This window comes from Pristiophorus japonicus, chromosome 3 (genome assembly GCF_044704955.1).
Source record: "Pristiophorus japonicus isolate sPriJap1 chromosome 3, sPriJap1.hap1, whole genome shotgun sequence".
In the NCBI taxonomy this organism is placed as follows: domain Eukaryota; kingdom Metazoa; phylum Chordata; class Chondrichthyes; family Pristiophoridae; genus Pristiophorus; species Pristiophorus japonicus.
The window spans coordinates 14,437,289-14,581,467 of record NC_091979.1 but is presented as its reverse complement, the minus strand read 5'-3'; the positions used below and the strand labels follow the sequence as shown (position 1 = coordinate 14,581,467).

At 51.6% G+C, this 144,179-nt stretch overlaps 1 protein-coding gene across 5 annotated transcripts; it reads left to right on the top strand.

Moving 5' to 3' along the window:
- The first annotated feature begins 55,427 nt into the window (after window positions 1-55,427).
- LOC139259659 (desmin-like) lies at window positions 55,428-112,081 on the top strand. 5 transcript variants are annotated; one of them, XR_011592624.1, is made up of 11 exons: window positions 55,428-56,176; window positions 87,121-87,181; window positions 88,836-88,931; window positions 91,511-91,672; window positions 93,346-93,471; window positions 96,723-96,943; window positions 99,758-99,801; window positions 99,917-100,002; window positions 108,175-109,796; window positions 109,838-109,878; window positions 109,920-112,081. XR_011592624.1 is itself a non-coding variant. In XM_070875193.1 (9 exons), exons 1-9 carry the CDS (start codon window positions 55,635-55,637, stop codon window positions 108,214-108,216), a joined length of 1,380 nt encoding a protein of 459 aa, XP_070731294.1. In that variant the 5' UTR covers window positions 55,428-55,634; the 3' UTR covers window positions 108,217-112,081. The 5 variants fall into 5 exon arrangements, 1 of the variants encoding a protein (XP_070731294.1); XR_011592625.1 differs by lacking the exon at window positions 109,838-109,878; XR_011592622.1 differs by having other exon boundaries at window positions 109,838-112,081.
- Window positions 112,082-144,179: the final 32,098 nt, after the last annotated feature.

Sequence of the window (144,179 nt, the reverse complement as noted above, 5' to 3'; positions counted from 1 at the left end):
AGTTATACTTATACAAATATTATACAAATAAATCCAACCTGAATAAAAATTTATAAGCAAAGAAAAGATTAAATAAACCATGTTCCTACCTGTGTGAAAGTGCTTCAGGCAGGCCTTTCAGGCAGCGGTGTGGCGTCAGTGTCTCGACGGCAGCAAGCAGCAAGCAGCCTTCGAGCTGAGCTGCGGTGCTTGAGGCAGGCCTTCATTCCCCGCGAAGATGCAGCACCCGGACGGACGTGAGGCCATTCGGCCATGGGATTGCAGCGGCGTCAGTGGCTGGTCGGGAGCAGCAACAGCCTTCGAGCTGTGAGGGGGACTGACTGAGGCCATTTGGACAGGGAGAGGCAGCCACATCGACATCTTTATATTTAAATTTGCAGAATGGGTGCACCACATATCATGCAATGGTTTGCTTCCTCATGCAAGAAATTCTTTGTTCTTGGTGGAAGTTGATCCATTGCAAAGTTGAATTGGCACTCTTATTTCTCCAAACACACAGTCCTTAATTTGCAGGCACCGGTTCTGCAAGCTTAGCAGTGAAAAGCTGAACTCACTGATTTCAGCAGTGCTGCTAAAAGCACTCCCTCACACACAGAAATATCAAGAAAATTAAAATACAAGCCTTTGCAGGGGTCCAAGAAACAAATCTTCACTTTTTCTGCAGCACTTTTAAAAAATGGCCGAGTGCCAATGTTTACTTCAGACTGCGCGTGCGCGAAAGCTCCAACGCGCATGCGCAGGGTTGCCGGCACCAAGAAGCCTCATTTAAATTGTACCCGCCCCCTCCTACTTACAAAATCGGCGCGAGTGGTAGGCTCCGCCCCCTGGGCGCCGCGCCAAGCAGACATCGAGCTCCAAGGAGCTCGAGAATACCGCATTTTTTTTCAGGCGCCGTTTTCGGCGCGAAAAACAGGCGCCCAGCTCTGAGGTGCTCCTTTTTCGCCGCGTGTGGAAACTTGGGGCCAATGATTCAACATTTTGTTCATTAGAGCCAATATCATCTCTCACAGCTGCCTTGATATCATCCTTTATTAACAGAGCTACCCCACCTCCTTTCCCTTCTTGTCTATCCTACGGAATTGTCAGATACCCCTGTATGTTTAATTCCCAGTCTTGGCCACCCTGCAACCACGTTTCTGTAATGGCCACCAAATCATACCCATTTGTAATGATTTGTGCCGTCAACTCATTTATTTATTTCGAATGGTGCGTGCGTTTAGGTAGAGTGTTTTAATACTAGTTTTTAAACCATGATTTTTAGTTTTGACCCCTCCTGCAGCCCCTTTATATTCATACATATTGTCCCTTCCTATCACCTTGTGGTTTACACTTACCCCAGTGCGACTCTGCTCTGTTGCCTCCTGCCTTTTGCATTCTTTCTTGGGGTCCTGTTCATCTGAGCTCTCACCCACTCTAACTAGCTCAGAGCCCTCCCCTGGGTTCCGAATACTCCTCGCCTTGAGGCACTGAGCTTTCAGGCTTGCCTTTTTATTACACTTTGACCCTTTAGAATTTTGCTGTGCAGTGGCCCTTTTTGTTTTTTGCCTTGGGTTTCTCTGCCCTTCACTTTTACTCATCTCCTTTCTGTCTTTTGCTTCTGTCTCCATTTTGTTTCCTTCTGTCTCCCTGCATTGGTTCTCATCCCCCTGCCATATTAGTTTAACTCCTCCCCAACAGCACTAGCAAACACTCCCCCAAGGACATTGGTTCCGGTCCTGCCCAGGTACAGACCGTCCGGTTTGTACTGGTCCCACCTCCCCCAGAACCGGTTCCAATGCCCCAGGAATTTGAATCCCTCCCTGCTGCACCACTGCTCAAGCCACGTATTCATCTGAGCTACCTGCGATTCCTACTCTGACTAGCACGTGGCACTGGTAGCAATCCCGAGATTACTACTTTTGAGGTCCTACTTTTTAATTTAGCTCCTAGCTCCTTAAATTCGTCTCGTAGGACCTCATCCCTTTTTTTTACCTATATCGTTGGTACTAATGTGCACCACGACAACTGGCTGTTCACCCTCCCTTTTCAGAATGTCCTGCACCCGCTCCGAGACATCCTTGACCCTTGCACCAGGGAGGTAACATACCATCCTGGAGTCTCGGTTGCGGCCGCAGAAACGCCTTACAGTTGAATTACCCTTACAATCGAATACGCTATCACTATTGCTCTCCCACTCTTATTCCTGCCCTCCTGTGCAACAGAGCCACCCATGGTGCCATGAACTTGGCTGCTGCTGCCCTCCCCTGATGAGTCATCCCCCTCAACAGTACTCAAAGCAGTGTATCTGTTTTGCAGGGGGATGACTGCAGGGGACCCCTGCACTACCTTCCTTGCACTGCTCTTCCTGCTGGTCTTCCATTCCCTAGCTGGCTGTGGACCCTTCACCTGCGGTAAGACCAACTCGCTACACGTGCTACTCACGTCATTCTCAGCATCGTGGATGCTCCAAAGTGAATCCACCCTCAGCTCCAATTCCGCAACGCGATCCGTCAGGAGCTGGAGGCGGATACACTTCCCGCACACATAGTCGTCAGGGACACCGGAAGTGTCGCTGAGTTCCCGCATAGTACAGGAGGAGCATATCACGTGACTGAGCTCTCCTGCCATGACTTAACCCTTAGATACACTTAAATTGGTGACAACACTGTTAACAGGTTACTTACTGATATAAAAAAAAAGAAAAGCTACTCACCAATCACCAGCCAATCACTTACCCCTTTGGCTGTGAAGTCACCTTTTGATTTCTTTCGACTTCTTTTTTTGCTTTTTCTCCCGGCTGGAGCTGCACAAGCCACGCCTCTCCAACTCCCGCTGCTCCTGCCTCTCGCTGACTGCGGCCTCTCCAACTTCCGCTGCTCCTGCCTCTCGCTGACTGCGGCCTCTCCAACTCCCGCTGCTCCTGCCTCTCGCTGACTGCTGCCTCTCCAACTCCCGCTGCTCCTGCCTCTCGCTGACTGCTGCCTCTCCAACTCCCGCTGCTCCTGCCTCTCGCTGACTGCTGCCTCTCCAACTCCCGCTGCTCCTGCCTCTCGCTGACTGCTGCCTCTCCAACTCCCGCTGCTCCTGCCTCTCGCTGACTGCTGCCTCTCCAACTCCCGCTGCTCCTGCCTCTCGCTGACTGCTGCCTCTCCAACTCCCGCTGCTCCTGCCTCTCGCTGACTACTGCCTCTCCAACTCCCGCTGCTCCTGCCTCTCGCTGACTGTGGCCTCTCCAACTCCCGCTGCTCCTGCCTCTCGCTGACTGCGGCCTCTCCAACTCCCGCTGCTCCTGCCTCTCGCTGACTGCTGCCTCTCCAACTCATGCTGGCCTCTTGTAGGCCTCCCGACTCTGCTCCCGCCTCTCGCTGACTATATTGAGGGAGTGCAGCGAAGGTTCACCAGACTGATTCCCGGGATGGCTGGACTGTCATATGAAGAGAGACTGGATCAACTGGGCCTTTATACACTGGAGTTTAGAAGGATGAGAGGGGATCTCATAGAAACATACAAGATTATGACGGGACTGGACAGGTTAGATGCGGGAAGAATGTTCCCGATGTTGGGGAAGTCCAGAACCAGGGGACACAGTCTTAGGATAAGGGGTAGGCCGTTTAGGACTGAGATGAGGAGAAACTTCTTCACTCAGAGAGTTGTTAACCTGTGGAATTCCCTGCCGCAGAGAGTTGTTGATGCCAGTTCATTGGATATATTCAAGAGGGAGTTGGATATTGCCCTTACGGCTAAAGGGATCAAGGGGTATGGAGAGAAAGCAGGAAAGGGATACTGTTGGAATGATCAGCCATGATCTTATTGAATGGTGGTGCAGGCTCGAAGGGCCGAATGGCCTGCTCCTGCACCTATTTTCTATGTTTCTATGTTTCTATTTGACCCCTCGAGCCTGCTCTGCCATTCAATAAGATCATGGCTGATCTGATCATGGACTCAGCTCCACTTCCCCGCCCGCTCCTCATAACCCTTCACTCCCTTATCGTTCAAAAATCTGTCTATCTCCATCTTACATAATAATAATAATAACTTTTATTTATATAGCACCTTTAATGTAATAAAACGCCCCAAGGCGCTTCACAGGAGTGTTACAGACAAACAGATAAATTTGACACCGAGCCACAGAAGAAATTACGGCAGATGACCAAAAGTTTGGTCAAAGAGGTAGGTTTTAAGGAGCGTCTTAAAGGAGGAAAGAGAGGTAGAGAGGCGGAGAGGTTTAGGGAGGGAGTTCCAGAGCTTGGGGCCCAGGCAGCTGAAGGCACGGCCACCGATGGTTGAGCGATTATAATCAGGGATGCTCAAGAGGCCAGAATTAGAGGAGCGCAGACATCTCGGAGGGTTGTGGGGCTGGAGGAGATTACAGAGATAGGGAGGGGCGAGGGCCATGGAGGGATTTGTAAACAAGGATGAGAATTTTGAAATGGAGGCATTGTTTAACCGGGAGCCAATGTCGGTCAGCGAGCACAGGGGGTGATGGGTGATCGTGATGGTACAGGTTAGCATATGGGCTGCTGAGTGTTGGATGACTTCAAGTTTACGTTGGGTAGAATGTGGAAGGCAGGCCAGGAGTGAGTTGGAGTAGTCAAGTCTAGAGGTAACAAAGGCACGGATGAGGGTTTTAGCAGCAGAAGAGCTGAGGTGGGGCGAAAACAGGCAATGTTACGGAGGTGGAAAAAGGCGGTTTTAGTTATGCCGCGGCTATGTGGCTGGAAACTCATTTCAGGGTCAAACATGACAGCTCGGCTGTGAACAGTCTTGTTCACCCTCAGACTGATGCTCGGGAGAGGGATGGAGTCAGTGGTTCGGGAACGCAGTTTGTGGCGGGGACCAAAGATAATGCCTTCAGTCTTCCCAATATTTAATTGGAGAAAATTTCTCTTCGTCCAGTACTGGATGTCAGACAATCACTCTGACAATTTAGAGACTGTGGAGGGGTCGAGAGAAGTGGTGGTGAGGTAGAGCTGGGTGTCGTCAGCGTACATGTGGAAACTGACTCCGTGTTTTCGGACGATATCGCCAAGGGGCAACATGCAGATGAGAAATAGGAGGGGGCCAAGGACAGATCCTTGGGGGACACCAGAGGTAACGATGCGGGGGGCGGGAAGAGAAGCCGTTGCTGGAGATTTTCTGGCTACGATTAGATAGATAAGAATGGAACCAGGCGAGTGCAGTCCCACCCAGCTGGACAACGGTGGAGTGGCGTTGGAGGAGGATGGAGTGATCAACTGTGTCAAAGGCTGCAGACAGGTCGAGAAGGACGAGGAGCGATAGCTAACCTTTGTAACAGTCACAGAGGATGTAATTTGTGACATTGATGAGAGCCGTTTTCGGTCCTGTGGCAGGGGCGAGAACCGGATTGTAGGGATTCAAACATTGAATTCATGGAAAGATGGTCACGAATTTGGGAGATGACAACACATTCAAGTACTTTGGACAGGAAAGGGAGGTTGGAGATGGGGCGATAGCTAGCAAGCAAAGTGGGGTCAAGGGTTAGTTTTTTGAGGAGAGCGTTGATGATGGCATATTTGAGGGAGAGGGGAACAGTACTTGAGGACAGAACCGTTAACAATGTCGGCTAACATGGGAGCCAGAAAAGGAAGTTGGGTGGTCAGCAGTTTAGTGGGAATAGGGTCGAGGGAGCAGGAAATGGGTCTCATGGACAAGATGAGCTCGGAGAGGTCAAGAGGGGAGATCAAAGAGAAACTCGAGAAAGATGTGAGTTCAGGGCTAGGGCAGGTGGGAGCCTCAGAGGAAGATTGGCCCGGTGGGCGAGGTGAAGAAAGGGAACTCACAGAGGCAGCTGATCGCATGGTCTCAATCGTTGATACAAAGAGGTCCATGAGCTCCTCACACATATAACTCATCCATGTTTCTGAAGGATTGCCTCAGAAGATATTCAATGACCCAGCCTCCACTCTCTGCTCTCTGGGGCAGAGAATTCCACAGACTTACAACCCTCTGAGAGAAGAAATTCATCCTCATCTCACTTCTAAATGGGTGACCGCTTATTCTTAAACTATGTCCCTTAGTTCTAGTTTCCCCTATGAGTGGAAATACCCCCTCTGCATTCACCTTGTCAAGCCCCCTCATTATCTTATATGTTTTGATAAGATCACCTCTCATTCTTCTAAAGTCCAATGAGTATAGTCCAACCTACTCAACCTTTCTTCATGAGTCAACCCCCTCATCTCCGGAATCACCCTCGTGAACCTTCTCTGAACAGCCTCCAATGCAAGCATATCCTTCCTTAAATACGGAGACCAAAACTGTACGCAGTATTCCAATGTGTGGTCTCACCAATACCCTGTACAGTTGTAGCAGGACTTCTCTGCTTTTATACTCTATCTCCCTGGCAATAAAGGCCAACATTCCATTGGCCTTCCTGATCACTTGCTGTACCTGCACACTAACTTTTTGTGTTTCATGCACAAGGACCCCCAGGTCCCTCTGTACTGCAGCATTGTGTCATCGCTCTATTTAAATAATAATTTGCTTTTTTATTTTTCCTGCCACAGTGGATAACCTCACATTTTCCCACGTTATACTCCAGCTGCCAAATTTTTGCCCACTCACTTAACCTGTCTATAGTTCTTTGCAGATTTTTTGTGTCCTCCTCACAATTTGCTTTCCAACCCATCTTTGTATCATCAGCAAACTTGGCGACATTACACTCGGTCCCTTCATCCAAGTCATTAATATAGATTGTAAATAGTTGAGGACCCAGCACTGATCCTTACGGCACCTCACTAGTCACTGTTTGCCAACCAGTATGGGTAAGGCCACACCTGGAGTATGGCGTACAGTTTTGGTCTCCGTATTTAAGGAAGGATATACTTGCATTGGAGGCTGTTCAGAGAAGGTTCACTAGGTTGATTTTGGAGATGAGGGGGTTGACTTATGAAGATAGGTTGAGTAGGTTGGGCCTATACATATTGGAGTTCATAAGAATGAGAGGTGATCTTATTGAAACATATAAGATAATGAGGGGGCTCAACAAGGTGGTTGCAGAGAGGATATTTTCACTCATAGGGAAACTAAAACTAGGGGACATAGTTTAAGGGGTCACCCATTTAAAACTGAGATGCGGAGGAATTTCTTCTCTCAGAGGATTGTAAATCTGTGGAATTCTCTGCCCCAGAGAGCTGTGGAGGCTGGGTCATTGAATATATTTAAGGTGGAGACAGACAGATTTTTGAGCAATAAGGGAGTGAAGGGTTATGGGGAGCGGGCGGGGAAGTGGAGCTGAGCCCATGATAAGATCAGCCGTGATCTTACTGAATGGCAGAGCAGGCCCGAGAGGCCAAATGGCCGACTCCTGCTCCTATTTCTTATGTTCTTATGTAAAATGATCCGTTTATCCCGACTCTCTGTTTTCTGTTAGTCAGCCAATCCTCTATCCATGGTAATATGTTATCCCCAACCCCGTGAACTCTTATCTTGAGAAGTGGTGGTGAGGTAGAGCTGGGTGTCATTATCATATGTGTGGAAACAGACGCCGTGTTTTCAGATCATAAGGCCTTCCTGATCACTTGCTGAACCTGCATGCTATCTGTTATATATGTAAACTTGTATTTACTCTGTACAGCCACCAGAGGGCTCATCCCCTGGAGTCCCAAGGGATCCCATAATCCCTTGGGAGCACAGGTATTTAAGAAGGCTTCACAGGTTGGAGAGGCACTCTGGAGACCTGTAATAAAAGACCACGGTCACACTTTACTTTGAGCTCACAGTGTTCAGTCTGACTCTTTCTCCATACACAACACTGGTATCCCTGAAGACTGACATTTTTATTGCTTGTCTCTGGTTGTCCATAGAATGTAGCTGTAATGTATGCACCTGTGAGCATGGTCATGGGTTTGTCAGATGTGTTGGTGTAGTGGTAATGTTCCCAGAGTTCTGATCATCCTGGATGAATGATCAAACGTTCAAGTCCCAGCTTGGCCTCTTGTATAGCTGAAATATTAGTGCCCCCTTTAATCAAAGGGCACTTGATTATTGGTTCAACTAAAATAGAGCTGTTGCAGTTCCCCCTCTATTTATTGGGGACTTGGCCTGGGGGGGGTATTGCACGGAGCAGTCCCGTGCAATCGGTGTTTAAGTCGGTTCACGGACTCTCAGGCCGCCTGTAACTTCTGCGGTCTGGAAGAGTCCGTGTTCCATGTTTATGTCGAATGTGCGAGGTCGCAGCCCCTGTTGCAATATTTGAAGGGGCTGCTCCTCAAATTCTGGCTGCACTTCAGTCCCACACTCCTGATCTTGGGGCACCCTGTGCGGAGGGGAGCGGGTAGGTCCGAAGGCCTTCTCGTAGGACTGCTCCTGGGCATGGCCAAGTGAGCCATCAGCCAGTCCAGACAGTGGGCGGTCGAGGGGGTCATTCAGCCCGGCTGCCTGCCTCTCTTCCGCGGTTGCATCCGAGCCAGGGTGTCCCTGGAGATGGAGCACACGGTGTCCGCTGGTACGCTCGCGGCCTTCCGCGAGAGGTGGGCGCCGGAGGGACTGGAGTGCATCATCACCCCCAGCAACTAAATTTTAATTTGATCGTTCATGTTTAAAGTTTAATTTGTCTATGTTTGTCAGTTTTAGTGCCCACCCCCCCACCTTTTAGCCAGGGGGCACTTGTATAATTTGTGTTTTTGGTGCTCTCAAAAAAAAAACAAAAAAACAAGAGGGCACTTGAAAAGTCTTTGGAGTGTGATCCCCCCTTTAATCAGGGGGCACTTGTTTCATGTTCACAACTAAAATAGTTGTAGAGCTGTTGAATTGGGAGTGGCTTAGCCAGTCACGTGATGTTCACAAGACTCAATAAAACCCCGGCCAGTTGGGTTCGGGGGATCCACGATGAGGCAGATGGTTGTGAGCCTGGTGGATGAACCGGTAATGTGTCATGTGATAATGCTAATAAGTCAACTGGTTCTTAATAGCAATTTGTTGCTATGACTTCTTAAGCAAAGAACGCATGAAGCAAATACATTACAGGTTAGGTGGAGTTGGGATTTCTCCTTGAAACCTGCTACAGCCCACGTGAGAATGGTGCACCCACAGTGGTGGTAGGTCGCTGAATATTGACCCGCTGGTGGAGACTAGAGAAGCCAGGACTCTTCTCCCGAGAGCAGCAAAGGTTAAGGGGAGACATGCAAAATTATGAAAGAAAAGAAAGACTTGCATTTCTATAGCGCCTTTCACAACCTCAGGACGTCCCAAAGCACTTTACAGCCAATGTAGTACTTTTGAAATGTTCATTGTTGTAATGTGGGAAACGTGGCAGCCAATTTTCACACAGCAAGCTCCCACAAACAGCAATGAGATAATGACCAGATAATCTGTTTTAGTGATGTTGGTTGAGAAAGAAAGAAAGACTTGCATTTATATAGCGCCTTTCATGACCACTGGATGGCTCAAAGCACTTCACAGCCAATGAAGTACTTTTGGAGTGTAATCACTGTTGTAATGTGGGAAATGCAGCAGCCAACTTGTGCACAGCAATTCCCACAAACAGCAATGTGATAATGACCAGATAATCTGTTTCAGTGATGATGATTGAGGGATGAATATTGGCCCCACGACAGCGAGGATAACTCCCCTGCTCTTCGAAATAGTGCTGTAGGATCTTTTACGTCCACCTGAGAGAGCAGACGGGGCCTCGGTTTAACGTCTCATCCGAAAGACAGTACAGCGCTCCCTCAGTACCGCCCCTCCGACAGTACAGCATTCCCTCAGTACTGCCCCTCCGATAGTGCAGCACTCCCTTGGTGCTGCCCCTCCGACAGTGCGGCGCTCCCTCAGTACTGCCCCTCCGACAGTGCGGCGCTCCCTCAGTACTGCCCCTCCGACAGTGCTGTACTCCCTCAGTACTGCCCCTCCAACAGTGCGGCACTCCCTCCGTACTGCCCCTCTGACAGTGCGGCTCTCCCTCGGTACTGCCCCTCCGACAGTGCGCCGCTCCCTCGGTACTGCCCCTCCGACAGTGCAGCGCTCCCTCAGTACTGCTCCTCCGACAGTGCGGCGCTCCCTCGGTACTGCCCCTCCGACAGTGCGGCGCTCCCTCAGTACTGCCCCTCCGACAGTGCGGCCCTCCCTCAGTACTGCCCCTCCGACAGTGCGGCGCTCCCTCAGTACTGCCCCTCCGACAGTGCGGCGCTCCCTCAGTACTGCCCCTCCGACAGTGCGGCGCTCCCTCGGTACTGCCCCTCCGACAGTGCGGCGCTCCCTCAGTACTGCCCCTCCGACAGTGCGGCGCTCCCTCGGTACTGCCCCTCCGACAGTGCGGCGCTCCCTCGGTACTGCCCCTCCGACAGTGCGGCGATCCCTCAGTACTGCACTGAGTGTGTCAGCCTGGATTGTGGTCTCAAGTCTCTGGGGTGGGGCTTGGACCCACACCCTCCTGACTCAGAGGCCAGAGTCACAGCTGAAGTGGCTGAGAGAAGATGCACCTGTTTTTTTGGGGGGGAGAGGAATGTTGGGTGGGACACGCGGAGAACCCACTACCCTTTCCCAAGTAGCGGGATGGAATCATTGCTCGGGTATTTGTGTGGGGGAGTGCGGTGCGGGGGGGGGGGGGGGGAGGGTAATCGCTCCGGATGACACACTGAGAGTCCATTCCCGTCGAGTGACTGCTGTCCTTGTCACGCAGATTCCTTCAGCTGACCACGCACATCGGGGGGCAAGGGTCTTGCATCAGATCTCGGAAGCGGTGGGCTGATTCGTGGCCTGACTCCTTTAACTGGCATTAGTAGCGTGCAATGTAATCCCACTCTTTAATTTGAGAACAAGCGATACTTTGAATGAGGATGACAGCTGCCCCAGCGTCCGATTGAGCGACTGACTGAAGCTTCTGTGGAACACCCACGCTGTGTGGAGTAAGCCACATGCTCCAGCATCTATTGGTGAGAAATACCACCAACGATGTCTCCGCAAGATCCTGCAAATCCCCCCTGGGAGGACGGACGCACCAACGTCAGCGTCCTCGGCCAGGCCCAACATCCCCAGCATCGAAGCACTGACCACACTCGATCAGCTCCGCTGGGCGGGGCCACATTGTTCGCATGCCTGACACGAGACTCCCAAAGCAAGCGCTCTACTCGGAACTCCTACACGGCAAGCGAGCCCCCAGGTGGGCAGAGGAAACGTAAGAACATAAGAAATAGGAACAGGAGTAGGCCATACGGCCCCTCCAGCCTGCTCCACCATTTAATACGATCATGGCTGAACTGATCATGGACTCAGCTCCATTTCCCTGCCCGCTCCCCATAACCTCTTATTCCCTTATCGGTTAAGAACCTGTCTATCTCTGTCTTAAATTTATTCAATGTCCCAGCTTCCACAGCTCTCCGAGGCAGCGAATTCCACAGATTTACAACCCTCAGAGAGAAGAAATTTCTCCTCATCTCAGTTTTAAATGGGTGGCCCCTTATACTAATATCATGCCCTCTAGTTCTAGTCTCCCCCATCAGTGGAAACATCCTCTCTGCATCCACCTTGTCAAGCCCCCTCATAATCTTATACGTTTCGATAAGACCACCTCTCATTCTTCTGAGTTCCAATGAGTAGAGGCCCAACCTCCTCAACCTTTCCTCATAAGTCAACCCCCAAGGAGCCCCTCAAAGCCTCCTTGATAAAGTGCAACATCCCCATCGACACCTGGGAGTCCCTGGCCAAAGACCGCCCTAAGTGGAGGAATAGTATCCGGGAGGGCGCTGAGCACCTCGAGTCTCGTCGCCGAGAGCGTGCAGAAACCAAGCGCAGGCAGCGGAAGGAGCGTGCGGCAAACCAGACTCCCCACCCACCCTTTCCTTCAACCACTGTCTGTTCCACCTGTGACAGAGACTGTAATTCCCGTATCGGACTGTTCAGTCACCTAAGAACTCCCTTTTAGAGTGGAAGCAAGTCTTCCTCGATTTTGAGGGACTGTCGATGATGATGACTTCTTCCATTCTTCTTAGGCAGTCCCCCGGAGTCGAGGATGACTTGCTTCCTCACTAATACGAGTTCTCAGGTGACTGATGAGACCAGTGCGGGACCGACAGTCTCTGTCACAGGTGGGGCAGACGGAGGTTGGAGAGACGGGTGGGTGGGGTGCTTGGTTTGTCGTGCGCTCCTCCGCTGTTTGTGCTTGGCTTCCGGTGCTCCCGGCGAAGGGGCCTCGAGGTGTTCGGCCCCTTCCCGGATGCTCCTCCTCTACTTTGAGCAGTCTTGGGCCAGGGGTTCCGAGGAGTTGGCGGGGATGTTACATTTTTTCACGGAGGCTTTGAGGGTGTTTTTGAAGCATTTCCTCCCCCCTCCTGGGGAGTGATGTAGCTCCGAGCAGAGCGCTTGTTTCGGGAGTCATGTATCGGGCATGCGGACAATGTGGCCCGCCCATCGGAGCTGATCGAACGTGGTCAATGCCTCGATGCTCGAGTGCAGCGAAGGTTCACCAGACTGATTCCCGGGATGGTGGGACTGACCTATCAAGAAAGACTGGATCAACTGGGCTTGTATTCACTGGAGTTCAGAAGAGTGAGAGGGGACCTCATAGAAACGTTTAAAATTCTGACGGGTTTGGACAGGTTGGATGCAGGAAGAATGTTCCCAATGTTGGGGAAGTCCAGAACCAGGGGTCACAGTCTAAGGATAAGGGGTAAGCCATTTAGGACCGAGATAAGGAGAAACTTCTTCACCCAGAGAGTGGTGAACCTGTGGAATTCTCTACCACAGAAAGTAGTTGAGGCCAATTCACTAAATATATTCAAAAGGGAGTTAGATGAAGTCCTTACTACTCGGGGGATCAAGGGGTATGGCGTGAAAGCAGGAAGGGGGTACTGAAGTTTCATGTTCAGCCATGAACTCATTGAATGGCGGTGCAGGTTAGAAGGGCCGAATGTTTCTATGTTTCTATGTTGGCCTGAGCGAGAACACTGACATTGGTGTGCCTATCCTGCCAATGGATTTGCAGGATTTTGTGGAGGCAGCGTTGGTGGTACCTCCCCAGTGCTTTGAGGTGCCTACTTCGGGAGTGCTGCACCGTCTTTCGATGAGACATTAAACCGAGGCCCCGTCTGCTCTTTCACGTGGACATAAAAGATCACGTGTGCACTATTTCAAGGAAGAGTAGGGGAGTTCTCCCCGGTGTCCTAGGGCCAATATTTATCCCTCAACTGGCATCACTCAAAAAACAGATTATTTGGTCAGTTTTGCAATGCTTTTTGTGGGAGCTTGCTGTGAGCAAATTGGCTGCCGCATTTTCAACATTACAACAGTGACTGCACTTCAAAAAAAATACTTCATTGGCTGAAAAGTTCGTTATGACGTCCAGTGGTTATGAAAGGCGCTACATAAATGCAAGGCTTTCTTTTCTTCCTCATTTTCTTCTTCTTCCCTCTCTCCACCTTCAAAAGCCCCCTTAAAATCTATCTCTTTGTCTTCCTCATTGGCCACCTTGTCTCCTCAGGAAGACCCCTGGGTTGTCCCGCTATGTTACACTGCACCAATGCATGAGGGGGATATTGATCTCACAGATTGGCACCAATTCAATGAAAGCTGAACCGACAAACTGAAACAGCTTCAGTCCCCCAAAACACCAAATGGGATTTCCAGCTGAGAGGAACATCAGGCCAGGGCAGTCTGTCGTAAGGAGGCATGAGCGGGCATGTTTGTTGTGATGAAGCACTGCCTCGGAGAATGGTCGAACGATACCGCACAGAAGGAGGCCATTCGGCCCATCGTGCCTATGCCGGCTCTTTGAAAGAGCGATCCGATTAGTCCCCACTCCCACTCCGCTCTTTCCCCGTAGCTCTGCAAGTATTTATCCAATTTCCTTTCCAAAAGGTGGAAATTCGGTCTTCTGCCGCCCCTCTTAGCGCCTGGGCGGCCATCTTCCAGCGCCCCGCCTGGGCATTCTGGGCCGGTTTCGGTGGGAGGGGCGGAGCATCACCGCCCGGAATGGGCGAGCCCGTGTGCAACAGCCCTGGTCGCGACACTGGCTCGGTTTTTGAGTTCCGCCCGACCCATAACGCCCCGTAGAGCGCCCCCTGGTGGGACCGCCTGTGGAAGCGGGCGGCCCGAGCCCTAGCGGCCACAGTCAGGTAAGTAATGTCCACCTCAGGTCGGCGTGACTGTGTTTATTTTGCAATTTATGTTGCGGTGGCGTGGGCTATGGATTGGGAATGTTTGTGGTGGGATTTTTTTCTGGGGGTCTTTTCCCCCCCCCTCCCCAGGCCTCTGTTACGTCGCTCCGAGGCCGGCTGTTTAGCACGGGATTTTCCCTTGCTCAGCCGGCCCTTGCGTGCGACACCTCCCTTCGCGCCCCCGCTCCAAACTCCGGGCCCAGCTGACGAATTTTGCGGCGGCAGGCACAAACCATTTGCTGGTGCAAAATTTACCGCTCTGCCCGGGACACCGCCCCAACTGAGGCGCGAATGAATTCACACCCCATTGAATGCATTCCAGAACATAGAAACATAGAAACATAGAAATTTACAGCGCAGAAGGAGGTCATTTCAGCCCATCGTGTCCGCGCCGGCCGACAAAGAGCCGCTCGGCCCTCGGTCAGCAGCCCGAAAGGTTACATGTAAACCTATCAACAATGAGGGAAAGGCAAAGAGCACCCAGCCCAACCAGTCCGCCTCACACAACTGCGACACCCCTTGCACCGAAACATTCCACACTCCACCCCAACCGGAGCCATGTGATCTCCTGGGAGAGGCAAAGAATAATAAGAACTCGCGGCGTAAATACATTCTCCTCATCTTCCCCTCTGGCTCTTTTGCCGATTACTTTCAATCTGTGTCCCTCTGGTTACCGACCTCCTGCCACTGGAAACACTTTCTGCTGATTCACTCGACCCAAACCTCTCGTGATCTTGAACGCCTCCATTAAATCTCCCCTGAACACACAGGAGCTTTAGCGAGGATGTTGCCAGGACTGAGAGAATGTTAGCTGTGAGGAAAGATTGGATAGGCTGAGTTTGTTTTCTTTGGAACAGAGGAGGCTGAGGAGGAGACTGGATTGAGGTGTATAAAATTATGAGGGGCCTGGATAGAGTGGATAGGAAGGTCCTATTTCCCTGAGCAGAGCGGTCAACAACCAGTGGGCTTAGATTTAAAGTAATTGGGGGAAGGTTTAGAGGGAATTTGAGGGGGAATTTCTTCACCCAGAGGGTGGTGGGGGTCTGGAACTCACTGCCTGAAAGGGTGGTAGAGGCAGAAACCCTCACCACATTTAAACAGTACTTGGGTGGTAACTTGAAGTGACGTAATCTACATGTCATGTATCTTACATTATTATATATAACTGTATCCTAACATGCTATACATGACTGTAATAAGATATGACCTGTAACCACCAGCATACCTTACCACCAGGGGTGCACTTGCAAGAGACAGGTATATAAGGACAGGTCTCAGGCAAGTGCAGCATTCCAGAGCTGTGAAATAAAGGTGCAGGTCCAGAGTGACCTTGACTTCACTACATGCCTCGTGTGAATCTGTACTGAGGGGACAGGACTTTACACTACAGGGCTACGGACCTAGAGCTGGAGAGTGGGATTCTATAGATGTAGTCCTTACTACTAGGGGGATCAAGGGGTATGGCGAGAAAGCAGGAATGGGGTACTGAAGTTGCATGTTCAGCCATGAACTCATTGAATGGTGGTGCAGGCTCGAAGGACTCCTGCACTTATTTTCTATGTTTCTATGTCTATGTTTCTCGGCTGAATAGCTCTTTGGCGGCCGGCACGGACATGATGGGCCGAAATGGCCTCCTGTAAATTTCTATGATTCTATGATTCTATGATTAACCTTCTCTGCTGTCAGGAGAACAATCCCAGCTTCTGCGGTCTCTATTCCGGTAAATCTCCTCCGCACCCTCTCCCAAGGCCTTGACATCCTTCCGAAAAGTGAGGGGCCCAGAATTTGGACACAATACTCCAGCTGAGGCCTGACCAAACATCCGACGTTTAGATCATTTCACTCGGAAGGGATTTAGACCGTCAGGAGAATGTAGACGGACTGGATCAGAAGGTGGAACTTGAGTACAGAAGGCACAGGTCCAAGGCCGTCCGCAGCCTGGGCGCTGGGTGACACAGCTGTGCGTGTATGGGGGCTGACACAGTGTCGGTGCACACCTGCTGTTCCAGTGTCAGCCGTGGCTCAGCGGCCGGCCCTCTGGCCTCCGAGTCAGAAGGCTGCGGACTCAAGTCTCACTCCACGGAACACAATCCAGGCTGACACTCCCAGTGCAGTGCTGAGGGAGCCACTTCAGAACTCATGTTAAGAGTGGAAGCAAGTCTTCTGTCATGTATCTTACATTATTATATATAACTGTATCCTAACATGCTATACATGACTGTAATAAGATATGACCTGTAACCACCAGCATACCTTACCACCAGGGGTGCACTTGCAAGAGACAGGTATATAAGGTCAGGTCTCAGGCAAGTGCAGTATTCCAGAGCTGTGAAATAAAGGTGCAGGTCCAGAGTGACCTTGACTTCACTACATGCCTCGTGTGAATCTGTACTGAGGGGACAGGACTTCACATCTTCCTTGATTCATAGAAACATAAAAACATAGAAAATAGGTGCAGGAGTAGGCCATTCGGCCCTTCAAGTCTGCACCACCATTCAATATGATCATGGCTGATCATGCAATTTCAGTACCCCATTCCTGCTTTCCCTCCATACCCCTTGATCCCTTTAGCCGTAAGGGTCACATCTAACTCCCTTTTGAATATATCTAACGAACTGGCCCCAACAACTTTCTGTGGTAGAGAATTCCACAGGTTCACCACTCTCTGAGTGAAGAAGTTTCTCCTCACCTCGGTCCTAAATGGCTTACCCCTTATCCTTAGACTGTGATCCCTGGTTCTGGACTTCCCCAACATCGGGAACATTCTTCCTGCATCTAACCTGTCCTGTCCCGTCAGAATTTTATATCTTTCTATGAGATCCCCTCTCATCCTTCTAAATTCCAGTGAATACAGGCCCAGTTGATCCAGTCTCTCCTCATATGTCAGTTCTGCCATCCCGGGAATCAGTCTGGTGAACCTTCGCTGCACTCCCTCAATAGCAAGAATGTCCTTCCTCAGATTAGGAGACCAAAACTGAACACAATATTCAAGGTGTGGTCTCACCAAGGACCTGTACAACTGCAGTAAGACCTCCCTGCTCCTATATTCAAATCCTCTCGTGATGAAGGCCAACATGCCATTTGCCTTCTTCACCGCCTGCTGTACCTGCATGCCAACTTTCAATTACTGATATACCATGACACCCAGGTCTCGTTGCACCTCCCCTTTTCCTAATCTGTCACCATTCAGATAATATTTTGTCTTCCTGCTTTTGCCACCAAAGTGGATAACCTCACATTTATCCACATTATCCTGCATCTGCCATGCATTTGCCCACTCACCGAACCTGTCCAAGTCACCCTGCAGCCTCTTAGCATCCTCCTCACAGCACATTCCGAGGGACTGCCTATGATGATGAGGCCGAGGGAGTGCTGCACTGTCGGAGGCGCCGTCTTTTGGATGAGACGTTAAACCGATGCCCCCGTCTGCCTCATTTTCAAAATTCTCATCCTTGTTTACAAATCCCTCCATGGCCTCGCCCCTCCCTATCTCTGTAATCTCCTCCAGCCCCACAAACCCCCCCTCCCCCCGCGAGATGTCTGCGCTCCTCTAATTCTGCCCTCCTGAGCATCCCTGATTATAAGCGCTCCACCATCGGTGGCCGTGCCTTCTGTTGCCTGGGCCCCAAGCTCTGGAACTCCCTCCCTAAACCTCTCTACCTCTCTACCTCCTTCAAGACGCTCCTTAAAACCTACCTCTTTGACCAAGCTTCCTGCCCTAATATCACCCATGTGGCTTGATGTCAAATATTTATCGCATGATACTCGTGTGAAGCGCCTTGGGACGCATCACTACGTTAGAGGCGCTATATAAATACAAGTTGTTGTTGTTCTGTTTTTCGCTAACGGAAAATAAAATATTGCCACCTTTACAAAGAAAGCACTGCCTCAGACAAAGGGGGGGGGGCAGTGATGGGGGAGGGGGTGAACGGGGAAGGGTGTGAAAGGGGGGGAGGGGGGGGTGAAAGGGGGAGGGGGTGAAGGGGAGGGGGGAAAGGGGGGCGGGGGTGAAAGGGGGAGGGGGTGAAAGGGGGAGGGGGGTGAAAGGGGGAGGGGGTGAAGGGGAGGGGGGAAAGGGGGGTGGGGGTGAAAGAGGGAGGAGAGTTAAAGGAGGGAGGGGTGAAAGAGGGGAGGGGATGAAAGAGGGGAAGGGGAGGGGGGAAAGGGGGGCGGAGGTGAAAGAGGGGAGGGGGTGAAAGGGGGAGGGAGTGAAAGGGGGAGAGGGGTGAAAGGGGGAGGGGGTGAAAGGGGGAGGGGGTGAAGGGGAGGGGGAAAGGGGGGCGGGGGTGAAAGGGGGAGGGGGTGAAAGGGGAGGGGTTGAAGGGGAGGGGGGAAAGGGGGAGGGGGTGAAAGGGGGAGGGGGGTGAAAGGGGGAGGGGGTGAAGGGGAGGGGGGAAAGGGGGGCGGAGGTGAAAGAGGGAGGAGAGTAAAAGGGGGGAGGGGTGAAAGAGGGGAGGGGATGAAAGAGGGGAGGGGGTGAAAGTGGGAGGGAGTAAAAGGGAGGAGGGGGTGAAAGAGGAGAGGGAGTGAAAGTGGGAGGGGGTTGAAAGTGGGGGAGAGGTGAAAGGCGGAACATAAGAACATAAGAATTAGGAACAGGAGTAGGCCATCTAGCCCCTCGAGCCCGCTCCGCCATTTAATAAGATCATGGCTGATCTGGTCGTGGAATCAGCTCCACTTACCCGCCCTCTCCCCGTAACTCTTAATTCCCTTATTGGTTAAAAATCTATCTATCTTTGACTTAAATACATTCAATGAGCTAGCCTCAACTGCTTCCTTGGGCAGAGAATTCTACAGATTCACAACCCTCTTTCTCAACTCGGTTTTAAATTGGCTCCTCCGTATTTTGAGGCTGTGCCCCCTAGTTCTAGTCTCCCCGACCAATGGAAACAACCTCTCTGCCTCTATCTTGTCTATCCCTTTCATGATTTTAAATGTTTCTATAAGATCACTCCTCATCCTTCTGAACTCCAACGAGTAAAGACCCAGTCTACTCAATCTATCATCATAAGGTAACCCCCTCATTTCTCGAATCAGCCTAGTGAATCGTCTCTGTACCCGCTCCAAAGCTAGTGTATCCTTCCTTAAGTAAGGTGACCAAAACTGCACGCAGTACTCCAGGTGCGGCCTCACCAATACCCTATACAGTTGCAGCAGGACCTCCCTGCTTTTGTACTCCATCCCTCTCGCAATGAAGGCCAACATTCCATTCGCCTTCCTGATTACCTGCTGCACCTGCAAACTAACCTTTTGGGATTCATGCACAAGGACCCCCAGGTCCCTCTGCACCACAGCATGTTGTAATTTCTCCCCATTCAAATAATATTCCCTTTTACTGTTTTTTCCCAAGGTGGATCACCTCACACTTTCCGACATTGTATTCCATCTGCCAAATCTTAGCCCATTCGCTTAACCTATCCAAATCTCCTTGCAGCCTCTCTGTGTCCTCTACACAACCCGCTTTCCCACTAATCTTTGTGTCATCTGCAAATTTTGTTGCACTACACTCTGTCCCCTCTTCCAGGTCATCTATGTATATTGTAAACAGTTGTGGTCCCAGCACCGATCCCTGTGGCACACCACTAACCACTGATTTCCAACCCGAAAAGGACCCATTTATCCCGACACTCTGCTTTCTGTTCGCCAGCCAATTCTCTGTCCATGCTAATACATTTCCTCTGACTCCGCGTACCTTTATCTTCTGCAGTAACCTTTTGTGTGGCATCTTATCGAATGCTTTTTGGAAATCTAAATACATCACATCCATCGGTACACCTCTATCCACCATGCTCGTTATATCCTCAAAGAATTTCAGTAAATTAGTTAAACATGATTTCCCTTTCATGAATCCATGTTGCATCTGCTTGATTGCACTATTCCTATCTAGATGTCCCGTTATTTCTTCCTTAATGATAGTTTCAAGCATTTTCCCCACTACAGATGTTAAACTAACCGGCCTATAGTTACCTGCCTTTTGCCTGCCCCCTTTTTTAAACAGAGGCGTTACATTAGCTGCTTTCCAATCTGCTGGTACCTCCCCAGAGTCCAGAGAATTTTGGTAGATTATATCGAATGCATCTGCTATAACTTCCGTCATCTCTTTTAATACCCTGGGATACATTTCATCAGGACCAGGGGACTTGTCTACCTTGAGTCCCATTAGCCTGTCCAGCACTACCCCCCTAGTGATAATGATTGTCTCAAGGTCCTCCCTTCCCACATTCCTGTGGCCTGGGGAAGGGGGTGAAAAGGGGGAGGGGGTAAAAGGGGGAGGGGTGAAAGGGGATAGGGGGTGAAAGGGGCAAGGGGTTAAAGGGAGAAAGGGGGTGAAAGGGGGGAGGGGAGTGTCGGGGGAGGGTGTGAAAGGGGGGAGGGGGTGAAAGGGGGAGAGGGGGTGAAAGGGGGGAGGGGGGTGTTGGGGGAGGGGGTGAAAAGGGGCAGGGGAGTGACGGGGGGAGGGGGTGAACGGGGGGAGGGGGTGAAAGGAGGGAGGGAAGTGACGGGGGGGAGGGGGTGAAAGGCGGGGTGAAGGGAGGACGGGAGTGTCAGGGAGGGAGGGGGTGAAAGGGGATCGCTATGCCGAACAGTCCTGAGTCAGGAAAAGAAAATCCGTGCCGGCAAAATGCAGTAATCATCCATTTTTATTAATTTTCTTCTCCTTTCCCTTCACACCGAGCTCTCACGCGGAACAACTCAACTCCACCACCCTCACCCCCGCAAAAATATCATACATTTATACTAAAACCAACCGCCGCTGTTATTATACGTTATTAAACCAATCCATAGCTGCACAGATTCCACAAATTGAGGCATGCAATATGACTATATTATGACACATTCACACCTTAAACCACCACGGATTCAAGTGCGGAACACGTCTGCACAGCTTCTGGTCGTTGACCACACCTGGAATACTGCGTGCAGTTTAATTTCCATATTTACGAATGATATACTTGCTTTGGAGGCAGTTCAGAGAAGGTTCACTCGGTTGATTCGGGGGATGAGGGGGTTGACATGAGGAAAGGTTGAGGAGGTTGGGCCTCTACTCATTGGAATTCAGAAGAATGAGAGGTGATCTTATCGAAACATCTAAGATTACGAGGGGGCTTGACAAGGTGGATGCAGAGAGGATGTTTCCACTGATGGGGGAAACTAGAACTAGGGGGCATGGTCTTAGAATAAGGGGCTGCCCATTTAAAACTGAGATGAGGAGAAATTTCTTCTCTCAGAGGGTTGTAAATCTGTGGACTTCGCTGCCTCAGAGAGCTGTGGAAGCCGGGACATTGAATAAATTTAAGGCAGAGATAGACAGTTTCTTAACTGATAAGGGAATAAGGGGTTATGGGGAGCGGGCAGGGAAGTGGAGCTGAGTCCATGATCGGATCAGCCATGATCGTATTAAATGGCGGAGCAGGCTCGAGGGGCCGTATGGCCTACTCCTGCTCCTATTTCTTATGTTCTTATGATGGCAGCAGTCACTCGGTTACAAAAAACATACTGTTTTGAAGTATGGACTTGTGTGCACTCTGCCACCCAGAAGGGCAGAAATTGGACATTGAACAACAGATTCCCACAGGGTTCTGTCCTGGCACCAAGTTATTCAACGTTTACTCCACTGATCTGCCCGGGACAGAGTCAGGCAAGTTTGGCTGCTGTACAAACACAGCACTGACGACATTTCAAAACTGATTAAAAAGCTGTGAAATGCTGGAGGAGATCCTGAGGATGCAAAATGCTCGAGACCAAAGCAAACGTTCGCTTTCCTCGCACCAGGTTTAGAGATTTAGTGAGGTTCTTCATTACCGAGGGTGAAGAGTCCGAGTGCCTCGGCTCTCCCTCGTCCTCTCCCCCACCCTGCCCCGTGTCCCCCTCGTCCTCTCCCCCACCCTGCCCCGTGTCCCCCTCGTCCTCTCCACCACCCTGCCCCGTGTCTCCTCTCCCCCACCTTGTCCCGTGTCCCTTCTCCCCCACCCTGCCCCGTGTCCCCCTCGTCCTCTCCCCCACCCTGCCCCGTGTCCCCCTCGTCCTCTCCCCCACCCTGCCCCGTGTCCCCCTCGTCCTCTCCCCCACCCTGCCCCGTGTCTCCTCTCCCCCACCTTGTCCGTGTCCCTTCTCCCCCACCCTGCCCCGTGTCCCCTCTCCCCCACCCTGCCCCGTGTCCCCTCTCCCCCACCCTGCCCCGTGTCCCTTCTCCCCCACCCTGCCCCGTGTCCCCTCTCCCCCACCCTGCCCCGTGTCCCTTCTCCCCCACCCTGTCCCGTGTCCCCTCTCCCCCACCCTGCCCCGTGTCCCTTCTCCCCCACCCTGTCCCGTGTCCCCTCTCCCCCACCCTGCCCCGTGTCCCCTCTCCCCCACCCTGCCCCGTGTCCCTTCTCCCCCACCCTGCCCCGTGTCCCCTCTCCCCCACCCTGCCCCGTGTCCCTTCTCCCCCACCCTGTCCCGTGTCCCCTCTCCCCCACCCTGCCCCGTGTCCCTTCTTCCCCACCCTGCCCCGTGTCCCCTCTCCCCCACCCTGCCCCGTGTCCCCTCTCCCCCACTCTGCCCCGTGTCCCCTCTCTCCCACCTTGTCCCGTCTCCCTTCTCCCCCACCCTACTCTCTCCCATCCTCTCCCCCACCCTGTCCCGTGTCCCCTCACCCCACCCTGCCCCGCGTCCCCTCTCCCCCACCCTGCCGGGCGTCCCCTCTCCCCCACCCTGCCCCGCGTCACTTCTCCCCCACCCTGCCCCGTGTCCCCTCTCCCCCACCCTGCCCCGTGTCCCCCTCGTCCTCTCCCCCACCCTGCCCCGTGTCCCCCTCGTCCTCTCCCCCACCCTGCCCCGTGTCTCCTCTCCCCCACCTTGTCCGTGTCCCTTCTCCCCCACCCTGCCCCGTGTCCCCTCTCCCCCACCCTGCCCCGTGTCCCCTCTCCCCCACCCTGCCCCGTGTCCCTTCTCCCCCACCCTGCCCCGTGTCCCCTCTCCCCCACCCTGCCCCGTGTCCCTTCTCCCCCACCCTGTCCCGTGTCCCCTCTCCCCCACCCTGCCCCGTGTCCCTTCTCCCCCACCCTGCCCCGTGTCCCCTCTCCCCCACCCTGCCCCGTGTCCCCTCTCCCCCACCCTGCCCCGTGTCCCTTCTCCCCCACCCTGCCCCGTGTCCCCTCTCCCCCACCCTGCCCCGTGTCCCCTCTCCCCCACCCTGCCCCGTGTCCCTTCTCCCCCACCCTGCCCCGTGTCCCCTCTCCCCCACCCTGCCCCGTGTCCCTTCTCCCCCACCCTGTCCCGTGTCCCCTCTCCCCCACCCTGCCCCGTGTCCCTTCTTCCCCACCCTGCCCCGTGTCCCCTCTCCCCCACCCTGCCCCGTGTCCCCTCTCCCCCACCCTGCCCCGTGTTCCCTCTCTCCCACCTTGTCCCGTCTCCCTTCTCCCCCACCCTACTCTCTCCCATCCTCTCCCCCACCCTGTCCCGTGTCCCCTCACCCCACCCTGCCCCGCGTCCCCTCTCCCCCACCCTGCCGGGCGTCCCCTCTCCCCCACCCTGCCCCGCGTCACTTCTCCCCCACCCTGCCCCGTGTCCCCTCTCCCCCACCCTGCCCCGTGTCCCCCTCGTCCTCTCCCCCACCCTGCCCCGTGTCCCCCTCGTCCTCTCCCCCACCCTGCCCCGTGTCTCCTCTCCCCCACCTTGTCCGTGTCCCTTCTCCCCCACCCTGCCCCGTGTCCCCTCTCCCCCACCCTGCCCCGTGTCCCCTCTCCCCCACCCTGCCCCGTGTCCCTTCTCCCCCACCCTGCCCCGTGTCCCCTCTCCCCCACCCTGCCCCGTGTCCCTTCTCCCCCACCCTGCCCCGTGTCCCCTCTCCCCCACCCTGCCCCGTGTCCCTTCTCCCCCACCCTGCCCCGTGTCCCCTCTCCCCCACCCTGCCCCGTGTCCCCTCTCCCCCACCCTGCCCCGTGTCCCCTCTCCCCCACCCTGCCCCGTGTCCCCCTCGTCCTCTCCCCCACCCTGCCCCGTGTCCCCCTCGTCCTCTCCCCCACCTTGTCCCATGTCCCTTCTCCCCCACCCTGCCCCGTGTCCCCTCTCCCCCACCCTGCCCCGTGTCCCCTCTCCCCCACCCTGCCCCGTGACCCCTCTCCCCCACCCTGCCCCGTGTCCCCTCTCTCCCACCTTGTCCCGTCTCCCTTCTCCCCCACCCTACTCTCTCCCATCCTCTCCCCCACCCTGTCCCGTGTCCCCTCACCCCACCCTGCCCCGCGTCCCCTCTCCCCCACCCTGCCGGGCGTCCCCTCTCCCCCACCCTGCCCCGCGTCACTTCTCCCCCACCCTGCCCCGTGTCCCCTCTCCCCACCCTGCCCCGTGTCCCCTCTCCCCCACCCTGCCCCGTGTCCCCCTCGTCCTCTCCCCCACCCTGCCCCGTGTCCCCCTCGTCCTCTCCCCCACCTTGTCCCGTGTCCCTTCTCCCCCACCCTGCCCCGTGTCCCCTCTCCCCCACCCTGCCCTGTGTCCCCTCTCCCCCACCCTGCCCCGTGTCCCCTCTCCCCCACCCTGCCCCGTGTCCCCCTCGTCCTCTCCCCCACCCTGCCCCGTGTCCCCCTCGTCCTCTCCCCCACCTTGTCCCGTGTCCCTTCTCCCCCACCCTGCCCCGTGTCCCCTCTCCCCCACCCTGCCCTGTGTCCCCTCTCCCCCACCCTGCCCCGTGTCCCCTCTCCCCCACCCTGCCCCGTGTCCCCCTCGTCCTCTCCCCCACCCTGCCCCGTGTCCCCCTCGTCCTCTCCCCCACCTTGTCCCGTGTCCCTTCTCCCCCACCCTGCCCCGTGTCCCCTCTCCCCCACCCTGCCCTGTGTCCCCTCTCCCCCACCCTGCCCCGTGTCCCCTCTCCCCCACCCTGCCCCGTGTCCCCCTCGTCCTCTCCCCCACCCTGCCCCGTGTCCCCCTCGTCCTCTCCCCCACCTTGTCCCGTGTCCCTTCTCCCCCACCCTGCCCCGTGTCCCCTCTCCCCCACCCTGCCCCGTGTCCCCTCTCCCCCACCCTGCCCCGTGTCCCCTCTCCCCCACCCTGCCCCGTGTCCCCTCTCTCCCACCTTGTCCCATCTCCCTTCTCCCCCACCCTACTCTCTCCCATCCTCTCCCCCACCCTGTCCCGTGTCCCCTCACCCCACCCTGCCCCGCGTCCCCTCTCCCCCACCCTGCCGGGCGTCCCCTCTCCCCCACCCTGCCCCGTGTCCCCCTCGTCCTCTCCCCCACCTTGTCCCGTGTCCCTTCTCCCCCACCCTGCCCCGTGTCCCCTCTCCCCCACCCTGCCCCGTGTCCCCCTCGTCCTCTCCCCCACCCTGCCCCGTGTCCCCCTCGTCCTCTCCCCCACCTTGTCCCGTGTCCCTTCTCCCCCACCCTGCCCCGTGTCCCCTCTCCCCCACCCTGCCCTGTGTCCCCTCTCCCCCACCCTGCCCCGTGTCCCCTCTCCCCCACCCTGCCCCGTGTCCCCCTCGTCCTCTCCCCCACCCTGCCCCGTGTCCCCCTCGTCCTCTCCCCCACCTTGTCCCGTGTCCCTTCTCCCCCACCCTGCCCCGTGTCCCCTCTCCCCCACCCTGCCCTGTGTCCCCTCTCCCCCACCCTGCCCCGTGTCCCCTCTCCCCCACCCTGCCCCGTGTCCCCCTCGTCCTCTCCCCCACCCTGCCCCGTGTCCCCCTCGTCCTCTCCCCCACCTTGTCCCGTGTCCCTTCTCCCCCACCCTGCCCCGTGTCCCCTCTCCCCCACCCTGCCCCGTGTCCCCTCTCCCCCACCCTGCCCCGTGTCCCCTCTCCCCCACCCTGCCCCGTGTCCCCTCTCTCCCACCTTGTCCCATCTCCCTTCTCCCCCACCCTACTCTCTCCCATCCTCTCCCCCACCCTGTCCCGTGTCCCCTCACCCCACCCTGCCCCGCGTCCCCTCTCCCCCACCCTGCCGGGCGTCCCCTCTCCCCCACCCTGCCCCGTGTCCCCTCTCCCCCACCCTGCTCCGTGTCTCTCTCAGAGTGGGGAGAGAGGCTCTGTGAGTATGATGGAAGAGGTAGAGGGGCCCCAGAGCTGGGTGGGAGAGGAGATTGAGCGCGAGCAACGTTACCTCTAGTTTAGTTCATTACGTGCGTGGTCCCCAGTGCCTGCGCACCTTGTGGGTTAAGGTTGGGCAACGGGCCGGGTGGGGAGAGAGGAAGGGGCTACATGGTGGTCTGAGGGAAGTGGAATGTAGCCACGCAGTGTGCCAGACATGAGCGGAAGCCACATGGTGGAGGAGGTGTGGGAAAGAGCAGCGAAGGTGAGGATAGTCACCGGTCAAGATACTGAGCTGCAGCGGCAGAGAATATTGGGGACTGATCGTGGGATCGGCAAGTTGTTGGCATCTCTTCACTGCCGCGCTATCGGAGGGGCCGTCTTTCGGATGAGACGTTAAACCGAGTCTGCCCTCTCAGGTCGATATAAAAGTTCCCACGGGCACTATTTCGAAGAAGAGCAGAGGAGTTATCCCCGGTGTCCTGGGCCAATATTAACCAACATCATTAAAACAGATTATCAGGTCACTATCACATTGCTGTCTGTGGGAGCTTGCTGTGCGCAAATTGGCGGCCACGTTTCCCACATTACAACAGTGACTACACTCCAAAAAAGTACTTCATTGGCTAAAAAGCGCTTTGGGATGCCCAGTGGTGGTGAAAGGCACTATGCAAATGCAAGTTCGTTCTTTCTTTTAACTCAGCATTGACCAGGAACTTTAGCGCAAGAACAGGCCATTCTGCCCAGGAGGTCGCTCCCTGTTAACGAGGGTGCTACCAACTGAGTCACGGCTGACACATGGACTGTGGTTTGAGACGTCCTGAGATGGCGAAAGGTCTGATATAAATGCGAGTTATTTCTTGCTTGCGGGCAATCACAGGGGCTCGGGTCAATCTTTGTAAGCCATGCTGACTGTCTCTGTCGTGTATGAAGACACCTTTAGTAAATGACTCCACGAGGTAGGTTATGATACTAAAACTGTGTAGTCCTTTATTTGCCGCTCTTCGAGTGCGGGCACCAAGCTGTGTGTTCCTTTTTATGCTGGGTTACCTGCAGTGTGCAGGCGACCCTTAGGTCTCCAGCAGCAGCACCCTCTGGTGGACAGGTAAGGTGTGTACAGTGTAAGGGTACATTCAGTGTTGCATAACAGTGTTACAGACATCACACAGTAAACAGGCATGCATACACAACAGTGTCCTTGTCACCCGTGGCTCAGTGGGTAGCACTCTCGCCTCTGAGTCAGAAGGTTGTGGGTTCAAGTCCCACTCCAGGGACTCGAGCACATAATTCTCGGCTGACACTCCCAGTGCGGTGCTGAGGGAGTGCTGCACTGTCGGAGGTGCCCCCTTTCGGATGAGACGTTAAACCGAGGCCCCGTCTGCCCTCTTTATGTAATGGCACTATTTCGAAGAAGAGCAGGGGTGTTATCCCTGCTGTCCTGGGGCCAATATTTATCCCTTGATCACTAAAAACAGATTATCTGGGTCATTATCATGTTGCTGTTTGTGGGAGCTTGCTGTACGCAAATTGGCTGCTGCGTTTCCCACATTACAACAGTGACTACACTCCAAAAGGACTTCATTGGCTGTAAAGAGCCTTGAGACGTCCGGCGGTCATGAAAGGTGCTATATAAATGCAAGTCTTGTGTTTTTTTTTTAACTTCAGTATCTAACCCCTCAGTGTGCTGGGCTCAGTATGGTACTCCGAAGTGTTCCTTATCAGGCCTGTATAAATCAAGCTTCCCGTGGGCTGCGTAGCCAGATAGAGCTGAGCTCACGCTTACGAAATGACAAGAAGTGCGTTGTATCTGGGGCAGGCCTTGTTTTGAGCACCTTTATTTGGTCTGCGCTGATGCTGGCGATGTCAAGTACCAGGGAATTCAGCCCCCGACGTGACATTTAGCAGAACACCCCATGCTATCTCACTTATCCACGCGGTTGATAGCTCCTGCAACCCCACCACCCCCCTCTACACCCAGCCAGACCGCAACTTAAGGAGGACGTGGCAAGGTCGCTTACGCAGCTCGGCGGGTAATCAGCACAAGGGGGCCCAAGGGGAGAGAAATATTCTGAAGTTGTTAAACTCGGGTTGTTTACCGGAGAGAGACCGCACCTGGAGTATTGTGTACAGTTTGGGTCTCCTTACCCAAGGAAGGATAAACTTGCCATTGAGGGAGTGCAGCGAAGGTTCACCAGACTGATTCCTGGGATGGGGGGATTGTCCTATGAGGAGAGATTGAGTAGACTCGGACGATATTCTCTGGAGTTTAGAAGAATGAGAGGTGATCTCATTGAAACATACACATCCTTACAGGGCTTGGCAGGGTAGATGCAGGGAGGATGTTTCCCCCAGGCTGGGGAGTCTAGAACCAGGGGTCACAGTCTCAGGATAAGAGGTCGGCCATTTAGGACTGAGATGAGGAGAAACTTCTTCACTCAGAGGGTGGTGAATCTTTGGAATTCTCTGCCCCGGAGGGCTGTGGAGGCTTGGTCTTGGAGTATGTTCAAGACTGAGATCGATAGATTTTTTAATATTAAGGGAATCGAGGGATATGGGGAGCCGGCAGGAAAGTGGAGTTGAGGTCGAAGATCAAACGTGATCTCAGTGAATGGCGGAGCAGGCTCGAGGGGCCAAATGGCCAACTCCTGCTCCCAACTCTCGTGTTCTTATGAAATTGAAGAAAGCACGAGGATTGAGCGGTTTAGTGACGGGAGATAGTTGGAAGAACATCGAAGGAGAGGCCTGTGTCGCAGGGAGCAGGTCCCCCTGGGACACTCGACACACCAGTGCCGAATGCAGACTCTGGTGCCCACCGTGACGGAGGAGATGGTGGATAACAATAGTTGGTGGAAACTCCCAACACTTTGGTCATGGGGGAATGAAGACAACCAAAGAAAGACTTAACATAGGAACAGGAGGAGGCCAATCAACCGCCTCGAGACTGTTCCGCCATTCAATTAGCTCACGGCTGATCTGCAGCTTGACTCTACCTACCCGCCTTGGTCCCGTAACCTTTAATACCCTCGCCTACCAAAAATGTAACACACTCCCAGTTTTGAAATTCCCAATTGACCCCCCAGCCTCAACAGTTCCAGATTCCCACGGCCCTTTGTGTGAAGAAGTGCTTCCTGACACCCTGAACGGCCTGGCTCTAATTTTAAGGCTCTGTCCCTTTGTTCTGGTCTCCCCCCCCACCAGAGGAAATAGTTTCTCTGCGACTGAATTTGTTGATGGCCGCTGAGATACCGGACGCTACCTTGGGCGGGATGTTAATCGCCGAGATCCCTCGAAGGTCGGCGGGCAGCAAATGGACGACGTACGCCACCAATCTGGGCGGGCAGCGGGGCGGGAGCTCTCATTCTCGGCGGCAGAGGCGCTTGCCGTCCAAGTGCCGCCGAGGATGGAGTCGGGGCCCCACGGGAGGGTCAAAGACCTGGAAAAGCAAAAGCACCAAAAAACAAAACGTTGGAAGACCTTCAGGGGACCCTGCAATGGAAATAAATTACAAAATGTTCACTCACCGTTTGTTCCCGATCTTCCTACCTACCGTCAGGGACAGGCGAGCCTCCAGCCCAGCGGTCTACCCCCGTTCTGCCGCCGACTCCCGCCCACACCAGTCTGGCATCTCGGCCGGCGGGAGTCGACTCACGCCACTCGGCCTTCCGCTGACGTCGGCGGGCACGTCCCGGTGGCACTCCCCAACCCGCCCGTTCCAGGCCACGGCGAAAGTGGCACTGGGCGGTTGGAGCAGAGGAATGTCGGCGGCAGTGGGCGGTGAGTTCTTCAAATTCGGGCCCTCTCTATCTCTACTCTATCCAATCATTTAATCATCTTAAGCACCTCGATAAGATCGCCCCATAATCTTCAAGGCAATACAAGCCTAGTCTATGCAACCTAACCTCATTAATTAAACCTTTTAGAAAAGAAAAAGAAAGACTTGCATTTATATGGAGCCTTTCACGACCACCGAACGTCTCAAAGCGCTTCACAGCCAATGAAGTACTTTTGGAGTGTAGTCACTGTTGTAATGTGGGAAACGCGGCAGCCAATTTGCGCAAAGCAAGCTCCCACAAATAGCATTGTGATAATCTGTTTTCTTTTGTTATGTTGATTGAGGGATAAATATTGGCCCAGGATACTGGGGGAAGAACTCTCCCTGCTCTTCTTCGAAATAGTGTCATGGGATCTTTTACATCCACCCGAGAGAGCAGACGGAGCCTCGGTTTAACGTCTCGTCCGAAAGAAGACACCTCTGACAGTGCAGCGTTCCCTCAACACAGCACACTGGCACTGGGAGCGTCAGCCTAGATTTTTGTCCTGGAGTGGAACTTGAACCCACAACCTTCTGACTCAGAGGCAAGAGAGAGAGAGAGAGTGTGCTGCCCACTGAGCCACTGATGTGTTCAGTGTGGTGTCATTCTGGTCAATCTGCACTGCACTCCCTCCAAGGCCAATATATCCTTTTGTTGGACGGCGCAGATATAATGGTAAGTACTGCAGGGAATCGAATATGGCCAGGGTGATCTCCTGGACTAGTTTTGATCGCCTGGATGGGTCAAAGAGGAATTTTCCTGGATTTTTTCCCCCAAAATTGGCCTGGGATTTTATCTGGTTTTTGCCTCTCCCAGGAGATCACATGGCTCCGGTTGGGGTGGAGTGTAGAATGTTTCAGTATAAGGGGTGTCGCAGTTGGGGGGGGAGCGGACTGGTTGGGCCGGGTGCTCTTTGCCTTTCCGCCATTGTTCATTGTTCATAGGTTTATATGTAACCTTCAGGGCTGCTGACCGAGGGCCGTGCGGCTCTTTGTCGGCCGGCGCGGACACGATGGGCCAAAATGGCTTCTTTCTGCGCTGTAAATTTCTATGTAGTGTAGGATGTAAGATGGCCTGAGGAAAAGAGTGTTTGAAGACCAGGTCCTCAAAGCTGCCACCAAGTTCATGGTCTGCAGGGCTGTCATAATACCCGCCCTCCTGTATGGCTCAGAGACGTGGACCATATACAGCAGACACCTCAAATCACTGGAGAGATACCATCAACAATGCCTCCGCAAGATCCTACAAATCCCCTGGGAGGACAGGCGCACCAACGTTAGCGTCCTCGACCAGGCCCAACATCCCCAGCATCGAAGCACTGACCACACTTGATCAGCTCCGCTGGTGCAGACCACATTGTCCGCATGCCCGACACGGGACTCTCAAAGCAAGCGCTCTACTCGGAACTCCGTCACGGAAAATGAGCCAAAGGTGGGCAGAGGAAACGTTACAGGGACACCCTCAAAGCCTCCCTGATAAAGTGCAACATCCCCACCGACACCTGGGAGTCCCTGGCCAAAGACCGCCCTAACTTAAGGCAGTGCATCCCGGAGGGCGCTGAGCACCTCGAGTCTCATCGCCGAGAGCATGCAGAAATCAAGTGCAGGCAGCGGAAGGAGCGTGCGGCAAACCAGTCCCACCCACCCTTTCCTTCAACCACTGTCTGTCCCACCTGTGACAGAGACTGTGGTTCTCGTATTGGACTGTTCAGCCACCTAAGCACTCATTTTTCGAGTGGAAGCAAGTCTTCCTCGATTCCGAGGGGCTGCCTATGATGATGAGGTTTCTATATTTCTATCCTTCCTGAGATGCGGTGCCCTGAACTGGACACAGTGCCCCAGATGGGGTCTGCACAAGGCTCTGCAGAACTGCTCCAGCTGTGGGTCGAACCAGAGCTTTATACAACTGTAGGATAACTTGCTCCTCTTTGTACTCCAGAGTCACTTTTTCCAATGTAACAGACTACGATAATGGCAAAACAGGCCAATTTCCCCTGAAACAATGAAACCCTTTGCTTTAGTAAGTGTCCCCGGTTCCCCGATGTTGGAGCAGTCACTGTGGGAGTCTCCTGGGAGGAATTCCTTGCCTTTTACAGTTGGATAATTCAGTGGTTGCAGCAATGTATGAAAGATATGTGTAACTGCTGTGATTTGTAGTTTACTGTCAGCATACAGCTGAGGTATGTGCTCTAGGTCCGTGCAGCAGAGCAGGTCTCCAGTCGTCTTGGTTAACCCTTGCCACTGGATAAAGGCCTAGCTCTGTCAAGCCCGTGTGGTGGCTGATGTGCAACGGTCACCCCACGTTAAAAAAATCCACGCACAGACATCTTCCACTCCTGGAGTTCAGGACTGGAAAATTGGGTCCTTCATTGTAACATCTGTGAACTCATCCCTTTTGGTGTGGAAGCAAGTCACCCTCGTTCGAGGGAACGCCTATGATGACTGCTGAGGTATAGGGACTGGTGGTGGGAGTAGGGGAAGTGGGGTATTAGAACCCAGTGCTGATGCAGTGGTTAACCCTATGAGAGTTGAATCTCTGTTTCACGGTGCATCCTATGGTCAGTGCGTTAAGTCATAGGATCGAACAGGGTCCTGAGCAGCAATTATAGGATAATTGATTATAAGACCAAGCATACTATTTTCTCCTTATGCAATATTTATCCCTCAACCAACATCGCTTAAAAAAAAAACAGATGACCTGGTCATGATCACATTGCTGCCTGTGGGAGCTTGCTGTGCGCAAATTGGCTGCCGCGTTTCCTGCATTACAACAGTGACAGCACTCCAAAAAGTACTTCATTGGCTGTAAAATGGCTTGGGACATGGCGAGGTTGTGGAAGGCACAATAGAAGTGCAAATTCTTTCTTCTTACAGGACCTTGGTCAGGCCTCAGCTAGAATATAGTGTTCAGTTTTGGCCTCCTCACATGGTGGGTGAGATTGAGGCTTTGGAAAGGCCACGAAACCCATTCCCAGTTTAAAGCATCTTAGTCGCCAAGATAGGCTCAAAGAGCTGGGACTCTACACACTTAAGAAAACCATAGACTTAGGGTGATTTGATTGAAGCATAGAAATTTACAGCGCAGAAGGAGGCCATTTCGGCCCATCATGTCCGCGCCGGCCGACAAAGAGCCGCACGGCCCTCGGTCAGCAGCCCTGAAGGTTACATATAAAGCAATGAACAATGAACAATGGCGGAAAGGCAAAGAGCACCCCAGCCCAACCAGTCCGCCCCACACAACTGCAACACCCCTTAGACTGAAATATTCTACACTCCACCCCAACCGGAGCCATGTGATCTCCTGGGAGAGGCAAAAGCCAGATAAAAACCCAAGCCAATTTAGGGAGAAAAAATTTGGGAAAATTCCTCTCCGACCCATCCAGGCGATCGACACTAGTCCTTGATCAAGGTTTATAAGTGTGAAGATGGGATTAGTTGGGATGTGTGTGTAAGAACATAAGAATTATGAGCAGGAGTCGGCCATTCGGCCCCTCGAGTCTGCTCCGCCATTCAGTGAGATCATGACTGAACTTCGAACTCAACTCCCCTTTCCCGCCCTAAAACGGTGTAGACACACTGGGGGGGGAGGGGAAATTCGGCTGCTCCTCTGTCGCGGCGCTAACCCGGGCGAGGCGGTAAATTTTGCGGCGGGAAATGGTTTTCATCTGCAGCTGCAAAATTCACCCGCTGGGCCCCGAGTGTGGGGCGGAGCGCTAACGGGGCCCTCTCTCAGGGCGCTAGGCCGGCTGAGCATGGGAAAATCCTGAGATAAAGAGCTGGTCTCAGAGCGCCCTGAGCCCAGGAGAAAAAAAAATTAACTGAGAAAAGAAACACCAAAATCATTCCCAATACCTTACTGACGCCACAACGACATAAGTCGCAAAAGTAAATATTAATTTTAAAAAAATCAATCGCACTTGCCCGAGGTGGACATTCCTTCCCTCACTGCAGCCGCTACAGCTCGGACCGCCGGCTTTCCCAGGAGCTCCCACCAGGGGGGCGCTACGGATCGGGCTCCGAACCAAATTTCGAGCCGGTGTCACAACCGGGAGGGGTCGTTGGACACCGGCTCGCCTCTCCCGCGCGGTAATGCTCCGCGTCCCGTGGAAACCGGCACCGAATGTCCCGGCGGGGCGCTGGAAGCTGGCCGGAAATGCATACCGCCGTCATTGCCGCGCCCCTCCATCCCCCCAGGGGCACTAACAGGGACGGCCACACCCCGTAAATCCAGCCCTGCGTTTCAACTGAACAGGTTAGGCAGCACCAGGGGTCACAAGCTCAAGGAGGCCAGATCTCGGTTGGATGTCAGGAGGTGGTTCTTTTCCCAGAGAGCAGTGGGCCTCCTGGAAAAAGGCTGCCGTCTCGTGCGGTGATTGCTGATTGGCTGAATTCCTTGTAGCGGGAGCGGGACGTGTTTCTGGGCTGGGGCGGAGATCACCTTGTGCACGGGGTCGGTAATGGTAATCAGGGCCAGGGTGGGCTGTTCGACGAGTTTGGCTTGCTATTGTAGTGTAATTGCTTCATGGGATCTTTGCTTAAGCATTCACAGCTGCACACTTGATATAAAGAACGAACTGGTTTTATTAGCAAAGGTTTAACAATCAAACTGAACACTGCCTCATTGTGGAGAAGCTGAATGCAATGAATCGGGTTTTATTGAGCCGTGAGAAAATCATGTGACTGGTGCTCTTCTCTTTATTAGGCAGTGCCTCGAAATTGAGGAAGACTTGCTTCCACTCTAAAAGTGAGTTCAAAGGTGACTGGTGAGATCAATGTGGGATCGATAGTCTCTGTCACAGGTGGGACAGACAGAGGTTATAGGGACGGGAGGATGGGACAGGTTTGCCGCACGCTCCTTCCGCTGTTTGTACTTGGTTTCCTCGTGCTCTCAGCGACGAGACTTGAGGTGCTCAGCGCCCTCCCGGATGCTCTTCTTCCACTTAGGGCGATCTTTGGCCAGGGACTCCCAGGTGTCGGTGGGGATGTTGCACTTTATCAAGGAGGCTTTGAGGGTGTCCTTGAAACGTTTCCTCTGCCCACTTGGGGCTCGCTCGCTTGGCGTGTAGGAGTTCCGAGTGGAGCGCTTGCTTTGGGAGCCTCGTGTCGGGCATGTGGATGATGTGGCCCGCCCAGCGGAGCTGGTCGAGTGCGGTCAGTGCTTCGATGCTGGGGATGTGGGCCTGAGCGAGGACACCGGCGTTGGTGCGCCTGTCCTCCCAGGGGAGCTGCAGGATCTTGCGGAGGCAGCAGCTGCCACAAGCCCGTGAGCATGCTTACAGGTGCACACCTTCCAGCCGTCCCTACCCCAGTGAGAGTCAGTGTGTGTGGGACCCGTACCCCAGTGAGAGTCAGTGTGTGTGGGACCTGTACCCCAGTGAGAGTCAGTGTGTGTGGGACCTGTACCCCAGTGAGAGTCAGTGTGTGTGGGACCTGTACCCCAGTGAGAGTCAGTGTGTGTGGGACCTGTACGCCAGTGAGAGTCAGTGTGTGTGGGACCTGTACCCCAGTGAGAGTCAGTGTGTGTGGGACCTGTACCCCAGTGAGAGTCAGTGTGTGTGGGACGTGTACCCCAGTGAGAGTCAGTGTGTGTGGGGCCTGTATCCTGGTGAGAGTCAGTGTGTGTGGGACCCGTACCCCAGTGAGAGTCAGTGTGTGTGGGACCTGTACCCCAGTGAGAGTCAGTGTGTGTGGGGCCTGTATCCTGGTGAGAGTCAGTGTGTGGAAGAGAAAGAAATCGTGGCTGACCAACTTGGGTTGCCAACCCTCCAGGATTAACCTGGAATCTCCAGGAATTAGAGATTAATCTCCCGGATATGGCTTCCAGCAAAAACTTGCGATCGCTCTTTCAAAGAGCCAGCACAGGCATGATGGGCCAAATGGCCTCCTTCTCTGCAGTATCATTCTATGATTCTATGATTCTAACTCTATACATATTACAGCAAGCACATAATTGTGTGGGTAAACAATTTGTCCCTGAGAGCAATCAGCTTATTAGGAACGATTGGTAACTGGCTTTGCTTTTTAACTGGCTTCATCATCTTAATATTTAGTTGATATAAAAACATTTACCTTATTCGGTATTTATTGAAACAAAGTCAAGTAGGTTCACAGAATGTGAAAAACAAAGGAACAGTGATTTGTTTTTTAAATTCCAAAACACATTGCATGTGTATACTATACGTTGCCTAATGTTTACCCAAAATGTTTGTGGGGGTGACGTGCGCACATATTCACGGCCAATTTTAAATTGTGATACATTCAGTCCGTACGCACTGTATACTGCTCCACATCATTTGAGATAGAAATATTTGCACAGATCGTGTTCTCTGAGAAGCGCTGTATCTTGAGTATAAAAGCAGAGAAGTCCTGCTACAACTGTACAGGGTATTGGTGAGGCCACACCTGGAGTACTGCATACAGTTTTGGTCTCCGTATTTAAGGAAGGATATATTTGCATTGGAGGCTGTTCAGAGAAGGTTCACTCGGTTGATTCTGGAGATGAGAGGGTTTGCATTATGAGGAAAGGTTGAGTAGGTTGGACCTCTACTCATTGGCGTTCAGAAGAATGAGATGTGATCTTATCGAAACATATAAGATAATGAGGCAGCTTGACAAGGTGGATGCAGAGAGGATATTTCCACTGATGGGGGAGACTAGAACTAGAGGGCATAGTCTCAGAATAAGGGGCCGCCCATTTAAAACTGAGATGGGGAGGAATTTCTTCTCTCGGAGGATTGTAAATCTGTGGAATTATCAGCCCCAGAGAGCTGTGGAGGCTGGGTCATTGAATATATTTAAGGCGGAGATGGACAGATTTTTTGAGCGATAAGGGAATGAAGGGTTATGGGGAGCGGGCGGGGAAGTGGAGCTGAGTCCATGATCAGATCAGCCATGATCTTATTGAATGGTGGAGCAGGCTCGAGGGGCCGTATGGCCGACTCCTGATCCTATTTCTTATGTTCTTATTGCAAATATACGCAGGTGAGGGGAAAATGATCTCCAGCGTGCGAGAGAGAGAAAGAGAAAGAGCAAAGGAAAGAGAGGAGGAAGTAAAGGAAATGAGCAAGGAAGATAGAGAGGCAGACAAGAAAAAAATGAAAGAAAAGGGGAGAGAAAGAAGGAACTGAAGAGAGAGTGAGAGAACGAGAGAGAGAATGGCAGAGAACAAGAAAAAGAGAGTAAAAGAAAGAAGAGAGAAAGAACCGAAGGAAAAGAATAAGGAAGATAGAGAAAGACAGACTAAAGAGAAAATGAAAGAAATGAAGAAAAGAGGAGAGAGAAAAAGAATGGAAGAGAAAAAGAAATCTGTAATATATTTGCTTCATGCGTTCTTTGCTTAAGAATTCATAGCAACACATTGCTATATAGAACTAATTGGTTTATTAGCAAAAGGTTTAACAATCACACGACACATTACCAGTTCATCCACCAGGCTCACAATCACCTGCCTCATTGTGGATCCCCTGAACCCAACTGGCTGGGGTTTTATTGAGGCTTGTGAACATCATGTGACTGTCTAAGCCACTCACAACTCAACAGCTCTCCCAACCTGTGAGCATGCTCACAGAGGCATATCATCATCTTCATAGGCAGTCCCTTGAAATCGAGGAAGACTTGCTTCCACTCTAAAAGTGAGTTCTCAGGTGACTGTACAGTCCAATACGGGAATTACAGTCTCTGTCACTGGTGGGACAGACAGTGGTTGAGGGAAAGTGTGGGTGGAGAGTCTGGGTTGCCGCACTCTTCTTCTGCTCTCTGCGCTTGTTTTTTGCAAGCTCTTGGCCGACGAGACTCGAGGTGCTCAGCGCCCTCCCGGATGCTCTTCCTCCACTTAGGGCGGTCTTGGGCCAGGGACTCCCAGGTGTCGGTGGGGATGTTGCATTTTATCAGGGAGGCTTTGAGGGTGTCCTTGAAACATTTCCTCTGCCCACCTGGAGCTTGTTTGCCGTGTAGGAGTTCCGAGTAGAGCGCTTGCTTTGGAAGTCTTGTGTCCGGCATGCGGACAATGTGGCCCGCCCAACGGAGCTGGTCGAGTGTGGTCAGTGCTTCGATGTTGGCCTGGTCGAGGACACCGATGTCGGTGTGTCTGTCCTCCCAGGCGATTTGCAGGATCTTGCGGAGACATCGTTAGTGCATATATTACACTGTTGAGATATGTTGAGCATCTACAAAGTGCACAGGAAGAGTAGAGGCTCCAATATAGAGGTTGCTCACTGTACAGGGAATAATGAAAATGAGGGAGCAATCCAATTATTTTTAAAGTGTAGCCACTGTTGAAATGTAGTCAACACATTAGATAGTTTGCGCACAGCAAGCTCCCACAGACAGCAAATAACCAATTAACCTTGGGATCATTTATATCCTCCTGATGGGGTCTTGGAGTAACATTTCATCTGAAAGATGGCGCTGGATAGATGTAAAGGTTCCATGACACTACTGTGAAGAAGAATAGGGAAGTTCTCCCCTGTGTCCTGGACAATATTTATCTCCCAATCAATTATCACTAAAACAGATTATCTGGTCATTTATTTCACTGCTGTTTGTGGGAGCTTGCTGTGCGCAAATTGGTTGCCACATTTCCCACATTACAAAGGGTATGGAGAGAAAGCAGGAAAGGGTACTGATTTGAATGATCAGCCATGATCTTATTGAATGGTGGTGCAGGCTCGAAGGGCCGAATGGCCTACTCCTGCACCTATTTTCTATGTTTCTATGTTACAGTGCTGGTCTAGAACCTTCGCTAGCCTACACTTGGAGCACTGTTCACAGTTCTGGTCTAGAACCTTAGTTAACCTACACTTGGAGCATTGTGCACAGTTCTGGTCTAGAACCTTAGTTAGCCCACACTTGGAGCACTGAGTACAGTTCTAGTCGAGAACCTTAGTTAACCTACACTTGGAGCACTGTGAACAGTTATGGTCTCGAACCTTGGTTAGCCCACACTTGAAGCACTGTGCACAGTTCTAGTCTCGACCCTTAGTTAGCCCACACTTGAAGCACTGTGCACAGTTCCCGTCTAGTACCTTAGTTAGACACACTTGGAGCACTGTGTACAGTTCTGGTCTCGAACCTTAGTTAGCCCACATTTGGAGCACTGTGCACAGTTCTAGTCGAGTACCTTAGTTAGACCACACTTGGAGCACAGTGCACAGTTCTACTCTAGTACCTTGGTTAGGCCACACTTGGAGTAGCTCACACTTAGCAGAGGGGTCAAGAACCAGGGGCATAGATTTAAAGTAAATGGTCAGCAGTTTAGAAGAGATTTGAGGGGAAATTTCTTCACCCAGAGGGTGGTGGGGGTCTGGAACTCACTGCCTGAAAGGGTGGTAGAGGCAGAAACCCTCACCACATTTAAAAAGTACTTGGATGTGCACCTGAAGTGCCGTAACCTATGGACTTAGAGCTGGAAAGTGGGATTAGGCTGGGCAGCTCTTGGTCGGCCGGTGCGGACACGATGGGCCGAAATGGCCTCCTCCCGTGCTGTAAATTTCTATGATTCTTGGAGTACTGAGCACAGTTCTGGCCACTGTATCACAAAAAGGACATAGAGGCACTGGAGAAGGTGCAAAGAAATATCTGCAAGGATAATACCACAACTGAGGGGTTACAAGTATCAGGAACGAGTTGGGTCTCTCTTCTCTCGAAAAGAGAAGGCTGAGGGGTGACCTGGTAAAGGTCTTTAAAATGATGAAAGTGTTCGATAGGGTAGTCATAGAGAAGGTGTTTCTACATGTAGGGGGAGACCAGAACCAGGATAGTCGCTAATAAATCCAATCGGGAATTCAGGAAAACCCCTTTACCCAGACAGTGGTGAGAATGTGGAACTCGCTGCCACAGGGAGTGGTTGAGGCGATTAGTGTAGATGCATTTAAGGGAAAGCTTGTTAAGCACATGAGGGATAATGGAATAAAAGGATATGCTGATGGGGTGAGATGAAATAAGGTGGGAGGAGGCTTGTGTGGAACATAAACACCGGCAAAGAGCGGTTGGGTTGCATGGCCTCTTTCTGTGCCGTAAATACTATGCACGAGACCCCCAAAGCAAGCGCTCTACTCGGAACTCCTACAGGGCAAGCGAGCCCCAGGTGGGCAGAGGAAACATTACAAGGACACCCTCAAAGCCTCCCTGATAAAGTGCAACATCCCCACCGACACCTGGGAGTCCCTGGCCAATGACCGCCCTAAGTGGAGGAAGTGCATCCAGGAGGGCGCTAAGCACCTCGAGTCTCGTCGCCGAGAGCATGCAGAAAACAAGCGCAGGCAGCGGAAAGAATGTGCGGCAAACCAGACTCCCCACCCACCCTTTCCTCTAACGAATGTCTGTCCCACCTGTGACAGCGACTGTGGTTCTCGTATTGGACTGTTCAGTCACCTGAGAACTCACTTTTATAGAAACATAGAAAATAGGAGCAGTAGCAGGCCATTCGGCCCTTCGAGCCTGCACCGCCATTCATTATGATCATGGCTGATCCTCTATCTCAACACCATATTCCTGTTTTTTCCCCATACCCCTTGATGCCTTTTGTTTCGAGAAATCTATCTATCTCCCTCTTAAATATATTCAGTGACTTGGCCTCCACAGCCTTCTGTGGTAGAGAATTCCCCAGGTTCGCCACCCTCTGAGTGAAAACATTTCTCCTCATCTCGGTCCTAAATTTCCCACCCCGTATCCTGAGACTGTGACCCCTTGTTCTAGACTTCCCAGCCCGGGGGAAACATCCTCCCCGCATCCAGTCTGTCCAACCCCGTCAGAATTTTATACGTTTCAATGATATCCCCTCTCATTCTTCTAAACTCTAGTGAATACAGGCTGAGTCGACCCAATCTCTCCTCATACGACAGTCCTGCCATCCCAGGAATCAGTCTGGTGAACCTTCGCTGCACTCCCTCTATGGCAAGTATATCCTTTCTTAGGTAAGGAGACAAACTGCACACAATACTCCCGGTGCGGTCTCACCAAGGCCCTGGATAACTGTAGTAGGCCCTGTATAACTTTGAGAGTGGAAGCAAGCCTTCCTCGATTTCGAGGGACTGCCTATGATGACAATGAAATACTGTGCGATTCCAAGTAACGAAACACAGACCTGGGACCGAATCAGGGGCCAGTTACCCAGCAGGCCATGAGGGCATTTCTCAATGACATTCAATTTTTCTCTCGAATGTAGTCTCTGACTGAGGGGGTGGGGGGGGGGGGCAGCCCGGAGGGGGTGCTTTTTTTGAATAACCTTTCTCAGCAGCTATGAATCAGTGCTTAACCCAGTTTTATTTTGGTGTTTATTCGACACACTGGAACCTGACTCTTGGGTGCGGCCCGCACTTCAGTAAGGATAAGTTTAGAGTGGAGTTAGACTCGGTTACAGCATTGTAGGAGATAACTGCAACATTCTGGCAAAGCCAGGGCAGAGGAAGGATATATCGGGACCTGCTGACAGTGACGGCTTCGAAATAACGGCCTGATAGAAGATTCCAGAGCCGGCCCTCGCCTCAGACGCTAAGTTGGGAAGCTTTATTTTGGCTCATGCTGTTGGAATGTCCTGACTGCTCATTAAATACCAGGTCAGGTGTGTGGGGGGAGGGGAGGGGAGAGAGATGAGGCTCTGTAGCCACAATCAGGGTCTTAATGCCCCTCCGCTTCCCAGATCACAGGCTCATTCCATTCTCGTTGTTCATAAGAACTTAAGAAATAGGAGCAGGAGTCAGCCATTTGTCCCCTCGAGCCTGCTCCGCCATTCAATAAGATCATGGCTGATCTGATCATGGACTCAGCTCCACTGCCCTGCCCACTTCCCATAACCCTTCACTCCCTTATCGCTCAAAAATCTGTCCATCTCCACCTTAAATATATTATATGACCCAGCCTCCACAGCTCTCTGAGGCAGAGAATTCCACAGATTTACAACCCTCCGAGAGAAGAAATTTCTCCTCATCTCAGTCTTAAATGGACGGCCCTTTATTCTGAGACTATGTCCCCTAGTTTTAGTTTCCTCTATGAGTGGAAATATCCTCTCTACATCCAACTTGTCATTATCTTATATGTTTCTATAAGATTACCTCTCATTCTTCTGAATTCCAATGAGTAGAGGCCCAACTTACTCAACCTATCTTCATAAGTCAATCCCCTCATCTCTGGAATCAACCTAGTGAACTTTCTCTGAACAGCCTCCAATGCAAGTATATTCTTCCTTGAATATGGAAACCAAAACTGTATGCAGCACTCCAGGTGTGGCCTCACGAATACCCTGCACAGTTGCAGCAGGATTTCTCTGCCTTAATTTCATAGAATCACAGAATGATATAACAACGTGCTAGTCAGAGTAGGAATTGCAGGATAGCTAAGATGAATACGTGGCTTGAGGAGTGGTGCAGGAGGGAGGGATTCAATTACTAGGACATTGGAACTGGTTCCGGGTGAGGTGGGACCAGTACAAACTGGATGGTCTGCACCTGGGCAGGACCGGAACCAATGTCCCAGGGGGAGTGTTTGCTAGTACTGTTAGGGAGGTGTTAAACTAACATGGCAGGGGGATGGGAACCTATGCAGGGAGACAGAAGGAAGTAGAATGGGGGCAGAAGCAAAAGATAGAAAGAGGAAAAGTAAAAGTGGAGGGCAAAGAAACCCAACGCAAAAGTCAAAAAGGGCCACATTACAGCAAAATTCCAAAGGGACAAAGGGACAAGCCTGAAGGCTCTGTGCTTCAATGCGAGGAGTATTCCTAATAAGGTGGATGAATTAACTGCACAGGCAGCTATTAACGAATATGATATAATTGGGATTACGGAGACATGGCTCCAGGGTAACCAAGGCTGGGAACTCCATATCGAGGGATTTTCAACATTCAGGAAGGATAGACAAAAAGGAAAGGAGATGGGGTAGCATTGCTGGTTAAAGAGCAAATTAACGCAATAGCAAGGAGGGAATTAGCTTGGATGATGTGGAATCTGTATGGGTAGAGCTGCGGAATACCAAAGGGCAGAAAACGCTAGTGGGAGTTGTGTACAGACCACCAAACAGTAGTCGTGAGGTTGGGGACAGCATCAAGCAGGAAATTAGGGATGCGTGCAATAAAGGTACAGCAGTTATCATGGGCGACTTTAATCTACATATAGATTGTGATAACCAAACTGGTAGCAATGCGGTGGAGAGGATTTCCTGGAGTGTATTAGGGATGGTTTTCTCGACCAATATGTCGAGGAACCAACTAGGGAGCTGGCCATCCTAGACTGGGTGATGTGTAATGAGAAAGGACTAATTAAGAATCTTGTTGTGCGAGGCCCCTTGGGGAAGAGTGACCATAATATGGTAGAATTCTTTATTAAGATGGAGAGTGACACAGGTAATTCAGAGACTGGGGTCCTGAACTTAAGGAAAGGTAACTTCGATGGTATGAGATGTGAATTGGCTAGAAAAAATACTGGCGAATGATACTTAAAGGGTTGACGGTGGATAAGCAATGGCAAACATTTAAAGATCACATGGATGAACTTCAACAATTCTATATCCCTGTCTGGAGTAAAAATAAAACGGGAAAGGTGGCTCAACTGTGGCTAACAAGGGAAATTAGGGATAGTGTTAAATCCAAAGAAGCGACATATAAATTGGCCAGAAAAAGCAGCAAACCTGAGGACTGGGAGAAATTTAGAATTCAGCAGCGGAGGACAAAGAGTTTAAATAGAAGGGGGAAAATAGAGTATGAGAGGAAGCTTGCTGGGAACATAAAAACTGACTACAAAAGCTTCTATAGATATGTGAAGAGAAAAAGATTAGTGAAGACAAATGTAAGTCCACTGCAGTCAGAATCAGGCGAATTTATAATGGGAAACAAAGAAATGGAAGATCAATTGATTAAATACTTTGGTTCTCTCTTCACGAAGGAAGACACAAATAACCTTCTGCAAATACTAGGGGACCGAGGGTCTAGCGAGAAGGAGGAACTGAAGGAAATCCTTATTAGTCACGAAAATGTGTTCGGGAAATTGATGGGATTGAAGGCCGATAAATCTGTAGAGCCTGATAGTCTGCGTCCCAGAGTACTTAAGGAAGTGTCCCTAGAAATAGTGGATGCATTGGTGATCATTTTCTAACAGTCTATTGACTCTGGATCAGTTCCTATGGACTGGAGGGTAGCTAATGTAACACCACTTTTTAAAAAAGGAGAGAGAGAGAAAACGGGTAATTATAGACCGGTTAGCCTGACATCAGTAGTGGGGAAAATGTTGGAATCAGTTATTAAAGATGAAATAGCAGCGCATTTGGAAAGCAGTGACAGGACCGGTCCAAGTCAGCATGGATTTATGAAAGGGAAATCATGCTTGACAAATCTTCTAGAACTTTTTTGAGGATGTAACTAGTAGAGTGGAGAAGGGAGAACCAGTGGATGTGGCATATTTGGACTTTCAAACAGCTTTTGACAAGGTCCCACACAAGAGATTGGTGTGAAAAATTAAAGCGCATGGTATTGGGGGTAATGTACTGACGTGGATAGAGAACTGGTTGGCAGACAGGAAGCAGAGAGTCGGGATAAACGTCCCCTTTTCAGAATGGCAGGCAGTGACTAGTGGAGTGCCGCAGGGCTCAGTACTGGGACCCCAGCTGTTTACAATATACATCAATGACTTAGATGAAGGAATTGTGTGTAATATCCTCAAGTTTGCAGATGACACTAAACTGGGTGGTGGTGTGAGCTGTGAGGAGGCTGCTAAGATGCTGTAGGGTGACTTGGAGAGGTTAGGTGAGTCGGCAAATGCATGACAGATGCAGTATAATGTGGATAAATGTGAGGTTATCCACTTTGGTGGCAAAAACATGAAGGCAGAGTATTATCTGAATGGCGGCAGATTAGAAAAATGGGAGGTGCAACGAGACCTGGGTGTCATAGTACATCAGTCATTGAAAGTTGCCATGCAGGTTCAGCAGGCGGTGAAGAAGGCAAATGGCATGTTGGACTTCATAGCTGGGGGATTTGAGTACAGGAGCAGGGAGGTCTTACTACAGTTGTATAGGGCCTTGGTTAGGCCACACTTTGAATATTGTGTACAGTTTTGGTCTCCTAATCTGAGGAAGGACTTTCTTGCTATTGAGGGAGTGCAGCGAAGGTTGACCAGACTGATTCCCGGGATGGCAGGACTGACATATGAGGAGAGACTGGATCGACTGGGCCTTTATACATTGGAGTTTAGAAGAATGAGAGGGGATCTCATAGAAACGTATAAGATTCTGACGGGATTGGACAGGTTAGATGCAGGGAGAATGTTCCCGATGTTGGGGAAGTCCAGAACCAGGGGTCACAGTCAAAGGATAAGGGGTAGGCCATTTAGGACCGAGATGAGGAGAAACTTCTTCACTCAGAGAGTTGTGAACCTGTGGAATTCACTCAGAGAGTTGTTGATGCCAGTTCGTTGGATATATTCAAGAGGGAGTTGGATATGGCCCTTACGGCTAAAGGGATCAAGGGGTATGGAGAGAAAGCAGGAAAGGGGTACTGAGGTGAATGATCCGCCATGATCTTATCGAATGGTGGTGCAGGCTCGAAGTGCCAAATGGCCTACTCCTGCACCTATTTTCTATGTTTCTATGTTTCTAACAGAAAGAGGCCATTCAGCCCATCGTGCCTGCGTTGGCTCTTTGGTAGAGCTGCCCAATTAGTCCCAATCTCCCCTGCCCTCTCCTCTGTGGCCCTGCATTTATTTTTCGCTGTTGCCCATGATTATTTCCATCTCACGGAGCGTGGTGACGTGGCAGCGACTGGCGGGTGGGGCGATGTTCAGTTGGTCAGTTGGCGTACAGCTGAGCGCCCCTGACTTTGAGGGTGCCCTTGAAAAATTTCCTCTGCCCACCTGGGGCTCGCTTGGCGTGTAAGAGTTCCGAGTAGAGCGCTTTCTTTGGGAGTCTTGTGTTGGGCATGCGAACAACGTGACCCGCCCAACGGAGCTAGTCGAGTGTGGTCAGCGCTTCGATACTGGGGATGTTGGCCTGAGCGAGGACGCTAACGTTGGTGCGCCTGTCCTCCCGGGGGATTTGCAGGATCTTACAGAGACATCGTTGGTGGTATTTCTCCAGCAATTCTTGAAGTACAGTCACTGTTGTAACATAGCGATGCTGCTTTCCGGCTTTTCACACCGGGCGTTCAATTGTCCTCTTGATGATGTTAGCTGGCGCATTCTCAGTGAGCTAGCGCACACACACACACACACACACACACACACACACACACACACACACACACACACACACACACACACAGGGAGGCCACGTGTAGGTTGCCATCAGCTTCCACGAGGGCGGTGTCAGGTTCACGACAACTGAGTGTCTCCCGGCACCGTCCCACATCTCCCCGAAATACCCACCATGAACGGGCTTAGAATGGGGCTGGCCACCCTGGGAAACAGCAACCAATAGTCATGCAGCTGGTGTCGACCCACCGTTCTGATTGAGGGAATTAGGGCACGCGCGCAACATGAAGAACGTAAGAAATAGGAGCAGGAGTAGGCCATTCGGCCCCTCGAGCCTGCTCCGCCATTTAATAAAATCATGGCTGATCCGATCATGGACTCAGCTCCACTTCCCTGCCCGCTCCAATGACGATCGGGCCCCCTTCAGCGGCGATTAGGCCCCTCCAGTGGTGATCGGGCCCCTCCAACGGCGATCGGGCCCCTCCAGTGGCGATCAGGCTTCTCCAGTGGCGATCGGGCCCCTCCAGTGGCGATCGGGCCCCTCCAGTGGCGATCGGGCCCCTCCAGTGGCGATCGGGCCCCTCCAACGGCGATCGGGCCCCTCCAACGGCGATCGGGCCCCTCCAACGGCGATCGGGCTCCTCCAACGGCAATCGGGCCCCTCCAACGGCAATCGGGCCCCTCCAACGGCAATCGGGCCCCTCTAGTGGTGATCAGGCCCCTCCAGCGGCGATCGGGTCTCCCCTCCTCAACGGTGATGGGGTCTCCTCCTCTTCTACGAAGGGTGGCTGGGCCTCTCCTTCCCCACCGGTGGCCTGGCCTCTTCTCCTCCAGCACGTGGGGAGCATCATGGCTGTGACCACCCTGACCTTTCACCCTGAACCCCAGTGGGCCACTGACCCTCCCAATGCTTGCCCCGAACTAAACCTCGGACCACCTACTATCAAGTGCGCCACCCAGCGCCGAGCCAGCGGCCAACTAGGCCCATATCGCAGTGCGTCATCTTGGAGCCCCTTGCCACTGGACCAAGACTTTGCGCAGCTAAGCCCGTGTGGTAGCCTGTGCAACGGCCACCCCGCGTTAAAAGAACTCACGCACAGGCATCGTCCACTCCTTTCCCAACAGCAACAATGTGGGAAACGCAGCTGCCAACTTGCGTACAGCAAGCTCCCTCAAACAGCAACGTGATAATGACCAGGCAATCAGATTTACTAAGACATAGTGGCCATGGGATCTTTTACCTCCATCTGAGAGAGCAGAAGGGGCCTTGGTTTAGTGTGTCATCCAAAAAGGTGGCACCTCCAGCAGTGTGGCACTCCCTCAGTACTGGCACTGGGAGTATCAACCTATCAAGAGAATGCTCAAGTGTTCTGGAGTGGGATTTGAACCCACAACTTTCTGACTGAGAGAGGGTGCTACCTTGAGCCTCGGCTGACGTACGCATCACCATTGTGCCACACTAATCACACGGTCACGAACATTCAAAGGGGTTTCCGCGGCAGGTTGACACTAAAGAAACAGTGTGTGTAGAATTCCCTCGCTAGCTCGGTTGTCAATGAGCTGCAGGTTGGGGTCGAACTGTATGGAGCAAGGCAAGCTCCAGGCACTGCCCCTGGTCTGTGCCGAGCGAGCCCACCGCAGCTGAGGGAATCCCCCCCCCCCCCGAGACAGAGAGAGCAAACATTCCAGGCAGGATTGTCTACTTTCCGATTGGCATTGTTAACGTTGGCAGAGGGTAGGGTTGGACACAGCTGTGTTGCCTGGCCCTGGTCTGCCCCCGACCCCCCTCGGCCCACCAACCCCCCCCCCCCAGGGCCACCACCCCAATCCCCCCACCTCCTCGGCCCACCACACCGCACCCCTCCCCCGCCCCCCCCTCCCCCCCCGGCCCACCAACCCCCCCTCCCCCCGGCCCACCAGCCCCCTCGCCGATCTACATTGGCTCCTGGTCCGGCAACACCTCAATTTTAAAACTGTTTTCAATCCCTCCATGGCCCTCGCCCCCTCCCTATCTCCGTAATCTCCTTCAGCCCCACAACCCCCCGAGATGCCTGCGCTCCTCTAATTCTGCCCTCCTGAACATCCCTGATTATAATCGCTCAACCATTGCTGGCCGTGCCTTCTGTTGCCTGGGCCCCAAGCTCTGCAACTCCCTGCCTAAACCTCTCCGCCTCCCTTTCCTCCTTCAAGACGCTCCTTAAAACCTACCTCTTTGACCAAGCTTTAATTTCTGCCTTAATTTTTACTTGTGTGGCTCGGTGTCAAATTTTTAAGCTCATAATAGTCCTGTGAAGCGCCTCGGGAAGTTTCACTGCGTTAAAGGCGCTATATATAAATACAAGTTGTTGTTGTTGAGAAGGTGGTGGTGGTGAGCCGCCTTCTTGAACCGCTGCAGACCGTGTGGTGAAGGTGCTCCCACACAGTGCTGTGAGGGAGGGGAGTTCCGGGATTGTGACCCAGCCACGATGAAGGAACGGCCGATACATTTCCAAGCCGGGATGGTGTGTGACTGGGAGGGGAACGTGGAGGTGGGGGTGTTCCCGTGGGCCTGCTGCCCTCGTCAGCCTCACTGGCGGAGGTGGCGGGTTTGGGAGGTGCCACGGAAAGTCCTGGTGTGGAGAGCTTAATACCACACGAGACGTGTCGCCTCTGCTCGTGACTCAGAGCGAGAGAGAGAGAGAGGGCGGTGCGGGAGGGGGAGAAGGGAACAGTGGAGGGGTTGGGGGCGGGGGGGGAACGGGAGGAAGGAGGTGGCTGGGCTTCAAATTGACTGCTACATTTTGGTAATAAAGTGGATGCATCAGGAAAACCTGGTCTTGCGTTCTGACCACGTTCCATACGGACTTTTAAAAGTAAAGAGATCAGTGGATTTCAGGATCCTCCGGGTCCTGTACAAAGACTGGCATTTTATCCAAGATTTTTGGAGTGATTCTTTTTGAATCAATCCCATTAATTTTTCAAAGGGGTTCCATTACGTTTGGCGCTGATGGTTCCCACAGGACATATTATGTTGACTCTGAAGAACCCTTTGAATTGTTGGAACACATCAGTGATGCCCTTCAGAGATAGATCTATTTAACCCCGATCAGTGCCTCCCAAGAATGTGTGTCTGATTGAGCATAGGAACATAGGAACATAGGAACGGGTGGTGGTCATTGTAAGGTGTTCGTTTTCCACTCTGCTTTGATTCATGGACTTTGGGAATTATAGGAAGGACTCCACGTAAGTTTAGGCTTAAAGCCAACTGTTAGTTTATTACGCAAAAAAACAACTAAAAATTACCAAGAACAAGAATTCTGAGAGAATTGACCGAAGACATACAATCACCCATCCAGCCAATTGTTGCTGTTGTCGATTGTCGGCTCGTGGTCATTGTTCCTCTCCGATGTTCTCTCCTGGTCTTGAGACCAGGCCCTCAAAACTGTCACCAACCTCATGGTCTGCAGGGCTGTAGTGATACCCGCCCTCCTGTATGGCTCAGAGACATGGACCATATACAGTAGACACCTCAAGTCGCTGGAGAAATACCACCAACGATGTCTCCGCAAGATCCGACAAATCCCCTGGGAGGACAGATGCACCAACGTTAGCGTCCTCCACCAGGCCAACATCCCCAGCATCGAAGCACTGACCACACTCGATCAGCTCCGCTGGTGCAGGCCACATTGTCCGCATGCCTGACACGAGACTCCCAAAACAAGCGCTCTACTCGGAACTCCTTCACGGCAAACGAGCCCCAGGTGGGCAGAGGAAACGTTACAGGGATACCCTCAAAGCCTCCCTGATCAAGTGCAACATCCCCAGACACCTGGGAGTCTCTGGCCAAAGACCGCCCGAAGTGGAGGAAGTGCATCCGGGAGGGCGCTGAGCACCTCGAGTCTCGTCGCCGAGAGCATGCAGAAAACAAGCGCAGGCAGCGGAAGGAGCGTGCAGCAAACCAGTCCCACCCACCCTTTCCCTCAACCACTGTCTGTCCCACCTGTGACAGGGACTGTGGCTCTCGTATTGGACTGTTCAGCCACCTAAGGACTCATTTTTAGAACGGAAGCAAGTCTTCCTCGATTCCGAGGGACTGCCTATGATGATGATGATGTCCTTCTGCTTCTCCTGTTCCATTCTGATCTTCCATTCTTCTCGATCCGTTGTTCCATTGAGCTGTTCTCAGCTCGTACATATATATCCATATTATGAATAAATCTCCTGTTGGGCTGGGTTTTCCGTTAATGCATCTGGATCGGTTGCGATGTTTTATAGTTATGGGTTTGGATGGCTACAATTTGCACACGGAGTCGACAGGGCAAAAGATAACTCCTTATCTTTGGTGCCCTGTTATCCAAAAATGCACGCCTTGTGGGATCCTTTGTTGTCCTGGGTTTTCGTAGAATTGTAGTCTCCATAGAGAACTGGTTTTCTGCCTCCTGTCAATCAATCCATGGGCTGCTCTGCACGATTAAATCAAAACCCTTTGTCCCGATGTTTAATCGGGTCTAGCTCCTGACCACATTAATCAGCGATGAGTCACCACCTCCCCCCAGGCTGGCATCCTCTTTTCCCGCCCAGGCAGTCCCAAAAGTTTCTTTAAATCAATTTTAGTCCGTGGCCTCTTCCTGTGCCTTTTGTGAAAATGTGTAAACCTTACACCATTCAGCTCTTCAAACCCATTCCGACATTCAATCAGATCATGGCTGATCTGTACTTTAACTCCATGTATCAGCCTTGGTTCCGTAACCCTTAATAACCTCGCCCAACAAAGATCCGTCAATCTCAGTTAAAACATTTTCAATTGACACCCAGCTTTTTTTGCGGAGAGAGTTCCAGATTCCCACCGCCCTTTGTGTGAAGAAGTGCTTCCTGACATCACTCCTGAACGGCCAGGCTCTAATTTTAAGGTTCTGCCCCCTTGTTCTGGACTCCCCCCCCCCCCCCCGCCCCCACCAGAGGAAACAGTTTCTCTCTATTCGCCCCTGTAATCCTGTAATCATCTTTGGTCACTCCCTCAATCTTCCATACATGAGGGAATTCAAGCCCAGCACTGTGAAGAGGCTGGCCAGGAGTCCAATGGTTGAGTTGACATCCTGTCCAGTCATCTCTGGCGACAGAGTCCAGCCAGTTTGGGATGAAGGTTCCATCCCTCTGAGATAAGGTCCTGAGGTTATTTGAGTTTCTCAACCCACTTCCAAGGGGCTAAAAAGAAAAGGAACAGGAGGTGGCCATTCAGCCCATTGAGGCTGTTCCGCCATTTAATTGGACCATGGCTGATCACCCCAACCTCCGTATCACTCGATACCCTTAACTCAGTGAGATCTCGGTCAGGAAAGTTCCAGTGGACCCTCCACGTCCTCAGCCTACCTTCAACCGACCTCCATGTGTAGACACATCGCAGACGCTTTCATTGGATGCACTCAAGAGCAGCTACCCAACCTTTCTCCTTGCCAGGCAATGACCATCTCCAACAAGCGAGAGTCTAACCACCGCCCCCGACATTCAACGGCATTACCATCGGCGTATCCCCCACCATCAACATCCTGGAGGTCACCATTGACCAGAAACTTAACAGGACCAGCCACATAAATACTGTGGCTACAAGAGCGGGTCAGAGGCTGGGTATTCTGCGGCAAGTGTCTCACCTCCTGACTCCCCAAAGCCTTTGCACCATCTACAAGGCACAAGTCAGGAGTGTGATGGAACACTCTCCACTTGCCTGGATGAGTGCAGCTCCAACAACACTCGAGAAGCTCGACACCATCCAGGACAAAGCAGCTCACTTGATGGGCACGCTACCCACCACCTTCAACATTCACTCCCTCCACCACCGGCACACCGTGGCTGCAGTGTGCACCATCTACAAGATGCACTGCAGCAACTCGCCAAGGCTTCTTCGGCAGCACCTCCCAAACCCGCCACCTCTACCACCAAGAAGGACAAGGGCAGCAGGTCCATGGGAACACCACCACCTCCACGTTCTCCTCCCAGTCACACACCATCCCGACTCGGGAATATATCGGCCGTTCCTTCATCGTCGCTGGGTCACAATCCTGGAACTCCCTCCCTAACAGCACTGTGGGAGCACCTTCACCACACGACTGCAGCGGTTCAAGAAGGCGGCATTGAAGCACTGACCACACTTGATCAGCTCTGTTGGGCAGGCCACATTGTTCCCATGCCTGACACGAGACTCCCAAAGTAAGCGCTGTACTCGGAACTCCTTCAAGGCAAGCGAGCCCCAGGTGGGCAGAGGAAACGTTACAAGGACACCCTCAAAGCCTCCCTGATAAAGTGCAACATCCCCACCGACACCTGGGAGTCCCTGGCCAAAGACCGCCCTAAGTGGAGGAAGTGCATCCGGGAGGGTGCTGAGCACCTCGAGTCTCATCGCCGAGAGCGTGCAGAAACCAAGTGCAGGCAGCGGAAGGAGCGTGCGGCAAACCAGTCCCACCCACCCTTTCCTTCAACCACTGTCTGTCCAACCTGTGACAGAGACTGTGGCTCTTTTATTGGACTGGTCAGCCACCAAAGAACTCACTTCTGGAGTGGAAGCAAGCCTTCCTCGATTCCGAGGGATTGTCTATGATGATGATGATGGTCACCATCAACTTCTCAAGGGATGGGCAATAAATGCCGGCCTTGCCAGCGACATCCACATCCCGTAAATGAATTTTTTAAAAAATCAGGCGAACACACTGCCCCCTACACTGTGATCAACCCTCAGGGTAGGTTCAGAGGGAGGAGATCTATCGACCTGCTGGATCTCTCCCTGCCCCTAGTCCAGGCCCAACAGACCCTGATTTAGCCGTACCCCAGCCAAAACTTTCCAGACATGACTGGTACCTTCTTGACAGTTGGCTCCAGCAACTGCTTCTGCCTGAAAACAGTCTCCAGAGTTTGGATAAATATTTAGTCATGTGAACCTGTAAATTAAAAACTAAAATACAAAATACATCATCAAAATGTTAAACAGAAATGAATGAGTTACAGGCTGGAATCTAATCGGGGGGTTCGGGGGGTTTATATATAGAATAGCAGATACCCGGGAGTGGGTTACAGGCTGGAATCTAATCGAGGGGTTCGGGGGGTTTATATATAGAATAACAGATACCCGGGGGTGAGTTACAGGCTGGAATCTAACCGAGGTGTTCGGGGGATTTATATATAGAATAACAGATACCCGGGAGTGAGTTACAGGCTGGAATCTAATCGTGAGGTTCGGGGGGTTTATATATAGAATAGCAGATACCCGGGAGTGAGTTACAGACTGGAATCTAATCGAGGGGTTCATATATAGAATAGCAGATACCCGGGGGTGAGTTACAGGCTGGAATCTAATCAAGCGGTTCGGGGGGTTTATATATAGAATAACAGATACCCGGGGGTGAGTTACAGGCTGGAATATAATCGAGGGGTTCTGGGGGTTTATATATAGAATAACAGATACCCGGGGGTGAGTTACAGGCTGGAATCTAATCGAGGGGTTTGGGAGGATTTATATATAGAATAACAGATACCCGGGGGTGAGTTACAGGCTGGAATCTAATCGAGGGGTTGAGGGTTTATATATAGAATAACAGATACCCGGGAGTGAGTTACAGGCTGGAATCTAATCGAGAGGTTCGGGGGGTTTATATATAGAATAGCAGATACCCGGGAGTGAGTTACAGACTGGAATCTAATCGGGGGGTTCGGGGGGTTTATATATAGAATAGCAGATACCCGGGGGTGAGTTACAGGCTGGAATCTAATCGAGGGGTTCTGGGGGTTTATATATAGAATAACTGATAACCGGGGGTGAGTTACAGGCTGGTATCTAATCGAGGGGTTCTGGGGGTTTATATATAGAATAACAGATACCCAGGGGTGAGTTACAGGCTGGAATCTAATCGAGGGGTTCTGGAGGTTTATATATAGAATAACAGATACCCAGGGGTGAGTTATAGACTGGAATCTAATCGAGGGGTTCAGGGGGTTTATATATAGAATAACAGATACCCGGGGGTGAGTTACTGGCTGGAATCTAATCGAGGGGTTCTGGGGGTTTATATATAGAATAGCAGATACCCGGGAGTGAGTTACAGGCTGGTATCTAATCGAGGGGTTCTGGGGGTTTATATATAGAATAACAGATACCCGGGGGTGAGTTACAGGCTGGAATCTAATCGAGGGGTTCTGGGGGTTTATATATAGAATAACTGATAACCGGGGGTGAGTTACAGGCTGGTATCTAATCGAGGGGTTCTGGGGGTTTATATATAGAATAACAGATACCCAGGGGTGAGTTACAGGCTGGAATCTAATCGAGGGGTTCTGGAGGTTTATATATAGAATAACAGATACCCAGGGGTGAGTTATAGACTGGAATCTAATCGAGGGGTTCAGGGGGTTTATATATAGAATAACGGATACTTGGGAGAGAGTTACAGGCTGGAATCTAATCGAGAGGTTTGGGGGGGGGGTTATTTTTTGAATAACAGATACCCGGGGGTGAGTTACAGGCTGGAATCTAATCGAGGGGTTCTGGGGGTTTATATATAGAATAACAGATACCCGGGGGTGAGTTACAGGCTGGAATCTAATCGAGGGGTTTGGGAGGGTTTATATATAGAATAACAGATACCCGGGGGTGAGTTACAGGCTGGAATCTAATCGAGGGGTTTGGGAGGGTTTATATATAGAATAACAGATACCCGGGAGTGAGTTACAGGCTGCAATCTAATCGAGAGGTTCGGGAGGTTTATATATAGAATAGCAGATACCCGGGAGTGAGTTACAGACTGGAATCTAATCGGGGGGTTCGGGGGGTTTATATAAAGAATAACAGATACCCGGGGGTGAGTTACTGGCTGGAATCTAATCGAGGGGTTCTGGGGGTTTATATATAGAATAGCAGATACCCGGGAGTGAGTTACAGACTGAAATCTAATCGGGGGGTTCATATATAGAATAGCAGATACCCGGGAGTGAGTTACAGACTGGAATCTAATCGAGGGGTTCGGGAGGTTTATATATAGAATAATGAATACCTGAGAGAGAGTTACAGGCTGGAATATAATCGAGGAATTCGGGGGGTTTATATGTAGAATAATGGATACATTAGCATCCTCCCACCCCTCTTCATCTAACCCTATCAGCATAATCTATATCGCGCCTTCCACGACCTCAACACGTTCCAAGGTGCTTTATAGCCAATGAAACGCTTTCGGAGTGTAGTCACTGTTGTAATGTAGGAAACACGGCAGCCAATTTGCACACAAGCAAACTCCCACACACAGCAACGTGATAATGACCCGATACTCTGTTTTTAGCGGTGTTGGGTGAGGGATAAATATTGGCCCAGGACGTAAGTATGTTCACATGACCGTGTGTTCGTACTTTGGGCACTAGGACCCAGGGACAGTCCCACTCCGAGCAACATATTTATAGTGGGAGGTCGGGACTGGGAGAGCTGTCAGTTCAGTCGGAGCGCTGTAGTTGGAAGGGGAGAGACAGAGGGACAGAGAGAGAGAGAGCGCGAGAGCGAGAGAGACAGAAAGGAAAAGGAAGAAGGGAAGAAGAGCAGAGACCCGAGCCAGTGCACCATGTCTTTTGCAAGCACCACCTCCTCCAGTTCCTACCGAAGGACGTTTGGAGGGAACCTGATGTCCTCTCCCCAGATGTCCAGGGCGTCCTACTCTGGTGGCCGCTTTGGCATGGGCATGGGCGGCAGCGGGAGCAATCTGTCCTCCAGGGTGCTGATCACCAAGTCCTCCGCACTGCCCTCCTACTCCAGCTACCGCTCCAAGGCGCCAAGCCGCGGCTACGAGGTGGTGGACTTCAACATCGCCGACGCCCTCAACCAGGAGTTCATCCAGACCCGCACCAACGAGAAGGCGGAGATGCAGCACTTGAACGACCGCTTCGCCAGCTACATTGAGAAGGTGCGCTTCCTGGAGCAGCAGAACAAGGTGCTGGTGGCCGAGGTCAACCGGCTTAAGGGCCAGGAGCCCGGCCGGGTCAACGACCTGTACGAGCAGGAGATGCGCGACCTGCGCCGCCAGATCGACATGCTGACCAACGACAAGGTCCGAGTGGAGGTGGAGAGGGACAACCTGGTGGACGACCTGCAGAAGCTCAAGCAGAGGTAGGACCCCTGACCCTCCCCCCATGCCTCCCCCAACCCAACACCCCCCCCCCCTGCCCCCCCCAATCCTCCTGCCCCCCAACCCCCAGACCTCCCCCAACCCCCGCACCTCCCCCAAACCCCCTTGCCCCGCCCAACTCCCCAACCCGCCCCTACCCCAACCCCCTGCCCCCTCGCCCTCCCCCCACTAACCCCCTTACCCCCCAATCCCCTGCCCCCTCGCCCTCCCCCCACTAACCCCCTTACCCCCCAATCCCCTGCCCCCTCGCCCTCCCCCCAAACCCCCTGTCCCCGCCAACCCCCCCCACCCCCAACCCCCTGCCCCCTCGCCCTCCCCCCACTAACCCCCTTACCCCCCAATCCCCTGCCCCCTCGCCCTCCCCCCAAACCCCCTGTCCCCGCCAACCCCCCCATCCCCAACCCCCTGCCCCCTCGCCCTCCCCCCACTAACCCCCTTACCCCCCAATCCCCTGCCCCCTCGCCCTCCCCCCACTAACCCCCTTACCCCCCAATCCCCTGCCCCCTCGCCCTCCCCCCAAACCCCTGTCCCCGCCAACCCCCCCCCCCCACCCCCAACCCCCTGCCCCCTCGCCCTCCCCCCCACCAAACCCCCCTACCCCCCAATCCCCTCGCTCTCCCCCGCCCCCTCCAAACCCCCGTTCCCTGCCAACCTGCCCTACCCCCCAACCCCCTGCCCCCTCGCCCTCCCCACCCCACCCCACCCCACCCCTCCGCTGCTCCCCATACCACCTCAGTTGACTTTATTTCAGATGGTAATAGATCTTTGAACGATAAGGGGAGATGCAGAGAGGATGTTCCCCTCGTGGGGGAATCTAGAACTAGAGGCATAGTTTTAGAATAATGGAATAGAAATGAGGAGGAATTTCTTCTCTCAGAGGGTTGTAAATCTGTGGAATTCTCTGCCCCAGAGAGCTGTGGAGGCTGGGTCATTGAATATATTTAAGGCGGAGATGAGCAGATTTTTGAGTGATAAGGGAGTAAAGGGTTATGGGGAGCGGGCAGGGAAGTGGAGCTGAGTCCATGATCAGATCAGCCATGATCTTATTGAATGGCGGAGCAGACTCGAGGGGCCGAATGGCCGCCTCCTGTTCCTATTTTTTATGTTCTTATAAATCCAGGCTGACACTCCCAGTGCCAGTACTGAGGAAGCGCTGCACTGTTGGAGGTAAAGAAAAAAAGAAAGGACTTGCATTTATATAGAGCCTTTCACGACCACCGGACGTCTCAAAGCGCTTTACAACCAATGAAGTACTTTTGGAGTGTAGTCACTGTTGTAATGTGGGAAACGCAGCAGCCAACCTGCGCACAGCAAGCTCCCACACACAGCAATGTGATAATGACCAGATAATCTGTTTTTTTTGATTGAGGGATAAATATTGGCCCTAGGACACCAGGGATAACTCCTCTGCTCCTCTTCGAAATTGTACCATAGGATCTTTTACGTCCACCTGAGAGAGCAGACGGAGCCTCGGTTTAATGTCTCATCTGAAAGACGGCACCTCCGACAGTGCAGCACTCCCTCAGCACTGCACCGGGAGCGTCAGCCTAGATTTTGTTATACTTAAGTCCCTGGAGTGGGACTTGAACCCACAACCTTCTGACTCAGAGGCAAGTGTGTTGCCCACTGAGCCACGGCTGACACAAGGAGCCGTCGTTTGGATGAGACCTTAAAATGAGGCTTGAGTCTACCCTATCTGGTGGACATAAAAAAAATCCCACAGTCACTGTTTCGAAGAAGAACAGGGGAGTTCTCTTCCGGTGTCCTGGGCCAATAGTTATCCCGCAATAAACACAACAAAATGGATTATCTGGTCATTATCACGTTGCTGTGTGTGGGAGCTTGCTGTGCACAAATTGGCTGCCGCGTTTCCCACATTACAGCAGTGACTGCCCTCCAAAAGTACTTCATTGGGAAGTAAAGTGCTTTGGGATATCCTTAGGTTGTGAAAGGCGCTATATAAATGCGAGTCTTTCTTTCTAGTCTTTTCTTTGGGCTGGGGACTGCTGTTTGAGGATTTGACAATGTAATATCGGTAAGTGGCAGTAGACTGTGGTTTAGACATTGGTCGATGGGTATGGTAATGTGGTGGTTATGGTACTTGACGAGTAACCCAGAGACAGCGAGTCCATAATCCCACCAGATCAATATATGAATCCCAGCGAACCAGCACCTGAATAAACACCAAAGCTACCGAACTGTCCTTAACAAAACAACTGTTTAACAATGTATTCCTGGGATGTGGGCATCACTGGCCAGGCCGGCATTTATTGCCCATCCCTAATTGCCCCTTGAGAAGGTGGTGGTGAGCCGCCTTCTTGAACTGCTGCAGTCCGTGTGGTGAAGGTGCTCCCACAGTGCTGTTAGGGAGGGAGTTCCAGGATTGTGACCCAGCGACGATGAAGGAACGGCCGATATATTTCCCAGTCGGGATGGTGTGTGACTGGGAGGGGAACGTGGAGGTGGTGGTGTTCCCATGGACCTGCTGCCCTTGTCCTTCTAGGTGGTAGAGGTCGAGGGTTTGGGAGGTGCTACCGAAGGTTTCACTGATGCCCTTCAGGGAAGGTTACTTGCCGTCCTTACCCGGTCTGGTCTACACGTGACTCCAGTCTCATACTATGGATGGACAATTATTTTTAAAAGGTCAAATAGGAGATGTGAGAAAGAGCTCGGGGAAATGCTTGTAGAGATGGGGACTGTTTCTTTAGGATGTGGAGCAATATTCTGGTTGAGCTGCTCAGTGACGTGGTGAGGGCTCAGTTTTGTTAAATGCTTCCACCGATGGACTTTGCACTCGAATCTAGTGAATGAGGGTGGGAGAGAAGGTGTTGGGACCTGGAGCTCTGACCTTGGCGATGTGGCTGTGGCATCTCCTTCGGGTTGATAGAGTTGGGGAAGAGAAGATAAGACACTTGGGTCTAAGAAAGGGATGAAAGAGGAGAGGACTGGAAGAGTGAGTGCAAGGTCGAGAGATTGAAATAGTGAGAGAGAGACTGGAATAGTGAGTGAGAGACTGGAGTAGTGAGTGAGTGAGAGACTAATAGTGAGTGAGTGACTGGAATAGTGAGTGAGTGAGAGACTGGAATAGTGAGTGAGTGAGTGAGAGACTAATAGTGAGTGAGTGACTGGAATAGTGAGTGAGTGAGAGACTGGAATAGTGAGTGAGACTGGAATAGTGAGTGAGTAAGTGATTGGAATAGTGAGTGAGTGAGAGACTGGAATAGTGAGTGAGTGAGAGACTGTAATAGTGAGTGAGACTGGACTAGTGAGTGAGTAAGTGATTGGAATAGTGAGTGAGTGAGAGACTGGAATAGTGAGTGAGTGAGAGACTGTAATAGTGAGTGAGACTGGAATAGTGAGTGATTGAGAGACTGGAATAGTGAGTGAGTGAGAGACTAATAGTGAGTAAGTGATTGGAATAGTGAGTGAGTGAGAGACTGGAATAGTGAGTGAGACTGGAATAGTGAGTGAGTAAGTGATTGGAATAGTGAGTGAGACTGGAATAGTGAGTGAGAGAGAGACTGGAATAGTGAGTGAGAGACTGGAGTAGTGAGTGAGTGAGAGACTGGAATAGTGAGTGAGTGACTGGAATAGTGAGTGAGTGAGAGACTGGAAAAGTGAGTGAGACTGGAATAGTGAGTGAGTGAGTGATTGGAATAGTGAGTGAGAGACTGAAATAGTGAGTGAGTGAGAGACTGGATTAGTGAGTGAGTGAGAGACTGTAATAGTGAGTGAGACTGGAATAGTGAGTGAGTGAGAGACTGGAATAGTGAGTGAGTGACTGGAATAGTGGGTGAGTGACTGGAATAGTGAGTGAGTGATTGGAATAGTGAGTGAGAGACTGGAATAGTGAGTGAGTGAGAGACTGGAATAGTGAGTGAGACTGGAATAGTGAGTGAGTGAGACTGGAATAGTGAGTGAGTGAGAGACTGGAATAGTGAGTGAGTAAGAGACTGAAATAGTGAGTGAGAGACTGGAATAGTGAGTGAGTGAGAGACTGGAATAGTGAGTGAGTGACTGGAATAGTGAGTGAGTGAGAGACTGAAATAGTGAGTGAGTGAGAGACTGGAATAGTGAGTGAGAGACTGGAATAGTGAGTGAGTGAGAGACTGAAATAGTGAGTGAGTGAGTGATTGGAATAGTGAGTGAGAGACTGAAATAGTGAGTGAGTGACTGGAATAGTGAGTGAGTGATTGGAAGAGTGAGTGAGTGAGAGACTGAAACAGTGAGTGAGTGAGTGATTGGAATAGTGAGTGAGTGAGAAACTGAAATAGTGAGTGAGAGACTGAAATAGTGAGTGAGTGAGAGACTGAAATAGTGAGTGAGAGGCTGAATTAGTGAGTGAGTGAGAGACTGGAATAGTGAGTGAGTGAGAAACTGGAATAGTGAGTGAGTGAGAGACTGAAATAGTGAGTGAGTGAGAGACTGGACTAGTGAGTGAGTGAGAGACTGGAATAGTGAGTGAGTGAGAGACTGGAATAGTGAGCGAGAGACTGGAATAGTGAGTGAGTGAATGAGTGATTGGAATAGTGAGTGAGTGAGTGTGATTGGAATAGTGAGTGAGAGACTGAAATAGTGAGTGAGTGAGAGACTGGAATAGTGAGTGAGAGACTGGAATATTGAGTGAGTGATTGGAATAGTGAGTGAGAGACTGAAATAGTGAGTGAGTGAGAGACTGGAATAGTGAGTGAGTGAGAGACTAGAATAGTGAGTGAGAGACTGGAATAGTGAGTGAGTGAGTGATTGGAATAGTGAGTGAGAGACTGAAATAGTGAGTGAGTGATTGGAATAGTGAGTGAGTGAGTGATTGGAATAGTGAGTGAGTGAGTGACTGGAATAGTGAGTGAGAGACTGAAATAGTGAGTGAGTGATTGGAATAGTGAGTGAGAGACTGAAATAGTGAGTGAGTGAGTGATTGGAATAGTGAGTGAGTGAGAAACTGAAATAGTGAGTGAGAGACTGAAATAGTGAGTGAGTGAGAGACTGAAATAGTGAGTGAGAGGCTGAATTAGTGAGTGAGTGAGAGACTGGAATAGTGAGTGAGTGAGAAACTGGAATAGTGAGTGAGTGAGAGACTGAAATAGTGAGTGAGTGAGAGACTGGACTAGTGAGTGAGTGAGAGACTGAAATAGTGAGTGAGTGAGAGACTGGAATAGTGAGTGAGTGAGAGACTGAAATAGTGAGTGAGAGACTGGAATAGTGAGTGAGTGAGAGACTGGAATAGTGAGCGAGAGACTGGAATAGTGAGTGAGTGAATGAGTGATTGGAATAGTGAGTGAGTGAGTGTGATTGGAATAGTGAGTGAGAGACTGAAATAGTGAGTGAGTGAGAGACTGGAATAGTGAGTGAGAGACTGGAATATTGAGTGAGTGATTGGAATAGTGAGTGAGAGACTGAAATAGTGAGTGAGTGAGAGACTGGAATAGTGAGTGAGTGAGAGACTAGAATAGTGAGTGAGAGACTGGAATAGTGAGTGAGTGAGTGATTGGAATAGTGAGTGAAAGACTGAAATAGTGAGTGAGTGATTGGAATAGTGAGTGAGTGAGTGATTGGAATAGTGAGTGAGTGAGTGACTGGAATAGTGAGTGAGAGACTGAAATAGTGAGTGAGTGATTGGAATAGTGAGTGAGAGACTGAAATAGTGAGTGAGTGATTGGAATAGTGAGTGAGAGACTGAAATAGTGAGTGAGTGATTGGAATAGTGAGTGAGAGACTGAAATAGTGAGTGAGTGATTGGAAGAGTGAGTGAGTGAGAGACTGGAATAGTGAGTGAGAGACTGGAATATTGAGTGAGTGATTGGAATAGTGAGTGAGAGACTGAAATAGTGAGTGAGTGAGAGACTGGAATAGTGAGTGAGTGAGAGACTAGAATAGTGAGTGAGAGACTGGAATAGTGAGTGAGTGAGTGATTGGAATAGTGAGTGAGAGACTGAAATAGTGAGTGAGTGATTGGAATAGTGAGTGAGTGAGTGATTGGAATAGTGAGTGAGTGAGTGACTGGAATAGTGAGTGAGAGACTGAAATAGTGAGTGAGTGATTGGAATAGTGAGTGAGAGACTGAAATAGTGAGTGAGTGATTGGAATAGTGAGTGAGAGACTGAAATTGTGAGTGAGTGATTGGAATAGTGAGTGAGAGACTGAAATAGTGAGTGAGTGATTGGAAGAGTGAGTGAGTGAGTGATTGGAATAGTGAGTGAGAGACTGAAATAGTGAGTGAGTGATTGGAATAGTGAGTGAGTGAGAGACTGGAATAGTGAGTGAGTGAGAGACTGGAATAGTGAGTGAGTGAGAGACTGGAATAGTGAGTGAGTGAATGATTGGAATAGTGAGTGAGAGACTGAAATAGTGAGTGAGTGAGAGACTGGAATAGTGAGTGAGTGAGAGACTGGAATAGTGAGTGAGTGAGAGACTGGAATAGTGAGTGAGTGAGAGATTGGAATAGTGAGTGAGAGACTGAAATAGTGAGTGAGAGACTGGAATAGTGAGTGAGTGAGAGACTGGAATAGTGAGTGAGTGAGAGACTGGAATAGTGAGTGAGTGAGAGACTGAAATAGTGAGTGAGAGACTGGAATAGTGAGTGAGTGAGAGACTGGAATAGTGAGTGAGTGAGAGACTGGAATAGTGAGTGAGTGAGAGATTGGAATAGTGAGTGAGAGACTGAAATAGTGAGTGAGTGACTGGAATAGTGAGTGAGTGAGTGATTGGAATAGTGAGTGAGAGACTGAAATAGTGAGTGAGTGAGAGACTGGAATAGTGAGTGAGTGAGAGACTGTAATAGTGAGTGAGTGATTGGAAGAGTGAGTGAGAGACTGAAATAGTGAGTGAGTGAGAGACTGGAATAGTGAGTGAGTGATTGGAAGAGTGAGTGAGAGACTGAAATAGTGAGTGAGAGACTGAAATAGTTAGTGAGTGAGAGACTGAAATAGTGAGTGAGAGACTGGAATAGTGAGTGAGTGATTGGAAGAGTGAGTGAGAGACTGGAATAGTGAGTGAGAGACTGGAATAGTGAGTGAGTGATTGGAATAGTGAGTGAGAGACTGAAATAGTGAGTGAGTGAGAGACTGAAATAGTGAGTGAGTGAGAGACTGGAATAGTGAGTGAGAGACTGGAATAGTGAGTGAGTGATTGGAAGAGTGAGTGAGAGACTGGAATAGTGAGTGAGTGAGTGAGTGATTAGAATAGTGAGTGAGAGACTGAAATAGTGAGTGAGAGACTGGAATAGTGAGTGAGTGAGTGATTGGAAGAGTGAGTGAGTGATTGGAAGAGTGAGTGAGAGACTGGAATAGTGAGTGAGTGAGAGACTGGAATAGTGAGTGAGAGACTGGAATAGTGAGTGAGTGAGTGATTGGAAGAGTGAGTGAGAGACTGGAATAGTGAGTGAGTGAGAGATTGGAAGAGTGAGTGAGTGAGTGACTGGAATAGTGAGTGAGTGAGTGATTGGGTGAGAGACTGGAATAGTGAGTGAGTGAGAGATTGGAATAGTGAGTGAGTGAGAGGTTGGGATAGAGTGGGACAGAGAGACTGGGATCATGTGTTTGAGTTCGGGAATCCCCTGTGGGATTAAGTGTGTTACTGCAGCCCCTTTACTGTACCGAGCATTACAATTGAAAGCTGTGGCTGTCTCTATAACCAAGTCGAACACTTGGCAGGAGACTCACTCTGTAATCGAATCAGCCTTCGATCTAGCGGTTTGTTCGTTAAATTTCCCCTCTGTCTCACTGGGCGCCAGTCTCCATTACATGGTGGATACTGACCTTAGCACAGTACTGATGGGCAGAAGGCACAGAGTCAGTCTTCACTATGAGAGAGTATCTGCACATTGCTGATCTCTGAGTCCATGTGAGCAGCCAGGAGGGTCCCAGAACAGTTGCTGCAATGTTGTGGCAATCAGAGATTTCACTCCAAACCGGAGCTCTCCCTATTCCTCCATGGCCTCGCTCATCCTCCCTCCCAATCCCTGTAACCTCCTACAGACCCTACACCCTCCCTATCTCTGTAACCCCCTCCAGCCTCTACACCCCTCCCTATCTCTGTAACCCCCTCCAGCCCCTACACCCCTCCCTATCTCTGTAACCCCCTCCAGTCCCTACACCCTCCCTATCTATGTAACCTTCTCCATCCCTACAACCCCTCCCTATCTCTATAAACCCCTCCAGCCCCTACACCCTCCCTATCTCTGTAACATCCTCCAGCCCCTACACCCCTCCCGATCTCTATAACCTCCTCCAGCCCCTACACCCCGCCCTAGCTCTATAACCTCCTCCAGCCCCTACACCCTTCCCTATCTCTGTAACCCCCTCCAGCCCCTACACCCTCCCTATCTCTGTAACATCCTCCAGCCCCTACACCCCTCCCGATCTCTATAACCTCCTCCAGCCCCTACACCCCGCCCTAGCTCTATAACCTCCTCCAGCCCCTACACCCTTCCCTATCTCTGTAACATCCTCCAGCCCCTACACCCTCCCTATCTCTGTAACATCCTCCAGCCCCTACACCCTCCCTATCTCTGTAACATCCTCCAGCCCCTACATCCCTCCCTATCTCTGTAACCTCCTCCAGCCCCTACACCCCTCCCTATCTCTGTAACCTCCTCCAGCACCTACACCCCTCCCTATCTCTGTAACCTCCTCCAGCCCCTACACTCCTCCCTATCTCTGTAACCCCCTCCAGCCTCTACACCCTTCCCTATCTCTGTAACCTCCTCCAGCCCCTACACTCCTCCCTATCTCTGTAACCCCCTCCAGCCTCTACACCCTTCCCTATCTCTGTAACCTCCTCCAGCCCCTACACCCTCCCTATCTCTGTAACACCCTCCAGCCCCTACACCCTTCCCTATCTCTGTAACCTCCTTCGGCCCTGCAACTATTCTGCGATCTCTTGCGCCCCTAAAATTCTGGCCTCTAGCGTGACCCCGGTTTCCATTGCCCCACCATCGGTGGCCGTGCCTTCAGCTGCCCAGGCCCCGAACTCTGGAATTCCCTCCCTAAACCTCTCCGCCTCTCCCTCCTCCTTTGAAGGAAGAAAAAGAATGGCAGGGCCATGGGAAAAGGGCGCGGAGTGGGACTGGTTGAGGTGCTCTTGCAGAGAGCTAGCACGGGCTTGATGGGCCGAATGGCCTCCTTCTGTGCTGTAACCATTCTATGATGCCTCCTTTAAGATGCTGCTTAAAACCTGCCTCTTTTACCAAGCATTCTGGTCGCTTGTCCGAATATCTAATGCGGCTCAGTGTGAACTCCAGTGAAGGATCTTGGGATGTTTTTGACATGTTAAAGGTGCTCTATTGTTGTTGTTGTTGTAGTCTGACCATGGCCCAGGACAGTTTGAGCACGACTTTCTGCGATGAGGTCAACATTCTGTTGGCAGAACTTGTTAATTGTCGCGTTCTCCAAGAGCCCTGAAGCTCTTCCATCTTCATGCTCCTGCGTCAGCCACGGGGAGCGCCCTCCCCTCTGAGTCAGAAGGTTGTGGGTTCAAGTCCCACTCCAGAAATGGGGAACAAATCCAGGCTGACGCTGCCGGTGCAGTGCTGAGGGAGTGCTGCACTGTCGGAGGTGTCGTCTTTCGGATGAGACGTTAAACCGAGGTCCCCGTCTGTTCTCTCAGGTGGATGTAAAAGATCCCACGGCCACTATTTCGAAGAAGAGCAGGGGGAGTTATCCCCAATCCTGGGGCCAATATTTATCCCTCAATCAACATCACAAAAAAACAAATTATCTGGGTCATTATCACATTGCTGTGTGTGGGAGCTTGCTGTGCGCAAATTGGCTGCCGCGTTTCCCACATTACGACAGTGACTGCACTCCGAAAGTACTTCATTGGCTGTAAAGCGCCTTGAGACGTCCGGTGGGCGTGAAAGGCGCTATATAAATGCAAGTCTTTCTTAGCTGTTTCAACACTGTTCATGGAGCATGTGTATCATCAACTTAACGTTATCACTAAGAGAGTGAGGAGAGAGGTTACAACATCAACGTGCATTTATATAGTGCCTTTAACATCCCCAGGCATTAAACGGGAGTGATTATCAAACACATTTCGACACTGAGCCCCAAAAGGGAGGTATTAGGATGACCAAAAGCTTGGACAAAGAGTTAAGATTAAAGGAGCGTGTTGAAGGAAGAGAGGGAAGAGACGAAGTGAAGATAGCGAATTCCAGAGCTTGGGCCCCAGGCAGCAGAAGGCACGGCCGCCAATGGTGGAGCGATTAAAATCAGGCACGTGGAAGAGGCCAGAATTGGAAGAGCGCAGATCTCGGGGAGGGTTGGAGGGCTGGAGGAGGTTACAGGGATAGGGAGGGGGGCAAGGCCATGGAGGGATTTGAAAACGTAAGAACATAAGAAATAGAAGGCCCCTCGAGCCCGCTCCCCATAACCCTTGATTCCCTTATCGTTCAAAAATCTGTCTGTCAAAACAAGGATGAGAAATTTTAAATCGAGGCTTTACCAGACCAGGAGCCAATGTAGGTCAGCGAGCACAGGGGGTGATGGGTGAGCGGGACTTGGTGCGAGTTAGGACACGGGGCAGCGAGCACAGGGGGTGATGGGTGAGCGGGACTTGGTGTGAGTTAGGACACGGGGCAGCGAGCACAGGAGGTGATGGGTGAGCGGGACTCGGTGTGAGTTAGGACACGGGTCAGCGAGCACAGCGGGTGAGGGTGAAAGGGACTTGGTGCGAGTTAGGACACGGGGCAGCGAGCACAGGGGGTGATGGGTGAGCGGGACTCAGTGTGAGTTAGGACACGGGTCAGCGAGCACAGGGGGTGATAAGTGAGCGGGACTCGGTGCGAGTTAGGACACGGGGCAGCGAGCACAGGGAGTGATGGGTGAAAGGGACTTGGTGCGAGTTAGGACACGGGGCAGCGAGCACAGGGGGTGATGGGTGAGCGGGACTCGGTGTGAGTTAGGACACGGGTCAGCGAGCACAGGGGGTGATGGGTGAGCGGGACTCGGTGCGAGTTAGGACACGGGGCAGCGAGCACAGGAGGTGATGGGTGAAAGGGACTTGGTGCGAGTTAGGACACGGGGCAGCGAGCACAGGGGGTGATGGGTGAGCGGGACTCGGTGCAAGTTAGGATACAGGACAGCGAGCACAGGGGGTGATGGGTGAACGGGACTCGATGCGAGTTAGGACACGGGGCAGTGAGCACAGGGGGTGATGGGTGAACGGGACTCGGTGTGAGTTAGGACACGGGGCAGCGAGCACAGGGGGTGATGGGTGAACGGGACTCGGTGTGAGATAGGAAACGGGGCAGCGAGCACAGGGGGTGATGGGTGAACGGGACTCGGTGTGAGTTAGGAAACGGGGCAGCGAGCACAGGGGGTGATGGGTGAACGGGACTCGGTGTGAGTTAGGACACGGGTCAGCGAGCACAGGGGGTGATGGGTGAACGGGACTCGGTGTGAGTTAGGAAACGGGGCAGCGAGCACAGGGGGTGATGGGTGAACGGGACTCGGTGTGAGTTAGGAAACGGGGCAGCGAGCACAGGGGGTGATGGGTGAACGGGACTCGGTGTGAGTTAGGACACGGGGCACAGCGGGTGATGGGTGAGCGGGACTTGGTGCAATTCAGGAGATCTGATTGAGCGCTTTGAATAAGCTGAAGTTTATGGAGGGATGGAAGATGGCCTCCTTCTGTGCTGTCAACGTCCTTGATTTTAAGATCTCCTGCTCCCGCTCCCACATTCTAAGATCTTCTCCATCTCGGAAGCATGGCGTGTGGACAGAATCCCTGATGTGGAGATCATCCTGTGGGATGAGGGTATAACTTCAACCTCAGAAATATATTAACTTCACCTTCACTTAATCCTGGAAAGAAATGAACATATTTAGTTGTTAGACTGTCACCTAATGCATCTTTAATGGGAGAGTGTAACATACACTGTATATATTATCAGAGAATCATGTTGCATAGAGAGAGGCCATTCGGTCCATCGTGTCTGTGCTGGCCGACAATAAGCTACCCGGCCTAATCCCATTTTCCAGCTCTTGGTCCGTAGCCCTGTAGGTTCCGGTACTTCAAGTGCACATCCGAGTACTTTTTAAATGTAGTGAGGGTTTCTGCCTCTACCACCCTTTCAGGCAGCGAGTTCCAGACCCCCACCACCCTCTGGGTGAAGATATTTCCTCTCAAATCTCCTCTAAACCTCCCCCCAATTACTTTAAATCTCTGCCCCCTGGTTGTTGATGTTATGTATGCAGACTATAGATAGACTCTCTGTGTAGTCACTGTATAGTTGCATAAGATGGAGACTTGTTACCTGATGTACTATCCATAAGGTTTACACTGTGTACATACTAGGCTGGCACCACTAGAGGGTGCAACTGGTGGAGACCGGCGTTTGCTGCCCCTGTGGCAGAGGCTGTCCACCAGAGGGCACTGCGGTGGGAGACCTGAGGGTCACCTGCATAGTGTGCAGGGCCCAGTATAAAAGGCTGCCCACCATGCTTGTGCCTCACTCTGGAGTTACAAATAAAGGACCAAGGTCACTACAGTTTGAGTACAACACATTGCCTCGTGGAGTCATTCATAAGTACATTACAGACATAATAGTTGACCCCTCTGCTAAGGGAAATAGGCCCCTTCTATCTATATCTAGACCCCTCATAATTTTATACACGACTGTCATATGTGGAGAGACTGGATCGACTGGGCCTGTATTCACTGGAGTTTAGAAGGATGAGAGGGGATCTCATAGAAACATATAAAATTCTGATGGGACTGGACAGGTTAGATGCAGGAAGAATGTTCCCGATGTTGGGGAAGTCCAGAACCAGGGCACACAGTCTTAGGATAAGGGGTAAGCCATTTAGGACTGAGATGAGGAGGAACTTCTTCACTCAGAGAGTTATTAACCTGTGGAATTCCCTATCGCAGAGAGTTGTTGATACCAGTTCGTTAGATATATTCAAGAGGGAGTTAGATATGGCCCTTGCGGCTAAAGGGATCAAGGGGTATGGAGAGAAAGCAGGAAAGGGGTACTGAAGGAATGGTCAGCCATGATCTTATTGAATGGCGGTGCAGGCTCGAAGGGCTGGATGGCCTACTCCTGTACCTATTTTTCTATGTTTCTTTGTTTCAATGAGATCTCCCCTCAGCCTCCTCTGTTCCAAGGAAAACAGACCCAACCGATCCAATGTGTCCTCATAGCTAAGATTCTCCAGTCCTGGCAACATTCTCGTAAATCTCCTCTGTACCCTCTCTAGTGCAATCACATCCTTCCTGTAATGGGTGACCAGAACTGCACGCAGTACTCCAGCTGTGGCCTAACTAGTGTTTCCAATCAGTCCCACTCCCCCCTGCTCTTTCCCCAGAGCCCTGCAAATTTTTCCTTTTCAAGTATTTATCCAACTCCCTTTTGAAAGTTACTATTAAATCTGCTTCCACCGCCCTTTCAGGCAGCGTGTTCCCGATCACAACAACTCGCTGAGTAAAAAATGGACTTCTAGAGGGATATAACTGAAATCGGGGAAGTTATGTTAAAACTGCAGCGCACCTTGGTTGGGCCACACTTGGAGTTATGGCGCACAGCTCTGATCTCCAGATTACAAGAAGGATATAGAGGTACTGGAGAAGGTGCAAAAAAGATTCACAAGCACTGTTATGTCTTTAATACTCTTATGAATGACTCCACGAGGTCTAGTATTGTACTTGAGCTGTTGTGACCTTAGGCCCATTTATTGTAACTCCAGAGTGAGGCACAAGCATGGTGGGCAGCCTTTTATACTGGGCCCTGCACACCTATACAGGTGACCCTCAGGTCTCCCACCGCAGTGCCCTCTGGTGGCACACCTTATACAGTTAGTATACATGGGCAACATACATGACAAGGACGATACCAGAAATGAGAGATTATAACTACAGATTGAACCTCCCTTATCCAGAATCTTCGGGACCTGGACTGTTCTGGATAAGAGATTTTGCCGGACGATGGGTGTGGTCACGTTAAATTGGATGGTACAGGTACTGAGCAAGGGGATATCGGGGCTAGCTGGCTTGGGGCTAGGAGTGTGGCAGAGAGATCATGGAGGGTGGGGGGGGGGTGCATGGTGGATCGCGGGGTCAGGCCAGCGATTGCAGGAGTTGGCAGCGAGGAAGGACTTCAATTTGTTCATGTCGGAGTTCTGCGCATGCGCCACCCGGTGGCCGGGAATGGTTCTGGACGAGGGGTGGTTCTGGATAAGGGAGTTCTGGATCAGGGAGGTTCAACCTGTATCGGGAAAGACTGAACAGGCTGGGGCTCTTTTCTCTCGAACCGAGAAGGACGAGGGATGACCTGATAGAGGTGTCTCAGATTATGAAGGGGTTTTGATAGTTACAGAAGATGTTTCCACTTGTGAGGAAAATCGTGGGCTGTGCATTTACAGTACAAGAATACGTACAGTGCATTTATATAGCACCCTTCACGACCTCCGGGCGCCCCAAAGCATTTACAGCCAATCAAGTACTTGTTTGAGGTGTAGAGTTACAAAGAATTATCAGTATAGAAACACATCACTCGGTCCAAGTTGTCTATGCCAGTGGTTATGCTCCACATGGTCCCTATTGTAATGTGGGAAACGCGGCAGCCAATTTGCGCACAGCAAGCTCCCACTAACAGCAATGTGGTAATGACCAGATAATCTATTTTTTAGTGATGTTGGTTGAGGGATAAATATTGGGCAGGACACCCGGGGAGAACACCCCTGCTCTTCTTTTAAATAGTGACCATGGCGTTCATAGGCAGTCCCTCGAAATCGAGGAAGACTTGCTTCCACTCTAAAAGTGAGTTATCAGGTGACTGAACAGTCCGATACAGGAATTACAGTCTCTGTCACAGGTGGGACAGGCAGTGGTTGGAGGACACTTGCGTCTGCGCACACTCAGAGACTGAACTCCAAGTCGTCGTCAACATCTTCAGAGAGGCGTACGAAAGCATGGGCCTTACACTAAACATCCGTAAGACAAAGGTCCTCCACCAACCTGACCCCGCCACACAGCACTGCCCCCTCCCCCCAGTCATCAAGATCCACCAGACGGCTCCTGGACAACGGGGACCATTTCCCACACCTCGGGAGCCTATTATCAGCAAGGGCAGGCATCGATGACAAGGTACAACACCGCCTCCAGTGCGCCAGCACAGTCTTTCGACAGTGCCGCACTCCCTCAGCACTGCACTGGAGTGTCAGCCTAGATTTTGGTGCTCAAGTCTCTGGAGTGGGGCTTGAACCCACAATTCTCTGACCCAGAGGCCGGAATACCCTGGTATATGTACTGTCAGGCACACAATGAGAAGTTAATATCCTTCAGTATCGTCATCAAGCACTGCCTCAGGTCAGCTCATGGGTGGAGGCAGAGTGAAGGGGCTCACCTATGATTTTTTTTTAGCCGGTGCTCACTGCTGGAACTCCTGGTGCGGTGAGTAGATCCATTTTCAGCACTTTGAATTTGTTGCAAAGTCCAACAGGAAGTGGATCATAATGGGGGCGGGCCTTAGACTCAAAGCCAGGCTGATTGGTTGAACGTGGGACACTTGGGCCATCCGCCACTGTCAATCAGCGTGGTGATGTCACTGCACGTGTGCGTCACCACGCTCGCTCCCCGCTGTTGAAAGGAAGCGGTGCGAGCGTTTTTTTAACTTTGGCCACAGGACCACCAGGGAGGGTTTTGGCCGGGTCAGCAGCCTGGCCCTCAAGGTGGGGGGGTGCCAGGCCGAACCCGGGGGGGGGGGCAGTATTTTGCCGGCCCATCGGCCGCGGCAGTGGGCTCTCCGCTTAAAACGAAAGGGTATACTTGCTTTGGAGGCAGTTCAGAGAAGGTTCACTGGGTTGATTCCGGGGATGAGGGGGTTGACTTATGAGGGAAGGTTGAGTAGGTTGGGCCTCTACTCATTGGAATTCAGAAGAATGAGAGGTGATCTTATCGAGACGTATAAGATTATGAGGGGGCTTGACAAGGTGGATGCAGAGAGGATGTTTCCACTGATGGGGGAGACTAGAACTAGAGGGCATGATCTTAGAATAAAGGGCCGCCCATTTAAAACTGAGATGAGGAGGAATTTCTTCTCTCAGAGGGTTGTAAATCTGTGGAATTCGCTGCCTCAGAGAGCTGTGGAAGCTGGGACATTGAATATATTTAAGACAGAGATAGACAGTTTCTTAACCGATAAGGGAGTAAAGGGTTATGGGGAGTGGGCAGGGAAGTGGAGCTGAGTCCATGATCGGATCAGCCATGATCGTATTAAATGGCGGAGCAGGCTCGAGGGGCCGTATGGCCTTCTCCTGCTCCTATTTCTTATGCTCTTATGTTCTTATGTGTGGAGAGGGTGCACCGGCGGAAAAACCTGTCGGGGGCCTCGACGGACCGAGCTGAAAATGGCTGGGTAAGTATTTATGTACTCATTTAATTTGGCAGTGCATCTACTTGGGCGGGCTGCAGTCCAGGCCGAAAAATCCCCGGCCTGAATTTAGATCGGGTCGGCCTGTTGACCCCAGAGAGGCGGCCATTCGATTTTTTGAGACCCTGAATTTCGGCCCCGAGCTCTCTCCACTCCGCCCAGGACACTGCCCCCTCCTGTCACCCTGTAGTTATGTCAGCCATTTGGGAAGGACTGTAAGCTTGGTGCTGATCAGGAAGCCGAATTGAGGCACGGCAGAAGACCGGAAATCCGGCCCCAATAGGTCCAGAGCCGCCCCTTCCCTCCCGAGCACGCTGCATTCACCACCAACGCTCCCATTTATCCGCGCGGACGCACAGCGCTCCAGGGATCCCGCGCGGCTGGCTTTTTGATACAAAAAATCCACACTTGCGCGAATATTTAGAAATGGCCCGCCCAGGCCCTTAAAGGGGCCGTGCGCACCAAAAAAAATAATTAGAGGGAACATTTCTCACCGCACGTCGTGTCGCAAATTACTCCCGTACTGTCATCCCGAAATGTTACTCTCTGAAAGTAATCTAAATCCGTCTGCTCTCTCGGGTGGAAGTAAAAGATCTCATGGGCACTTTTTCGAAGAAGCGCAGGGGAGTTATCCCTGGTGTCCTGGGCCAATATTTATCACTCAATCAACATCACTAAAAAACTGATTATCTGGTCATTATCACATTGCTGTGTGTGGAAGCTTGCTGTGCACAAATTGGCTGCCGCGTTTCCCACATTCATCATCATAGGCGCTCCCTCGAACGAGGATGACTTGCTTCCACACGAGTTCACAGATGTTTCACTGAAGGACCCGATGTTCCAGGTCCTGAACTCCAATTGAGGGGGTGGAAGATGCCTGTACGTGGATTTTTTTTAACGTGTGGTGACCGTTGCACACCAGCCACCACACAGGCTTGACGGAGCTAGGTGTTGGCCCAGTGACAAGGGTTACCCAGGACGACTGGAGACCTGCTCTGCTGCACGGACCCAGTGCGCGCACACATCGCAGTGTGGGCTGGGCCCATACTGCCCCTGGGCCCTCGGCTCTTCTGGGCCCCGTACCTTCATTCACCGCACCTTCGCCCACCACGTTCCAAGGCCCGGCGCTCCAGCTCTATTTATAGCCCCGACCTGCGGTGATGTTCTCACATATGTCAGGCCGGTTCACGATGTTCTTAATGTTCTTATGGGTTATGGGGAGCGGGCAGGTAAGTGGAGCTGAGTCCACGGCCAGATCAGCCATGATTTTGTTAAATGGCAGAGCAGGCTCGAGGGGCTAGATGGCCTACTCCTGTTCCTAATTCTTATTATGTATGCCCACATTACAATGTTCCCACATTACAACAGTGACTACACTCCAAAAGTACTTCATTGGCTGCAAAGCGCTTTGAGACGTCCGGTGGTCGTGAAAGGCGCTATATAAATGCAAGTCTTTCTTTCTTTCTTAATTGGTATTTGAATGAAGCGATGCTAAGTGCCTCCACCATCTCCCTCTGGTGCCTGTTCAATAGATTGACCGCTCGCTCACTGGGAGTGATCAATATTTGGAGTGGAGTTCTGCGCAGAGTGGTGGAGATGAGAACCTTCCACTCGTTTAAGATAAAGAACAGGTACAGCGATGGGCGGGGTAGTGGAGAGAAGTGTAGAGTTGCTCTCGAGGGATAGTTTAAGATGGGACGAAAGGCCTTACTCATCTGTAAGTATCTGATGGATTGTAGCAGGAATAGCTCTGGATAAGGGAGTTCTGTATAAGGGAGGTATTACAATGTATTTACAGCACAGAAACAGGTTCGTGCCGGTGTTTATGCTCCACACCAGCCTCCTCCCTCCTCTCTTCATCTCACCCTATCAACATATCCTTCTATTCCTTTCTCCCTCATGTGTTTATCTAGCTTCCCCTTAAATGCAGCTCTGCTATTCGCCTCAACCACTCTCTGTGGCAGTGAGTTCCACATCCTCACCACTCTCTGGGTAAAGAAGTTTCTCCTGACCATAAGAAATAGGAGCAGGAGTCGGCCATTCGGCCCCTCGAGCCTGCTCCGCCATTTTAATATGATCAAGGCTGATCTGATCATGGACTCAGCTCCACTTCCCTGCCCGCTCCCCATAACCCTTTACTCTCTCATCGCTCAAAAATCTGTCTATCTCCACCTTAAATATATTCAATGACCCAGCCTCCACAGCTCTCTGGGGTAGAGAATTCCACAAATTTACAACCCTCTGAGAGAAGAAATTCCTCCTCATCTCAGTTCTAAATCAGCGACCCCTTATTCTAAGACTATGTCCCCTAGTTTTAGTTATGAGTGGAAAAATTCTCTCTGCATCCACCTTGTCAAGCCCCCTCATTATCTTATAAGTTTCAATAAGATCACCTCTCATTATTCTGAACTCCAATGAGTATAGGCCCAACCTACTCAACCTATCCTCATATATCAACCCCCTCATCTCTGGAATCAACCCAGTGAACCTTCTCTGAACAGCCTCCAATGCAAGTATATCCTTCCTTAAATACGGAGACCAAAACTGTATGCAGTACTCCAGGTGTGGCCTCACCAACACCCTGTACAGTTGTAGCAGGACTTCTCGGCTTTTATACTCTATCCCCCTTGCAGTAAAGACCAAAGGTATAACTTCTCTGTTCTGGTTTGATCCTAATCAATTTGTTTTGCACCTTCTCCAGTGCCTCTGTGTCATTTTTATAATATGGGGACCAGTAAGTTGGCGTAGTACACTGACAATCATGATAAGAATTGCGTGGTGCGGTTATTTGTAGGCCATCGTTATCCCGTATGTGAGTGAGCCAAACACCCTTTACAAGGTGATAGCTTGATCGTGTGCTTTTGAGGAAGGGATAAAGAAGTACTGAGAGACATTCATTTTGTAGAATTCTAACAACATACCGGGCAGGAGGAGGCCTTTCGGCCCGTCGTGCCTGTGCCGGCTCTGTGACCAATCTGCGACCCAATCAGTCCCACTCCCTCCTGCTCTTACCCCGTAGCCCTGCAAATTTCTCCTTTTAAATTATTTATCCAACTCCCTTTTGAAAGTTGTTGAATCTGCTCCCACCGCCCTTTCAGGCAGCGCGTTCCCGATCACAACAACTCGCTGGGTAAAAAAAAAAATCTCTTCATCACCCCCCCTCTGGCTCTTCTGCCGATTATCTTCAACCTGGGTCCTCTGGTTACCGACTCTCCTGCCGCCGGAAACAGTTCTCCTTATATGAGGAGACGAGGAGGAATTTCTTCTCTCAGAGGGTCGTAAATCTGTGGAATTCTCTACCCCAGAGAGCTGTGGAGGCTGGGTCATTGAATATATTTACGGTGGAGATAGACAGATTCTTGAGCGATAAGGGAGTGAAGGGTTATGGGGAGCGGGCAGGGAAGTGGAGCTGAGTCCATGATCAGATCAGCCATGATCTTATTAAATGGCGGAGCAGGTTCGAGGGGCCTACTTTGGTCCTATTTCTTATGTTCTTATTTACTCTATGAAAACCCGGCATAATTTTGAACACCTCTATCAAATCTCCCCTTCTCTGTTCTGTGGAGGACAATCCCAGCTTCTCTACTCTCTCTCTCGAGTGTCAGCCGTGGCTCAGTGGGTAGCACCCTCGCCTTGGAGTCAGAAGGTTGTGGGTTCAAGTCCCAATCCAGAGACTTGAGCACAAAAATCCAGGCTGACACTCCCAGTGCAGTGCTGAGGGAGTGCTGCACTGTCAGAGGTGCCGTGTTTCGGACGAGACATTAATCCGCCTGCCCTCTCAGAAGGACGTAAAAGATTCCCATGGTAACTGAGGCACAGTCTCAGGAGAAGGGACCAGCCATTTAAGACTGAGATGAGGAGAAATTTCTCCCCTGAGGGTTGTGAATCTTGTAGAATTCTCTACCCCAAAAGGGCTGTAGATGCTAAGTGTTTGAGTCTTTTCATCATCATCATAAGTCCCTCGGAATTGAGGAAGACTTGCTTCCACTCTTAAAATGAGTCCTTAGGTGACTGAACAGTCCAATACGCGAACCACAGTCCCTGTCACAGGTGGGACAGATAGCCGTTGAGGGAAAGGGTGGGTGGGGAGTCTGGTTTTCCGCACGCTCCTTCCGCTGCCTGCGCTTGGTTTCTTCATGCTGTCTGCGATGAGACTCGAGGTGCTCAGCACCCTCCCGGATGCACTTCCTCCACTTAGGGCGGTCTTTGGCCGGGGACTCCCAGGTGTCGGTGGGGGTGTTGCACTTTATCAGGGAGGCTTTGAGGGTGTCCCTGTAACGTTTCGTCAAGGCTGAGATCGATAGATTTTTGGTCACTAGGGGAATCAAGCGATATGGGGATAGTGCAGGAAAGTGGATTTGAGGTACAAGCTGAGCCGTGATCTCATTGAATGGTGGAGCAGGCTCCAGGGGCCCTATGGCCTACTCCTGCTCCTAATTCTTACGTCAGCCGGCACTCTTGTAACCGTATCTCGGTAGTGATTAGGCACTGTTAGGAGATGAGAGGGAAAGTATTCAGCGTGAATTCCACCCACTGACTGCTGTTCCCCTGTCCCGGCAACACTTGTCTCGGCGAGGAACTGTCAGATTATTTTAGTCGAGCCATTTAAAGCCCTTAAGCCTGCGCTGTTGACCATATATAGAGAGGTGGCTGGAACAGAGGGGGAGAGGGAGCAGGGAGTGGGGGCTGGAGGCTTGTGGAGAAAGAGTGTTAGAGATTTTGTCAAGCAACACAGGCTAGGAAATGTAAAAAAATAACTATCCTGTTGAGCAACAGAGTTAAAAATTGCACTAACAAAAAAACAATCAGGAATCTTGTTGGAAGAATGCCAGATCCGCTCCTCCATTACTTGCAGACACACTGCTAAAGTGTATTATATTTTCTCCTCCCTCTTTGTGCTATATGTTCAATTCAATCCCTGGTTATGTTTAAAACATCACACAGTCCAGTGGGATACCATCGTCATCATCACCATAGGCAGTCCCTCGGAATCGAGGAAGACTTGCTTCCACTCTTAAAATGAGTCCTTAGCTGGCTGAACAGTCCAATACAGGAACCACAGTCTCTGTCACAGGTGGGGCAGATAGTCGTTGAGGGAAAGGGTGGGTGGGACTGGTTTGAACATAAGAATTAGGAACAGGAGTAGGCCATCTAGCCCCTCGAGCCTGCTCCGCCATTCAACAAGATCATGGCTGATCTGGCCGTGGACTCAACTCCACTTACCCGCCCGCTCCCTGTAACCCTTAATTCTCTTATTGGTTAAAAATCTATCTATCTGTGACTTGAATACATTCAATGAGCTAGCCTCAACTGCTTCCTTGGGCAGAGAATTCCACAGAATCATAACCCTCTGGGAGAAGAAATTCCTTCTCAACTCGGTTTTAAATTGGCTCCCCCGTATTTTGAGGTTGTGCCCCCGAGTTCTAGTCTCCCCGACCAGTGGAAACAACCTCTCTGCCTCTATCTTGTCTATCCCTTTCATTATTTTAAATGTTTCTATAAGATCACCCCTCATCCTTCTGAACTCCAACGAGTAAAGACCCAGTCTACTCAATCTATCATCATAAGGTAACCCCCTCATCTCCGGAATCAGCCTAGTGAATCGTCTCTGTACCCCCTCCAAAGCCAGTATATCCTTCCTTAAGTAAGGTGACCAAAACTGCACGCAGCACTCCAGGTGCGGCCTCACCAATACCCTGTACAGTTGCAGCAGGACCTCCCTGCTTTTGTACTCCATCCCTCTCGCAATTAAGGCCGCACGCTCCTTCCGCTGCCTGGGCTTGCTTTCTGCATGCTCTCGGCGACGAGACTCGAGGTGCTCAGCGCCCTCCCGGATGCACTTCCTCCACTTAGGGCGGTCTTTGGCCAGAGACACCCAGGTGTCAGTGGGGATGTTGCACTTTATCAGGGAGGCTTTGAGGGTGTCCCTGTAATGTTTCCGCTGCCCACCTTTGGCTCGCTTGCTGTGAAGGAGCTCCGAGTAGAGCGCTTGCTTTGGGAGTCTTGTGTCTGGCATGCGAACAATGAACAATGTGACCTGCCCAGCGGAGCTGATCGAGTGTGGTCAGTGCTTCAATGCTGGGGATGTTGGCCTGGTCGAGGACGCTAATGTTGGTGCGTCTGTCCTCCCAGGGGATTTGCAGGATCTTGCGGAGACATCGTTGGTGGTATTTCTCCAGCAACTTGAGGTGTCTTCTGTACATGGTCCATGTCTCTGAGCCTTACAGGAGGGTGGGTATCACTACAGCCCTGTAGACCATGAGCTTGGTGGCAGCTTTGAGGGCCTGGTCTTCAAACACTCTTTTCCTCAGGGATATGAACAAATGATGATTGGCTCACCGTGGTTGGCAGTGTCAGCCGTGGCTTGGTGGGCAGCGCACTCTCTCGCCTCAAGGTCAGTGGGTTCAAGTCCCACCCTGGGACCTGAGCGCACAATCCAGGCTGACACACCCGGTGCAGTACTGAGGGAGCGCCGCACTGTCGGAGGTGCCGTCTTTCAGGTGAGACGTTAATCTGAGGCCCCGCTCAGTTATGTTAAAAGATCCCATGGCCACTAAGAGCAGGGGCATTCTCCCTGGTGTCCTGGGGCCAATATTTATTGTTCAATCAACAGCACTAAAAGACAGATTATCAGGTTGTTATCACATTGCCGGACCTTGCTGTGTGCCAATTAGGTGCTATGCTATACTTTAAAAAAGTACTTTGTTGGCTGTGAAGCACTTTGGGACGTTCTGAGGCACTATATAAATGCACGTTCTTTCTTAGTCCAGGGACTTGAACACATAAATCCAGGCTGACACTCCCAGTGCAGTGCTGAGGGAGTGCCGCACTGTCGGAGGTGACATCTTTCGAATGAGACGTTAAACCGATGCTCCGTCTGCTCTCTCAGGTGGATGTAAAAGATCCCACGGCCACTATTTCAAAGAAGAGCAGGGGCGTTCTCCCCGGTGTCCTGGGGCCAATATTTATCCCTCATCCAACGTAACAAAAAACAGATTATCTGGTCGTTATCATATTGCTGTGTGTGGGAGCATGCTGGGCGCAAGTTGGCTGCTGCATTTCCTACATTACAACAGTGACTACATTCCAAAAGTACTTCATTGGCTGTAAAGCGCTTTGAGACGTCCAGTGGTTGTGAAAGGCGCTATATAAATACAAGTCTGTCTTCTTTCTTTCTCGAGGACCTCGATCCCATTTGCAATGGGCTCACTTCCCGCCTGACTCCAGGGGGCTGATTCTCCACCCCCACCCCCCCTGGGGGACGGGGTGGGGGTGGGTTTATTGGCACGGCAACGGCAGGGGACAGCTCATTGCCATCTGCCGCGTACTTTTTCACCGCACGGATGGGACTGAAAGTCAGTCCCGGTGTGCTTGGTGCCGAATGCCATGACATCAGACTTCCACATTCAGCAAGGGGTGAGATCTTTTTTTGTTTTGTTTTTTGGGGAAGAGAGAGCCCGAGGGGGAGGGAAGGGGGAGAGAGAGAGAGACGGGGGAGGGGGTGGAGAGAGAGAGAGAGACCTTGGGGGGAGGGGGAGAGAGAGAGAGAGACGGGGAGGGGGGGATGGGGGGAGAGAGCCTGGGGGGGGTGGGGAGAGAGAGCCCGGGGGGGTGGTTTGGGGGGAAGAGAGAGAGAGCTCGGGGCGGGGGAGGGAGGGGGCTGGGGGGAAGAGAGAGGCCCAGGCGTGAGGTGGGGGGGGGGGCGGTGGAGGGAGAGGACCTGGGGGTGGGGGGTAGTGGGGGGGGTGACAGAGAGAGAGCCGGGGGGGGCGGGCGGGGGAGGCACAGGCTGTGTTTTTGGTGAGGGAATCCTCCAGATGTTATTTGTGTGTTATGTGAAGTTTGGGTGCGGGCCGGAAGTATATTGGTGGGAGGACAGGAAGGCCCAAGGATACAGGAGCCAGTTCCTGGAGTGAGATCGCTGTATAATAATATCCACTCCGTCTGCATTGCTACTTCATCCACTTCCCTCGCAACAGATGTGAGGGCACATATCCGCAGCATAACCAAGACCGCCTATTTCCACCTCCGTAACATCGCCCGTCTCCATCCTTTCTCAGCTCATCCGTTGCTGAAGCCCTCATCCATGCCTTTGTTACCTCCAGACTTGACTATTCCAATGCACTCCTGGCTAGCCTCCCACAATTAGAAACATAGAAAATAGGAGCAGTAGTTGGCCATTTGGCCCTTCGAGCCTGCACCACCATTCAATATGATCATGGCTGATCCTCTATCTCAACACCATGTTCCCGCTTTCTCCCCATACCCCTTGATGCCATTTGTTTCTAGAAATCTATCTCTCTCCCTCTTAAATATATTCATTGACTTGGCCTCCACAGCCTACTAATTCTGCCCTCCTGAGCATCCCTGATTATAATCGCTCCACCATCGGTGGCCGTGCCTTCTGTTGCCTGGGCTCCAAGCTTTGGAACTCCCTCCCTAAACCTCTCCGCCTCTCTACCTCTCTTTCCTCCTTCAAGACACTCCTTAAAACCTACCTCTTTGACCAAAGGGTCACCTGCGCTAATTTCTCCTTATATGGCTCGGCGTCGTATTAATGATTTAGATGAAGGAATTGAGTGTAATATCTCGAAGTTTGCAGATGACTCAAAGCTGGGTGACGGTGTATGCTGTGAGGAGGATGTTAACAGGCTGCAGGGTGATTGGACAGGTTAGGTGAGTGGGCAAATGCATGGCAGATGCAGTATAATGTGGATAAGTGTGAGGTTATCCACTTTGGAGGCAAAAACACGAAGGCAGAATATTATCTGAATGGCGGCAGATTAGGAAAAGGGGAGGTGCAACGAGACCTGGGTGTCATGGTACATCAGTCATTGAAAGTTGGCATGCAGGTTCAGCAGGCGGTGAAGAAGGCAAATGGTATGTTGGCCTTCATAGCTAGGGGATTTGAGTATAGGAGCAGTGCAGTCTTACTGCAGTTGTATAGGGCCTTGGTGAGGCCTCACCTGAATATTGTGTTCAGTTTTGGTCTCCTAATCTGAGGAAGGGCGTTCTTGCTATTGAGGGAGTGCAGCGAAGGTTCACCAGACTGATTCCCGGGATGGCAGGGCTGACATATGAGGAGAGGCTAGATCGACTGGGCCTGTATTCACTGGAGTTTAGAAGGATGAGAGGGGATCTCATAGAAACATATAAAATTCTGACGGGACTGGACAGGTTAGATGCAGGAAGAATGTTCCCGATGTTGGGGAAGTCCAGAACCAGGGGACGGGGGAGGCAGAGGCTGTGTCTAAGGATAAGGGGTAAGCCATTTAGGACCGAGATGAGGAGAAACTTCTTCACTCAGAGAGTTGTTAACCTGTGGAATTCACTACCGCAGAGAGTTGTTGATGCAAGTTCATTAGAATATATTCAAGAGGGAGTTAGATATGGCCCTTACGGCTAAAAGGATCAAGGGGTATGGAGAGAAAGCAGGAAAAGGGGTACTGATGTGAATGATCAACCATGATCTCATTGAATGGCGGTGCAGGCTCGAAGGGCCAAATGGCCTACTCCTGCACCTATTTTCTATGTTCCTATGTGTCAAATTATTTTAGGTCATATTGCTCCTGAGAAGCGCCTTGGGACATTTCACTAGGTTAAAGGCGCTATATAAATACAAGTTGCTGATTATAACAACGCAACTAGCATTTGTATAAGAACATAAGAAATAGGAGCAGGAGTAGGCCACAAGCCTGCTCCGCCACTCAATGAGTTAATGGCCGATCTTACACCACTTCCCCGCCCTATCCCTTGATTCACTCAGTGCCCAAAAATCTTAGCGATCTCTGTCTTAAATATATTCAACGACTGAGCATCAAAAGGTCTCTGGGGTAGAGAATTCCAAATATAACGCCTTTAATGTGGGTAAAACATCCCAAGGTGCTTCACAGGAATGATTATCGAACAGAATGTGACACCGAGCTGCATGTGGAGATGTTCGGACAGGTGACCGAGAGCTTAGTCACAAAGGTAGGTTTTTAAGGAGCATCTTAAAGGAGGAAAGAGAGGCAGAGAGGTTTAGGGAGGGAATTCCAGAGCTTGGGGCCCAGGCAGCTGAAGGCACGGCCACCGATGATGGGGATAGGGAGGGGCCAGAATTGGAGGAGCGCGGAGGTCTTGTGGGGGCTTTGTGGCGCTGGAGGGGGTTACAGGGCTAGGGAGGGGGCGAGGCCATGGGAAGATTTGAAAACCGGGATTGAGAGTTTTAAAATTGAGGCGTTGTTTAACCGAAAGTCAATGGAGGTTGGCGAGCACAGGGGTGATGGAGCAACCAAGCCCCATTCGCCCATCGCCCTCTGTGCTCGCTGACCTGCAGTGATTCTGGAGATGAGGGGATTAACTTATGAGAGAAGGTTGAGTAGGTTGGGCCTCTACTCATTGGAATTCAGAAGAATGAGAGGTGATCTTATCGAAATGTATAACATTATGAGGGGGGCTTGACAAGGTGGATGCAGAGAGGATGTTTCCACTGATAGGGGAGACTAGAACTCGGGGGCATAATCTTAGAATAAGGGGCCGCCCATTTAAAACTGAGATGTGGAGGAATTGCTTCTCTCAGAGGGTTGTAATTCTGTGGAATTCGCTGCCTCAGAGAGCTGTGGAAGCCGGGACATTGAATAAATTTAAGACAGAAATAGACAGTTTCTTAAGCGATAAGTGGATAAGGGGTTATGGGGAGCGGGCAGGGAAGTGGAGCTGAGTCCATGATCGGATCAGCCATGATCATATTAAATGGCGGAGCAGGCTCGAGGGGCAGTATGGCCTACTCCTGCTCCTATTTCTTGTGTTCTTATGATCTTAGCGTCCCGGGACAGCTCTGCACACCCGATTTTTTCTGGCGTCACTAAATTGCTGTTTGAGGGTCCTTATCAATGAAGTACTTTTGGAGTGTAGTCACTGTACTAATTTGGGAAATGCGTCAATCAATTTGCGCACAGCAAGCTCCCACAAACAGCGATGTGATAAATGACTGGATCATCTGTTTTTAAGCGATCTTGGTTGAGGGATGAATATTGGCCCCAGGACACCGGGGAGAACTCCCCTGCTCTTCTTCGAAATAGTAAGAGTAATTTTACATCCACCAGAGAGGGTCTTCGGTTTAACGTCTCATTCGAAAGACAACACCTCTGACAGTGCAGCGCTCCCTCGGCATTGCACTGGGAGTGTCGGCCTGAAGTGGGACTTGAAACCACAACTTTATGACTCAAGAGTGTGCTGCCCACTGAGCCAGGGGTGACACCTCTCGAAGGATGTAAACACAGACAGGTTGGACATACAGTTACTGGGTTTGCAGTTGGAAAGCCAATTCCGAGATAGACACTGTAAACAGTGGTGACAAGAGCGGGAGATTTACTGAGATGACAGCTGGGATCAACGGTTAAAAATAGGATGGGTTTCAAGGGCATTTGGAAGGACCTGAAAGATGATTCCATCGTGGAATGCCAAGGGAACGTTGCGATCAAGTTATTTCACAAGTGGATGATCACCAAAAATAACTGAAGATGACCATCTGACAATCAGTAGGCTGAAGCCCAGGATGTGGAGTAGGCCTTGGAGGGAGCACAGCGTAGATTTACCAGTATGATGCCTGTCTCTGGAGAAATACCACCAACGATGCCTCCGCAAGATCCTGCAAATCCCCTGGGAGGACAGACGCACCAACGTTAGCGTCCTCGACCAGGCCAACATCCCCAGCATCGAAGCACTGACCACACTCGAGCTCCGTTGGGTGGGCCACATTGTCCGCATGCCAGACACGAGACTCCCAAAGCAAACGCTCCGCTCGGAACTCCTTCACGGCAACTGAGCCAAAGGTGGGCAGAGGAAACGTTACAGGGACACCCTCGAAGCCTCCCTGATAAAGTGCAACATCCCCACCGACACCTGGGAGTCCCTGGCCAAAGACCGCCCTAAGTGGAGGAAGTGCATCCGGGAGGGCGCTGAGCACCTCGAGTCTCGTCACCGAGAGCATGCAGAAATCAAGCGCAGGCAGCGGAAGGAGCGTGTGGCAAACCAGTCCCACCCACCCCTTCCTTCAACCACTGTCTGTCCCACCTGTGACAGTGACTGTGGTTCTCGTATTGGACTGTTCAGCCACCTAAGGACTTATTCTAAGAGTGGAAGCAAGTCTTCCTCGATTCCGAGGGACTGCCTACGATGATGATGATGACCTGTACTCCATGGGGTTCAATTACAAGGAGAGATTACACGAATTAAAGGTCGTTCTCCCTGGAATGTAAAAGGTTAAGGGGTGATCTGGTCAAAGTTTTCAGGATATTAAGGGGAACAGATAGGGTAGTTAGAGAGATACTATTTCCGCTGGTTGGGGAGTCGAGTACAAGGGGGCACAGTCTAAAAATTAGAGCCAGACCTTTCAGGAGTGAAATTAGGAAACACTTACACACACAATGGGTGGTAGAAGATTAGAATTCTCTTCCACAAACGACAACTGATGCTGGGTCAATTGTTAATTTTCGATCTGACACTGGTAGATTTTTGTTAACCAATGGTATCAAGGGATATGGGCCAAAGGCGGGTATATGGAGTTGGGTCACAGATCAGCCATGGTTCCATTCAGCGGTGGAACAGGCTCGAAGGGCTGAGTGGCCTCCTCCTGTTCCTATGTTCCGAGGGGTGTAATGTATGCCCCTGTGAGGATGCTCACAGGTTTGTAGAGCTGTTGATCGTGGGAATCCTCCCTCTGTTTATTGGGGACTTGGCCTATTGGGTATTGCACGGGGCAGTACCGTGCAATCGGTTTTCACGTCGGTTTTCGGACTTCCAGGCTGCCTACAATTTCTGCGGTCTGGAGGAGTCCGTGTTCCATGTCTATTTTCAATGTGTGAGGTTGAAGCCCCTCTTCCAATATTTGAAGGGGCTGCTCCTCAAATTCTGGTTGCATTTCAGTCCCACACTCCTGATCTTTGGGCACCCTGTGGGGAGGGGAGCGGGCAGGTCGGAAGGCCTCCACGTAGGACTGCTCCTGGGCATGGCCAAGGAGGCCATCAGCCGGTCCAGGCAGCGGGCCGTCGAGGGGATCGTTCAGCCCGACTTCCTGCCTCTCTTCCATGGTTACATCCGAGCCAGGGTGCCTCTGGAAATCGAGCACGCGGTGTCCACCGGTACGCTCGCGGCCTTCCGCGAGAGGTGGGCGCTGGAGGGACTGGAGTGCATCATCACCCCCCGGGAACCAAATTTTTATTTGATTCTTTAATGTTAAAAGTTTAATTTGATTATATTTGTCGGTTCTAATGCCCACTTTTAAGGGGGGGCAACTTGATTTATAGTTTTACTTTAAAATAGTTGTAGAGCTGTTGAGTTGGGAGTGGCTTAGCCAGTCACGTGATGTTCACAAGACTCAATAAAACCCCAGCTAGTTGGGTTCGGGGGATGCACGATGAGGCAGTTGGTTGTGAGCCTGGTGGATGAACTGGTAATATGTAGTGTGATTGTTAAACCTTTGTTAATAAACCAACTAGTTCTTAATAGCAATGTGTTGCTATGAATTCTGAATCAAAGAACCCATGAAGCAAATACATTACAGAAGGAGTACTGTTGGCCTTGTATGAGGACGAGGTGAGGTCTGGGATGAGGAACAGGACGAGGCCCAGAACCAGATGAGGAGGGAGCAGCCCGCATGCCTTTGCCATGACCAGGAAAGTGTGGGGACATGGTACCGAGAGCACTACCCACTGAGCCACGGCTGACACCCAGGGAAAGGGGGAAAGTCGTTCGAAAGAAGCGAGCTGGAAGCTCATAACGTATAAGATTCTGAGGGGGCTCGATGGGGTAGACTCAGAGAGGATGTTTCCCCTTGTAGGGGAATCTAGAACTCGGGGGTATAGTTTCAGAATAAGGGGTCGCCCATTTAAGATGGAGATAAGAAGGAATTTCTTCTCTCAGAGGGTCGTGAATCTGTGGAATTCCCTACCCCCAGAGGCTGGGTCATTGAATATATTTAAGCTGGAGATATAGATTTGTGAACGATAAGGGAGTCAAGGGTTATGGGGAGCGGGCAGGGAAGTGGAGTTGAGGCCAAGATCAGATCAGCCATAAGAACATAAGAACATAAGAATTAGGAACAGGAGTAGGCCATCTAGCCCCTCGAGCCTGCTCCGCCATTCAACAAGATCATGGCTGATCTGGCCGTGGACTCAGCTCCACTTACCCGCCCGCTCCCCGTAACCCTTAATTCCCTTATTGGTTAAAAATCTATCTATCTGTGATTTGAATACATTCAATGAGTTAGCCTCAACTGCTTCCTTGGGAAGAGAATTCCACAGATTCACAACCCTCTGGGAGAAGAAATTCCTTCTCAACTCGGTTTTAAATTAGCTCCCCCGTAGTTTGAGGCTGTGCCCCCTAGTTCTAGTCTCCCCGACCAGTGGAAACAACCTCTCTGCCTCGATCTTGTCTATCCCATGATCGTATTGAATGGCGGAGCAGGCTCGAGGGGCCGTATGGCCTACTCCTGCTCCTATTTCTTACGTTATGTTATGTCATTCTGCGAAAAGTGAGATCAAGACCATTTTTGCTTTATATTTTCATTTGCAGATTGCAGGACGAGATCCAGCTGAAAGAGGAGGCTGAGAACAACCTTGCAGCATTCCGACACGTAAGTCTCGCGTTCGGATCCCAAACCTTTCTTTATTGATGTTTACAAATGGGGATTAAAAAGTCTGGTGTGACGGACAGCCGAGAATCGTCCAATCAGGTAACGAAAGAGTCTGTCCGATTTCCGATTGGGTGTGGGATGGTGGGGCGCCATGACGATGGACATGCCGGGTGACCAATGGCGGGGGTGGGGGCGGGAGGTCATGTGACGGAACCTCGAGGGATGCCTCCAGAGTTGGTGACCTCGGCTGTAATCTGATTGGGTGGTGGGCAGGAAGGGGCAGAGAGGGTCTACTGGCACAAGGACCTGTTGCCCTTCCCCCCGCCCCCCCGCTAACCGAGTGTGAGAGTGACACTGTGCGCTTCACGCCCTCCAATGCGCTGCGGTTGTCCGCCCCGAAAACCTCTCCCTGGCTAGCGGTCAAGAAACCGTCGCCGTGAGAGTCTGGGTCCTTATTTAGTGCAGTTTCCTCATTTAAGGAAGGATATACATGCATTGGAGGCAGTTCAGAGCAGGTTCACTGGGTTGATTCCGGAGCTGAGGGGGTTGTCTTATGAGGAAAGGTTGAGTAGGTTGGGCCTCTACACATTGGAGTTTAGAAAAATGAGACGTGATCTTATCGAAACGTATAAGGTTCTGAGGGGTCTTGACAAGATGTATGCAGAGAGGATGTTTCCCCTCGTGGGGGAACCTTGAACTAGGGGGGCATAGTTTCAGAATTAAGGCGTCGCCCATTTAAAACTGAGAAGAGGAGGAATTTCTTCTCTCAGAGGGTTGTAAATCTGTGGAATTCTCTGCCCCAGAGAGCTGTGGAGGCTGGGTCATTGAATATATTTAAGGCGGAGATCGACAGATTTTTGAGCGATAAGGGAGTGAAGGGTTATGGGGAGCGGGCAGGGAAGTGGAGCTGAGTCCATGATCAGATCAGCCATGATCTTATTGAATGGCGGAGCAGGCTCGAGGGGCCAAATGGCCTACTCCTGCTATGTTCTTATCACTGACAACCCAGTGTAGTTTTATTAAAAATACGTTCACGGGATGTGGGCGTCGCTGGCCAGGCCGGCATTTAGCGCCCGTCCCTAATTGCCCCTTGAGAAGGTGGTGGTGAGCCGCCTTCTTGAACCGCTGCAGTCCCGTGCGGTGAAGGTGCTCCCACAGTGATGTTAGGGAGGGGGTTCCAGGATTTTGACCCAGCGACGATGAAGGAACTGGCAAGGTATGCGGAGGAACCGTTACTGTGAGAGCCTGGGTGCTAACGGCGACAGCCCACTGTTGTTTCACCAAAGATGCAATTCTGGGGATGTTGTGCGCGTCGCTGGCGAGGCTGGCATTTATTGCCTCGTCGCCACGGAGAGAAAGTGGCGGTGGCTCTTTCTGCTTGCCGAAATCCCGGGACAAAACGGGAGTGAGGGTTGTGGCTCACTGCCGATCGCTCTGCGGGGGGAGGGGGCGGGGGCGAAGCGACTAAACCCCACCACTGGGCTGGTTGGCTTTCTGCTTCTGGGCCGGAGCTAGGGAGGGTCTTTATTCGAAGGTCCCGCTGGGGTTATTTATAAACGGCCCGCAGACAACTGGCGGCGGGGGTCGACTTACTGAGTGACGGTGACAATCGGGAGTTAATCCCACCACAGCTGGTGATCTTTCCCTTTTCCAGGATGTCGACGCTGCTACCCTGGCTCGCATCGACCTCGAGCGCAGGATCGAGTCGCTCAATGAGGAGATCGCCTTCCTCAAAAAGGTGCACGAGGAGGTGAGTCCGTGCGCGCGAGTCTCAGCGAGCGACGGGACCATCATTCCCCCACACTGTTCTCCATCCCCTTTCCCCCCCCCCCCCCCACCCCTGGGGTGTGTAACGTATGCGCCTGTGCGCGTGATCACGGGTTTGTCGAGCTGTTGAGCCGCCTCTGGGAAATCCCCTCCGTGCCTTTCAGTTCTGCGCGGAGGGGTTTCCTGTACAGGCTGCTCCTGCACACTCTCCACTTTGCCATCCTCATCTGCCGTCCGGACACGCCACGGCGCACCATCTGGCCGTCCGGAGGAGGCGGGGGTCCCCAATGGAGTACACTCTACGCGGGAGTCCTCCCTCTATTTATTGGGGACTTGGCCTGGAGGGTGTTGCACGCAGCAGTCCTGCGCAATCGGTTTTTTAAATCGGTTCAAGGACTCCCAGGCCTCCTGCAATTTCTGCGGCCTGGAGGAGTCCGTGTTCCACGTGTATGTACGTTGTGTGAGGTTGCAGCCCCTATTCCAATATCTGAAGGGGCTGCTCCTCAAATTCTGGTTGCACTTCAGTCCCACACTCCTGATCTTTGGGCACCCTGTGTGGAGGGGAGCGGGTAGGTCCGAGGGCCTCCTCGTAGGACTGCTCCTGGGCATGGCCAAGGGGGCCATCAGCCGGTCCAGGCAGCGGGCGGTCGAGGGGGCCGTTCAGCCCGACTGCCTGCCTCTCTTCCGCGGTTACATCCGAGCCAGGGTCTCCCTGGAGATGGAGCACGCGGTGTCCACCGGTACGCTCGCGGCCTTCCGCGAGAGGTGGGCACCGGAGGGACTGGAGTGCATCATCACCCACGGCAACCAAATTTTAATGTGATTTAAGTTTCCTTTAAAGTTTTATTTGGAAATGTGTAGGTTCCAGTGCCCTCGCCAAAAGGGGGCACTTGATTTAAAGTTATGCTCAAAATAGTTGTAGAGCTGTTGAGTTGGGAGTGGCTTAGTCAGTCACGTGATGATCACAAGACTCAATAAAACCCCGGCCAGTTGAGTTCGGGGGATCCACGATGAGGCAGGTGGTTGTGAGCTTGGCGGATGAACTGGTAATGTGTAGTGTGATTGTTAAACCTTTTGCTAATAAACCAACTAGTTCTTAATAGCAATGAATTCTTAAGCAAAGAACCCATGAAGCAAATACATTGCAGTGGGGATGAGGGACATGAGTTGTGGGGAGAGGTTGAAAGAGAGGGAAGTTCTCCCAGGAGCAGAGAAGGTTAAATGGTGACCTGATCGAGATTGTCAAAATGATGAGCGGTTTTGACAGAGTAGGTGCAGAAAAACTATTCCCTCTGGCGAATGGGTCAATAACCAGAGGTCATGGAATCAAAATCACTGGAAAAAGATCGAGAGGGGAGATGTGGAGAATTGTATTCACTCGGAGAGATGTTGGGATCTGCAGTGCTCCTGCTGAAAAGGTGCTGGGAGCTGATTCCATTAATAATTCTGAAAGGAAGTTGGACAGGTCCTAGAGGATGAGGAGCTTACAGGGTTACGGACAAAATATGGGGATGTGGACCGAAGCAAGTCCGCTCAAGGAGCCGGCACAGGCACGACGGGCCGAATGGCCTCCTTCTGTACTGTAATTTTCTGTGATTCTAAGTGTGTTGTTTACAGAGTAAAGCTCCATCTACACTGTCCCATCAAACACTCCCAGGGCAGGTACAGGGGGTTAGAGACAGAGTAAAGCTCCCTCTACACTGTCCCATCAAACACTCCCAGGGTAGGTACAGGGGGTTAGAGACAGAGTAAAGCGCCCTCTACACTGTCCCATCAAACACTCCCAGGGCAGGTACAGCACGGGGTTAGATACAGAGTTAAGCTCCCTCTACACTGTCCCATCAAACACTCCCAGGGCAGGTACAGGGGGTTAGAGACAGAGTAAAGCTCCCTCTACACTGTCCCATCAAACACTCCCAGGGTAGGTACAGGGGGTTAGAGACAGAGTAAAGCGCCCTCTACACTGTCCCATCAAACACTCCCAGGGCAGGTACAGCACGGGGTTAGATACAGAGTAAAGCTCCCTCTACACTGTCCCATCAAACACTCCCAGGGCAGATACAGCACGGGGTTAGATACAGAGTAAAGCTCTCTCTACACTGTCCCATCAAACACTCCCAGGGCAGGTACAGCACGAGTTGGATATAGAGTAAATCTCCCTCTACACTGTCCCATCAAACACTAGCGGGGCAGGTACAGTGATTAAGGTAGCCCTGTTGTGCCTTCATGATGGAAGTTAGAAGCTAAATAATCCTGAGGTCAGTTATGGGCTTCACAGACAATGATTGGTTTCCTGTCACTTTTGAAAAATAAATTCTGGTGAAATTTGCATATGTGACAGTGCGCCTCTTTAACAGATTAAAATGGTTATATACACTATGGAGTCCCTCGTGGCCTTGCTCATGGGAAGGTGGATGAAGTGTGCGAAACCGCTGCCTTTGCACAGCTGCGCGTCCTTCCCACTTGAACCGAGCAATGCCACGGGAGCTCCGCCAATTTATTTTTTCTAAATTGTTTTACGAGTGTCTCTTTCCTTCCCCCGCCTTCGTTACTGGTTTACAGGAACTGCGTGAGCTGCAGGCCCAGCTCCAGGAGCAACAGGTCCAGGTGGAGGTGGACATGTCCAAGCCTGACCTCACCGCCGCCCTGCGCGACATCCGCGCTCAGTACGAGTCCATCTCGGCCAAGAACGTCCAGGAGGCCGAGGAGTGGTACAAGTCGAAGGTTGGTGGTGGGCGCATCTCACCGTTACACGGCGACAACGCAGGGTTGGGGGGGCTGGGGGATGCGAGGGGGTGGGGGGAGCGGAGGGGGGAGCGGAAGGGGGAGTGGAGGAGGGGAGGGATATGTGCGTAACAACTGATTACGCAGAGCGGGGGATCTAGCTCAAATGGTAAGTGCTCGCTCAGCATCTGAGAGGTAGCGGGATCGGTGCCAGAATACAGAATACTCCACCGCTCTTTGCCAGGATCGCACAGTCGGTAGGGCATCGGACTTTCAACCCGAGGGGCCAGTATTCAGGTCCCTGTTCGAGCACAGATTTCCTGGTGCATATTCGATGGGCCGAATGGCCTCCCTCTGTGCTGTACTATTCTATGAGAGCGTGGACAAGTCCAAACTGGGGAAGCCTGAGGGTCAATCTTTAGTCGTCTTCCCATTCGGATACCAGAACGTCGGCAGATGAAAAACTAAGAAAGAAAGACTTGCATTTATATAGCACCTTTCACAACCTCAGGACGTCTCAAAGTGCTTTACAGCCAATGAAGTACTTTTGGAGTGTAGTCGCTGTAGTAATGTGGGAAACGCGGCAGCCAATCGCCGCACAGCAAGCTCCCACAAACAGCAATGTGATAATGATCAGATCATCTATTTTTTTGTTATGTTGATTGAGGGATAAATATTGGCCCAGGACATCAGGGAGAACTCCCATGCTCTTCTTCAGAATAGTCGCCATGGGATCTTTTACATCCACCTGACAGAGCAGATGGGGCCTCGGTTTAACGTCTCATCTGAAAGACGGCACCTCCCACAGTGCAGCACTCCCTCAGCACTGCACTACGAGTGTCAGCCTGGATTTTTCTGTACTCAAGTCCCTGGTACAGGTTGAACCTCCCTGATCCAGAACTCCCTTATCCGGAACCACCCCTCGTCTGGAACCATTCCCGGCCACCGGGTGGCGCATGCGCAGAACTCCGATATGAACAAATTGAAATCCTTCCTCGCTGCCGACTCCCGCAATCGCTGGCCTGACCCCGCGATCCAACGCTCCCTCCACCCCCATGATCTCTCTGCCGCACTTCCAGCTCCAAGCCAGCCAAGCCCGATATCCCCTTGCTCAGCACCTGTGCCACCCAATTTAACGTGACCACCCCTTGTCCGGAAAAAAAATCCCTTATCCGGCACAGGCCAGGTCCCGAGGGTTCCGGATAGAGGGGTTCAACCTGTAGTAGTGTGGATACATATCATAGGCAGTCCCTTGGAATCGAGGAAGACTTGCTTCCACTCTTAACATTTAGGTGGCTGAACATCCAATACGAGAACCACAGTCCCTGTCACGGGTGGGACAGATAGTCCTTGAGGGAAAGGGTGGGTGGGACAGGTTTGCTGCATGCTCTTTCCGCTGCCTGCGCTTGCTTTCTGCATGCTCTTGGCGACGAGACTCGAGGTGCTCAGTGCCCTCCCGGATGCGCTTCCTCCACTTAGGACGGTATTTGGCCAGGGGCTCCCAGGTGTCGGTGGGGATGTTGCACCTTATCAGGGAGGCTTTGCGGGTGTCCTTGTAACGTTTCCTCTGCTCACATTTGGCTCGTTTGCCATGAATAAAGGAGGAGGGGGCAGGTGATGGGGCAGGCTTGTGGCCGCAGGAAAAGCTTTCACCTGAGTGCTTTCGTTCGCAGGTCACCGATTTGAATCAGAATGCGGTCAAACACAATGACGCCTTGCGACAGGCCAAACAGGAAGTGATGGAATACCGCCACCAGATTCAGACCTATACCTGCGAGATCGATGCCCTCAAAGGCTCCGTGAGTATTTGCCGGTCTCTGTCGCTGAATCCCCGCCGGTAATCGTAAAGGGAAGAGGAAAGTCTCGCATTTATATAGCGCCTTTCACCGACCACCGGACGTCCCAAAGCGCTTTACATCCAATGAGGTACTTTTTTTAGAGCGCAGTCACTGTTGAATTGTGGGAAACGCGGCAGCCAAACTTGTGCACAGCAAGCTCCCACAAACAGCAACGGGATAATGACCGGGTCATCAGTTGGTCCAGCGATGTTGGTTGAGGGATAAATATCGGTCCTCAGGACGCTGGCGAGCACTCCCCCTGCTCTTCTCCGAATAATGCACCTGAGAGAACAGACGGGGGTCTCGGTTTAACGTTTGATCCAAAAGACGGCACCTCCGACAGTGCGGCGCTCCCTCAGCACTGCACTGGGAGTGTCGGCCCAGATTTTTTGCGCTCAAGTTCCTGGAGTGGGACTTGAACCCACAATCTTCTGACTCAGGCTCAAAAGTGTGCTACGCAATGAGCTAAGGGTGAATTATCCCATTCAATAATTTACCAACATTAATCAAATGCAGATGGAATGGACAATATGTGTAAAGGGTTAATTACAGCATTCAATTGTACACAGTTCTGGGTCTCGGTATTACAGAGAGGGTATCGAGGCACCAGAGAAGGTGCAAAAAAGATTAACAAGGATGGTACCAGACCCGAGAGCTTACACCTTTCAGGAAAAACTGAACAGACTTCTCTCGAAAATCCAAAATAGAAGAGGGGTGACCTGATAGAGGTCTTTACAATTGTGAAAGAGTTTGAAGGGGTAAAAGTATAGCAATCGTTCTACTCTTTTGGTCACCCATGCTCATTTCTACCTATGCGGCTCGGTGTCAAATATTTAGTCTCATAACACTCCTGTGAAGCGCCTTGGAACATTTCACTTCGTTAAAGGGCTATATAAATATAAGTTGTTGTTGTTGTTGTGTTGGAGACCAAAACTAGGGACCATAAATATAAGACAGCCACTAATAAATCCAATCGGGAATTCAGGAGAAACTTCTTCACCCAGGGAGTGGTGAGACTGTGGAACTCGTTGCCACAGGGCGTGGTTGAGGCGAATAGTATCGATGTATTTAAGGGGAAGCTGGATAAACACATGCGGGAGAAGGGAATAGAAGGATATGTTGATGGGGTGAGATGAAGAGGGGTGGGAGGGGGTTGGTGTGGAGCATAAACACCGGCACGGACCTGTTGGGCCTGTCTCAGTGCCAATAGTATGGCCCAGATTTTGCTGGAGTTAGGCATCTCACGGCGTTCCCCGTTGGTTAGACTGGCTCGCACACGGTTAGCCTTTAAACTTTTTGCCCTGACACTTGCCGGCAGTGCGAGCTGGTAACGGGGCAGTAAGCGACAACGGGTTATCTGTGACCTCGGTGACCAACGGGACAACGGTCTGTCTCCTTAATCAGTGGGATTACAGGATTGGGAAATAAACTGAGGAGGAACTGAGAAGGAGGGAGAATTAGAGTCAAATCAGGGTGAGAAAGAAATGAAGAGAGTGCAAAAAAAGATTGATTTACCATAACAACAACTTGCATTTATATAGCGCCTTTCACGTAGTAAAACATAAGAACATAAGAAATAGGAGCAGGAGTAGGCCATACGGCCCCTCGAGCCTGCTCCGCCATTCAATAAGATCATGGCTGATCTGATCATGGACTCAGCTCCACTTCCCCGCCCGCTCCCCATAACCCTTCACTCCCTTATCGCTCAAAAATCTGTCTATCTCCGCCTTAAATATATTCAATGACCCAGCCTCCACAGCTCTCTGGGGCAGAGAATTCCAAGCTGCTTACAGGAGTGTTAAGAGATAAAACAAATACATTTGACACCGAGCCAAATAAGAAGAAATTACGGCAGATGGACAAAAGCTGGATCAAAGAGATAAGGAGACCAAAACTGTACGCAGTACTCCAGGTGTGGCCTCACCAATACCCTGTACAGTTGTAGCAGGACTTCTCTGCTTTTATACTCTATCCCCCTTGCAATAAAGGCCAATATTCCATTTGCCTTCCTGATCACTTGCTGTACCTGCATACTAACTTTTTGTGTTTCATGCACAAGGACCCCCAGGTCTCTCTGTACTGCGGCACTTTGTAATCTCTCTCCATTTAAATAATAATTTGCTTTTTTATTTTTCCTACCAAATTGGAGAACCTCACATTTTCCCACATTATACTCCATCTGCCAAATGTTAGTGGAGTATCTCTCCCTCGCCACAAGCTGCTGGCCGGTTTGTACATTAATAGGGGGCTTGACAAGGTGGATGCAGAGAGGATGTTTCCACTGATGGGGGAGACTAGAACTAGGGGGCATGATCTTAGAATAAGGGGCCGCCCATTTAAAACTGAGATGAGGAGGAACTTTTTCTCTCAGAGGGTTGTAAATCTGTGGAATTCGCTGCCTCAGAGAGCTGTGGAAGCTGGGACATTAAATAAATTTAAGAGCGATAGACAGTTTCTTAACCGATAAGGGGATAAGGGGTTATGGGGAGTGGGCAGGGAACATAAGAACATAAAAACATGAGTAATAGGAGCAGGAATAGGCCATACGGCCCCTCGAGCCTGCTCCGCCATTTAATGCCATCATGGCTGATCTGATCATGGACTCGAGTCCACTTCCCTGCCCGCTCCCCATAACCCCTTAATCCCTTATCGGTTAAGAAACTGTCTATCTCTGTCTTAAATATATTCAATATCCCAGCCTCCACAGCTCTCTGAGGCAGCAAATTCCACAGATTTACAACCCTCTGAGAGAAGAAATTCCTTCTCATCTCAGTTTTAAATGGGCGGCCCCTTATTCTAAGATTATGGCCTCTAGTTCCAGTCTCCCCCATCAGTGGAAACATCCTCTCTACATCCACCTTGTCAAGCCCCCTCAGAATTTTATATGTTTCAATAAGATCACCTCTCATTCTTCCAATTCCAATGAGTAGAGGCCCAACCTGCTCAACCTTTCCTCATAAGTCAACCCTGTCACCTCCGGAATCATGGGCCTGAGTCCATGATCAGATCAACCATGATAGTATTAAATGGCGGAGCAGGCTCGATGGGCCGAATGGCCTACTCCTGCTCCTATTTCTTACGTAATACCCACGTAGTGTCGATCAGATCCCGATATTTTATTCAGTGAAGCCCGATTTCGATCCCCCGTGATAATGCGCTGTGCGCGGACACTCGGTAATCGCGGCGGTCTGAACCGTCTCTCCTTCCGGCAGAACGAGTCGTTGATGCGTCAGATGCGGGAAATGGAGGAGAGGTTCGTGGGCGAGGCGGCGGGATACAACGACACCATCGCACGGCTGGAGGAGGAGATCCGGCACCTGAAGGACGAGATGGCGAGGCACCTCCGCGAGTACCAGGACCTGCTCAACGTCAAGATGGCGCTCGACGTGGAGATCGCCACCTACAGGAAGCTGCTGGAAGGGGAAGAGAGCAGGTGCGTCGTACCCCGCCCGCGCGGACCCATGGGTGGGGGGGTGGCAGAGGGGCGAACACTTGACCTTTCACCCCTCGCAAAGGGGGCTGGCACCCAGCCTGCCGAGACCGAGATCAGAATTCGTACTTCTCCCGTCCTCCGACAGTGCGGCACTCCCTCAGTACTGCCCCTCCGACAGTGCGGCACTCCCTCAGTACTGCCCCTCCGACAGTGCGGCACTCCTTCAGTACTGCCCCTCCGACAGTGCGGCACTCCCTCAGTACTGCCCCTCCGACAGTGCGGCACTCCCTCAGTACTGCCCCTCCGACAGTGCGGCACTCCCTCAGTACTGCCCCTCCGACAGTGCGGCACTCCCTCAGTACTGCCCCTCCGACAGTGCGGCACTCCCTCAGTACTGCCCCTCCGACAGTGCGGCACTCCCTCAGTACTGCCCCTCCGACAGTGCGGCGCTCCCTCAGTACTGCCCCTCCGACAGTGCGGCGCTCCCTCAGTACTGCCCCTCTGACAGTGCGGCACTCCCTCAGTACTGCCCCTCCGACAGTGCGGCACTCCCTCAGTACTGCCCCTCCGACAGTGCGGCACTCCCTCAGTACTGCCCCTCCGACAGTGCGGCGCTCCTTCAGTACTGCCCCTCCGACAGTGCGGCACTCCCTCAGTACTGCCCCTCCGACAGTGCGGCACTCCCTCAGTACTGCGCTCCCTCAGTACTGCCCCTCCGACAGTGCGGCACTCCCTCAGTACTGCCCCTCTGACAGTGCGGCACTCCTTCAGTACAGCCCCTCTGACAGTGCGGCGCTCCCTCAGTACTGCCCCTCCGACAGTGCGGCACTCCCTCAGTACTGCCCCTCCGACAGTGCGGCACTCCTTCAGTACTGCCCCTCCGACAGTGCGGCACTCCCTCAGTACTGCCCCTCCGACAGTGCGGCGCTCCTTCAGTACTGCCCCTCCGACAGTGCGGCACACCCTCAGTACTGCCCCTCCGACAGTGCGGCACTCCCTCAGTACTGCGCTCCCTCAGTACTGCCCCTCCGACAGTGCGGCACTCCCTCAGTACTGCCCCTCCGACAGTGCGGCACTCCTTCAGTACTGCCCCTCTGACAGTGCGGCGCTCCCTCAATACTGCCCCTCCGACAGTGTGGCACTCCCTCAGCACTGCCCCTCTGACAGTGCGGCACTCCTTCAGTACTGCCCCTCTGACAGTGCGGCGCTCCCTCAGTACTGCCCCTCCGACAGTGTGGCACTCCCTCAGTACTGCCCCTCCGACAGTGCGATGCTCCCTCAGTACTGCCCCTCTGACAGTGTAGCACTCCCTCAGTACTGCCCCTCCGACAGTGTAGCACTCCCTCAGCACTGCACTGGGAACGTCACCCTGGAGTTATGTGCTCAAGTCCCTGGAGTGGGACTTGAACCCACAACCTTCTGACTCAGAGGCGAGGGTGCTGCCCACTGAGCCACAGCTGACAGAAGAGCGTGCAGGGCTGCTGAATCGCAGGATGGGAATAATTGAAAAAAAATCCCCAGCACACAGCGCCCAGAATAAAATCCGGCCTCCCCGACCACCGCTGCCTTTAAATGTCGCTCCCCAAACGGCCGGCCGAGGTCACAACCCCCCCCTGTAGCTGCCGTTGTTGAGGCCCATGTGGCTCTGCAGGGGGCGGGAGCTAATATTGCATTCCAGGCGGTAAGGGGCGGCGCTGCGCACCGGATGAGGTCACGATATCCAGGAGCGCAGGAGATCGAGGCGGCAATGTCTAGCGCCAGCCCTACCTCGCTCTGCAAGTTGGCGGGCGCCCGTGATCTCGCTGCGCCCTGATATCGCCCCCTGGAGGCGCTAACGAGAGGTGCAAAGGAGTCCAATTTCTACCCTCTGGGTCGAATGGGGCTCAATGGCCTAAAATCCCTCACATACTCTTTAAAAACAATTCAGACTGCTGCTGTGCATAAAAAAAACAGTGAGTCCCAGAGATCCCGGTTTCCCCTTCCTGCGGGCGTTCGAATAGATTTTAGAAAAGCAATGTGCACCTACCTGTTCCTGCTGGGCCCACGCGAGTTCCCGGTCCTGAGGCCTCCACTGACTGCGCGTTGCAGCGCATGCACGTCGGCATATGCGCAGGGCAGGAGCTGCAGTCACATGGCTCTGGGCAGCCAATCAAGGTAAAGTATGTTCTCATTCATAATAAAGGGAACTCCGTAAGAACACCCAAAACACTAATCAAAAATAGTAAAAGATAGAAAAAATGCACTACCTATTTTTATTAATTTAAATTAAAGTTATTTATGTATTTTAAAAAATATACATTTTTCCCATTTAAAAAAATGTTTTTTTTAATTATGACTTAAAATAAACTTACTGTAGTGGGGAGGGTATTTAACAATAACATGTGTTTTTAAAATGTTATTTAACAATGTTATTGTATGTTTTAAAACTTTTACACCTGTAACAGTAGGCCAAGTGCCTGCTTTTATTAGGCCGCGAGAGTTTTGAGGACATTTGCTGGGCAGGATATGGGTAAGTCCCGCAATCTTGCCCTTGCAAATGTCCTCGCAGCCAATATGCATTGGATCTGTCGAGCTCCAGCTTGTCACATCAGAAAAAACGGTTTTCAGCGTATGCGCATTGTGCGCTTAAAAAGCGGCTTTTGTGATGCCTCCCCGGGTTGGTACACACTCCGTACGGACCAGGGGAGGACGGGATTTCTGGGCTTTAATTTTCAAACATACCTGACTGAAGTCCCTTACGTAGTCGGTGCTGTGCACCTTTACTGACCTGCAGTACTGGCACTGTGTGATTATTCTTTTTGTATTTTGCTCCAGGATTGTGTTGCCGGTTCAGACGTTTTCGTCACTGAGTTTCAGAGGTAGGTACCCCAGGGATTGGGTTCACAATGTCGCGCTAGTATTGCACCGCCCCCCCACCCACCCCCAGCCGTGATTCGGAAGCGTGTGAGTAACTCTGAGGTGTTTCCGTTCCAGAGACCAGCCCTGATCAGCCTCGCCATGCTGAAGTCCACACCAAGAAGACCGTGACCATCAAGACCTACGAAACGAGGGACGGAGAGGTGAGAGTGTTCGGAGTGCCAGAGAGGGAGAACACAAGAAACACGAGAGTTAGGAGCAGGAGTCGGCCATTCGGCCCCTCGAGCCTGCTCCGCCATTCAGTGAGATCATGGCTGATCTTCTGCCTCAACTCTACTTTCCTGCACTGTCTCCATTATCCCTCGATTGTCTTACAGAGTCCAAAAATCTATTGTTCTCCGTCTTGAACACACTCAATGACTGAGCCTCCACAACTCTCTGGGGTAGAGAGTCCAGGCGATGGAAACTAATCCAGGAGGTCACTCTGGCCCTGAATTTTGCTGCAGTACCATCCCCATGTAAGACGTGACATCCCGCCTCAAGCGGAATCTGGAAGGAATTCAGTGAATCTGTCGACCGTGTGAGAGGGCAACCTGTTCCAGAGTCCCAAAGCAAGCGCTCCACTCGGAACTCCTACACGGCAAGCGAGCCCCAGGTGGGCAGAGGAAACGCTTCACGGACACCCTCAAAGCCTCCCTGATAAAGTGCAACATCCCCACCGACACCTGGGAGTCCCTGGCCAAAGACCAGTCCGCCCTAAGTGGAGGAAGTGCATCCGGGAGGGCGCTGAGCACCTCGAGTCTCGTCGCCGAGAGCGTGCAGAAACCAGGCGCAGGCAGCGGAAGGAGCGTGCGGCAAACCAGTCCCACCCACCCTTTCCTCCAACCACTGTCTGTCCCACCTGTGACAGGGACTGTGGTTCCCGTATTGGACTGTTCAGCCACCTAAGGACTCATTTTAAGAGTGGAAGCAAGTCTTCCTCGATTTCGAGGGACTGCCTATGATGATTCTCTGGGAAAAGAACCTCCTCCTGACATCTAATTCAACAGGCCTCAGGCCCCTAATTTACATATTTAAGAGGCCGGGCGATCGGGATGCGTCGATGTGATGCAACGAAGGTTCACCAGGCTGATTTCTGGGATGGGAGGATTGTCCGATGAGGGGAGATTGGACTCGGCCGATATTCCCCAGAGTTTAGAGAAAGAGAGCTGAACTCGTTGAAAGGTATTGAGGGCCTAACAGGGTAGATGCAGGAAGCTATTTCCCCTGGCTGGGGAGCCTAGAACCAGGGGTCACACAGGGGACGGCCATTTAGGACTGAGATGAGGAGAAACTTTTTCACTCAGAGGGAGGTGAATCTTTGGAATTCTCTACCCCAGAGGGCTGTGGAGGCTCAGTCTTTGAGTATATTCTCCTCATATACTCAGTCGTTGAGTATATGAGGAGAGCGATAGATTTTTGGACTCTGTAAGGCAATCAAGGGATATGGGGATCGGGCGGGAAAGTGGAGTTGAGGTTGAAGTTCAGCCATGATCTCACTGAATGGTGGAGCAGGCTCGAGGGGCCGAATGGCCGACTCCTGCTCCTAACTCTCGTGTTTCTTATGTTCTTAGATAACAAAAAGGGCCCCTGGTGAATTTAGTGGGATCAGAACCTGCACAGATTGGGCGCAGTCAGTGCCAGTGCTATATTGGTCTGCGTGGCACCCATTTTACGTCAAATAATCACATGAATTTTTGGGGGCAACTGGCTTTAAAAAGGCAACAGCTGACTAAAAAACATTTTTTGGCGAATTCGAGAGCCTTTCATTATTCATTCGGTATTATCTTGCTACAGGTTGAGATATTTTGGGATCATACAATCAGACAGCACAGAAAGAGGCCATTCGGCCCATCGTGCCTGTGCCTTCTCTTGGAAAGAGCGATCCTATTGGTCCATTCCCCCCAACAAATTGTTTCTCCTCCCAGTATTTATCCAATTCCCTTTTGAAAGTTACTATTGTATCTGCTCCCACCGCCCTTTCCAACTTGCTTAGTCAAAATAATCTCCTCATCTCCGCGCCTCCCCACACCCCCCACACCTTTCCCCCCCACCCCCACCCCCGGTTCATTTGTCAATGATCTTAAATCGGTGACATCTGGTCACCCTGCTGCTACTGGAAACAGTTTCTTGTTATTCACTCCATCAAAACCCTTTGTGGTTTTGAACGCCTCTACTAACTCTCCCCTTAACCTTCTTTGCTTCCCTTTTTACCACAAAACCTTTACGTCTTTGGAGTGTCTCCTCTAATGACTGCAAAGGTGGGGTCTTTTCTTTCCCCCCCAAATACTATTCGGTACGTGTCGCAAGTGCCTCCTTTAATAGCTGTAGAGGTGGATTCTTACTCTTCCACGCCTTCCCAAATACTACCAGGTCTCGGTCACTAGTAGGGCACCAGCTGCCGGCCGAAAGTCTTACATAACCGACCCTATTTTTATATTTGTTTCACTAGTTCTCTACGCGTGGTTCTTCTTGAGGTCGTGGTGACCTGAAATCATTACACTCTTAATCTTACTCTAAAAACTAAACTCTTAAACATTCTTAAACTCATATCGTACTATTATCTACATCTGCCACCCGACCTGTGGAACTCTCTGCCCAGGGAAGCAGTTGAGGCTAGCTCATTGAATGTATTCAAATCACAGATAGATAGATTTTTTAACCAATAAGGGAATTAAAGGTTATGGGGAGCGGGCGGGTAAGTGGAGCTGAGTCCACGGCCAGATCAGCCATGATCTTGTTGAATGGCGGAGCAGGCTCGAGGGGCTAGATGGCCTACTCCTGTTCCTAATTCTTATGTTCTTATGTTCTCCGGGTGGCCAGGTAAATCCCTGTCCTTCTCTTTTCTTCTGGGGTCTCTGAGCTGCCTGCATGGCCGGCGGTAAGGCGGTCTGGACCACAGGACCCGGAGTGTTCTGACCGGTTGTGGGTCTGAGTCCCACATTATCGGGGGAACTGCCCCTCCGTTGCAACAGCACACTGCCCCTTTAGGGGTGGCTGCAAAGTTCATTTCATTCACTGAGGGTTCTGCATGGTTCATTTCGTTCACTGAGGGTTCTGTATGGTTCATTTCATTCACTGAGGGTTCTGTATGGTTCATTTCATTCACTGAAGGTTCTGCATGGTTCATTTCGTTCACTGAGGGTTCTGCACAGTCGGGGGCTCCAGGCTGGGGCCTCTCAGTTGGTGGCTGGTCCACCACTACCTCTCCTGGGAGTCCCTCACTGCCCAAGGCTACTGGCTGGGGGTCCCTTTCCCGCAGACTGATCCCTGACCTGAGGTGCTCTTTTGCGGATGGTCGACCTCCCGGGGCTGAACCACTGAAATTGGAGCGCTGGTGACCACGGTGTCTTCGGCCATGGTGTGCTGGGAGTCCTGCTTAAGGCTCTGACTACTCGGGGTGCGTCCGAGTCCCAAATGATTGGGGGGAACAGCTCCTCCAGTAATACAGTTCACCGCCCCTCTAGGTACAGTCTGTGGGTCTGCCACGTCCCCTGTGGGATCTCCACAGTCGGGGGCTGTTGGCTGGGGATCCCTGTCCCCAGAACGGTTCCCGGTTCCCGGCTGTCCCTTACGTTTAGCAGCTATCTCGGGGTTAAACAGTTTACACTGGTTTATGTGGAACCACTTTGGACGGAGGGGCATCCTTACGGCATAGACCATGGGGCTTGCCTTGTCAACAGTGTGGTACGGCCCCATGTACAGTGCTTCAAAAGCCCCTACCCGACTAGTTCCTTACCATGACCCGGTCTCCTATCTCCCATTCGTGGTGTTTGCGGGGTTCTAGCAGCAGTCGGTTGCTCCGATGCTGTTTTCCCATGTTGCTAGCAGCCTGCCAGTGAATGTGTTTCAGGTGTTCAAACAGATTCCTGACAAAGCTGTCCCGGCTCGCTTCCCTAAGCTGACCTTCTGTGAGTACCGGGGGTAGTAATGGGTGGGGGTTCGCATGGCTCTGCCGGTCATGAGCTCATACGGGGAGTACCCCGTGCTCTTTGACGGGCTGGCCCAGATCCCCATAAGGACCAGTGGCAAGACCTCTACCCACTTCTTGGGTGAGTTCCCCCGTCTCCTTACGTAACCTTTCCTTTATAGTGCAGTTTAAACGCTCCACAGGCCCGGATGACTGCGGGTTGTGGGCGACATGCCATTTCCCCTCGATGCCGAGCACCTTAAGGATCTCCTGCATCACCTGCCCGGTGAAGTGGCTCCCTTGGTCGGACTCCACGTACTGTGGTAGTCCCCAATCGGGAGAACACGTCCCTGGCCAGGATCCTGGCTGTTCCCAGGGCAGTGGCTGTTCGGCATGGGAAGGCTTCCACCCATTTGGTGAACACGTCCACCAACACTAGGCAGTACTTGTAGCCTCCCTGGGCAGTGGGTAGGTGCCCGATGTAATCGACCTGGATCGACTGCCAGGGTCCTCCCCCACCCTCCTGATATGTCCCATAGACACCTCCCTTTTCTGCGGGGTCGGGGTTGTTGGCAGCGCACACCAAACAGCTAGCGCAGAACTCGCGGACATCTTCCCTGAGTCTTGGCCACCACCCTGCCTGTTCCACTCATTGCCAGGTGGTCTCAGGTCTGGGGTGTCCTGCTCCTGGACCCTCGTGGGCCAGCTGGAGGAATTCTCTCCGGTGTTGTTGCGGTACTACCCATTGCTGCCCCCTGAACAGCATGCCTTCTTTAATGGCAATCGCTGCGGTGCCGTACGGGCCGTCTATCCTTTTCTCCTTTAGCTAGAGTGTTCAGGACAGTTTTGAGGACGGGGTCTTGGGTCTGAACCGTTTTCAGGTCCGGGGGCAATGCTACCCCTGCCCTCCCTGCTGTCCCAATCCTGCCCCTGACTGCTGCGATGGGGCCTGGGTTGTACGGATCCCAGAGCTTGCCCGTGCGGGTACCCTGCTTGGCCAACATGTCAGCCTGCTGGTTTCCCTCACTACGGGGTTCAGTGGTGGAATGCGCCTTCACTTTATGTATACAGACCTTCCCTTCCTCCCCCACGGCTGTCATGATCTTTTCCAGTAAGGGTTTAATTGCCAGGGGTCTCCCGTTTGCCGATGTGTATCCGCGATGGGAACAGATAGCCAGGTACTCTGTACACGAATTGCATGTGAACATATTGTCCGAGCAAATCGTGTATGGGGTAGGGAATTCTTTGGGGCGTGTGACAACGTACACCACAGCGGACAGTTCAGCGTGCTGGGCGCTCATAGTACTGGGGAGTTTAATCGCCAGGGCAATGCCTGCCTCTGGGTCATAAACTCTGCAGCCTGTGAGTTGTTCACCCGCAGATACAGTGCTTGAACCGTCTACATAGATCTCTCGGCCTGTGGGGTGTAACCCGGCCCGAAAGCCTATGTTAACTTCCCATACCCCTTCTATGGAACACCGGTGGGCTGTCCCTGGATAAATCATGTTGGCTACGAGCCTCGGCTCGCAGAGACCTTTTACCCTGAGGTCCATCTGGGAGAGGAGTAGGGTCCAGCGAGCAATGCGGGCACTGCTCACTGTCCCGTCCTTGATTCTCCCATCCAGAAGCATTTAGGTGGGCGTATGGTGGGTAAGGAGTGTGATAGGGGACCCCCCTGTGAAGATCAGTGATCTTTTCACAGCCCAGTGAGTGGCTAGGAGGTGCCGCTCACAGTTGGAGTATCCCTTCTCCCATGTCCCTGAGTATCCTGGAGGAGTAGACCGCTGGTCTCAGCCGGCCATGTCGCTCCTGGAGCAGTACTGCACTCAGGCTGTCTCCACTGTCTGCTACTTTCAGGAAGAACTCTTTTCCCCCAACAATAGCCCCGAGAGCTGGTACGGTCTGCAGGTCTTTCTTGAGCTGGATAAATGCTGCCTCGCAACCTTCATCCCAATCCCACTCCACTCCCTTGTGTAGGAGTCGGAGCAGAGGGGCTGGTGTGGCTGCATAATCCTCAATGAAGTCTCTGCAGCACCCGGTTAGCCCTAGAAAAAATCACACTCCTGTTACTGTGTTGGGGGCTGGTAACTTCTACACTGCTTCCCTTCTGGCTTTGTCAATGTCTCTTTCCCTAGCGTGCACAGGAATTTTACTCCCCCATGTGATCATACAATTAGTGCTATTGTGACGTTCTCGAGGAGAGGAACATAAAGGCAACAGGGCTGTTATTTTGCTTCATAAGAACATAAGAAATAGGAGCAGGAGTCGGCCATTCAGCCCCTCGAGCCTGCTCTGCCATTCAATAAGATCATGGCTGATCCGATCATGGACTCAGCTCCACTTCCCCGCCCGCTCCCCATAACCCTTTACTCCCTTATCGCTCAAAAATCTGTCTATCTCCGCCTTAAATATATTCAATGACCCAGCCTCCACAGCTCTCTGGGGCAGAGAATTTCACAGATTTACGACCCTCTGAGAGAAGAAATTCCTTCTCATCTCAGTTTTAAATGGGCGGCCCCTTATTCTGAGACTATGTCCCCTAGTTTTAGTTTCCCCTATGAGTGGAAATATCCTCTCTGCATCCACCTTGTCGAGCCCCCTCATTATCTTATATGTTTCAATAAGATCACCTCTCATTCTTCTAAACTCCAATGTGTAGAGGCCCAACTTACTCAACCTTTCCTCATAAGTCAACCCTCTCATCTCCGGAATCAACCTAGTGAACCTTCTCTGAACAGCCTCCAATGCAAGTATATCCTTCCTTAAATACGGAGACCAAAACTGCACGCAGTACTCCAGGTGTGGCCTCACCAATACCCTGTACAGTTGTAGCAGGACTTCTCTGCTTTTATACTCTATCTCCCTTGCAATAAAGGCCAACATTCCATTTGCCTTCCTGATCACTTGCTGTACCTGCAGACTAACTTTTTGTGTTTCATGTACAAGGACCCCCAGGTCCCTCTGTACTGCAGCACTTTGCAATTTTTCTCCATTTAAATTATAATTTGCTTTTCTATTTTTCCTGCCAAAGTGGATAATCTCACATTTTCCCACATTATACGCCATCTGCCAAATTTTTGCCAACTCACTTAGCCAAAAGTAGCTTCATGGGTTGTGTCACCATGGAAACCTGGTGTAATGTATGCGCCTGTGCGCGTGTTCACGAGCTGTTGTAATTCCTCATCGGCGCCAAGCCCCGAAGCCTCCCTCGGGAGCCGGCGCCTCACAACTTGAGCCTCCTCCGGGAAATCCCCTCCGTGCCTTTCAGTTCTGTCCGGAGGGGATTCCTGTACGGCCTGCTCCTGCACACTCTCAACCTTGCCATCCTCGTCTGCCGACCGGACACGCCACGCCGCGCCATCTTGCCGTCCAGAGGAGACGGGGGCCCCCAATGTAGTGCACTCTACGTGGGAGTCCTCCCACTATTTATTGGGGACTAGTTGCACGGAGCAGTCCCGTGTAATCGGTTTTTAAGTCAGTTCACGGGCTCCCAGGCCGCCTGCAATTTCTGCGGTCTGGAGGAGTCCGTGTTCCATGTTTATGTCGAATGTGTGAGGTTGCAGCCCCTGTTCCATTATTTGAAGGGGCTGCTCCTCAAATTCTGCCCGCACTTCAGTCCCACACTCCTGATCTTTGGGCACCCTGTGCGGAGGGGAGCGGGCAGGTCGGAGGGCCTCCTCGTAGGACTGCTCCTGGGCCTGGCCAAGGGGGCCATCAGCCAGTCCAGGCAACGGGCGGTCGAGGGGGTCGTTCAGCCCGACTGCCTGCCTCTCTTCCGCGGTTACATCCGAGCCAGGGTGTCCTTGGAGGTGGAGCACGCGGTGTCCCACCGGTACGCTCGCGGTCTTCCGCGAGAGGTGGGCGTCGGAGGGACTGGAGTGCATCATCACCCCCGGCAACCAAATTTTAATTTGATATAAGTTTTAGTTGAAGTTTTATTTGGAAATGTGTGGGTTCCAGTGCCCTCGCCAAAAGGGGGCACTTGATTTAAATGTTGTACCAAAATAGTTGTAGAGCTGTGTGAGATGTGAGTGGCTTAGCCAATCACATGATGTTCACAAGACTCAATAAAACCCCGGCCATTTGTGTTGGGGGGATGAGGTGTGCAGTGGTGAGCCTGGTGGATGAACTGGTCACGTGTCGTGTGATTGTTAAACCTTTTGCTAATAAACCAACTCGTTCTTAATAGCAATGTGTTGCTATGGATTCTGAAGCAAAGATCCCATGAAGCAAATACGCTACACCCGGTGAAGTTACCATGTACGTTTCTTGTGTGAGCGGGCATAAGGCTAAATTGGTCTGGGCCGGGCCCGCTTCTGGCCCGGAAAAAAAACGGGTGCAAACGCACGGCGATTTTCGCCCCGACGGGGAGGTGTTGCGCTGAGCATTTCCCCCACTGATGTCGCTTTCCTCCTCTTCCCGCCAGGTGATTAGCGAGTCTTCACAGCAACAACAGGAGATGGCATAAACCCCACGGGCAGACGCACGGGGGGGGGGGAGCTCGACCCAACCTTTTGACCTCTCCACGACCCCCGCACCCACCAGCCTCCCCCCCCCCCCCCCCGCCCCCCACCACCCCGACAACCACCCATCTACCGGACTAACAGTGACGGCGCTCATTAACCCGGAACAAAGTGCCTTGGAACCCAGCCGCTCGAAGGCCCGATCTACTTTCAGCAAACGATCGCTCGTCGGGCAGTGTCGGAGACGCCACGAGAGGGGTGCAACTGAAGAGAGTCAAACAGGATTTCGGAATTTCGATTGACAACCTACGATAGAGCTTTTGCATCATTTCAGATGTGCTGCGTGACAAAACTGGGACACTGGGATTTTCTGACGTGTATTTCTTCCCCCACGGTGTGCTGAATAAACAAGGGTCAAGTATTGCGCGTGGATAGGTTAGCGATAGTGCTTTCAGTCTCAAGTCGGGCTGTTTCCCCATTCAATATCTGTACAATGGGCCCGAGAAGGGACTGAAGTGGGGACATTGGCAGTGGATGATGATCAGCTGACGTTTCCCTCTCCCTCGTCACCCTCGGGCGAGTGTCCACCATTTTGTTTTCAACGAACCTAACGGTGGGCTCAACCTGGCCGACTGCGACAGCCAATCGGCAGCCTGTTCCCCCCCCCCCCCCACCCCCGGACCCCCGACCCTGCCCGATTTGCTCCTCCGCCCAAGTCGCTGGAACCCCGGAAAAAAAAGTTGGGGGGGAGGTGTGGAGGGGGGCGAGGAGCGAACTGGCGACTTGCTCTAGCCCCCCACTGACCTCCCCCCCCCGCCCCACGCCCCATTTCATCCCATGTGGTATCTACCTTATGTCATCACAAACACACACTCACAAGATGGCTTCCGCTCAGGAACTGGTCAGGTGACCCGTCTGTCACCTGCAGTTTTTGGATGTATTTCCAACAGTGGCTGCATTACCACGGTTGTCCACCAGGTGGATCTCCATATTACACCCTAATCACAGTAGTCCACCAGGTGGAGCTCCATGTTACACCCTTACCACAGTAGTCCACCTGGTGGAGCTCCGTCTTACACCCTTACCACAGTAGTCCACCAGGTGGAGCTCTGTGTTACCACAGTAGTCCACCTGGTGTAACTCCGTCTTACACCTTTACCACAGTAGTCCACCAGATGGAGCTCCGTGTTACTCCCTTACCACAGTAATCCACCTGGTGGTGCTCCGTCTTACACCCTTACCATAGTAGTCCACCAGGTGGAGCTCTGTGTTACACCCTTACCACAGTAATCCACCAGGTGGAGCTCCGTGTCACACCCTTACCACAGTACTCCACCAGGTGGAGCTCTGTGTCACACCCTTACCACAGTCGTCTACCAGGTGGAGCTCCATGTTACACCCTTACCACAGTAATCCACCAGGTGGAGCTCCAAGTCACACCCTTACCACAGTACTCCACCAGGTGGAGCTCTGTGTCACACCCTTACCACAGTCGTCGACCAGGTGGAGCTCCATGTCACACCCTTACCACAGTAGTCCACCAGGTGGAGCTCCGTGTCACACCCTTACCACATTAGTCCACCAGGTGGAACTCTGTGTCACACCCTTACCACAGTAGTCCACCAGGTGGAGCTCCGTGTCACACCCTTACCACATTAGTCCACCAGGTGGAGTTCCATGTCACACCCTTACCACAGTAGTCCACCAGGTGGAGCTCCGTGTCACACCCTTACCACAGTAGTCCACCAGGTGGAGCTCCGTGTCACACCCTTACCACATTAGTCCACCAGGTGGAGCTCCGTGTCACACCCTTACCACATTAGTCCACCAGGTGGAGCTCCGTGTCACACCCTTACCACATTAGTCCACCAGGTGGAGCTCCGTGTCTCACCCTTACCACAGTAGTCCACCAGGTGGAGCTCCGTGTCACACACTTACCACAGTACTCCACCAGGTGGAGCTCCTTTTCACACCCTTACCACAGTACTCCACCAGGTGGAGCTCCGTGTCACACCCTTACCACATTAGTCCACCAGGTGGAGCTCCGTGTCACACCCTTACCACATGAGTCCACCAGGTGGAGCTCCGTGTCACACCCTTACCACATTAGTCCACCAGGTGGAGCTCCATGTCACACCCTTACCACAGTAGTCCACCAGGTGGAGCTCCGTGTCACACCCTTACCACAGTACTCCACCAGGTGGAGCTCCGTGTCACACCCTTACCACAGTACTCCACCAGGTGGAGCTCCGTGTCACACCCTTACCACAGTAGTCCACCAGGTGGAGCTCCGTGTCACACCCTTACCACATTAGTCCACCAGGTGGAGGTCTGTGTTAACACTCCCCTAAAGTCTCTGCGGCAATGGCGGACAGAGGCCTGCCTTCCTCCGCACCTGACACCTGACCGTTGTTGCCGCACTGGCGGCGTTGAGGCGAGGTTTCTCCGACACCGCCACAACGGCGGACGGGATCGGCTGCCCCCAAAAACCGAAGAGCTTGCCTTGTGTCAGACTTGCAGATGCGGCGTGACGTCTTAGGTCGGACATGTTGTACAAACCTTTTGACCTTCTCCCTCCCGCCCAGTGAACCTTCCCCCAGACCAAGCGCCCGTGTACAAGGCACTTTCGTCGGGCTGGACAGACAGCCGTCAGGCTCTCATTTGTTGACCGACTAATGTTGCGTGTTTGTTGGATGTGAATTGTTGGGGGGGGGGGCACTGGTTCAACATTAGATGGCGATGGTCATGTTCTTCATCACGTAGAATTTGTAGCATCACAGAAACAGGCCATTCGGCCCATCTGGTCCGTGCCGGTGTTTATGCTCCGCACCGGACTCCTCCCACCTCTCTTCATCACACCCCTGTCAACATCCTTCTGTTCCTTTCTCCCTCATCCAGCAACCCCTTCAATGCATCGATGCTATTCACCTCAACCACTCTCTGTGGCAGCGAGTTCCACATTCTCACCACTCTCTGGGTAAAGAAGTTTCCCCTGAAACTCTTGGGATGTTTGATGGACCACGGAGGGGGTGGGGGGGGGTGGTGGGCTTTCTGACTGGGATGGATTGATAACAGAGGTGAAAGAACAGCATTCTAACTCTGTCCCGACCCTTACCCTGCCCCCTGCCCCCTGCCCTCACTCGCACCGCCCCCCCGCCCCCTGGAGAGAGTGAGCAGACTAGGCCTAGATTCTCTAGAGTTTAGAAGAATGAGAGGTGATCTCATTGAAACTCACAAAATTCTTACAGGGCTTGACAGGGTAGATGTTTCCCCCGGGCTGGGGAATCTCGAACCAAGGGTCACAGTCTCAGGATAACGGGTCGGCCATTTAGGACTGAGATGAGGAGAAACTTCTTCACTCAGAGGGAGGTGAATCTTTGGAATTCTCTGCCCCAGAGGGCTGTGGGGGCTCAGTCTTTGAGTGTATTCAAGGCTGAGATCGATCGATTTTGGGATAGTAAGGGACCCAAGGGACATGGGGATTGGACGGGAAAGTGGAGTTGAGGTGAATGATCAGCCATGATCTCATTGAATGGCGGTGCAGGCTCGAGGGGCCGAATGGCCTACTCCTGCTCAAGATTCTTATGTTATCAGTTAGCTCACTCACTCTGACAAACTCGGGCCTTCAGCCCATCGTGCTGACCATCGAACTAAACGTAAAGATCTGGTTGGCAGGCATTCGATGCTATTTTTCACTCCCCCTCCTCCTTAACTGATCACTTCTGAAGCCCGTATTGAGCAATCAACGTGACCCGTTTACTGACACAAGCCAACGGCTGCCTCTGTGACCTTTACGGAGAAATTCCGATGTTTCGACATTCGGTTTCATTTGTCTGTGGTTGGAAAGGATTAAATATGAATTGTCTCTGCCTCGTGTCTTCTTTCCTCACTCACTCTACCAGCTGTTGTGATTCCTCATTATCGGCAGTCTCTCGAAATCGAGGAAAGACTTGCTTCCGCTCTGTCCAGATAATCTGTTTTTTTTTTGTTATGTTGATTGAGGGATAAATATTGGCCCCTGGACACCGGGGGTAACTCCCCTGCTCTTCTTCGAAATAGTGCCATGGGATCTTTTACATCCACCTGAGAGAGCAGACGGGGCCTCGGTTTAACGTCTCATCCGAAAGACGGCACCTCCGACAGTGCGGCACTCCCTCAGCACTGCACTGGGAGTGTCAGCCTAGCTTTTATGTGTTCAAGTCCCTGGAGTGTGACTTGAACCCACAACCTTCCTGACTCAGAGAGTACTACCCACTGAGCCACACTAACACAGCTGAGTTGAGTCAGTGCAGAAACCCAATTGACTTGCCCTGTATATTACCTTAGTGCACTGGAAAGGGCCAGATGCCTTCACAGGCCCACAAGGCTTCCGAGCGACCTCAATCCTGATTGATTTCACTGCCTTTGGAACAAAACATACTGGTACTATTTCAAAGAAGAGCAGGGGCATTATCCCCGGTGTCCTGGGGCCAATATTTATCCCGCAATCAACATACCACAAAAACAGATTATCTGGTCATTATCACATTGCTGTGTGTGGGAGCTTGCTGTGCGCAGAAATTGGCTGCCTCGTTTCCCACATTACAACAGTGACTGCACTCCGAAAGTACTTCATTGGCTGTAAAGCACTTTGAGACGCCCGGTGGTCGTGAAAGGGGCTATATAAATGCAAGTCTTTCTTTCTTTTATCACACAAGAAGCCAACATCCTCACGGTCTCTGCGTCCATCTTCTCGTGTTGACCATGGTTGCGCTGATTGTACAATATTACACATGGGGCAAAAAAGGGTAAGGTTAAGGGGAGATTTAATCGAGGCGTTGGAAATTATGAAGGGGTTTTGATAGAGCGGAATGGGAGAGACTGTTTCCACTGGAGGAAGGGTCAGTAACTGGAGCACACACACACAGATTTAAAATAATCGGCAGGAGAACCAGAGGGGAGAAGAGAATGTTTTTTATGCAGTGAGTTGTTACAGTCTGGAATGCACTGTCTGACAGGACGGTTGTAATGTATGCACATGTGAGTATGCTCACAGGTTTGTAGACCATGAATACATCCGGGCCAGGTTGTCTCTGGAGGCGGAGCACGCGGTGTCCACCGGTACGCTCGCGGCCTTCTGCACGAGGTGGGCGCCGGAGGGACTGGAGTGCATCATCACCCCCGACAACCAAATTTTAATTTGATTTAGGGTTTATGTTACAGTCTTAAATTGTTAATTTATGGGTTCTAGTGCCAAAAAGGGAGCACTTGATTTAAAGTTTCTACAAAAATAGTTGTCGACCATGTAAAACCCAGTAATGCCCTTCAGGGAAGGAAATCTGCCGCCCTTACCCGGTCTGGGCCTACACGTGACTCCAGGCCCACAGCAATGTGGCTGACTCTTAACTTCCCAGCGAGAAATGGCCCAGCGAGCCACTCAGTTGTACCAAAGCCTGATGACAATGTCAGCGCTGTGGGAGCACCTTCACCACACGGGACTGCAGCGGTTCAAGAAGGCGGCTCACCACCTCCTTCTCAAGGGGCAATTAGGGATGGGCAATAAATGCCAGCCTGGCCAGCGACGCCCACATCCCTGTGAACCAATAAATGTTTATAAAAAACACTGTGTGAGCCAATGAGTTGGAGGCCGGGGAGGGACTTACAACAGTCTATTTAACAGCAAATAGTTTAGCCACCATAGAATCACAGAATAGTACAGCACAGAAGGAGGCCATTCGGCCCATCGAGTCTGCACCTCAGCAAACAACAAACCTTGGGCTGGAGTTTAGGCCTTTCTGTTTTCGTGGGCGAAAACTGAGGCGGGGACGGGAAAGCTACCAGACGGGAATAGTTTGCGCTTCAGTAAGGAACATAAGAACATAAGAAGTAGGAGCAGGATTAGGCCATACGGCCCCTCGAGCCTGCTCCGCCATTCAATAAGATCATGGCTGATCTGATCATGGGCTCAGCTCCACTTCCCTGCCCGCTCCCCGTAACCCCTTATCCCCTGATTGCTCAAAAATCTGTCTATCTCCGCCTTAAATATATTCAATGACTCAGCCTCCACAGCTCTCTGGGGCAGATAATTCCACAGATTTACAACCCTCTGAGAGAAGAAATTCCTCCTCATCTCAGTTTTAAAGGGGCGGCCCCTTATTCTAAGATCGTGCCCTCTAGTTCTAGTCTCCCCCATCAGTGGAAACATCCTCTCTGCATCCACCTTGTCAAGCCCCCTCATAATCTTATACGTTTCGATAAGATCACCTCTCATTCTACTGAGCTCCAATGAGTAGAGGCCCAACCTCCTCAACCTTTCCTCATAAGTTAACCCCCTCATCTCCGGAATCAACCTAGTGAACCTTCTCTGAACAGCCTTCAATGCAAGTATATCCTTCCTTAAATGCGGAGACCAAAACTGTACGCAGTACTCCAGGTGTGGGCATCTGGACCTTGTGTCAGGGGGCGCAGCATGAAGGGAGGCATTGTTCAACTTTGCGTGGCGCAAGGATGGGAAACTCAGGAACTAAAGAGCCAGGCCGGGAGCGCTCCGAGAGGCCTGGGCGAGGGGGGAAACCTTAAAAACAAAACACAAAAACATTCCCAAAACATTGTCCATGCCACCACAACACAAATCGCTGAAAATATTCTCTCTTCTCTCTCTCTCTCTCTTAGGCAGTTCCCCGGAGTCGAGGATGACTTGCTCCCACATTAATATGAGTTCTAAATGGGGTTGTCCATGAGGGTTCCGATGTTGCAGGTCCTGAACTTCATTTTAGGAGGGTGGAAGATGCCCGTGCGTGAATTCCTTTAACGTGGGGTGGCCGATGTACACCGGCAAACTCACGGGCCTTGACGGAGCTAGGTCTTGGTCCAGTGGCATGGGGAGCCAAGAGGACTGGAGACCTGCTCTGCTGCATGGGCCTAGAGTACACACACACACACACGGACATACACACACACACATGGACACACACACACACACGGACACACACACACACACGGACACACACACACACATGGACACACACACACACATGGACACACACACACACACACGGACACACACAGACACACACGGACACACACGGACACACACACACACACACACGGACATACACACACACACACACGGACACACACACACACACACACACGGACACACACACACACACACACACACGGACACACACACACACACGGACACACACACACACACACACGGACATACACACACACACACGGACACACGCACACACGCACACACACACATGGACACACACACACACGGACACGGACACACACACACACGGACACACGGACACACACACACACACACACACACACACACACACACATGGACACACACACACACACATGGACACACACACACACACACACATGGACACACACACACACGGACACACACACACACACACACATGGACACACACACACATACACACACGGACACGGACACACACACACATGGACACACACACATACACACACGGACACACACACACACGGACATACACACACACACACGGACACACACACACACACACACACACACACACATGGACTCACACACACACGGACATACACACACACACGCGGACACACACACACACACACACGGACATACACACACACACACACGGACACACACACACACACACGGACATACACACACACACACGGACACACACACACACACACACACGGACATACACACACACACGGACACACACACACACGGACATACACACACACACACACGGACACACACACACACACGGACATACACACACACACACACGGACACACACACACACACACGGACATACACACACACACACACGGACACACACACACACACACACACGGACATACACACACACACACACACGGACATACACACACACACACACGGACACACACACACACACACACGGACACACACACACACACACACGGACACACACACACACACACACGGACACACACACACACACACACACACACACTGTGTGCTCAAATCCTCCCATGGTAGAGGTGAGGTTTGATGGCTAGTTGTACTGTTCAATTATCAATAAAAAAAAGGGAGAACTAGTCACAGAACCATGACCTGGAGCATTAAAGAAAAATAAATCTGATTGAAATTTAACAAAAACATGAACAGAACAAACACTCCGCTTCCTGTTACGGCACTTTACCGTCCTCCCTGCCCCCGGGATCGCCGGGCCGCTCCACTTTCCCAGGCGGTCGTTGCGGGGGGCGATTCCGGGTGGACGGGTCGGGCAAGGGGCAAAACCGGCGCCGGGGTCACAACCCAGGGGAGTTGCACACACCCGGCGCAGCTCTTCCCGTCGGTGCTGCTCCGCACCACGGCAAAACCCGGCCGGAGGATCGCGGTGGGGGCACTGGAGGCCTCACCCACCCACCCCCCACCCCCCCGCTTTTCACACCGCTCCGGGGGCGAGACCCCCAGCACCAACGGGCCGTAAAATCCAGCCCAGAAAAAGAGTCTCTACCCCCGAGTACGGCAAACAGAACTCACGACCCAAAACTGCAGCAAGGCTTGCCGATAAAAGCAGGTTTAGTTCTCCGGCAAATTGCAGTGGGTGCAGGTAGTTACAGAACATTGTGTGCCAAAAATCGACCCCAGTCACTGACAGCAGTGCGGCCCCCAGGGCGTGGTCGGTGGAGGCGGTTACTGAATCGTCTCCGCTCTGGCCGGGACACGTGCTGTCACTGTATGCAGCCTTGATTATATCGATCACCTCGAGTCTCGTCGCCGAGAGCGTGCAGAAACCAAGCGCAGGCAGCGGAAGGAGCGTGCGGCAAACCAGCCCCACCCTCCCCTTCCCTCAACCACTGTCTGTCCCACCTGTGACGGAGACTGTAATTCCTGTATTGGACTATTCAGCCACCTGAGGACTCACGCTAAGAGTGGAAGCAAGTCTTCCTCGATTCCGAGGGACTGCCGATGATGATGATTATATCAGTGCTGCTCTTAAAGTAGAAAGTTCAGAAGGGAAGTGAAAAAGGAAATATGAGGGGCAAAGAGAGAGTATGAGAATAGATTGGCAGCTAGCATAAAAGGGAATCCAAAAGTCTTCTATAGGCCTATAAATAGTAACCGGGTGGTAAGGGGAGGGATGGGGGCCGATTAGGGACCAAACTGGAGACCTACGCACGGAGGCCGGGGGCATGGCTGAGGTACTAAGTGAGTACTTTCCATCTGTCTTCACCAAGGAAGAAGATGCTGCCAGAGACACAGTGAAAGAGGAGGTATTTCGGACTGGAGGAAGGTATACAGTGGTGTTCCCCAGGGCTCAGTACCAGGACCGCTGCTTTTCTGGATATATGTTAATGACCTGGACTTGGGTGTACAGGGCACTATTTCAAAATTTGCAGATGACACAAAACTTGGAAGTAAGTGAAGAATGAAGAGAACAATGATAGACTTCAGGAAGACACAGACAGGCCAGTGAAATGGGCGGGCACATGGCAGATGTAATTTAACCAAAAAAGTGTGAAGTGATACAATTTGGTCGGAAGATTAAGGAGAGGCAATATAAACTAAAGGGTACAATCCTAAAGGGGCATACGTGGACAGAGAGACCTGGGGGTATATGGGCACAAATGGCAGGGCAGGTTGAGAAAGTGGTTATAAAAGTATACGGGATCCTGGGCTTCATAAATAGAGGCATAGAGTACAAGCAAGGAGGTTATGATGAACGTTTATAAAACACCGGTTCGGCCCCAACTGGAGTATTGTGTTCAATTCTGGGCACCACACTTTAGGAAGGATGTGAAGGCCTTAGAGAGGGTGCAGAGGGGATTTACGAGAATGGTTCCAGGGATGAGGGACTTCAGTTACGTGGATAGACTGGAGAAGCTGGGGTTGTTCTCCTTGGAGCAGAGAAGGTTGAGAGGAGATTTGATCGAGGTGTTCAAAATCATGAGGGGTCTGGGCAGAGTGGATGGAGAGAAACTGTTCCCATTGGTGGAAGGGTCGAGAACCAGAGGACACTGATTTAAGGTGATTGGCAGAAGAACCAAAGGCGACATGAGGAGCAACTTTTTTACGCAGCGAGTGGTTAGGATCTGGAATGCGCTGCCTGAGAGGGTGGTGGAGGCAGACTGAATCGTGGCTTTCAAAAGGGAGTTGGATAAGTAGCTGAAGGAAAACAATATTTTAGGGCTACGGGGAAAGGGCGGGGGGAGTGGGACTGGCTGAAGTGCTCTTGCAGAGAGCCGGCACGGGCTCGACGGGCCGAATGGCCTCCTCCTGTGCTGTAACCATTCGATGATTCTATGAATGGGGCACTAGCGGTGCTGACCTCCATCATTGCTCTCCCTTTAGTACAGCGATAAACCTATTCACAGGGTGTAAGCGATGGACAAAGATTGAGAGTGTGTGAGAACATGTGTGAGGTATTGTCATCTGTAGCTTAGGAACGTAGGAGCAGGGGGAGCCTGTTCTACCATTCAGTTAGATTGTGGCTGACCTGTCTCTGAACTCCATCTTCCTGCCTTGGTTCTGTAACCCTTAATGCCCTCGCCTAACAAAAGGCCAACTTCAAAAAAATCTGAGCCTTAAGGGTGAGAATAAGGGAACATAAACGTAACCAGACCAGACACATAAATACTGTGGCTACAAGAGCAGGTCAGAGGCTGGGTATTCTGCGGTGAGTGTCTCACCTCCTGACTCCCCAAAGCCTTTCCACCATCTACAGGGCACAAGTCAGGAGTGTGATGGAACACTCTCCACTTGCCTGGATGAGTGCAGCTCCAACAACACTCGAGAAGCTCGACACCATCCAGGACAAAGCAGCCCGCTTGATGGGCACGCTACCCACCACCTTCAACATTCACTCCCTCCACCACCGGCGCCCCCTGGCTGCAGTGTGCACCATCTACAAGATGCACTGCAGCAACTCGCCAAGGCTTCTTCGGCAGCACCTCCCAAACCCGCGACCTCTACCCCCTAGAAGGACAAGGGCAGCAGGTCCATGGGAACACCACCACCTCCACGTTCCCCTCCCAGTCACACACCATCCTGACTTGTAAATATATCGGCCGTTCCTTCATCGTCGCTGGGTCACAATCCTGGAACTCCCTCCCTAACAGCACTGTGGGAGCACCTTCACCACACGGACTGCAGCGGTTCAAGAAGGCGGCTCACCACCACCTTCTCAAGGGGCAATTAGGGATGGGCAATAAATGCCGGCCTGGCCAGTGATGTATACATCAAACAATCATAGAATGATACTGGACAGAAGAGATGGCGGGGGTGGGGGGTGGTATAAGAGCGGGAGGGCGGAGGAGAGTGGCGATATTGTTTCATTACCCTGCTCCAGCCATCAGGAGCACGGGGCAGGATTGACGCACCAGCTGGTCTTTCCCTGACTGTCAATTTCACGTGCGGAAAATCAGGCAAAGACTCAGGAAGTTCCATCGGACAGGGACAGGCGTTTTACCATGGATACATTTGGCCCCTCACCATCACCCTCAGCCCTGGCAATCTGGCCTTCGACTCCTAACCCCCCGAATGCTGGCTGGTTGCTTGAATTCCGTGCACCCTGGTGGTTTGCTAAGGGGCGGTTCTCAATCTCGCTGCCTCATTGGTGGATAAATCAGAAATCAGAAAGAAGCTCTGTATTTACATAGTGCCTTTTGCAAGCTCAAGGCGTCCCAAGGTGTCTGCAGCCAATGAAACACTTCTGTTTTGAAGTATAGCCGCTGTTGTAATGTGGGAAACGCGGCAGCCAATTTGCGCACAGCAAGCTCCCACAAACAGCTACGTGATAACGACCAGATAATCTCTTTTACTGATGTTGATTGAGGGATAAATATTGGCCCCAGGGGATAACTCCCCTGCTCTTCTTCAAAATAGTGCCATGGGATCTTTTACATCCACCTGAGAGGGCAGACGGGGCCTCGGTTTAATGTCTCATCCGAAAGACGGCACCTCCGAATGCACTCCCTCGGTACCGCACTGGAGTGTCAGCTTAGATCTTTGTGCTTTAAACTCTGGAGTGGCACTTGATCTAACAACCTTCTGACCCAGAGGCGAGAGAGAGTACTGCCCACTGAGCCACAACTGACACTTAAGAAATAATTTGCACATCATCTCATCACAGGCAGTCCCTCGTATCGAGGCTGACTTGCTTCCACCAAAAAAGGGATGAGTTCACAGGTTTTTCAATGAAGGACCTAATATTCCAGGTTGCGGATTACATGTTGAAACATAGAAACATAGAAACATAGAAAATAGGTGCAGGAGTAGGCCATTCGGCCCTTCGAGCCTGCACCACCATTCAATATGATCATGGCTGATCATGCAACTTTAGTACCCCATTCCTGCTTTCTCTCCATGCCCCTTGATCCCTTTAGCCGTAAGGGCCACATCTAACTCCCTTTTGAATATATCTAACGAACTGGCCTCAACAACTTTCTGTGGTAGAGAATTCCACAGGTTCACAATTCTCTGATTGAAGAAGTTTCTCCTCATCTCGGTCCTAAATGGCTTACCCCTTATCCTTAGACTGTGACCCCTGGTTCTGGACTTCCCCAACATCGGGAACATTCTTCCTGCATCTAACCTGTCCAATCCCGTCAGAATGTTATATGTTTCTATGAGATCCCCTCTCATTCTTCTAAATTCCAGTGAATATAAGCCTAGTCGATCCAGTCTTTCTTCATATGTCAGTCCTGCCATCACGGGAATCAGTCTGGTGAACCTTCGCTGCACGCCTTCAATAGCAAGAATGTCCTTCCTCAGATTAGGAGATCAAAACTGTACACAATATTCCAGGTGAGGCCTCACCAAGGCTCTGTACAACTGCAGTAAGGCCTCCCTGCTCCTATACTCAAATCCCCTAGCTATCAAGGCCAACATACCATTTGCCTTCTTCACCACCTGCTGTACCTGCATGGCAACTTTCAATGACTGATGTACCATGACACCCAGGTCTCGTTGCACCTTGTTGAAGGGTGGAAGATGCCTGTGCGTGGATTTTTTTAACGTGGGGTGGCCGTTGCACACCAGCCACCACACGGGCTTGACAGAGCTAGGTCTTGGTCCAGTGGCAAGGGTTAACCAGGACGACTGGAGACCAGCTCTGCTGCATGGACCTAGTACGCACACATATCGCAGTGTGGGCTGGGCCCCGTGCTGCCCCTGGGCCCTCGCCTCTTCTGGGCCCCGAACTCACGCATCCCCTGGGCCCCGACCACGTCCCTCTACAATCTCTCACCAGTCCTTCACCCCGACCTCGCTGCTCCTGCTGTATCTGCCCACGCTCCTACCACTGTGCCACGGCTGACACACATGAGTCTCAAAGAAGAATTTGCACTTTTTTCACACCTTTCACAACCTCAGAACGCTCCGGAGCACTTTTGAGCCAATTAAGATTTTTTTTGAAGTGCCGTCAGCGTTGTAACATGGGAAACGCGGCAGCCAATTTGCGCACAGCAAGCTCCCACAAACAGCATTGCGATAAATGTCCTGAACTTCTGGGTGTTTTTTTCTTGAAGCGATGTTGGACACTGAGATCTGTTTCGTGTCGGCGACTGGAGTGATCTGCAAATTAAAGGCAGCATGGGTTGAAATTCGAGAAACCAGATTATGAAGGGGTTCGAGAGGGGAGATGTGGAGAAGATATTTCCACTTGTGGTAGTGGGGGTCGGGGGGGGCTGGTTGTGGGGGAGACCAGAACTAGGGGCCATCAATATAGGACACTGACTAATAAATCCGATGGGGAATTCAGGAGAAACTTCTTTACCCAGAGAGTGGTGAGAATGTGGAACTCGCTGCCACAGGGAGAGGTTGAGGCGAATAGTATCGATGCATTTAAGGGGAAGTTAGATAAACACATGAGGGACAAAGGAATAGAAGGCTATGGTGACAGGGTGAGATGCTAGAATTGAGAGGTTATAACCATCAGGAAAGATTGAACAGGCTGTGTCTCTTTTCTCTCAAATAGAGAAGGCTGAGGGATGACCTGATAGAGGTGTCTCGGATTATGAAGGGGTCTTGATCGGGTAGATGTAGAGACGATGTTTCCACTTGTGAGGAAGTCCAAACACTAGAGATTATTAATAAATCCCCCTGTCTCTCGATCCAGCAAACATCCCGAGAGTTTCAGGAGAAACTTAATTGGCCGTGAACAACAACAACTTGTATTTATATAGCGCCTTTAACGTAGCGAAACGTCCCAAGGTGCTTCACAGGAGTATTATGCGATACAAATTTGACACCGAGCCGCATAAGTAGGAATTAGCGCAGGTGCTTGGTCAAAGAGGGAGGTTTTAAAGAGTGTCTTGAAGGAGGAAAGAGAGGCAGAGAGGTTTAGGGAGGGAGTTCCAGAGCTTGGGGCCCAGGCAGCTGAAGGCACGGCCACCCATGGTTGAGCGATTATAATCAGGGATGTTCAAGAGGGCAGAATTTGAGGAGCGCAGATATCTCGGGGAGTTGTGGGGCTGGAGGAGATTACAGAGATAGGGAGGGGCGAGGGCCATGGAGGGATTTGAAAATAAGGATGAGAATTTTGAAATCGAGGTGTTGCTTAACCGGGAGCCAATGTAGGTCAGCGAGCAAAGGGGGTGATGGGTGAGCGGGACTTGGTGCGAGTTAGGACACGGGGCAGCCGAGTTTTGGATCACCTCAAGTTTACGTAGGGTGGAATGTGTGAGGCCGGCCAGGAGAGCATTGGAATCGTCAAGTCTAGAGGTAACAAAGGCATGGATGAGGGTTTCAGCAGTGGATGAGCTGAGGCAAGGGGTGGAGACGGGCGATGTTATGGAGGTGGAAATAGGTGGTCTTTGTTATGCTGCGGATATGTGGCAGGAAGCTCATTTCAGACACATGAGGGAGAATGTGCTGATGGGGTGAGATGAAGTAGGGTGGGAGGAGGCTGGTGTGGTGCACAAACACGGACCAGTTGTGCTGTAAATACTTCGTAACCCACAAAACCAGAAGATTTGGTCGTTCTTGGGGTTGATTGTGGTGCAGTTCTGATATCTGCCAGGAGGGGGAGCATAAGACAGTAGGTCGAGTTAGGTCCGTCAACAGAAGGAACTTAAACCCTCGGGGTGACAGGCAAGGCTCCAGACCGCGTCCCTCCCCGCCCCCTACACCCGCTGCACACTACTGTGTCAGCTGTGACTCACTGGGTAGCACTCTCGCCTCTGAGTCAGGAGGTTGTGGGTTCGAGACCCACTCCAAGAGACCTGAGCACATAAATCCAGGCTGACACTCCCAGTGCAGTGCTGAGGGAGTGCTGCACTGTCGGAGGTGCTGTCTTTCGGATGAGACGTTAAACCGAGGCTCCGTCTGCCCTCTCAGGTGGATGTAAAAGATCCCAGGGCACTACGAAGAAGTGTCCTGTGCAATATTTATCCCTCAATTAAGACCACAAAAAAACACAGATTATCCGGTCATTATCACATTGCTGTGTGTGGGAGCTTGCTGTGCACAAATTGGCGGCCGCGTTTCCCACATTACAACAGTGACTACACTCCAAAACGTACTTCATCAGCTGTACAGCGCTTTGTGACATTCTGAGGTTGTGAAAGGCGCTATATAAATGCAAATCTTTCTCTCTGTGGGTCTGTGATGGGGACAGTCTCTGTGTCTGTGATTACTTGTGTGGTGTTTCCCATCTTTATCTCTCCGTCCAACTCTGTTTTATTCTGTTCCAACCTTTACACGCTGAGGCATTCTTCTCTTTCACTATGGATCAGGCTCCAGCTGATGGAAGATACACCAATTTTTCTTGAAACAAGGCACAGGAAGAGCCCACAAACAATTTGTTTTAAAGTAAAACAAACTGCGGGACTACCTGGGAGGGGAACAGGCGCCAGCCTGAGGTAAGTGGTGACTCATCAGCCATTAAAAGCAATCTATGTTGATCAAGGACGACACTTGGTTATGCATACAGGCAAAGACATTGACACCCCAGAGACTACAAGCCTGTAAAAAGAATGGACAACAAAGGACCCGACCAAATGCACATTTTGCGATAACGGGGCATTAAGGATAAGGAGTTATCTTTTGCACTGTCGACTCCGTGTGCAAATTAGTAGCCATTCTAATTCATCACCACAGCCAGTTGAACAAATCACCGCATCGATAATCGGATCTGAGTCCGGTGGGAAACTTATTCACGCTATGGATATAAATAGAAGCAGCCCAGCAGAAGGACAGGAAGACGGAAGAAGAGCAGGCAACACAGGAAGAAGCAGCAAGCAGGCATGGTAGGAAAGGAACAGAAGCTGCAGGGAATGGCCAGAAGATGAACCAACAGGTCATGGAACCAACGACCACGAAACTCTGGTGATTGTATGTTTTCAGTCGATTTCTCTCAGAAGTCTAGTCCTGTAGTTTTAGTCGTTTTTTGTTGCGTAATAAAACGTTCACTGGGTTAAGCTGAAACGTTGTTCTTTCCCCACTTTACGTTCCGAGATCTGAGAATCAGAGGACAGTGAACAACAACCATCCTACATTGAGTGTCTTTGAACCGAAGTAATTTAGATGTTTGGACAGTACACACACACACACACACACAACGGATATCGATTCCCACGCCTGAAGCAGGAAACTCCGGCGATTGGATCCTGCCGGGGCCGCACTCGCCCAATCCCCTTCGCAGTTCAGTCACTGCTCGGGGTGAAAGGTCGGCCATAGTTCAATTACTTCAGCCCTCAGCCTGCCAGCCCTTTGACTCTCAGATACATTTCCCGCCAGGGGTCAGCCCGTGGTGTCCTGAAATGTTTCATTCGCCTTCATTCTCCGCCGATCAATTATTGACTTCCTCGTTCCATTGGGTCACAGGGACAGGGGCGGGCAAAGTGCGCCAATAAATCAGGCCCGCGACACGCAGCCACCGAGTGTTTGTCCTCTTTGGTAGCCCCCTCGAAATCGAGGAAGACTTGCTTCCACTCTAAAAGTGAGTTCTCAGGTGACTGAACAGTCCAATACGGGAATTACAGTCTCTGTCACAGGTGGAACAGACAGTGGTTGGAGGAAAGGCTGGGTGGGGAGTCTGGTTTGCTGCACGCTCCTTCCGCTGCCTGCACTTGGTTTCTGCATGCTCTCGGCGACGAGACTCGAGGTGCTCAGCGCCCTCCCGGATGCTCTTCCTCCACTTAGGGCGGTCTTTGGCCAGGGACTCCCAGGTGTCGGTGGGGATGTTGCATTTTATCGGGGAGGCTTTGAGGGTGTCCTTGTAACGTTTCCTCTGGCCACCTGGGGCTCGCTTGCCATGAAGGAGTTCCGAGTAGAGCGCTTGCTTTGGGAGTCTCGTGTCGGGCATGCGGACAATGTGGCCCACCCAGCAGAGCTGGTCGAGTGTGGTCAGTGCTTCGATGCTGGGGATGTTGGCCTGGTCGAGGACGCTGACATTGGTGTGTCTGTCCTCCCAGGGGATTTGTAGGATCTTGCGGAGGAAGCGGTGGTGGTATTTCTCCAGCGATTTGAGTTGTCTACTGCGTACGGTGCACTCAGCACTGCACTGGGAGTGTCAGCCCAGATCTTATGTGCTCAAGTTTTGGAGTGTTAACTAGAATAGGCCCAGACTGGGTAAGGACGGCAGATTTCCTTCCCTAAAGGGTCGCTAGTGAACCCGTTGCTTTTCTCAATGACAATCCATCAGCTTCATGGTCACTTTTATTGATACTATCTTTTTATTTCCAGCTTTTTTAAGTTAACTTCAAAAAAATTGTCAAATGGCCTATGGTATTTGAACCTCCGATCTCTGGATTACCATCATCATCATCATAGGCAGCCCCCTCGAAATCGAGGAAGACTTGCTTCCACTCTAAAAGTGAGTTCTCAGGTGACTGAACAGTCCAATACTGGAATTACAGGTGGGACAGACAGTGGTTGGAGGAAAGGCTGGGTGGGGAGTCTGGTTTGCCGCACGCTCCTTCTGCTGCCTGCGCCTGATTTCTGCATGCTATGAAACCAAACTCTAACACAAACTTTCCCGCCTCAGGTTGGTTAAAGGTGGGACTCCAATCCCGCTGTGACCCCAGACCTGTACCCGGGGTCGGGGGTCATTATGTATTCAGGCTGGGCTCTCAGCTTTGGGATTCCTGTCAAGTATGTCCGAGGAACATTCCGGCGATTCCACTTTTCAACGGCAATTCACATTTATATACCACCTTTGACATCGTGAAACCTCCCAAGGTGCTTCACAGGAGCGATCATCAGAATGAAATTGTCACCGAGCTACGTAAGCAGATACAGGTCAAAGAGGGAGGCTTTAAGGAGCGTCTTAAAGGAGAAGAGCGAGGTAGAGAGATGGAGAGGTTTAGGGAGGGAGTTCCAGAGCATGGGAGGCAGGCAACAGAAGGCACGGCCACCAATGGTGGAGCAATTAAAACTGGGGATGTGCAAGAGGGCAGAATTAGAGGTGTGCAGACATCTCGGGGGGTTGTGGGGCTGGAGGAGATTACAGAGATAGGGAGGGGTGTAGGGGCTGGAGGGGGTTACAGACATAGGGAGGGGCATAGGGCTGGAGGGGATTACAGAGATAGGGAGGGTGTAAGGGCTGGAGGAGGTTACAGAGATAGGGAGGGGTGTAGGGGCTGGAGGGAATTACAGAGATAGGGAGGGGTGTAGGATTGGAGGAGGTTACAGAGATAGGGAGGGTATAAGGGCTGGAGGAGTTTTCAGAGATAGGGAGGGGTGTAAGGGCTGGATGAGGTTTCAGAGGTAGGGTGAGGTGTAGGGGCTGGAGGAGGTTACAGAGATAGAAAGGAGTGTAAGGGCTGGAGGAGGTTACAGAGAGAGGGAGGGTGTAGGAGCTGGAGGGGATTACAGGGATAGGGAGGGGTGTAGGGGCTGGAGGGAGTTACAGAGATAGGGAGGGTGTAGAGGCTGGAGGAGGTTACTGAGATAGGAAGGAGTGTAAGGGCTGGAGGAGGTTACAGAGATAGGGACGGATGTAGGGCTGGAGGAGGTTACAGAGATAGGGAGGGTGTAGGAGCTGGAGGAGGTTACAGAGAGAGGGAGGGTGTAGGAGCTGGAGGGGATTACAGGGATAGGGAGGGGTGTAGGGGCTGGAGGGAGTTACAGAGATAGGGAGGGTGTAGAGGCTGGAGGAGGTTACTGAGATAGGAAGGAGTGTAAGGGCTGGAGGAGGTTACAGAGATAGGGACGGATGTAGGGCTGGAGGAGGTTACAGAGATAGGGAGGGTGTAGGAGCTGGAGGAGATTACAGAGATAGGGAGGGGTGTAGGCGCTGGAGGGAGTTACAGAGATAGGGAGGGTGTAGGGGCTGGAGGAAGTTACAGAGATAGGAAGGAGTGTAAGGGCTGGAGGAGGTTACAGAGATAGGAAGGAGTGTAAGGGCTGGAGGAGGTTACAGAGATAGGGAGGGCATAGGGCCGGAGGACATTACAGAGATAGGGAGGGGTGTAGGGCCCTCTGGTAGCAATACGGTGGAGGAGGATTTCCTGGAGTGTATTATAGATGGTTTTCTAGACCAATATGTTGAGGAACCAACTAGAGAGCTAGCCATCCTAGACTGGGTGATGTGTAATGAGAAAGGACTAATTAGCAATCTTGTTGTGCGAGGCCCCTTGGTGAAGAGTGACCATAATATGGTAGAATTCTTTATTAAGATGGAGAGTGACACAGTTAATTCTGAGACGAAGGTCCTGAACTTAAGGAAAGGTAACTTCGATGGTATGAGACGTGAATTGGCTAGAATAGACTGGCAAATGATACTTAAAGGGTTGACAGTGGATAGGCAATGGCAAACATTTAAAGATCACATGGATGAACTTCAACAATTGTACATCCCTGTCTGGAGTAAAAATAAAATGGGGAAGGTGGCTCAACCGTGGCTAACAAGGGAAATTAAGGACAGTGTTAAATCCAAGGAAGAGACATATAAATTGGCCAGAAAAAGCAGCAAACCTGAGGACTGGGAGAAATTATAATTCAGCAGAGGAGGACTAAGGGTTTAATTAGGAGGGAAAATAGAGTATGAGAGGAAGTTTGCTGGGAACATAAAAACTGACTGCAAAAGCTTCTATAGATATGTGAAGAGAAAAAGATTAGTGAAGACAAACGTAGGTCCCTTGCAGTCAGATTCGGGTCAATTTATAATAGGGAACAACTAAATTGATGGGATTGAAGGCCGATAAATCCCCGGAGCCTGATAATATGCACCCCAGAGTACTTAAGGAAGTGTCCCTAGAAATAGTGGATGCATTGGTGATCATTTTCCATCAGTCTATCGACTCTGGATCAGTTCCTATGGACTGGAAGGTAGCTAATGTAACACCACTTTTTAAAAAAGGAGGGAGAGAGAAAATGGGTAATTATAGACCGGTTAGCCTGACATCAGTAGTGGAGAAAATGTTCGAATCAATCATTAAGGATGAAATAGCAGCACATTTGGAAAGCAGTGACAGGATCGGTCCAAGTCAGCATCGATTTATGAAAGGGAAATCATGCTTGAGAAATCTTCTGGAATTAGTGAGTGGAGAAGGGAGAACCGGTGGATGTGGTGTACTTGGACTTTCAAAAGACTTTTGACAAGGTCCAGCACAAGAGATTGGTGTGCAAAGTCAAAGCACATGGTATTGGGGGTAATGTACTGGCGTGGATAGAAAATTGGTTGGCAGACAGGAATCAGAGAGTCGGGATAAACGGGTCCTTTTCAGAATGGGAGGCAGTGAATGGTGGAGTGCCGCAGGGCTCAGTGCTGGGACCCCAGCTCTTTACTATATACATCAATGATTTGGATGAAGGAATTGAGTGTAATATCTCCAAGTTTGCAGACAACACTAAGCTGGGTGGCGGTGTAAGCTGTGAGGAGGATGCTAAGAGACTTCAGGGTGACTTGGACAGGTTAGGTGAGTGGGCAAATGCATGGCAGATGAAGTATAATGTGGATAAATGTGAGGTTATCCATTTTGGGGGCAAAAACACGAAGGCAGAATATTATCTGAATGGCGGCAGATTAGGAAAAGGGGATGTGCAACGAGACCTGTGTGTCATGGTTCATCAGGCATTGAAGGTAGGCATGCAGGTAAAACAGGCGGTGAAGAAGGCAAATGGTATATTGGCCTTCATAGCTAGGGGAGTTGAGTATAGGAGCAGGGAGATCTTACTGCAGTTGTGCAGGGCCTTAGTGAGGCCTCACCCGGAATATTGTGTTCAGTTTTGGTCTCCTAATCTGAGGAAGGACGTTCTTGCTATTGAGGGAGTGCAGCGAAGGTTCACCAGACTAATTCCAGGGATGGCTTGACTGTCATATGAGGAAAGACTGGATCAACTGGGTCTTTATTCATTGGAGTTTAGAAGGATGAGAGGGGATCTCATAGAAACATATAAAATTCTGACGGACTGGACAGGTTAGATGCAGGAAGAATGTTTTCGATGTTGGGGAAGTCCAGAGTCAGGGGATACAGACTAAGGATAAGGGGTAAGCCATTTAGGATTGAGATGAGGAGAAACTTCTTCACTCATGAGTTGTTAACCTGTGGAAATACCTACAGCAGAGAGTTGTTGATGCCAGTTCATTGGATATATTCAAGAGGGAGTTAGATATGGCCTATCTACAGCTAAGGGGATCAAGGGGTATGGAGAGAAAGCAGGAAAGGGGTACTGAGGTGAATGTTCAGCCATGATCTTATTGAATGGTGGTGCAGGCTCGAAGGGCTGAATGGCCTACTCCTGCACCTATTTTCTATGTTTCTATGTTTCTATGTCGGGGCTGGAGGAGGTTACAGAGATAGGGAGGGTGTAGGAGCTGGAGGAGGTTACAGAGATAAGGAGGGGGCGAGGCGATGGAGAGATTTGAACACAAGGATGATAATTTTGATATTGAGACGTTGCTGGACCGGGAGCCAATGTAGGTCGGCGAGCACAGTGGGTGATGGGTGAGCGGGACTTCGTGTGAGTTAGGACTCGGGCAGCCGAGTTTTGGGTGAGCTGAAGTTTACAGAGGGTGAAATGTGGGGAAGAACTTTGGAATAGTTGAGTCTGGAGGTAACAAAGGCGTTTACCAATTGTCTTACCGTAGGCACCCAGTACAGCGGGGTGGGGCGGGGTGGGTGAGGTGGAGTATTTTGGAAACCCAGTTTTGCCATTTTCAATCGAGCCCCCCAAGTCTCAGCAGCTTTTTGGGGGGAGACAGTTCCAGATTCCCACTGCCCTGTGTGTGAAGAAATACTTCCTGACATCACCCCTGAACGGCCTGGCTCTAATTTTAAGGTTCTGCCCCCTTGTTCTGGACTTCCCCAGCAGAGGAAATAGTTTCTCTCGATCTACCCCCATCAAGTCCTTCAATCAACCTAAACACCTCGATTTGATCACCCTTTAATCTTCTATGCCAGACACGAGACTCCCAAAGCAAGCGCTCTACTCGGAACTCCTTCACGGCAAACGAGCCAAAGGTGGGCAGAGGAAACGTTACAAGGGACACCCTCAAAGCCTCCCTGATAAAGTGCAACATCCCCCACCGACACCTGGGAGTCCCTGGCCAAACACCGCCCTAAGTGGAGGAAGTGTATCCGGGAGGGCGCTGAGCATCTCGAGTCTCGTCGCCGAGAGCGTGCAGAAACCCAGCGCAGGCAGCGGAAGGAGCGTGCGGCAAACCAGTCCCACCCACCCTTCCCTCAACGACTATCTGTCCCACCTGTGACAGGGACTGTGGTTCTTGTATTGGACTGTTCAGCCACCTAAGGACTCATTTTTAGAGTGGAAGCAAGTCTTCCTCGATTCGGAGAGACTGTCTATGATGACGATACCTGAGGGAACCCAAGACTCCTCTGTGCGACCTGCCTTCGCCAGTTAACCCTTCCAGCCCCACTACCGGTGAGCCAGCCATGTCCGGTGGCACCGTTAAAGCTGCGGTGCCCAAACCCACGGGCCGCCGGCAAAAGCCGTCCGCAAAACCGGCCCAAATCAGCCACTGGTCCCGTTTGCCAGCATCGACACCGTGACGGCAACACAAGGCACCTCGAAAAACCACGCAGCAACCTGTGTTTCGCTTCGTACCCCTGCGTGCAGCCTCCACGGGGAAGTGTCGGGCATTTCAGCCAATCATGGCTTTCCCATTTTATTTTAGCAGAAATTGGCATTTAAGAACGTTGACTCATCCGTGTAGTCACTCTGACACCTGCGAATAGAATCATTGAATCATGCCGCACAGCAGGAGGTCAGTCGGCCCATCGTGTCTGTGTCGGCTCTGTGAAAGAGCGATCCAATCAGACCCACCACCCCCCCACCACGCCCCCACACACACCCCCACTGCTCTTTCACCACAGTCCTGCACCTTTTCAAGTATTTATCCAATTCCCCTTTTGAAAGTTACAATTGAATCTGCTTCCACCGCCCCTTCAGGCAGCGCGTTTCAGATCACAACTTGCTGCGTAAAAATATTCCCTCATCTCTGGACTCTATGCACCTGTGAGGTTTGTAGAGCTGTTGTCAGTTCTTCCCTCTGTCTGGATTGGCGGCTGTCCTTCGGGAGCCTCTGCTCAGGAATCCGTACCTCCACGAGCACGGTTTTAGGTGGTCAGACGAGAGGGCTGTGTCTGGCAAGGTGACCAGTGTCAGGGACCTGCTGGAGAAATATCACCAGCGCTGCCTCCGCCAGATCCTACAAATCCCCTGGGCGGACAGGAGCACCAACGCTAGCGTCCTCGACTAGGCCAACATCCCCAGCATCGAAGCACTGACCACACTCGATCAGCTCCGCTGGGCGGGCCACATCGTCCGCATGCCAGACACGAGACTCCCAAAGCAGGCGCTCCACTCGGAACTCCTTCACGGCAAGCGTGCCAAAGGTGGGCAGAGGAAACGTTACAAGGGACACCCTCAAAGCCTCCCTGATACAAGTGCAACATCCCCCACCGACACCTGGGAGTCCCTGGCCAAAGACCGCCCTAAGTGGAGGAAGTGCATCCGGGAGGGCGCTGAGCACCTCGAGTCTCATCGCCGAGAGCATGCAGAAACCAAGCGCAGGCAGCGGAAGGAGCGTGCGGCAAACCAGCCCCACCCTCCCTTTCCTCCAACTACTGAATGTCCCACCTGTGACAGGGACTGTGGTTCCTGTATTGGACTGTTCAGCCACCTAAGGACTCATTTTTAGAGTGGAAGCAAGTCTTCCTTGATTCCGAGGGACTGCCTATGATGATGATGATGATGATGATGGCAGGTGGATGAGACGGCTGTGTTTGGCGAGGTGACCAGGGTCAGGGACCTGCTCGATGGCGGAGGAGCGGGCTGGATGGTGCCAGATGGGCTGGCACGGCGCCTATCCTGGGCCGACGTCCGGCGCGCGGCTAATGCCATCGAGTCGCCAAAAACAGCGCTGGGCCCTGACTCCGTTAGGTGCGTCGAGGAGGCTCAAGCACATGGGACGATCTCGTCCGAACTGACCCCTGTCCGGACGGAATTCTTCATCGACGCCAAGCCCCGAAACCTCCCTCGGAAGCTGGCGCCTCACAACTTGTGCCGCCTCGAGGAAATCCCCTCCGTGCCTTTCAGTTCTGCGTGGAGGGGTTTCCTGTCCGGGCTGCAACTGCACACTCTCCACTTTGCCATCCTCGCCTGCCGTCCGGACACGCCATGACGCAATATCTTGCCGTCCGGAGGAGGCGGGGGTCCCCAATGGAGGGCACTGTATGTGGGAGTCCTCCCTCTATTTATTGGGGACTTGGCCTGGATGGTGTTGCACGGAGTAGTCCCGTGCAATATGTTTCTAATTCGGTTCACGGGCTCCTAGGCCGCCTGCAATTTCCTGCGGTCTAGAGGAGTCCGTGTTCCACGTGTATGTACAGTGTGCGAGGCTGCAGCCCCTCTTCCATTATTTGAAAGGGCTGCTCCTCAAATTCTGGTTGCACTTCAGTCCCACACTCCTGATCTTTGGGCACCCTGTGTGGAGGGGAGCGGGCAGGTCGGAAGGCCTCCTCGTAGGCCTGCTCCTGGGCACGGCCAAGGGGGCCATCAGCCGGTCCAGGCAGCGGGCGGTCGAGGGGGTCGTTCAGCCCGACTGCCTGCCTCTCTGCTGCGGTTACATCCGAGCCAGGGTGTCCCTGTAGATGGAGCACGCAGTGTCCACCGGTACGCTCGCGGCCTTCCGCGAGAGGTGGGCGCCGGAGGGACTGGAGTGCATCATCACCCCCGGCAACCACATTTTAATTTGACTTGGGCAGGTTCCCAGTTGATTTGGATATTTGTGGGTTCTAGTGCCCTGACTAAAAGGGGGCACTTGATTTAAAGTTCTATCTAAAATAGTTGTAGAGGTGTTGCACTGTGAGTGGCTTAGCCAGTCACGTGATGTTCACAAGACTCAATAAAACCCCAGCCAGTTGGGTTCGGGGGATCGATGATGAGGCAGCTGGTTGTGAGCCTGGTGGATGAACTGGTAATGTGTCGTGTGATTGTTAAACCTTTGCTAATAAACCAACTAGTTCTTAATAGCAATGTGTTGCTATGAATTCTTAAGCAAAGAACCCATGAAGCAAATACATTGCAGGTTTTTTTTTTATATCTTAAGTTGTATCTTAAAAGTTTGGCGTCTCAGTTTCCCCTCTGGTCTTCCTCCACCTTCCATTTTGGGAACTTAACTGGATTTGCCCAGATTCCCAAGCTGCTGGGTGACTTCAGAAAGAAAGAAATAACTTGTATTTATATAGCGCCTTTCACTACCTCAGAATGTCCCAAAAGCGCTCTACAGTCAATGAAGAAGGGACCGAGTGTAACGTAGCCAAGTGTGCTGATGATACAAAAATGGGAGGAAAAGCAAAGTGTGAGGAGGACACAAAAAATCTGCAAAAGGACATAGACAGGCTAAGTAAGTGGGCAAAAATTTGGCAGATGGAGCATAATGTTGGAAAGTGTCACAGAAAAAAATCAAAGAGCAAGTTATTATTTAAATGGAGAAAGATTGCAAAGTGCCGCAGTACAGCGGGACCTGGGGGTACTTGTGCATGAAACACAAAAGGATTGTATGCAGGTACAGCAAGTGAATGGTATCTTGGCATTTATTGCAAAGGGAACGGAGTATAAAAGCAGAGAAGTCTTGCTACAGCTATACAGGGTATTGGTGAGGCCACACCTGGAGTACTGCGTGCAGTTTTGGTTTCCATATTTACGAAAGGATATACTGGCTTTGGAGGCAGTTCAGAGAAGGCTCACTAGGTTGATTCCGGAGATGAGGGGGTTGACTTATGAGGAAAAGTTGAGTAGGTTAGGCCTCTACTCATTGGAACTCAGAAGAATGAGAGGTGATCTTATCGAAACGTATAAGATTATGAGGGGGCTCGACAAGGTGGATACAGAGAGGATGTTTCCACTGATGGGGGAGACTAGAACTAGGAGGCATGATCTTAGAATAAGGAGTCGCCCATTTAAAACTGAGATGAGGAGGAATTTTCTCTCTGAGGGTTGTAAATCTGTGGAATTCGCTGCCTCAGAGAGCTGTGGAAACCGGGACATTGAATAAATTTAAGACAGAGATAAACAGTTTCTTAACCGATAAGAGATTAAGGGGCTATGGGGAGCAGGCGGGGAAGTGGAGCTGAGTCCATGATCGGATCAGCCATGATCGTATTGAATGGCGGAGCAGGCTCGAAGGGCCGTATGGCCTACTCCTGTTCCTATTTCTTATGTTCTTATCTTATGTGACATTTTAAAATTAACACCGAGAAGCTCCTGAAAGTACTTCAGGTAAACCAGTCTCCATCGTATGCAATCACTCAGTGACGACACAGAGAATACATCAATAGTCTACATATACAACAGGTGGTTCCTCTGTTCCCGGAGAGTAGTGAGCCTCTGGAGTGTGCTGGTTGGTGCGGTTCTGCTCCTTTGAGAGGGAACTAGACGGGTTCCTGCAGTGCCAGCTGTGGCTCAGTGGGCAGCACTCTCTCTCACCTCTGGGTCAGAAGGTTGTGGGTTCAAGTCCTACTCCAGAAACTTGAGCACAAAAACCCAGGCTGACACTCCCAGTGCAGTGCTGAGGGAGTGCTGCACTGTCGGAGGTGCCATCTTTTGGTGGAGACATTTATTTCGAGGTTCCCTGTTTTTCCAGTGATGGGTTTCACTTCCGAGCAGTCTGGGCTTAATGGCTTCCTATTGTTCTGGTATATCATCCAGGTAATAGCTCGATCACTGATCAGTTCACTTGACGAGTTCACATTGCTCAACAAAACACAGTCCATTTGCTCATCACCTGCGATGAATTGCCTTAGCTTGGCCATTGTCTTCCCAGAACCCCTGCCCATCATTCTAAGTCCATCATGGAGCCGCACCTGGGCCCCTCCCACAAACAGCTTCCAGCTTTTTCTGCGGTGAGAAAAATATTAAAACGCAAATTCTTGCAGATTAAAACACAATGTCCAGACCCTTGGGGATTCGTTGCTTACAGTCCTTACAGTCCCCTCTATGATATTTCAAGAGTTTTCTAGAACATATCAATGTCCGCTGGTGAGCAAGCCTCGTGGTTCCCAACCAATCCTATCCCTTTTTACTTTTAAAACACCCCGAATATACATCCCTGAAATACAACCGTGCATCGCACTGTTACCATGGAGATACAGAACGTTACATTCACGGTTCGTTAACTACGGCCTCCCATCGACTCCGGAGCCTCTGACTTCTCTTTTTACAAGAAATACACAACAGGTATATCACAATCAAACACTGTACAATGACGAGAGCATGTGAGCATATCTGGATCCACGGAGACACCTCCACACTTATACCAAGGTCCCACCAGGGCGGGGCATTTATCCCTTTAGTTCTTTCCCCTGTGTCCCGGTTTGTCTGTTCCAGTGTGAAATAATGTTTTTGGGGTTAGCTCGATGGCCTTTAATAACATTGTTAGGTGTTCCGACAGAAAAGGAATCTAATACCCGAACTGGGTAATGTACTGTTGCAGGTTCGGGATCGTGTTGTTTACCGTAATGTGTACCGTGGATGGCTCTGGGATCGGAATAATACGTTCCTGTGCCACTTGAACTTCGGCGTGGGGTTTGAAGCAGAAAGTGCTGTCATTGCCGGACACCAAGTGTCCCGGTGCACTCGATACCGGTCCACACTCGTGGTTACGCAGTATGTCCTGTCGCCCACATATGCTACCTGAGGTGGGACGTGTCTCTGGGCCCTCACCTCCATGGGGCAATTGATGAGCTCTCGACTCTCGGATTCAAACCCACACTCTGGCCGATCGAACACGTTCAAATGCTGGGGACACAATATGACGTGTGCTCCCCTGCTCTGGCACCCCTTGTGGTCAGTGCCGGTCATGGCGTGCTCCCACTTTATAACAAATGGTGGGACTGCATGATACCGTGTGTGCACCCCATCCCGTACGCCCCCAATGTTCTCCACCCTGTATACCGGCGCTGGTTGTGATGTCCCACCCATTACCGACATACACAACACTATCCCCATGATTGAGTGGTTGGACTGACCACAATCCACTGGGACTGAGTAGGCTTCAGAGGCTAGACACAGCTGACACGGGCTCATCGAATTACTGTACGGGCTGAGCGCTGCGAGGTGCTGGTTGCTGATCCATGACGGGACGTGACCTTGCTGGAGGTCCTCTAAATTACTGCGCCCCTCGCTCAGCAACCAGGCACCGTACAACACGCACACTTCGTTTCATGCTGCCTGCACCGAGGGATTCCTGTCCTCCCGTATTAATGCATTTACAGTCTTTGCGTGTGTCTCCAGCTCTGCGATAACCTTTAAATGGACAGTCATTGCCTGGTCCTCCTCTAACTCCGACCCTCCCACCGCGTTCCCTTCCCCAGGATTTTCCACAGCTGGTCCTTTAAACCACTGATCTGCAGCTGCACGGTGTCCATGCTGTTGACCAGAGATGTACCCGCGCTAAACGCAGTAGTGACCTCATTGAGCACCCCTCGCCTCTGCCTCCCCGGACTAACGTTATCCCTCACTCCCATATCATACAATCTTCCCCGACTCACATCCCCGTAACTGAGTTCAAAGAACCGGCGGAACATTTCTCTAATGAGCACCTCATACAGCTGCTCAGTTTATTTTAGACACCAGTCGGGCAGATGTACCGCGGTTAGGTTTAACATGACCGACGCGACTGTGTAATGTGACTCCTGGAATAAAACCTTTCCGGTCGGGACTAAAACTGAACCATTCCCTGGGCCTGGTGTGGTGGTGGGACACCTAACTTCTGTCACCTGTACCGGTGGGGCTGTGGGCAGGGGCTTCCTCTTGTGTGCTACACGTTCAGTGGCTTTTATTGTGTTGGGATCACGCAGGAGTCCATACTCCGATCCCATCTGATCCCAACCCCGGTATCCTGCCATTGCCGCGCCTGGAGCAGTACTGCGCTCAAACTGTCCCCGTTGGCTTTGCTGCTACTTCTAAAAAGAAGTCCTCCCCACCATTAATCGCCCCCAGTGTGGGTGCTGTCTGCAGGTCTCCCTTGAGATGATTGAATGCTGCCGAGCAGACCTCATCCCACTCCCATCCCACTCCCATCCCACTCCCATCCCACTCCCATCCCACTCCCATCCGACCCCCTCGCGGAGGAGCCAAAATAGAGGGGCTGCCGTGGTGGTGTAATCCTCAATAAAATCCCTGCAGTACCCCGTGAACCCCAGGAAGGATCTCACCCCCGTCACGGTCATGGGGGTTGGTGACTCCTGTACCACCTTCCGTTTGGCCTCGTCTATAGCCCTTTCCCCAGCCCTCACGGTCAGCCCGAGGAATTTCACTTCCTTCTGACCGATCTGAGCTTTCTTGGGATTGACCTTGAACCCGGTGTCCTCCACCAGCTCCAGCAGCTCAGCCAGCAGCGGACCATGCTCCTCCCCCTCGCTGTAGAACAAAAGCAGGTCATCGCCATACTGCACCTGCTGGGGCCTGCTGAAACCCTTTAAACTGTTGGCCATACACTGGTGAAAGATGGAGGGGTGGCTGTGGAAACCCTGGGGAAGGCATGTCCAGGTATATTGTTGCTCTTTAAATGTGAAGGCGAACTTGTACTGGTCCTCTCTTCTGAGGGGAATTGACCAGAACCCGTTCGATATATCCAGCACCGTGAATGTGGTTGCAGATGCTGGAATGCTCCCTATCAGGTCGGTTACGATTGGTCCTCAGAATCGGACCACGATGAGCCCCAACACCAACAGCACCAGAAACACCAGCAACACCAACAACACCACCACCAACCTTCTCCTGATGCTCCACAGGACAGAGAGCATCAGCGCAGTGCTGCACTGTGCCGGAGGCGATACCCCCAACACAGGGTATACAGGCAGAGGATGGGCTTCCTCAACATGCCTGAGCAGCAGTGCCAAAGGAAGCTCAGGCTATCACGCCAGGTCGTCGCAGACAATTTACAGTTTGCTGGAGCAAGTCCTGCAGCCCAGACCCAGAGGACCTGGTGGACACTCCTTACCAGTGGCTGTCAAAATCACCAGCGCCCTCAACTTCTCCACCTCAGGCTCCTTCCAGGGATCTTCAGCAGGCATTTGTGGCATCTCGCAGTCAGCCGCCCACAGATGCATCACCCAGCTCACCGATGCCCTCTTCAGCAAGTCAACCAATTAGATCAACGTTGCCGCCGGTTACACCAGTGTTCCTGGGCGGACGCTGGAGTTGCCATGCTTGGTGGCTTCCCACGAGTGCAGGGCGTCATCGACTGTACACATGTGGCCAGAATCTCGCACCCCACCATTACCCAGGAGGGTTTGTCAATCGCAAGGGCTTCCACTCCCTCAATGTGCAGCTGGTCTGTGACCACAGGGAGATTGCTCATCATGCACGGTGTGTGCCAAATTCCCTGGCAGCTGCCAGGACTCTTTTGTGCTGCGCCAGTTCACCCTCCCTCAGCTCTTCGCTCCTCCAAACACACTTTCCGGCTCGCGGCTTGGAGACAAGGGCTATCCACTGAAGACGTGGCTCATGGCACCCTTATGGAGGCCAAGTACTGAGGCCCAAGAGAGATAGTGGGCCAGAAATCCCGGTCGGCTGCTTCCCGCGTGCGATCGGGTAAAAAAGTTAAAAAAGATGCGTGTAAAGCCCTTACTCAAAGGCACAAAACCCACACGAGGCACATTCTATGGACAAGGTCACTCTATGACCTGAACCTTTATTCACAAGACCAAGAAGTGATGACCCTGCGTGGGACCTCCCTTTATATACCTGGATGACCAGGTAAGGAGTGTCTCCCACAAGTTCACCCCCTGTGGTCAAGGTGTGCATTGTTTAAGTATATACAGTATTACAGTGGTGTTACACAGAGGTTACATACATGACAATGCGCACCTACCTGTTCCTGCTGGGCCCACGTGAGTTCCTGGTCCTGAGGCCTCCACTGACTGCGCGTCGCAGCACGTACACGTCAGGACGTGCGCAGGGCTGGACCTGCAGTCACATGGCTCTGGGCAGCCAATCAGGTAAAGTATGTTCTCAGTCATCATAATTGGAACTGGAGTTCCCATTATTATGAATGAGAAACGGCCCCAAACACACAAAACTCTAATCCACTCAATGCCGAAAACAGTGGAAAGTGTTGACACGCCTGGTGAGGGTGAGTACCTTAAATGTGAAAGGTCAAGATGCTATGCTCTGAGCTCAATGTGCACTCTCTGCTCAATTTAGTGTTTGGGAATCCATGCTCGATGTGGGTGAGGCCAGAGGCAAGGGTCCCATTTGAAGCCTCACCCACTGCAAGGGCCTGCAAGTGCTCTTGACCTTGGTACTGGGTTCTGCAGACCCACCCCTGATGTTGTTGACTCCTCAATCGGACCTAGAGCTGGAAAGTGGGATTAGGCTGGATAGCCTCTTGTTGGCCGGTGCAGACACGTTGGGCCGAAATGGCCTCCTTCCGTGCTGTAAACTTCTATGACTCTATGATTCATATGTGTCTCAAAGACAGTAGCCTCCCCGTTACTGTTAAGTCCTGGCCCCCTAATTCAAGCATTGCCACAGCAAGTCCACGCAGTGAATGGAAGTTACATCGAGCTGTGAAGACTCTCAGACAGTAACATCTAATAAACTATGTAAGGCACGAGGGACACAGTGATAGAAGAACTCTAACTCAGACGTTCTCTTTAATCTTACAGGAGAAGCTCGCCCACAACCGTAGGGAGCAGATGTGGACTGCAGGAGGGGACTCTGAACTCCAGGACCTGAGTCCGTTGGAGGAACGTGTCTCGGCCCTGATGGGCGATCAAGTTGTTGCCATGGCGGTGGGTGAGGCCGACCCCCGCCCCCAGGGACAGTGACGGTGTGTTCAGTTCCTTTGCAGCATCCGGCAGGCAACTTCGGCCTGACACCACAATCCTTCAGCTCTTTCCATGAGACTGCCGCTCCTGGCCCCCTTCCCTGTCTGTAACCACCCTTCTCTGGCTTTGTGCTTTCAGATGATGTCTCAGACGGCCAGGGTCCTGCACGTGGGCCTTCCACTGTGGGCGGCGGTGGAGAGGACGAGGAGGTGGAGGACACCTCTCTGGATGTGACAGAGGATCCAGTGTCCCCACAGAGCGGGGCCAGCAGCTTTGTGTCGGAAGGCGAGGTCGGGGAGATGGAGGTGGGTGATGCTCCGTGACCCAGTGACCTGCAGCAACACCACGGGGGGAGGGGAGATCAGGGAACCAGCTCCCCGGAGGGTGAGTGCGGCCTGAGTGATGGTCAGCAACACTCTGGTGATGAGGCCGAGTTAGAGGATCACGACAGACAGTCATTGCAGATGCACAGTGATCTGCTGGCTGTTTTGTCGAGGATGCCCGAGAGTGTCGATGTACTTGCATTTAGTGTTGTGGAGACCGCTTGAATGGTTGCATTTGTGTGTCAGCAGCCCATCGAACCCATCCTTAATGTAGCTATAGAAACATAGAAAATAGGTGCAGGAGTAGGCCATTCGGCCCTTCGAGCCTGCACCACCATTCAATGAGTTCATGGCTGATCATTCCCCCTGTACCCATTTCCTGCCTTCTCTCCATTCCCCTTGATCCCCTTAGCCATGAGGGCCATATCTAACTCCCTCTTGAATATATCCAATGAACTGGCATCAACAACTCTCTGTGGCAGGGAATTCCACAGGTTAACAACTCTCTGAGTGAAGAAGTTTCTCCTCATAGAAACATAGAAACATAGAAACATAGAAAATAGGTGCAGGAGCAGGCCATTCGGCCCTTCTAGCCTGCACCGCCATTCAATGAGTTCATGGCTGAACATGCAACTTCAGTACCCCATTCGTGCGTTCTCACCATACCCCTTGATTCCCCTAGTAGTAAGGACGTCATCTAACTCCTTTTTGAATATATTTAGTGAATTGGCCTCATTTCAGTCCTAAATGGCCTACCCCTTATCCGAAGACTATGTCCCCTGGTTCTGGACTTCCCCAATATCGGGAACATTCTTCCCGCATCTAACCTGTCCAGACCCGTCAGAATCTTCTATGTTTCGATGAGATCCCCTCTCATCCTTCTAAATTCAAGTGAATAAAGGCCCAGTTGAGCCAGTCTCTCCTCATATGTCAGTCCAGCCATCCCTGGAATCAGTCTGGTGAACCTTCGCTGCACTCCCTCAAATAGCAAGAACGTCCTTCCTCAGATTAGGAGACCAAAACTGAACACAATATTCCAGGTGAGGCCCCACTAAGCCCCTGTACAATTGCAGTAAGACCTCTCCGCTCCTATTCTCAAATCCCCTAGCTATGTAGGCCAACATACCGTTTACCTTCTTCACCGCCTGCTGTACCTGCATGCCAACTTTCAATGACTGATGAACCATGACACCCAGGTCTCGTTGCACATCCCCTTTTCCGAATTTGCCGCCATTCAGATAATATTCTGCCTTCGAGTTTTTGCGGCAAAATGGATAACCTCACATTTATCCACCATATTCTGCATCTGCCATGCATTTGTCCACTCACCTAAACTGTCCAAGTCATCCTGCAGCCTTTTAGCATCCTCCTCACAGCTCACACCACCACCCAGTCTAGTGTCATCTGCAAACTTGGAGATATTACACTCAATTCCTTCATCTAAATCTGAATGTATATTGTAAAGAGTTGGGTTCCCAGCACTGAGCCCTGCGGCACTCCACTAGTCACTGGCAGCCATTCTGGACCTGTTTATCCCGACTCTTTGCTTCCTTTCTGCCAACCAGTTCTCTATCCACGTCAGTACATTACCCACAATACCATGCGCTTTGATTTTGCACACCAATCTCTTGTGCGGACCTTGTCAAAAGCCTTTTGAAAGTCCAAATACACCACATCCACTGGTTCTTCCTTGTCCACTCTGCTAGTTACATCCTCAAAAAATTCCAGAAGATTCGTCAAGCATGATTTCACTTTCATAAATCCATGCTGACTTGGTCTGATCCTGTCACTGCTTTCCAAATGCGCTGCTATTTCATCCTTAATGATTGATTCCAACATTTTCCCCACTACTGATGTCAGGCTAACCGGTTAATATTTACCCGTTTTCTCTCTCCCTCCTTTTTTTAAAAGTGGTGTTACATGAGCTACCCTCCAGTCCATAGGAACTGATCCAGAGTCGATAGACTGTTGGAAAATGATCACCAATGCATCCACTATTTCAAGGGTCACTTCCTTAAGTACTCTGGGATGCAGACTATCAGGCCCCAGGGATTTATCGGCCTTCAATCCCATCAATTTCCCTAACACAATTTCCCGCCGAATAAGAATATCCTTCAGTTCCTCCTTCTCACTCGACCCACTGTCCCCTAGTACATTCGGAAGGTTATTTGTGTCTTCCTTCTTGAAGACAGAACCGAAGTATTTGTTCAAATGATCTGCCATTTCTTTGTTCCCCATAATAAATTCACCTGAATCCGACTGCAAGGGACCTACGTTTGTCTTCATTAATCTTTTTCTCTTCACATATTTATAGAAGCTTTTGCAGTCAGTTTTTATGTTCCCTGCAAGCTTCCTGTACACTATTCTCCCCCTCTAAATTAAAACGTTAGTCCTCCTTTGTTGAATTCTAAATTTCTCCCAGTCCTCAAGTTTGTTGCTTTTTCTAGCCAATTTATATGCCTCTTCCTTGGTTTTAACACAATCCTTAATTTCCCTTGTTAGCCATGGTTGAGCCACCTTCCCCATTTTACATAGAAACATAGAAACATAGAAACATAGAAAATAGTTGCAGGAGTAGGCCATTCGGCCCTTCAAGTCTGCACCGCCATTCAATGAGTTCATGGCTGAACATACAACTTCAGTACCCATTCCTGCTTTCCTGCCATACCCCTTGATCCCCCTAGTAGTGAGGACTACATCTAACTCTTTTTTGAATATATTTAGTTAATTGGCCTCAACAACTTTCTGTGTTAGAGAATTCCACAGGTTCACCACTCTCTGGGTGAAGAAGTTTCTCCTCATCTCGGTCCTAAATGGCTTACGCCTTATCCTTAGACTATGACCCCTGGTTCTGGACTTCCCCAACATTGGGAACATTCTTCCTGCATCTAACTTGTCTAAACCCGTCAGAATTTTAAACGTTTCTATGAGATCCCCTCTCATTCTTCTGAACTCCAGTGAATACAAGCCAAGTTGATCCAGTCTTTCTTGATATGTCAGTCCCGCCATCCCGGGAATCAGTCTTGCACTCCCTCAATAGCAAGAATGTCCTTCCTCAAGTTAGGAGACCAAAACTGTACACAATACTCCAGGTGTGGTCTCACCAAGGCCTTGTACAAATGTAGTAACACCTCCCTGCCCCTGTACTCAAATCCCCTCGCTATGAAGGCCAACATGCCATTTGCTTTCTTAACCGCCTGCTGTACCTGCATGCTAAACTTCAATGACTGATGTACCATGACACCCAGGTCTCGTTGCACCTCCCCTTTTCCTAATCTGCCACCATTCAGATAATAGTCTGTCTCTATATTTTTACCACCAAAGTGGATAACCTCACATTTATCCACATTATACTTCATCTGCCATGCATTTGCCCACTCACCTAACCTATCCAAGTCACTC

Bases quoted from the DNA above. Each gene is read 5' to 3' on its own strand.
- LOC139259659 (XM_070875193.1), top strand. From the start codon at position 55,635: ATGTCTTTTGCAAGCACCACCTCCTCCAGTTCCTACCGAAGGACGTTT. The intron at 56,177-87,120 runs GTAGGACCCCTG...TTTCATTTGCAG, and splicing joins CTGCAGAAGCTCAAGCAGAG to ATTGCAGGACGAGATCCAGC. The intron at 91,673-93,345 runs GTTGGTGGTGGG...TTTCGTTCGCAG, and splicing joins AGGAGTGGTACAAGTCGAAG to GTCACCGATTTGAATCAGAA.